Raw genomic sequence first — 144,179 nt, 5'->3', positions numbered from 1 at the left:
CAGGTCTTTAAACTAGCCATTGCTCCTGCAGCTGTTAACCTTTACTGGAGGAGGGAGTGTTTGCAGAAGGTGATCAAGAAAAGTACTGAGAAACATCTGACTGGAAGTGGTGCTGAACAGCAAATTGCACCAAGTTAGGAACTGGATTCTCCAGCCCAATGTTTGCTCTTTTTCAAAACTACTTCAGAGAACTGGGAGGAGCTGGAGAAATTAAGAAAGGTGGGAAGCCCTGATGAGAAATGAATTACTCATTGCTTTCAAAGCCCTACACCTAGACCAAGGGGCCTCTGGAATCATTATCAGAGTCCTGTCTCCTCCAGAGGCAAAAGCAAGCACGACTCCCCCAGGAGATGCAAGCAGTTACGGGTGAATCCAGTGAAGAAAAGAGGCAGGAAGGGCTGACCGAGCCACTCACTCTGCCGGGCTTCAGGCCCGTCCCCTTGTCCAGCAATTCAATTCAAACACAGTTTATGGAGCACAAAGTCTTCTTGGGAAGCAGGAGAAACAGTGGGAGAATGGATCCAGCAGAAAGCTGGGGCAAATGTTGATTTCTAAATGATGCAGATGTGTTGCTGTTCTGGTTTTGCTTACGCTGGCTACCCTTAGGCAGGAATGGGAGACAGAGCTGGTGATGCCACTGTGCTGTCCTGGCATTCCTACTGGGAGAGGCAAGAAAAGCCAAGTGAACTTAAATGCTGCCCTATCCAGCTCCATAAACGACTGTGAATGTTTTTATGGCTAATAAAATTGCAAACATACTAATCCACTTCAACTCACGCTGCCATCTCTAATACAAGCGTGTGAGCCTGCTGCTGTGTTCACGAGTGGGAAGTGATCCTATTTGACATGTTATTATTGGCACAATGGAGGTGCCACATTACTGGCCCAAGCCACAGTAATCACTTCTTGCTGTCCCAAAAAGCATGTTATGCCATCCTCAGCAGTCTGTAGTACCCCTTCCAGCCATGCTCAGCCCAGAGAAGGGAACTTATCCTCTTGAATCCAAACTAAAAATGGTACCAAATGAGGAGGTTTGTTTGTTTTGGTTTTTTTTTTAGAAGGATAACACTACTCTTCCAAAGGAAAGGTTGGAGGAGACAAGTCTGAAATCTTTTAGCCTCATTCCCGCTCCACTCCCTGCTGGCTGTTACCAGGGTGGTACCTTACAAAGCAGCCTTTAGTTTTCCCTCAGGGCACCAAATTTACCAAGCATATAGTTGTACAAATTAAAGCTGTCCCCTAAAAGTAAGTAGGTAGATCGATACCTGCCCTCTCCAAATGCTGAGCTCACCAGAACAACCTCACTGGTCAAATATAAGTTCCTCTCTCCTGCCAGTGCCAGGGTTTGAATCACACATCCTATATCTCATCTGTCTTCCGTGTGCCTCCATCATCCCTTAATGTCCTCTGTGGGGACAGGGAGCTCCGGGCACTACTTTTACCCTGCGCACAAGCGCTCACCCTGAAGCAGGAGCTGGTGGCCTGGCCAAGAGTGGCCCATGTCAGCACGGCCTGACCCGCCAGGCAGATGGAGGTGTCAGCTGGATCCATCCTGCTCCAAGATATTTATTTTTTTGCTGCTCCCCTTCACAAATTCCTTTTCAGCCACAGTTTCCAAAGTAAGGCAAACAGACCTTGCACTGGGATGTCTTCCAATGCAAAGATGAGACATGTTGCTTTTCTTTAACTGGTTTGTTTAAGATATAGAAGCCAGTTCCACAGTGGGACTGGGCCCAGCTAGGCAAGCAGGCCAAGTTCCCTTCCCCTAATAAATCATGGGCTGACTTGTAAGACTGTTTGTGAAGTACTGCTGCAAAAAACCATTAGCCCAGGGACACGCTTCTCTCTCCCAGCACCTTCACCCAGCAGCACCCCTGCACCTTAAAGCAACGGCCACTCCACAAACCTATAGATGCTCACTGAGGATCCCCTGTTGCACCCAGGCAGGCACAAAGATAGCACCCGCTGGCGCTCCAGCATCTTAAATGAAAGAGCCTCTAGCTAAAACAGAAGCTGGAGGTACTGCCAAGTCTCCAAAATACTCCTGTGCTATATATCACATGGAGGTTTGCTTCCAGACTCACTGCAGCCTCCTGGGGTACCTCCCTGTAGTGCCAGGGGAGCAACTTTTCCTGGGAAGAGTCATAAACTCATGCATATTCCATACTAAAGGAAGGTGCGAAGTTTCTTTCTCTCCAGTGCAAGACCATGCCATACAGAACCTTACAGTACGGACCTGGACAGCAAGAATACAGCCCTAACACTGTGAGATGTATTACAGGGAAGAGACATGTTTGTCTTGCCTGTCCTAAGATGAAATATGCCTTAAATATCACCCAGCTGACAACACTGAAGTATCAAAAAGGTCCTGGCCTTTCCCTATTTTTGAATCTCTTTCCCTTCCTCTCACAGGTGAAGGTCTCCAAACTGCCAGCATCCACATCATCCGCTAAGGTCTCTGGATATGCAAGATTCTGGGGAAAGTTATTTTTAGCATAATTTTCAACAGATGATGGGAACTTTCTGTCATTTGTGCAAACATAAAATGATTCTGGCCTAATCTGGCTTCTTTAGAACTGTATTCTCATCATCGGCCCCTATAGCTTTAGTATCTCTTTTAACTGTCTGCTCCTTCAAAACAGTCAACAGCGAGGGAGAGCACATCTAACCACTCCCCGTGGTTAGAAACTGAAAGTACAAGAGACGTCTCAATGTTCTGCTGATTAAGTACAAGACAGAAAGTGGGAAGACAGAAATGTCCTTGAAGGTCAATGCTCAAGAACCGGGAAGGATGCACCCTCCCTGCATGCACCTTCTTAAAAGAGGATACAGATGATGGGGCCAGGGGAGAAGCTCTGCCACAATCTAGAGAAACTGGGCAATATTACTGGGTAACAGACACCCTGAGCCCTGTAACAACTGTGTCAGATATGTACAATGTCATGCAAGAAGTTTTGCCATCCTAAACATGGTGGCGTTTGTTCTCTTTACTTTCAAGATAGTTTATTTCCAAAGGTTTTGCTTTAGAAGTCCATTTAAGATAGGCTCATTGAGAAATTACTCTGGAATATTTATTCACGCTGATAACACAGAGCATTTGGCTTCAAGCTTAACAACCCACGAGTTGTAAATTAATTCGGTGATAATCTTTATCGGTCTGTGGTATACACAGCAATAAACCTCCATCACAAATAGATTAATAACTGGAGTGATGGTGAGGCATTAAATCAACCTCAAAAAGCTGTTTATTGCATGTATCCTACCCTGCAGCAAGGCTTACAGAGCCTGGGCAACAAACCTCCAGAAAAGGAGAGCTGAGTTGGGAACCTGGGATTTGAAGCTCCTGATGTAAAGCAGCACGGGCAATGGTGGTGGGCTTAGTGCTGTGCCCTTACGGGGGCTCAGCAGCCAGCTGCTTCCCAAGGGACTGGCTGCTGCTGGCCAGGCAGCCCTGCAGCCCATCCCTGGAAATGAATCGGAGCAGATCTTTGTAACAACACATAGTGAAATACTTCTTCCCTCTTCAAACATGGTATGCTTCTGATGGGGACCCTGAAGCTCTAACAAATGCCTAGGTGCAACCCCTGCAAACAGGCACCGATTCCTGCTGTGGTTCAGAGGCAGCTCGGGGAGCTGGTGTGAGGTGGGACCCAAGGGCAGCAGCCAGACCCGCTGGGTTTGCAGAAGGCAGGCTGGGCTGAGACAGAGGCGGGAGCCCTGCAAGACCCAGCCAGGCTGGGCAGTTGTACAGACAGCATCTCATCATGGTGGGGGTTTTTTTCTTATTGCTTTGGGGGTTTTTTTATGTACTGTATAGCTCGGTTTTCCAAACGTGGCATTCAGGTGACTGAAGGGTTTAGGTACTTTTGCAGAGCTGCTAAGAAAGGCAAGCCTGCTGCCAGCAGAGTTCCTATCACAGCAGCATCACAGTCAATTAAGGATGATTTGGAGATTGCCGTTAGCAAAACTGTGAAGGTTGTTCATTTCTTTTAGCTATCTAAGAGCTGGAAGTTCCTATTTTTAATTTTCTTCCTTTCTCTTAATTGCAGAGTATTTCTGAACTGTAGAAAAAGGTGTTTCTGGCTGGAGACTAGTTACTTCATATAAAAGCCAACATTCCAGCCTCACCACGTTGGTGGCATTGCAGCTTGTGAGGCCAGTGGGGTAACTGTGAGCACCCAGTCTTGTCTGCGGAGAAAAAAACACCCTGAAGGACCAGCAACTAACTCCCTTTGCCCAAAAGCCACAGCAAAAGCACCTGCTTTTTTTGCCTTAAAAATACCTGAGGCTGAGAAGATGCATTTCTATGAATGTTCTTCAGCTTGGCTGTTGGCTTTAGCAACTTGTTCCTTGAGCCTTGGCATTGGTTATGGACAAATAACCAGCACCTTTATGGGCAGGATGTGTTGTTCATCCTGAGCCAAACTGACCTGTTCTGCTGCTCTGGAGCTTGAGCTGGACCGGGACTAGGAGTGTCCCCTCCTCTCCCAAGTAGGACAGTTTGTCCTAGGGAATAAAATACATGCTGCTGCTTCTGATCAAGCAAATTAGGAGCCCAATTATTTTAATGGTGGTGGTGGTGGTGTGTTGTGGTTTGTTTTTTGTTTGTTTGTTTGTTTTTCTAGAACACCAAGAACTTACAGAACAATTATCTGGGGCCAGGATGTTTTTGTTTCCTAAGCAGACTGTCTATGTTTATGACCTGCAACTTGTCAACAGGAACCAAATTCCCATGGTGTATAAAGGGAGAAACCATGGCATTTTGGCGTATTTCACCCAGCTCAAATCAACCACCTCTGAGAATAATACCGTGGGAGAAAGACTGGTTGAATAAAATAGTTGGAAAAACCAGAATTTATTCCCTGTTTCCTTCCCCCTCCAGCCACAGTGTACATAACTGCAACACTTGTATATATTATTCAGGGAAGAAGCCCATCCTCCCATGTACATAGGGTTTTGGGTCTCAGTTCAGATGGACCAGTAATTAGGCCTTTTTTATGTCATATATTTATGATGGGTCTCTTGGGACTTCTGTATGGCTTGCAAACATTTACAGTGGAAGAAGAGATATTGGCCCCTATTGCTTTTTTTCATCTATTTTTATTTTTAAGAACAAAATATATCATTAAACATAATATTAACATGATAATGTTAAAAAAGCACCTTCTGCCAGTAACATGTACAATAACATAATAGTGCAGTAATGCAGTGGTGGATTATACTCGCTAAGGGAATGATGTGAACTTTGGTGTGTTTTCACCACATAATTTTTCCCTAGAAAATTTGTTCAGGTTGTAGTCAACTTAATTTGTCAGCCAAGGGGTGGTCAAATGGACGCTGCATCTTTCGTATCTGATAATGTCAGTATAAATGTTTCATTATTCCATCTACTTTTGTTAATGTTGACAACAGTTGCCATCAATAAGGCAATATTTGCTAACCATTACCATCCAGGTGCTCTTTGAGATAACACAGTTCATCTTAGTATATACACTGGAAAATAACTGGGCTACTTCCAGATACAATTTTGTGGGCTCTACTGGCAGATGCTGGTTTGTTTTGTTTTGGTTTGTTTTTTTTTTAATAACATGTGCTATATATAAAATATCAAACAATTCATGGATAATCTAAGACCTTAAATAACTTGGGCCTTACATATATATATTCAATCTGCCCACTGTTCACATCAAAATATCACTATCTGCCAATTTAACAATGTTACTCAACCATTTTTCAAGTTCCTAAAGGTTTTTGTCTTTCTACCAGACCTGCTAGTATTGAGTTTGCTTTGAAAAGATTGTTCTTTCCAAACTTTTGAGTTTATCTTTAGTAAACATCTAATTGCTTTTAGGACAAATATGCATATCATCTCCAGCGTAATATCAACCCATGAGCATTCTTTTACTTAAAAAAAATAATAATTCATGGCTTTGTTACAATTCCCTATCTTAGCTCCACGACTTGAAGTTAAACTTCAGTGCAAGCTGATTATAAGTGGAGTCCCAATCCTTTTTACACAGTGCTCCAAAGGTTCCCTAGCCTATTTCCTGCTGAGTTGAAACTTTAGATTGTCAGGTTTCCATATGTTCCATTTAAGATTACTCTGTAATTTTTTATAGCATAGAAAATTCCCATATCAGTTTTCCATCATTTTATTTATAAGACTCCTATGACCTCTGCTTAGTAGATGGTAAGCTCATAAAACTTCTCTTGCCTGCAGAAAAGAGATTAGTGGACATTACAGATGTTTAACTCTTCAGATTGGTCCTGGCTGCTGGATAATTTTTTCTTACAGAGTGACAATAAAGGTTTTCATGCACAGGTGTACAGGAGTTGTTGTACCTGCACTAATTACCGCTCACTTCCCACACTGGATCAACAGTCCAGCTTTGCTTCTATATGTCAATAGCTGAATGTGCAGAAGTCATTAGCAAGTTCCCAGTGTGGTGCTAAATGGCATTCTTTGATTCTCAAGTCAGCCAGTTTGCTGAGGGATGGCTAGTCAAAGGGCATTTTCCTGGCAAACTTATGCACCTCTGGAGGAGACTGGAAATGCAGAATGATCTCCCTACTACAATGGGCGGAAAGGGATACTGAGTCACAGCAGCAGGAGTGGGAGACAGATGTCTGCTGGACACAGAAATGTGAGTCCAGTCTGACCTGATTATCAGTTACTGCGAGTAGTCAGTTTTCAGTGAAAAGCATCATTAACCAAGCAAGAAATTGGGCATTTATCCCTTTATCAGGCAATAAATTATTATTTGCATAGGCTGTTGGCTGCAGGAACCCGAAGTGAGATGTTTTGCTCCTGTTTCACTCTGAAACCTGATCTACACTTTATATGCTGAAGTCCTGGATTACCAGCGTGGACTGCAGTTTCTGAGATGTACTCATCCCTGGGAAATAGGGTTGAGATTCAGAGAAGTTCCTCAGAGAAGCTGGTTAATCACCCAAAATAGATCCATAGTAAAAACACATTGGTAAAGTGGCTGGTGTCCTCCTGCTTAGGAGAACTGCTGTTAGCTCAGCCTGATAACACAAGGCCACCTTTTCTGATGAGGTGAGCAGAGCTGCTGCATAGGCGAGAGATCTCTAGGGAAAACTAATAATCTTTGAACCTGAAAATGCTTAGCTCTCGTGGGAGCTGGATCTTCACCGTGTCACGCCTGGCTACCTCCTGCCATGGGGCTATGTCGGCAAAGGCAGCACTGTCTGCCCCTTCCTCTGACCTTCATGCCTGGACTGGTCTGGCTGGGACAGCCCAGGCTCAACCAGCTTCGTGGGTAGAGGAGATAGGGAAGAACTGCAACTGTAAGGAGGGGCAATAATGCTCTCACTGAAGGCATTTTCACTCAAATCGTTCCAAATCAAACTGTAACCACTGACTTGTCTTGCAGGGAGCTGGGTAGTAAAAGACCTTCAGTTTCTTTGCCTTGAGTGCAGGGTTGGACAACACAACGCCAGAAGTCCCTTCACACCTCAGTTATTCCATCTTTCTAACCAACCCAGAGCAGTAAGGGCAGCAAATTAGAATTCAGGTAATTATTTTGTGCATAAGAATAATTTATTGCATTAATTCCTTATAATTCAAACATCACTCAGCATTACATATCAGATAAGATGGTGACCTGGCTTTTCTCTCGATTTTCCTAAAAGCCCCAAAGTGGACTGAGACTTTTCTGCCTTCAGTGAGTGCTGCTTCTTCGCTGACACCTCTGTTCCTGCTTTGATTGTGATTGTTTGTTAAGTGATGGAAAACACTCTTAATGTGGTGGTATTTTTCACTTTCCTGGTATTTAATGAGACTGAACAGTGGGAGTAGAGGAAGAACTAGCTCCCTATTTAGTCTGTATCTAATGCAATGAAAGAAAAGTGTAAAAAAAAAGGTGCCTTGTCATCAGCTTATTTTTCTTTTTCTGCCCAGACAAAAGTACTTGAGAGATGATACCTGCTATGCAAGTGAGTATTTTGACCTGTTAAAAATTTTAAAAGTTTTACTAAAATGTGAGAAATGTCAGATTCAGAATATTTTTCTTGACGTAACAGTGACAATTTCCTGCTTCTGGTAGTCCTATTGCTGGCCACTGTCTTGTGTCCAGGATAAGTTCAGTCCATCGTTTTCATTCCAACAACAAAACATAAATCTAACAGCAGTAACTACGCTTGAGGGCCATTAGTATGCTTGGAGCATTTTGCACAGGGGAAACATGAATTATCTTTCCACAGCAAAGCTATCGCATAAATTAATGTTCCTTCTTCATTTCCCCCATGCAGTAATTTCACACTTGAGGGATAAGGCTTCCCTGGTGCCAGGGAGCTTTCCCCACTCCGGAGCCCAACAGGCTCCTGAATTTATGGCAAATCAGTGCCCCAGTAAAGCTGACAATTGATAGCAAATGGACCTGGTACTCTGGGACTGTCTGTGCCAGCATTCCCCTTTTCCCTATGTGGACAGCCTACTGCCAACTGCTCTCCAGGCTCCGAGGCAGTGATGTGTCATCATTAACCATCTCACTGTCTGAGTTAATTACAACAAATAGAGGCACAGCTGTGAGACAGAGGACTGAAGGCAGCACTCACAGCACCTAAACTTTTTGAGAACCCTCAGAGATACTAGCTTAGAGAAAAACAAGAAAATTATAATCTTGTCCTAAAGCCTAGAATTCCTGGAAATTTATTGCCTTTGCAAACACAGCCAAATTATGCCCTACCCACTGGTTCTGGGGTAAAAGCCGGGACAAGCCCCTCACCTACTCTGGATGTTGGGCAGTGTAAGAGAGAAGTGGTCTCTGCTTCTTTGATGCTGCCTTTTCCCAGGCTGCAGCAGGATGCAACGAAGGGATTCAAACTTTTCAGCACTTGCACATGACAAATCTTGGCTCCTTAGGAGCAACTCCTTTCTATGTACTGAAACAATCCCATTCAGTTCTAATTTAAGGCAGTTGCACAGTATCTTCCCTGCAACTATGGAAGAGACTGTTGGAGTTAAATCTAAGAGCACTTGTTTCAAAGCTCACACTTCACATGAGCATTGCGGCTTTCCCTAGAATTGCCGGCAGGGCTCACCCAGCGTTTTGCACCAGTAAATCTCAACCCACTTTGCAAAGCAGATTAGTTCCATTATCTCCATTTTTCAGATGGGGAAACTGAAGTGCACAGAAAGGTGATAGCTGCTGGCTACCTAGAAAGCCCAGGAAGCCAGCGCATGTGCGACCCACCAGGCGTGCTACAGGCTGGGCTTAGCTCTTCTTACACAGCCTATATAGTAAATGCTATGTCTGGCTGCATCCTGGGACATGGAGCTGGTTTATGTCATCTGGAGTTTCTATCAGCTGTCAGCCACCAGATGTGCAAGAATACAGCCCAGATTGCCCTGCCTATTTTTCGTTTCCTGCAAGGCTCCTCTCCTCACCCATAGCCCTGAACTCTCCAGGGTAGAAACATGGACCCAGGAGTCTGAGCAGACCCAACACTCTGCTCAGCCCCAACACCCATGTTTAGGGCTGGGAAGCCAGATGTAACCCCACGGGAACTGAATCCCTCTTACAAAGGGGTTTTCTCAGCCAAAGGATGAGCATCTTGCATTGGTGAAGCAAAATGAGCCTTAAAGGGATGTGCTCAAGATAGAAATCCTGATTATTAAAAAAATTTATTTCCTTTATCAGTGTCCATTAATAGCAACGCTCATGACATTTTGACAGACTTCTGAAAATCTAATTCACCTTCCCCTGTTTCCTCTCTCTGCTTACTTTCAGTACTGTGACCTGGGCAGTGAGACTGGACAGGTTCCCGCTGCTTTCTGGTCCATCTCCCTTTTTGGCTCAAGCTTTGTGGAGACAGCAAATATAACAGGGAAAAGACTGATTAAAATAACCATATCAAATGAGTGTCTTTAAAAAAATAAAAAAGACTTATACAACAGCACTGCCGACATCAGTTTGAAATGCGGAGCTGAAGCCAAGACTAGCTCCTCTCCCCATAATAACCGAGGTCTGGGCAAAGAGTTGGTGTCACGTTGTGATGTTCAGGCAGGACACAGCAAGGCGGGGGAGATATCATCTCCTGACGCCGCACCTGGAAAGACACCGGGCTATGCCATGAGACCAAGGCGCTGGCACTGCCAAGGCAGTGATATCATGCATGGTGTCACCCACCACACCCTGGAATAATGCAGGTCTTTTATTCAACTCTTTTTGGCAGAAGAGAAAAGCTGCTACCTATAATCACAGATGTCTCAGGCTGAAGGTATGGAATCCTGTAAATATCAGCTTCTTTACCACTGAGACAGCCATTACAAAAACAATAGGCCTGTCAATAATATATAAATACACACTGATTTCCTTCTACATCCTTCTTGCACATGAAAAAACTCCCGCATTTGTAGTACCATTCTGCCACGTGCATTTTTGTGAGCTAAGTCTCCCGGCCAGGTTTAGATGCAGCTGGGATTGTACTGGGAGAGAAGAGGGAAGGAGATGCCTGTGAAGTTTTCCACCATGTAGGACATGCCAATGGCACTAGCTCCTTCATTCTTCTAAGTAACCACACACACACACAAAGCTGCATTCAACAGGACATGCAGTGTTGAGGGTAAAGAAACTCCCACTTTGGGGTGCCATCCCTAACAACGTTTCCTATAATGCATCTGGCCAGGGACACGATAATGAGCATAGTGGATGGGATGGACCAGTAGCCAAACCCTGGGTAATGATACCCTGCATCCAGTCCCTTCCTGCCTTGCCTTAATTCCTCTGCCCCCTTCGCTCTTGATTTTACTGCTCCTTTCTCCTTGCCTTGCATCCTCTTCTGCTCCAAGGTGGCTGGCAAGAAAGCCACACAAACACAAAACAGAGGTCACAGCAGTCAGGTCACTCAGCCATTCCCAGCCCATAACACCAGGCTCACCCAGGACTGGAGGTTTGGCGGAGGTAGTGGGATTTCATCACTGAGTGCAGGGGCTTTGTCCTCCCAAAAGTCAGCCGCAGTTTGCAGGACGCTTGACCTCTGATTGTTGTGCTTTCTCACATGCTTCCCTTGTGCTGGCTGCTGGCTGGCCAGTAAAACAGTTCATCAACAAGGAATTTTTTTTCTTTCTATTTACAGCCCAGGAAGAGAGTTCTTGATGGCCTTTCCAACGAGAGAGATACAATCTATCTTGGACAGACATCAAAAGGATGCCAGTCTGATTTAGGCTAATAAAGAGCATCATTGAGCTAATAAGATTAAGGCTGACTTGTTCATGCTGTCCCTGCTGGAAAGGGTGCTCCAGGATAGGGCCTGCGATGTTCCTGGGATCTGGGGAATGCCAGAGGGATTTTGATGCGGCCCAAAAGCACTGACCTGATTCCTCTGCCCTCTCACACCCAGCACTTTACAGGTTCATTGGGAAAGCTTAAGTTAATGAACTGTTCCCTCCCCATTTTCCCATCCCTAGACAAAAATTGGCAGAAATCCTCAAGCCAATAATAAGACACTGGGTTCATCTTGTCCCTGGAAAGACCGATTGGGCTTGTTCCCAAGAGTGGGAGCTGGAACTATGAGCTGGTGGGGAGGAAGAGGAGGACACCACATAGGTGAGAGGGACTTGTTCTCCACCACTGCTGGTCTATTGCCAGTAATGCATCCACTTGCAGTATCTACCTGCATGTTATCCACAGGGAAGGTAGGGCATGGTTTGCTAAGCCATCTCCATTCACCAAGGCCCTCTGATGCATCACCAGTTGCAAACAACTGAAACCTCCCATGAGTTCAATGTCCCAACAGTTAAATGAAGTCATGGCTGAATCCAAATCACAGTGGAAAGGACTCGGTTATTCCAGGCTTTCTGTCAAATTGCTCTCAAATCCACTCAGCGATTTAGGAAAAAGAAAAGTGCTCCCTTGTGACATGGTTTGGGAGCGTGAATGTCCTCTGGGAGGATGCACAGACATGCTTACTGCGTTTTTGGGGAGGCTGGCAGAGCCCTGGGCAGTATGGGCAGTACGGGAAGGGACACACGGTGCTGTCCTAGAGCCGGACACTGGCTGTGGCTCAGGACATGGGGCAGCAGCCGCTGCGTCGGGCTGTGGTGTGGAGCCTGCCTTCTGGTACTGGTCCTCCAAGCTAGAGGAGGGGCGGTTGTCCTCCCCGCCTGCCCTCCATCTGCAGCACGTCCCCCTGCCCAGGCCATGGACACACTCTGTCACAGGCATCAGCGGGGAAGTGTAGTGGGTGTTGTGGCGGCTGCCGTCCCCAGGCAGGGTCCTGCAGCACCCTGGGGTTAGCGGGGACTGGGGGGATGGGATGGGCGCCTCTGGCTTGGCAGGTAACTGCAGGAAGCATTGTACTACTGAGCTCATTTCCACCAGGACCAAGGGTTCATTAGGAGTAAAAATAACTCTGGAAAAACAGAGCCAAAGCCCCGTCATGGAGTCCCTCAGTTGCTCAGGCTGTTTCTTGATCAGCCTGAGCCAACCCAAGGTCCCTCCCTTCCGCCCTGCCTGCACAGTCCATTGCTTCTTTTGTACCCACGAGTGTGATGATATTACCAGGACCACAGGAACCATCTTTGGGGCATCGGATGGTTTATATTGCCCTGCTCAAGCCTGCTTCTTAAAAAGCAGCCTTCACCATTTCTAAATCATGGGCATTGTGTTTCTCTTTTGCAAAAGGTAGAATTTTACACTGAAGAACAAGAGAAATGCTTCTAAACAAAATGCTGTCCCCTGGTGCTATTCCTCCTGAGATCCCTTGGATATTTCTTACAGTCTGACTCTTTGAATAAGGAGCTTTTCCAGCTCATTTGCAAATAAGTCTTGTGTTGCAAACAGGGCTGTAGGAACAGCCAATTTTTCAGTTTGGTTGGTGAACAAAGAAATCAGAGGAAAATGAATTAGCTCAGCCCAAGCAGAACTGTATTTTTTCCCCAAGTTGTTTTCCAAAACAACAATGACAAAGAAGATGAACTAGACCCAAAACAAGAGACTTATTTTCTTTGGAGAGCACTGATTCTTCTTTTTCACTCTTTTTCTCAAAAAATGGGTCACATTTCAAAAGAAAAAAAGCAGTGATTCTGAAAGATCAGTCTGAAAGGCTTTTTTCAAAATGTCAAAATGAAGAACTTCAGCACCTTTGGGAGGAGGGAAATCTTGGAGGGTGGTATTTTTCACAAAACTTGACCCAAAATGTGTAAATAATTTCCTTCTCTCATGAACTGCATTTTCCCCAAAATTTGTAATCCACTGAGGACAAATTTCACTGAGCAATTTCACAGTTAAGTCTCCTCTGCAGCACTACCCTGCAGTAAGGGATAAATCTGAACAGAGGAGAAAGCTCTTGATATAAAGACATGGAGATCCAGGGATAGAGTGCATCCAAGAACAAGGGATGGAAGAACTCATGGCAGGAAACGAATTTTCCTCTGAGTCAGGCATTACTGAACTTTATACCACAGTGAATATCCTTTGATCAGGGTCCAGGAGTCAGTGATAAGCGTGGAGGGTTATTTCTCACTCTGCTTCTAAGTTTCTGATACGAAATGTTTGCATGCTCCCCCCAGAGGAATTAAACCATAAGAAACCCAAATCTGGCAGAGCTTAGTTCCATTCTGTTGTGCACAGGAAAAACAAAACAATTGAACTCAGTCTGTAACTAGCAATTTATTAGCTACTGCATATTTAATAAGAAGCGACATGTGTTACATGTGTTTTCTAATATGATCACATTTCCTGTGGATGAAATCACAAGCTGACTGTACATTTCTACTTCTTCTGGCTTACATTAAATATTAAATATTCATGGAAATACCAACTTTGCAGAGAAAAGGCAGGGTTCTTGACAATGAAATAATGTTCTAAAGCTGAAGTGCCTTACTGCCCTCCAAGAAACCTTATAAAATAGATTACTCAGTTCTCCAGAAGTATCTTTGTTAGCTAGCTCATGTTATTCACTCAGACAGGCTGAAGAAGGAACCTCTGATGTCCTTATTTCCCTCATACCCGAGGTCCCCTGCTTTCACAGTAACCACCCTAACTATTTGCTGGAAGAAAGGCACTCAGAGTTCTTAAGTCACAGATATCCTCAGAAATCCATCAAAGCTGAGGACGGTATTTCAAGGCGGGAAAATGGTGACTGCCTTTCTACAGCCTTCATTTCTTGCTGACACAATGTCTCCTTGGGAGCAATTGCCTTGAATAGGGTGTAGAATTTAAGGATTTTGAAATAAAAATTATTATGCGATACAGTGAAGGAAAAGTCTTGGTCTGACCACCTCCTCCATCGAGAAGATCAAACACATCCACCCTTGTAGCCTAAGATGTGACTACATAGAAGCTGTGTGCAATGTACCTTTCAAGCCAACCTTGACGTGCCAGAGGCCAAGAGGCTCTGAGGTGAATACAGGGGACAGCTTAGTCCTCAGTGCCACCTCCTCTCATCACAAAGTCACTGCACAGTACATGGGCCTCGGCTCTCAGATGGGCCAAGCAGCTTTGGGGTATGTAGCAAAAGCATTGAGGGGCAGGTATTGTCTTGAGGCCTGAAGCAGTTAGAACAGGAGATGTATGGGAGACATATGGGGGATGTATGACATTTGCTGTCAGATCCAAGCAAGCTAGAAATTCAGCATTGCAGTGTTTTTGAAGCATCCCGTTCCACAGCTTTTCTTCAAACCCCTTGCTCCTACTTTCTGCAGCAATACCCATCTGATCATCAACATCAGAGTTTTCTCACTGTGGCCTAAGACTGTCAGGCCCTTCATGTCCAAGCTGGTCTGTCAGCGTTTTTCCCACGGGGCTGGCCAGGTTTCAGCTATGTGGACTTCTCATTACTGAAATAATGGGGATATTGTTTAACCATTCAGGCTTTACCCTCAGCCAGCCACACTGCCAACAAGCAGTGTTTTTGTACCATGCCAGGTGAAGTTCCCAGCACAGTCGTGCCTGGTAATTAACGGTTATGCAGTGCCGGCTGTCAGGAGGAGCCCAGGACAGCCTCCAGATCCCTCTCTGAGCCTTGACAAAGTTAAAGAAAAGAAAGGGAGAAATAAGTCAAAAGGCAAACAAAACACTTCCCTGGCATAGAGCTGTGGGAGGATCCTGATGCAGGTCTGTTGCCTCCTATATTTAAAAAATTTCATCTGCTCCATCATGCCACTGTAGGACCAAAGTGCAAGTCACCTCAAGGGTTGTGACCAGCAAACAGTCCCCTCCCCAACTGTCCCACAGGTTGACACAGAGGTTTTTGGTAGTTTACACAGAAAGGACCTGACCAGCAAGGGATGGTGATCCACCTCAAGGTGGTCCAGGGCACATTTCTCAGAAGGTCTTTCCCCCTCTCAAATTCAGTATTGACCACCAGGGTGTGGAAGTGTCATGTGAGGTCTTTCTGGAGCTGCAGTTCTGCAGCCATTCCTGCCCGAATAGTGGGGAGCAAAAGGTCCTTTGGGAAGAAGGCACCAGTGCTAGAAACCCTGAGCTGCAATGCCACGGCAGCCATGTGCGGTGTAGGCATGGGACTGTAATGAAACCCAGTGCCAGAGCTCAGGCTGGTCTTACAAGCCTTTCTGTTACGCAATCGGGAGAGAAGCTCAAATTAACTATTCTCCGGGCAATTAAACTTTGCAAAGGCAGATCAAAGCAGAAGTAGTAGCATTGCAAAAGAGATAAATGTGTTACAGTGCCATGTGAAGAGCAGAGTGAAAGTTAGCCCAGATCTTAGAAGTTGCTTATAGAAAACAGAGAAAAAGCAAGTGGGTCTGGGTCATAGCAGCAGCAGCTTCATTGCAACAATTGTACCATAGCTTGTAGTTCCTTTGGAGTCCACTTTTTATCAGATCAGCAATTGGCTATCACAATGGAAAATACTTCAACAACTGCATGAAGTTTCAATATGCAATGAAAAGTGCATGCACTTGCTGAAATATTTTCCACTGAAAAAAATGGATATTTGGCTAAAATAAACACTGTCAGTTTTCCAAAGCAAAATGTGCATTTTTATGTATTGGAAATATTTACAGGAAGATTGGGGAAAAAAACATATTAGCATTTTTGATCAATAACTTTCAGTTTGGAGAACTAAATGATGATGTTTTCCACAGCAAACTTCAGCAAGATCATGCCTTGTTTTCTTTTCTTTCATCAACATTATAAGCAGGAGTGAATACCAGTTTATGACCAGTTTTACCAAAGCTCATACACACCAACATATGGCCACAGAAGTGCACCCAGGACAGCAGTGCCCCTTTCACACCTCAGACGTTTCTATCTATTACAGGTTCTGCTATGCCCACAGCAGCACTGTTCACCAGCCCTCGCAGCAGCATCTTCCAGAGGGTTCACGGATGCACACAACGGGCAGAAGCAAGACCTGAGGAACGCATACAAAATGGCCAGCAAGAACCATCCAGCCTCAGCGACACTGTGGGTGTTCAGATTGGGTTGACACTCATCCAGCAGTGGAGCCAGTCCAAAACTGTATCAGCCTGAAAGCTTGCAGGGCAGGGCAGGGGGCATGCTGAAATGGGAGCAGGGGACTGGAAGCACATCTCTTAGTGGGGAGAGGAACTCCCTTCCCCTCCCACAACAGCCCAGGGCTACTGTAGTGGGTGTTGGGAAAGGATGTGACCTTTTGTAGAGCACATCCGAGCAGGGGAGCTTTATTATTCCATAACAGCTACAGCCTGAAGGCAGATTAAGTTGTCCCAGGGACAAAGCTGATCTCTGCAGTCTTCCTGCCAGTGCTTTGTCAAGGCAGCGTTGGATTTAATGGCGTGGTTATCCTGGTCTGACAAACAGCAATAAAATAAAAGGGCCAAAACCATGTTTGAATACATCTGCATCAGCCAAGCAAGGACTCATGTGTCTCCGAGGTGGATTGCTCCTTGGAATGGCTCTCCAAAGAGCAATCTTGGAGCATGGATCTGGCATAGAGGCACAGGACAGCTTTAAACAGGAGCCACTGGGGTGTTGTAGCACGTGGATCCAGCTCATGAAGGCACTGGGCCTGGTGCCTGGCATGACACAAGCATTGCTGGGTCCCTGAGGTGGTCATGGTCATGCCATTCCCTGAGCTACGTCCTAAGGGCCAGAGCCTTTTCACACAAACTTGAATTGGAAAGGCCTCACCTTCCCCACCAGGCCATTTGCCAGTTGGTCCGGAGAGGCCATCTGCCACCTCCCCACCTCTGCCTGTCCCACCATGTGTCCCTTGATGGCCAGGGCGATGACTCAGCCCATTGGCAGCACCAGCTTCCCATCGCTAGAAACCAAGCATCCCTGTGTTTGCTTTTTGTGTTCGTGCTCTGCAGGCTTGTTTTTCTACCTTTTGCTTCCAGGAGCCATTTGTGATGCCAGGAAAAAAAAAGCAAGCATGATCCCGTCTGCTTGGGATATTTCCATCTTTCTTCAGCCACCTCCTGTGACCGCTCAGTGGTGTCCGTGAGGGTGACTTGTGCTCTGCAGGGGGAAGGAAGGGTTGAAGACTCCAAAGTGATGCAGGTCTTGGCCCTTAACTGCTTTGATGAAAGCTCCCAAAAAACAAAACTGCAGTTACAGGGAACAGAAATAACAAGTCTGGCACATTCCCCAACTAAAATGACACTCAAACAGTACCCATGGCCTCTAGGGTCCCTTTGCTACCCTGATGCATTTTCTTTATGTTTTATCAACTACTACAGACATACTGTGCTACTTGCATCTTTGCCCTTACCCTCCGTGGCTGTCCTGTTTCTGTATCATCAACAGGGGGCAGAGAGGTGACCCAAACCATGCCTGAGTGGACAGCAGTGGGCATGACTGGGGGCTTGGGGTCACTACGCCTCTGTCCCCATGTGCAAGAGAACCAGCTCCCCCCTGAAAAATTCACTGCAATGACCAGTGGGAATGGCCCCAAACACCCACTCACCCAACAGCACAATGCAGAAAGCAGGTGACTGGAGCCACCATGGGGACAGTTCTTGGTTGTGCAAGTTCCAGGACTGGAGCCTATTTTGGGCCTCACCTGTGCTATGCCCTTCACTGTTTAAGAGCAGGAGAATGGCTCTCCGAAGGTGTGCTGCACATCTGCCTGCGTCTCTAACAGCCAGCAAGCAGAAAGTGGGAAAGAGAGCAAGAAAATGGCCATGCAACACATGGGTCATTCCCCTAATATCCCATCCAGCCTTTGGCAACCAGCAGTTCAGGAGTTTCCTAAGGTGAACTTCGAACCTTCATGTTTAATAACCAGTAGTTGAGCTTCTTTGTGATTTTCTCTATGTCCCCCGACTTGCACCTTGGGCCTGTGCTGGAGGTGGGGTGCTCCACATTTATATAGCACATTATTTTTACTTTCTTCTCAGTTGCTTTCCTGAATGTGTGACCTAAACAAACATGTCCACTATGGCAACAAAGCTCTTGAATTTGGCTGCTTATCAGGGACAAGGAGCCATAATGCCAAGCAGGACTTTTACCCTTGGGACTAACAAAGCACCATCCTTGCAAGGCCAGTGGCATCAAAGCAGTTTCATCTGCCTTTGCCTTCTACCACAAACAGCAGGTGAGCTGAGGACTCAGTTGCTGTGCTATACAGCCCTCCCTCAGTCCCCTGCTCACTGCTAAATCTCATCAAGGACCTCAGAAAAGCTCAGCCTCTCTCTGGAGGAGCTTGTAGCATTCACAGCGTTCACAGTTCTAGACTCGCTGATTAAGATAAACAGTTACCGTGACATTTTCCTAATTATGGAGATTTTCCTAAAGAGGACTGAACTCACTGCTCTGAGCTGATGGGAAAAATAATAACTGACACTGTTTCAGTATTTTTCATCCCATAAGATCCAAAAGCATGCTATAAACATAACTTACGAGTGGGAATTACTTTACTCATCACTGAAACACAACAACTTTGTAAATGAGGAGCAGGGTATGGAAAGAGTCCTTTGCACGTTTAGGTCAGGAAATGGGAGGTTTCATGTTAAGCCTTACCATCAAACTGAAGGGAAAGCAGAAGTGTGACCCTGCATCTGACCATTGCCCTCTTGAACGACACCTCTCCCTGGCCGGACGTGATTCCATGCTTGCTCACAGTAGCTGTCCCCTTGCACAGGCAGGCAGTGACAGGGACCCCCCCCTGCTCCATATGGGCTATTTTCCCCAGCTCTCACCCTTTCCCCAATTCTATCCCAGAGCGTTGCACTACAAAGAGGCTGTGTTTTTCAGGACCGAAGCATAAACATATCTCTGAGGCACATTAATGACTGTTTATTTGCCTTGTGCTGTTGCCTCCTTTCTTGGTCATGGTTGCAAGAAAACATTTTTTTTTTTTAAACTCCAATGGAAAAACAAATTAATAGCTTCCTCCAGCCACTCTCTGCTGGCCAGCAAGAACAGCTGTTACCCGCAAAGGGGAGGCACTTGTGACCCTGAAAATATTGGCAACAGGTCCCTGGGCTTTGAGAGATCTCACTATGCTGGGATCAAACACAAGGCATTTCTGCTGCTCCTCAGCCTGGTGCTCCCTGCAAGGATGGTGAGTTGATTAAAACTTGTCATGCTCACCCAAAACAGATTTTCCCCTGTCACTGCCCAACCTTGGCTGGTGGCAGAGGTTATTTATTTCTGTATCACCTGCCTGTGTGTTCTCACTGTGAATGTGTCCCTGGGCCTGTAAGGGTGAAACAAGAGCTCGGGCCCCTCTTTTTTTTCAGAGCACCCCTGTAGATGAACCTGCAGGACAGGCTGTGCTCCTCACAGCCTACGGCTGCCAGCAGCTCGGCACCACCCTGCTGCTCAGGCAAAGTGAAGCAAAGCAGTGCAGGTTCCTGACTGCAGCACAGCAAAGCCCGAGAGCTCCTTGCTGTGCTGTTTGCTGAGCTGAAGATGCTCGGAAGCCACAGAATGACATCTCATCTTTGAGCGTGTCCCTAACGAGGGCATATCCACCTCTCTTTTGGCAGATGCCGTCCCAAGAGCTTTGCAAAGCTGACCCTCAGGGACCGGCGGCTTGACACCAAGGCTTGTCCCAGCGAGGCTCGTTTAGTGAAGTCACCATGACCCCTAGAGGGGAGAGGCGCACCGCTGTCCTGAGGCTGCTGTGCTCTCGCTTTGCCTGCCTGGACTCTTGCAAACCCTCCTCCTCCTCCTTCCCGAGGCCGGTTCCCACTCCTACCAAGCCCAGACCTGGCCACACTGGGACAAGCTTCGCTTGAACCCCGCGAGGTATTTTTCTGACATCTGCAGATCTCACCAAAGCTCAGAGACCTTCCGCCCCTGTAAATGAAAGTTTTGTGGATTTTGTTTTTCCAAGAGTGAGTCAGTATTTGGTTTGCAATTGTTTTTCTAGCTAGAAGAAAGCCTATGTTATGTGGCCCAAATGTGGCCTGCCTACAGTTTGCCCTGTATACAAAACCGTTTTCATGGGAACTCTCTCTCTGCTCCATTTTTCAGGTTTTCTTTGGATCTGCTTTTCACTTTGCCCTATTTTCCATGTATATTCACTGGAGATTTTTTCCTTTTTCTTCCTCTGGTGACATCTTATTGTTCATTTGCATTTTCCCCTGTTTTGCTCCCTCTTTTCTTGTCCTGTATGGAGTGGCATGGTGAGTCTGAGCCACCAGGGCTTAAACCTCGAAGCCTCGAAGGTCAGCTCCCAGTGAGTGAGCCCTGGCAATGCTGTGGGAGCCAGTGACTCACAGCAGGTTCAGAGCCTTAAATGCTCCTTCAACTCTCTAGGCCTGAAAGGCAATTCAGGATGGCGAAGAGTCTCATGCCCTGGGTTAAACTCTACAGCAGAGGGAAGAGCCATGGAGGGTGCCAAGATATGGCCCCATTCCTGCGGTGGATGCATCAGAGTTAGGCACAGTTAGAAGAAGCATGGCTGTGCTTTTGCCACTGCGTCTTCCGCTGCCTCAGGACTGGACCCTATGCAGCCCCAAGGCTATGTATTCCCCAGGGACTGGGCAGGAGTTACATTTGGTGGCAGTCCCAACGGGATTCATGGTGCACATCTGCAGTATGACCAGTCTAGAGCACATCCCCAGCATGACAGTCCAGTGCATCTCCAGTGTCGCTGTACATCCAGGAGTGCCATCTTCTGGTACTTGTTCTGGGACCATCCTCCAGTGATGGGCACACATGACCTCACTGTGCAGAAGGAGGGACACACTCCAGGCAACGGTCCTCCAGATCTTCCTGAGATGTCCACCTTGGGGCCCCTCTCCTCCATGTGCTTTCCCTCTGCAGGCTCCTGCATTGCTGGGTTTCCTGGTCCATTGCTGTAGGCTGAGTGAACACAGTGGCCTGAGCTCAGTGTCCTGAACCCTTCCCCACGGACAGAAGTTCCCTGGCTGTTCCCATCTGCTCACCTCTGGCTGGGGCCGGCAGTGGCTGTCCACTCCCTCACACTTACAGCTGGGAGCCAGGTACATGCAAAGTGGAAAAACACTGGATCAGGAGCAGACATCTAATCTGTTTTCAGCAGGGAGAGGTTTCCTCACCGCCTGCCCAGCATATGATCACCCCCCGTTACCCAGCACCATGTAATGCAAACAGCTAACTAGTCTTCTCAGCATCAGTTTTCAGCCTGCAGGTTTCATTTACTCTGGCCCCTCTTCAGTGCTCTGGGCTGGGGAAAGCACTGCCTCAGCTCTTTGTGTGCACAGCATGCTGCACCATCCCCATCGCTGCACCTAGGTCATCGGCTTGATTTGTTCAGTTTCATTCGGCTGTTGTTTTTCTCACAATGAGAAGGGGAAGAAAGAGGGCAGAAAGCCTTGTATTGTGCTGCAGCAAGCAAAAAAACAAACCCAGAACGTCTCTCTTGGGCTGCCGGTCTGGGACTTTGAGACGTTTAACAACGAAGTTGATAGAAAGGAGAAGCTGCTTTGAGGATTGCCCAGATCTGTGGGAGCTGGTTGCCTGATGGGGAAACAAGGCTTGGGCTGGCTGTTAGGGAATTACAGTACAACAGGGTAGGAAGAGAGACAGCATACCTAGCATGTGCTGGGCCTCAAATGTGGTCACTCTTGTTCTTTTCTAAACAGGGCTAGGTGTCCATCTCCCCCTAAAAAGTGGTGGCTGGGGACAGGATGGTGTCCCATGGGTAGCTCTCATCCATGCTTCTTAGGCCATAGAGGCTCTGGCATGTGCTATGTGCAGGATTTCAATTGCATACTTGTAAGAGCTCTGTGTCTGTGGTGCCTTAAAGAAAACCCTATCTCTACTCTAAAGAGAGGTGAGCTCAGTCCAGGCTCCCCAGATCACTCAGCTTCTGCACCAGGTACAAGAATCCATTCAGCCTCCTCCAACTCTTCCCCCATTTGCAGGGTAATAAATTCAGTGATTAATAATACTCTGAGGATAAGTTTCTTCAGAGCAGTAAGAACCTGTAGTGTCAGTGCCTGTATTAAAAAACTCAGGGTACCACTGGAAGAATCTGGAGATTAAAACTGGAGACAGGAAAATTAGCTGCCAGGCCAGGATCCAGAAGGACATCTGAGAAATCAGGCAATTATATTCCAAAGGCATATCTTTTTGTGTTCTCACAGCTACAAATATAGCACACAGAACAGGCTCTTCTCTGGCAGTGCTTGTCTATTTTGTTAATCAGAATAGTAGCCAACCAGAGGATAAAGATCTTTGCTATCAACCCTTTTAGCTAAGAAATGAAGCTTGAATGAACCTTTTATAGACAAACATCTGGAGGAGGGTGAAGTGAAACCGTGAGCTGTGAATTAACTCTGGCACTTCAGCAGTTCCCTTCCTCTCTCCAAGCTTTCCCAACCCTCTTGCTCTTCTTCAGGGTCGACTCCATTTACCACCTCTTCCCTGAATTTCCCCCAAGGACACCTGAAAAATTGCTCCAAACCCAGGATATGGCTCCATAATTCAGGTACATCCCAGAGACCCAGGGATGCTAATGCAACAGCTCCCTTTAACACCAGATACATATATCATAGACCAGTACACCACAAATCTCTTCTCAGACTTCATGCCTGTAGCATGTTCACAAGCTCTCTACAGTCACAGAGCTGGGTTTGTCCTGTCCCTAAACAGTGCTTTGCTCTTAAGCTGCATCAGCACTCATCCACGGACACATTACATAAAGATCTTGGTCAGGCTGAAAACTGTTCAGAAAAGTTTCCAGCTTGAGGGGGCTTTATGCATGGTGTGTTTATAGAGAAAACAGATAAACTAAGTGGAGATATGCAATTCCAAGGCTGCATTTAGATGTTTTAGCCAGTAGCATGTTTCAAATGTATAAACAGTCGTTACTTTTACTGCTCTTTCTGCAGAAGGATGTCACAACAGACAATAGTGCATGAATGGTTGATTGATGCTTGGCCTTTCAGTTCATGCTGGTGGGGAGCTCCTGGTACAAGAGCTGGCACTTTCTTGGCACGCCACTGGCTCCTAGGCCTAGGAAGTTAACCAGGAAGATAAATTGTTTGGCAAACCCCAAAAGTCTAGTTAATCCTAATCAGAGGGAGGCTGGCTGGCAGAGCTCCTTGCAGATACATGGCAAAAATGTCTCAGGTGAGAAGAAACACAAACGGTGCCTTCCTTTCTGATCTGTGCTGCAAGCCTTGCGCATCCATGGCTTGAATTATACTGCAAATGCATCGCATGTTTGGGATCAGAGTTTCAGTACTTTCAAGATCATCACATGCCTGTCAAAATTAGGACATTTGTAAAATATTCTCCAGGCCACACCATTAATGTTTTATTACAGTATTGAAGTTTTGGAGACAATTTTTCATCCTTCTTGGCCCCTATGACAACTTGCAACAGTGAGTTCCACAGATTAACTGTGACTCTCATAAAAAGCCTCGTGTCAATTTAAAATGCATTGCCCTTTGATTCTGTTGATTCCTCTCTTGCTTTGTATTTATAGAAAAGATAAGCTAGCTTGCTTCCCAGTATATCTCTATTGTATTCCTTCTTAGGTCCTCATTTTCCTAAAACCAAGGCCTATTAGTGCACTCAGGGCCCTGACAAACAGTCCCAATCTTCTCAGTTTGTTTTCACGAAGAGGTTTCCTCAGCCTCTGAACATTTTCAGACATTGTGTTTCCTTCTGGCATGTGCCTTTCTGGGACAAGATAATCAGAGCTGAGCAAGGTTAGAGAGGCTAGGGCTCCATCAGGTTATACAGCAGCAGCACAGTATTTCCTATCCTAACCTTTAGGCATGCTAACATTTTGTTTATTCTTCAGACTAGAGTGCACAGGGAACTTCGCTCTTTAGCTATGTGCATATGCCCAGATCCATTCTCTTTATGGGTACCATTCATCTGGAGTTCAGCAATGCTCTAACTGCACAAGGTGTTCAATTCATTCCTTCCAATGTGACCTAGTATTTGGCATAGGATATGACATCATGCTGCTTATTCATTTGAGTGTCTGACACCCTTTAGAAATTTATCAGTATCTTTCCTGGCCTGACTAATTTAAATTAAATTTTTAAATCCAAAGGCTTTCTCCTTCTCCAGTATCTATACTTTTATCATCATAGTCAAATAATAATAGTAGATTTGATAAGCATGAATTTCCTTTACAGAAATCACACTTGTTTGTCCTTCTCATGCCATGTCAATTTGGGGGTTATATAGTGCTCCATAAAGCCAAAAAGCATTTATAGGTCTAATCCCCAGTTTAATCTCAGGCAACTCCTAGGGCCAAAGACAGGCACTTTACCATCATGCGGTCTTCTGACATAGTTTAGTGACAGTCTTTCCTTGTCTGTGCCTCGGCTACTTCACCCTTTATAGCCACAAAGAAAACTATCCATTTTTGGCCTTTAGCTTAAACTTTGATGTCTTTCCAAGTGCTTTTCAACTGCTTTCATTTATGGACAGCTAAAAATTTCCCAGTGAAGATAGAGAATTCTTTATCAGCTTCACATATGTGGTTTGCTGTGAATAATGTGTGAAGCTGACTTCCTTAATAACCTTTTGTGGCCTCCAGTTATCTGCAGACCTCAGCCTGAAAACTTCCTCTGCAGTGTAACCAGAGCATAAGGGAACAAAACTGGAAGCATCATGTGAAACTTCATGCCTTACACTGAAAACCAAATGATAATCCTGGTTTCTTCCGGCGTTAAAATCTGTAAAATTCTGAACCGATGTAACACCCCATGAACATCTAGGGAAATACTCTCTGCTCATAAGGGCAATCCAGCCTGTCCAATCCATGGGAGCTCTCACATTGCTTGGAGTCCTTCTCTGAACCAAGACACGAACTGCTAACAGCACTTCTTTCTTTGATCGCTTCAATTTTAGACAATTTTTTTCGTCTTTATTACTTGAAAAGAATATCCTGAAAAGTACAATTTGGTGCCAAGTAAACAATCTCATTTTTTTCTTATATTTGAGTTGCCAATGTGACTTCCTTAGAGCCGGCTGTACTTGGGCTGGATTTTCGTGTTTTGAGTGATACTTATTTGACTTTAGTAGATTCTTAAACCTTGCCAGCTTTTCACTGTTTTTTTATTTGCTTTTTTCCCTCTTGCCTCCCATTTCCCCTTGAGACTGAATGCTATTAGGTGCTACAGTGCCTGCCAGCACCCTGTCTGCTTCACTTGGATTTTCAGGACCTTCTGCCCTATTCCTTTTTCTTTGTGATCTGTCCTTTTGAAGCCAGGACACAGGATTTTTCCTGCAGAACAATTCTTTCTACAAAGATGCTGGATTTCATCATGTGCTGCTATGAGCAGCTCAGCTGTATCAAACAGCTCAACCATTTCTCAGAGTCTGGAGCCAGTAAGACACTAAAGACACTCACAAACTTTCCAGTTATTAAGGAAAGGTGAGATTGAGTTTACATTTACGCTGAGAAAGGGCTTTGCTGGGCAGCTTTATCAGGCAGTTTGCCTCCCTTCAAGGGGCAGAGCCTCTTGGCATGCCACTGGATGGGGAGGAAGGCTCACATTTCCTATTCCTGGAGCCCTCCTCACATAGTAACCTTTTTCTTATTTACCTGTGTTTTTCCCCTCTTGCTTGAGCGACCCTGGTTACGTTCTGCTGTTTAGACCAGTCCTACTAATGCCTCACACACACAAAGGACAACATCTAGCTGGGGCTCAGATGGAGATTTAGCTACTTCTTTCTCACCAGAGCCATTCAAGGGCGACAGACAGACTACAAGCTTGGCCCAAGGTTTATAGTTTCCTAGCAGCCAGTAGTCTAGAGTGGCTGAAGGAAAATGCTCTGGCATGGTATTTTTGCCTTGCTTCTGTCAAAGCTACTTTAAATGTCTTGTTTTCCACCAGGCCTGCTAGCTATCAGGGACAACCCATATAAGATGAGATGGTCTCCAGAGATTGTTGTAAAAGATGCTCTGATGTATGGCTCCCAGGGAGCTTGGCTTTGGTCCACAGTCCTAGCTGCAGCTTGGCAAGCACATGCAAGTCCAAACAGGGGTAGAGCAAATCCAGACTGCAGTGCAGGCCATTCCTCACCCAGGGCTGTCTCCAGTGAGTAGGTGCCCTGGACATCACATGTGCAAGGACTCCATCTTAATCCATTCCCTGGGGCTGACAGCTGAAAGCTGGAGGTCATCTGGTCCTAGATGGGACACAGGGACTTCAGACTGGAGGTCTCCAAAGAGATGGCATGACTAGGCTGCATGTGTGTCATCTTGTGCCTCAGCCCCAGGTCAATGCAGAAGCACCCACAAGGCTGCAGCCAAGCAAGGTGCAATGAGTTGCACCAGAGCAGCGTGCAGGGCTCAGCCTACTGCTGAGTTTCGCAGAAAAAAGTCTTCCTCATGATAAAATGCTTCGTTCAGTCTCCTCATTGCCTCTGTGGCGAAGAAGGCTGAAGAAAACCACTCACTATTAGCAAAATAACCTTGGCCACAAGGTGCTGGGTGAAGAAGAGCAAAAATGCTGTGAGTGTGTGAGGAATGTGCACACAGAGCTGGCTCCAGCCCACAAAGGAAGCTGTAGCTGCTGGTGTATGTGTGGGCGAGAGAGTCCAAGGGCTTCCCAAAATGCCAGGCTATGGTTTGCCCTTCCCACAGTCACAGCAAGTCCTCCTGCTTTACCAACAGGGAAAGTGAAGCTGAGTTTTGAGGTGCAAGAGAAATCTTTGGCCAGGCAAGGTTAGGGGCTGGGAACAAGGAAGAGAGCAAGCTGTGAAGCAAATGTAGGGCACAGGAAGACTCAGAAATTATTTTGATGTACAAATAACATACTTAGCAGAGTGCTCTAAGGTGAATATGCAGGGACTCTATTACCCTTCAGCTTCTGTCTCACTGATTAGACACATAATTGTATAAATCACTGTCCTAAATTTGATCTTCTTTCCACCACTGAGAGCAAGTCTGCCAGGTGAAGGGGATCTTTGTAATCACAAGAAGAGTCCTCAAGTAGTCAGAAGAGTCTTCCAGAATCCTCCAGTAATAAACAGCACAACAGCGGGTGTCACACTTCCAAACTACCCTCCTTAGAAGCATTTATAACACCAAAATGCTAGGATGCCTGCACGCGTGGAGACCTATACAATGCACGTAGCCTGAGCAAAAGCCAAATATCTGACAGTCAAAATGATGAGAAAGGGCTTCAGAAAAAGCAGAAGTCTTGGAAACGGTCAGCTCAAAAAAGAAACACTTCTACAACTCATCTCTTCACGGACCCTCCGAAACCCTCTCAGCGATATCTTACAGATCTCCCTCACAGACACAGTGCACCACAGAGGAGCTTGGGGTTCAAGGCACGCCTCCGCTTTCTAATGCTGTAGCTAACACACTGCCCTCCCCTGCCACGTCCCCGGGCCCCAGCCTGCACAGAGGGAGACGCGCTGACCAGCCAGGCTTCAGTGTCACCGCTGACCCTACGCCCCAGCCCCAGGGCGCCATCTTGTGAGGCAGGCCGCCATCACCCCTGGGCGAGTTGGTCACGTACCCACTTCTGCTTTAAAAGACTCCCGGGCGCCCAGGCCAATCAGGATGAGAGACGTCACAGAACAGGGACGCGCAAGCGCACGCGCCGCTCCGCCTATAAAAACGCGCAGCCGAGGGGCCTGCGGCCTTGGGGCTGGGGCTTTCTCCTTTGGTTTGTGCTCTGAAGAGACCAGTTAATCTGGCCGTCAGTCCTCCAAAGGTTCCCATAATTGTGCAAGCCCTTGTTGTTGTGCTTGGACAGTGCTTTACAAGGCCCCCAGCAAGCTCGCAGCCTGCTGGCTTGCCTAGCTAACTGCTGCAGTTAGGTCAGCCACACATAATTAGAGTTGGAGAGCAGGAACGTCAACTACACTGATAATCAAAAACTCCAGCAAGAAGGGGATTGGGACAATAATAACACAGAAAGGTCAAAATGCCTCAAAGTCTACATGAAGAGTACTCATCAGGGTGATTAATCAGCCAAGAACTACATCTGATACTGTGCAACAGTAGTTTGAGATTGCTTTATTTTGCTCTTTTTTCTCATCTGCTGATGAAGTGGTCCCTTGCAGTTGAGGAATAGACCTGCAGGGCAGCCACAGGATTTGGATTGAGGTTGAAATCCAGATAGGCTTTCCCAGCACTTTATCTTCTTCAGAGCACCACCATTCCCAGCAGCGGCTGGCAAAATTGCACAGGCTCCTCCACAGAGCCTGCAGAATGGCCTGTGCGGGTGCTGCTTGGGTGCTGCCGTGCAGGGCTGATTTAAACCAGCCTGGGAGGCTGGTTAGCCCTCCAGAGAGGTTGAGGTGCTCATCTGCTCCTTTTGAGGCCCCCACAAAGGTGTGAGCCACCAGCAGGGCAGTGAAAACATACAGGCAACCGCTATCATTCACCTACAGCAACTGCAGAGGTACAGCCATTCCCAGCCATGGTTTCTAGCCAAGAAGGCATACGCTGAGTCTTGAGGAAAGCTTCCTAGCTAGAAAGGTAGCAGGAATAATCAGACTGCTTTGAGACGCACGAGAGAGACTTACAGACACTGTTTACCTGCCTGTGATTTTCTTGCTGTTTAGGGATTATGGCCTCAGTTACAGCAGTAGAAAAGTTGCATCAGGACTTCAGCTTTCTTGGGGGAATTTTGCAAAGCTTAGAAATTCAAAGCATGCAAATGCTAAAAATCAGGCATGAAGGGAAGCCCCAGTGCCTCTGAAAAAAGCCTTTCTTGCAAGAAGAAAGAAGGAAGGACAGAACAGAAACAGACCTGTAAGTCTGGACACTTGGGGTTAGTGATACCAAAAAACAGTCCAAGGAGAGATGCCTCTCTGCCTGATCTCACACTTGTCTGAGGGCTTCTACATCCTCATCCTTCATTTCTCCAATTCTCATGCTTTCCTTATCCACACTTGCGTATCTTGGCCTGCTTTCCCCAGCCCGATTCCCCCTCATGAGAGCTGAGTGCTCTGAGCATCCCAGTTTCATTCCTGCAGTGCAGGAGTTTGTTTCACAACAGGCTTTGGGCTCTAAGTGTTCAGCAGGGGGGCAGGAGAAGTAACGTGACAGCAGAGGCTGAATGTCAGCAGAGGAAATCACCATGGACCATTCTTTATCAAGAATGTTAAAAATAAAAGCGATTTTTGAGTTCTGAGAACCCAAACATTAACCACGTTGCTTCCTGTTCATGCTGTTTATCAGCCCTGTGCAAATCTCCCCAGCACTGTGAATTCAGAGAACATCCCCCCCAGGGCCAGATCCTCAGCGGTGTAAAGCATTACAGTGCTGCTGCCTCAGGTTTGCTGATGCTGCTTTACACCTGCTGCAGACTGGCTATTTCTCAAGTTTTCACACTTATTTATAGCTGGAGATTTGGGTCTTAATTTTCTCAGTGCTAGATGCCTTCCATGTTCTCTACATAATACAAACTAGGAGTTGCTTTGAACCCTGAGTCTGGGGGCAGGAGGAGCAGCCTGGTGCGTCCCCACTGCAATAGGGGTTCAGCTGAAACCGGCCTCATGGGCAAGCTCACCAAGTGGAAGCTTCTTGTGGGACCACAGGTCTTTAATATCTGTTTTGGCCCATCCGAGCTCACACATGGAGTCTGGCAGTCACAGACTAAAAGCCATTTCCAGGTCTCTAATCCCTGATGGGTGACACCCTCATTACGACTGCTTCTGTTCCTTGGTGGCTGGCAGCACCTTGTGGACCTGTGATTAAATATTCCTGCATTTTTCTTGTGTGTGCTTTTGGAGCCCCAAAGCTCCTTGGCCACCCCTGGCACCTTGCAGATCGCATGTCCTCCCTGTCTGTTCTGCATGACTAACCCTCCTCTTGGCATTCATCACTCAGGGTGACTTGGGGAGCTGCTGGGCTCTGGCAAACTCATCTGAAATAGCCAATGAATTTAGCCAGCACTGCAGGACTTGATGGAACTTTCAATGTTCTGGAATGAGGGCACAGCAAGGAAACAGCCCAGGTTAATAGTATTCAGCACTAGGTGAATGCCTTCCATGAGCTCAAATGGGTCAGAACAGCCATGGAAGGCACTTGCAACCTCCCAGGAGCCAGCACCGTGGCTTCCCTGTCTCCTAAGAGGGCAGACTATGCTTGCCCAAGCTTACATATAAGCTCCTATAGTTCTACAGAAGACCCTGGACCATACACCATTTCCCATATGTCCCAGACCTCTGCTATGTCCCAGATATCTCTGGTTGGTATTTGAGGAGCAATGGGACAGCACAGAAACAGAGAGCAGTGAAGCATTGCATCAGTGTCCATGTCCAACATAAGCATGGCAAAAGCTCTCTGAGTGCTGACAAATTGACCTGTGGAAAGCCTTAACCCACCTCATTCCTTGTTACGTTGGGATGTGCAGTTGCAATGAGATGTCCTGCCTCCACATCAGGAGAGACACGTCTCTCCTGCACCAGCTCTAGTTTCCCCCCACATCTCCCACTAACCTGGGGAGCACACCAAGCAGCTCCGATTTTTTTATATAATTGCAGGTACTTGTTACATCCTGCAAACCCCACAGAGCTAGTGGCCCACCCTTCTCAGAAGCCATCTCTCCTCTTCTTTACAAGAGCAGGGCATGTCACATTTAGGCAAGACCCCAGGCTCACAGGTGCCAGCATCTGCACCCCAGCTCTGCACCACTATCAGCAAGGTCTGGGCAAGGCTGTCCCATTGGGAATCACATGGTTTCGGATCTGTAGGGCCTGGGAAGCACTTTTGCCCTTGCATTGCCCCATGTCCATGTAAGCAGCTTTTTGTCACACTCACTAAAGCCAGTGGAAGATGAAGGGTGGGAGTGACTCGCAGGATGAGGCACTGCAGTGAAGAAATTCAACCTCTGGGCACCTTCCACTGCCCTTTTCCACCCACAGAGAGGCAGGGTAGAGCGTGTCCCAACTAGCAGCTCTAGTTTGCTTCCAAAAGCTGCCCCCAACCCCATGCAGCTCTGCACTGCGCTGCCTGCCAGGAGCACAGCTCAGGCACTTCACACCTTGCTAGCTGGGGCAGCCTTGGTTTTCTGGCTTTTGAGTAATGCCATGGACTCTGCCATCTGCTGAGAAGAGGCAGCTTCTTTCTGAGCCAGTCACTTCTGACTAATGCAGTCCCTTTCAGCTGGCCTTGAATTTTGCCACCGTAGAAATGGGAAGGACCTGAGGACTTCACTTCAGTGGAAATTTAGACATTTGCAAACCACCTCCCTGCATCCTCTCCCTGCTGTGTCACAGAGGCCCATTTCTTACACCACTCTTATCTTGATTTACCATAGCCCAGGTGCTTCTTTGTATTCATTTAATGGAGCATAAAAATTGCAGAGCACCATTTTTTAGCCCACCAAAGCTGCTGACAGCTCCACTGACTTTTGCTTTGAACTGGAACTGCTGCATTCAGCCCAAAGCAATACGATGCTGCCACTCACAGTTCAGCCCTGTCAGCTGAGTTATCATCACCATGTTGCCTTTTGCTCTGCAGAATTAATTCCCACTTAAGCCTCATGGCATTTATTTGTTTTCCTGTATTCTTTGCCCATGAATTCATACACTAGTGTGGCAAGGTCAGCCTGTTTCCTGGATGTGGATGTCACACAGGACCTTGTACCAGTATGGGAGTAGAGATGGTCCCCTCACTCCACAGCCATTCTTCTAGGTCTGCCCTGGCCTTCCTGCACTGCTTGAGTTTTCCAGCCTCATGCCACTGGTGGAACAGCTGATCCGATTATGTTCAGGCCATTCTTGTATCTCCGGCTTATGCTGAACAAAGGAGCAAATAGGCAGATTTTGGCTGAGCTGATCTGCCTGGCGGCAGCTGCAGGCTGTGCTGGGAAGTGCCAAGATTTCTCGTTGTGCTTCGTGCAGGCCTTTCCTCTGCATGGCCCTCCAGGGCATCAGTTCATGCTGCACGCTGGGCTTCAGGCTTGAAGAGAATGGATCCAGCTGGGATCAGGGAGGAGGAAGGATACCTGGTGGTCTGCTCTGCGTATAGTGAAATGCAGCTGTTAAAAAGCACAGCCTTTCACAGAAAGGTTCAACAGACATGAAGCAAGCCCTAGTCTGTCCCACAGTGATAAACAGTCTTAAATGTCCGCTTTTAATAGCAGGGTTGAATTCTTGAAAGCTCAGGACCTTGTAGAGGATGGGAAAGCTATTTGCTGCTCAGCCATACCTGTGGTCTGACTTCTTGAGGTTAAATACTGCCAAACCAGCACAGGAGAGATTGAGAGAGAGAGAGAGAGATTGCACAGCCAGCTCCTGTCCAGGGTGGACCACCAAATGGAAGCACTCCCACACATCCCAGCTTAGATACACTCATTGAAGAGAGCAGCTCCAGGTTTTGGAGCTGAGGGTGATGTGTTTTACCACCTGATGCTTTATCTTCAGTAAATCCATCCTTATTCCACCTCCTTCTTCTTTCCAAGCCTTTGCATGTATCTTCAGACCTCAGAGGCAAAGCTGCTCTGCACCCAGATCAAACTCAGCCTAGTGGCAAGGGTCCCGAGTGGGGGAGCAGGAGAGGGACAGCTCACCAGTGCTCCCACGAGAAAGGTCACTACTGTTCCCAGGACACTTTCCCTCGGAGGAAACGTCTGACATTTCACCTGCTTCGTCCGTCGGGAGCCCGGCAGGATGGCACCGTGTGCCTCGCCGCTGGCTGGCGCTGGAAGCTGTGCTGCCCATGCTGACTCCCAGCCTGCATCCCCTCCACCTCCCGTGGACACACAGATGTAACCCACTGGCCACTCTTTCTGGATGTGCATGAAGAGGAGAACACAAAACATTTTGGCAGCAAATCATAGCACATCTGAGATTGCTTAAGCCCTATAGAATTTGGCGAGAACACTTTGCTCTGCATTTCCATTTATCTGCCAAATAAAGCCCAAATCCCTTTCTCTACCTTCAATCACAGCATTTCAAAAGAATTTCCTAGTGAATACACACAACCATGTATTGGCCCTATGTCTTCTTCTCAGCTGGAGTTAATTCTGAGAATAATGGAGGTGCTTTATCTATTAATTAAAACTAATGACTGTATAAAATTGCAGATGTGTTAAACTTTGAAAGACTTGCATTGGAGACCAATAGGAACAGGCAATTTGCAAGGAAGGAAATTGCCTTGAAATGGATATATCCTACTAGATGAAAGCCTCTCCAGCTACTAGAAATTGCAAAGAGAATTAATTGTGGCTGTTAGTCCTTAGATTAACCATGTTTACCACCCTATTTCAGAGGTGTGTCTGGGAATACTTCCCTTGTACCATGCAAAACTGGGAAAGGGCATTTTCCCCTTCAAGGTAAAATCGGATACAAGCTATTGCAATGATTCCCATTTGTTTTCTTCCAAATTGTTTCCAGATTGAGCCTACTCATTTTGTAAACATAAGGAGTCCAGCTGGATGCTTCATGCTCATCACATCCCTAACAGCAATAAAAGCTCTGCTACCTTTAATGTCACAGCAGAGAATGGCACTGAGCCCAGCAAAGAAATAGGTGGTCGCCCAGAGCAGTCAGGAATGATTACACATGTTCTCACCCAGACTTTGGTGAAGGGGTGGGTACCTAGTCCCAAGAACATGCTTGGGGAGGTGTACCCAGTCCCTGAACAATTTGCCAGACCTTTTTCAGATGGGTAACAGAGATGAGAACTAGAGCTGCCGCCAGCCCTCCAGGTGTGAAAGGGAGCAGGGGCCCCATGGCTGGCACCTCCCATTGTGGGGACAGCAGCTCTGCAGCAATGGTCTTGCACCACGGGGCAAAGAGTGGATGCTCACATGTTTGGGGTTTTGGAGGAACATCAGAGCTGCACTGGGCAGAGCTCTCATTGCTGGCTGGCTCACCTGGCATTCAAGGGCCACCCCACTTCCAAGGACAGCCAAACAACCCGCCACCTCCTCCCAGGTCTCTCTGCCCTGCCTGCTAGTGGCTGGACGGGGTGATGCTGAGCTGCTGCACTTGCAGACCACTCCCGAGGACCCATTCAAGACTGATTTGGGCAGAGCAAGGAGAATACAAACCTGGTATCCTCTGATGGCAAGAAAGCATTGCAAAGTGTCACGTCTACCCTCATTGCAGCTGCTGTGGGTGTCTCCAAACAATCCACAGCAACACAGGAAATCACATCAGCAATGCAGAGAGAGAAAAGCCTCCGCAAAGGGGGAAAAAAAGCTGCATGAATGTATATGAACTTCCTTGTGGGTTTTCCAGTGCACATAGGCTAAGGACTGCAGATTAGCTAGGATCTACTTAAAGATACAGCCCAAATCCCATCTGCAGGCTGCACTCACCCAGACGTGCTGTATGCTGAATGCTGGCCAGCCTGCTGCCTGCCTTTGCCAGATGTGTAGCCCCCTCCTGCGCTGCCAAATGTTTTGCCTGCAGAGCATGTTTCCTCGGCTGGAGTTGGATTTTCCTAATTGCCAGCCTGGTCTGTGTTCCTGCCTTTCAGAAATTACTTATTCCTGCCAGCCGCTAAATCCGATGTTTGTAGGAAGTGTTTACATGGGAATAAAAATGGCAGGCTGACAAATCCCCAGTGGCAAAGGTTTCTCTCACAGACCTTTCGCACTGAAACAGGGGAAGATGAAGAGGGTTGGGAAGAGAGCCAGTCCTCCAACTGGTGTACTGAAAGTTAACTGGGCTTCTCTTTTCTGTGCAGTGGCTGTTAAGCATGAGTTTAGCACAGTGTCAAGTGCAGATCTCATGGTCTCACTGGTATTCAACCTGGGCTGAGGGACCATGATGGAGAGAACCCGAGAGCATGGCAGCACTCAGGGAAGGTGTATGGGCTTGCAGATGTGGCTCCAGCCTTACTTTGGAGACAGAGCTCTGTGGGGAAGCAGTTCGAGCAAAGGGAGGATTTCTAAGAAGACCAGACTTTGTTCTCTAGAGAGGTTGTAGATTTTAATTTCTTTAGTGAAAGTTGTGCTATTTTTATTGTGGTAGGAGACTCCTTGTGACTGGGGGCATGGAAGTGTCTTAGGGTCTGTTTCCTTTAGCTTAGCTGCCTTTCTGCATAAAAATCAGATGATCAAAATGTGGATTCTGGACTAAATTCCTGACATCAAGCCAAAGAAGACACAGTAGAGTCCATGTGTTTCTTTGCTATATGAACAGAGGCATGTTTTGCTTTCAGAAATGTAAAGATCAGTGAAGCAGGCTGCAGCAGAAATCCCTCCCTACAGACCTGATTTCCCACCCCATCTCACCCCGGGAAGGCTGTGAGCCCCCCAGGCAGCCAGCGGGACCCTGCACAGCTCACCCGCTGGCAGCCCAGACCTTGCCCTCCATGTCCTGTCCTCCTAACCTTCCTCAGGTGGGCTGCAAACAGGGAGAGATGCCCTGACTGGTTTCCAGTCCATATAGCATGCACACATATGCATGTACATTAGGTGGCATTTCATCCACAAGGAAATATGTACTGTGTTTGCTGACACAACCAGTGAAGGAGGATGACACGTTGTCCATTAAGAATTTGGCAGCTGAATTTCTCCCAGGGTCTGAGAGTCATTTGGATGTCTCACTGACTGACTTTTCTTCTTTTGCTTCTCCAAACCCACCTAATTTCCTGATCTCTTGACAGCAGTGTGCAGTTTCCCTTCTCGTTTCTTGCCATGGGTGACACCCGTTGCTATTTTGTCACCTTCTCCCTGCCACCTTTTTATCACTCTCCCTCATTAAGAGGGAAGCATTTACATGGATTAGTCAAGGAAGCATCTCTGGCTGAGATGCTTTCTTAACACTGACAAACACAAGAGGTGGTAAATATTGACCCTCATTGCTGTAAACTTGTCAAGCCTCCAGCAATACGGGAGACAAGTGCTGGCTGTGCTGCTGAGGCTGATGATTGCAGGGGCAATGAACTACCTGTAGCTCAGGTTTGTGTATGGGAGGACACACAGTATTGACAGCTCCTGGCTTCTGTGTCTTTTCTCAGAGCTGCCCCAAACATGTCCCCAGGTGCCCATGGACCTCTCCTGAATTGCCAAGTGACTGCAGGCGCAGGGCTGCCACGGCAGCTGCTGGATGCCTGTGAAGAGCTGGCTGGCAACACGGTGCTGGCTCTCCTCCTTGTTTCCAGCTGCTACTTCAATTAAAACTAGCTAAAAATATACAAATGCTCTCCCAATACTATTTTCCATGTAAGCAAGAGGAGAGGGATGCTATGCAGGCATGAATGAGAGGTGTACTAGCTTGTCCTCATTTGGGGAGTGAGGGCTAGAAAGTCTGGGTAAAGTTAATTTCTTCCCAGATGCAGCCCCTGCAATGATGAGTTCAGAAGGCATTTTGAGGAACAGACAGCCCCTTTCTGCACAGTCAGCTGGGGAAGTGTGAGGTGTCCAGGCAAATAAATAGAAGAGCATGGGAGACCCCAGCCAGGGAGGCCCTGCCTCCAAAACTGCCAGTGAAACTAGTACGGCACAGGAGCTTGGCTAGTATGGTGGAGCAATGCCTAGCTCCTCAGATCTGCATGTTTCTCCCTCCTGACAGCTTTACAACACAGAGACTCACTTATATAAATCTCCTAAAAAAGTCAGCTGGTGTTTGCTAGGTCATCTCCATCTCTTTACTTTCACTCATGATTATAGGAGTGTGAGTTAATAGCAATGAGGATCAAGTCTGGTGATGGGAGCCAGCTCAGACAAAAGCATCAGGATCTTTGCAAGTGTGTCAAACTGGGGATCAGAGTAGTGTACAGGTCACCAAAAGAAACGTTCAGGCACCTCCCACACTTCTGCAGGGAGGCACCTTTCTCCGCCTTCAAGAAAGCTATATTTGTCTGGAGAGGTTTATTCCAGACTTGCCAGAGTTGTCCTACTGCTTCTAAATTAAGGGCTTTTGGACTGCATGCCTGCATTGAGCAGAGCTCACCCTGCCTTGCAACTGCCTGGAAGTGATGGGCAAGGAAATGTTTATAGCGAAGACCCAGCTAGAGGGCCCCCCCAAGATTTGTGGCAGGTTACCTTCACCACCTTTGCATCAGCCCTACTATGAAACCCATGTTCTCCACTTAGCAATCCCAGGCCAAACTCACTGGGTGGTACAAATGTGTTTTGGTGATTTAGGTGTATGTTGACTTTGTGTGTGATTCAGTGTGTGAATAGAATAGATGTTCAAAGCACTTTCTCCTTCTGAGAGCAAAAATTTTTTAAAAAGCCACAGACGTTGGGTGGAAATAGAAGGTACAAGAATTTCTTCCTAGACAACTTCACCGAAAACCAGCAGTTCGAAGTAGAAATGCAGAAGTCTTGCTCTTCAAGCGTGTAAGTAGTACCTGAAAGTTACTGGACCTACAGGCTGTATCTGAGAAAACCCAATGCAGATGGTGAATATTCTGGTACCTGCTAGCCTCAGCCTCCCAACATGTAGGCAAGCACATGACAGAGAGAGACCTTCATCCTTCTCAGAGCACCCACAGTCCAGCCGTTGGTCATGCACCATTGCAATCCAGTGACATTGGGCTGGTGCACCGAGTTGGGAAGTTTGTTTGTGTCCCAGCCTGGAGGCAGGGAGATAGCCCCTTCAAGAATGGTTAGGGAATGGAAAGATATCAAATGCTCCCCCCAAAATAGCAGCTATTCCACAGTGCAGGGCTCGGAGGTACTGTCTGGATCAAAGCAGGAGGGAACAGCAGCATATGGTGAATTGCCTGATGCCAAGTGGAATTTTTCCAGCCGTGTTTGAGGAACTCAGGTCCAAGTACTGCTTCGAAGGCCTCAGCTCAGAGCCTATATATAACCATGCTGAATTTGCTGGCAGCCAGGGTGGTGTGGACAGTACCCAGCACCTCCCTGGCACACCACCCCTCTCCCAGAAAAGGCTCTGTAAAGGGCTGAAAGTGCATTCTCGTGCAAAGGCAAGAGACAGTAAGAAAAAAGGAAGGAAGGTGCAGTTTGATGCAGGTCAAATGTGCTTTCCTTCTTACAGTGGATGTCACACCTGTTGGCACCAAGAAAGTGCATGGGAACTAGGGGTACCTCCAAGCAGCTCTCCCAGACATCCTCATGCTATTGCTTAGACAGTCTGAAATGTATTTTCTTTTCTTTTGCCTTACCCAGCACCAGGCATGTCCAGACAGCATGCACAGCCCTGGCTGCTCACTTCCAGTTCTGGCTGGAAGAGGACCGGCTTGTCTAGCAAGCATCCCTGCGCAAGCTGTCCGGCTCCTGAGTATCACAGCCCAATCCCAGCCCTACATGAAAACTTCTGTATTTCCCCCTGGCCTGACATCAAGCTTTAAGATGTATAGACAGCCATGCACTGGGATGTAAAGGCCTGGCTGGATTACTCAGGCTTTGAGCACCATCTCCTGTCCTGTTGGCTCAGCTCCATCCAGGTACCAGAGAAAACTGCCCATGGCTGAGAAGCAACACACTGTGCTGCAGCAGATACACTGGGGCTGTGGCTGCTGGCCTTGTTCCACAAACCTCCAAGCACAAACACGTCTTTCATGGGGTGGTATCATCATTTCCAGGTCTGGATAAATAGCTCTCTGGATTTCTTAGCGCCAATTTCTGAGCTTCTTAACACAGTGGTTATGTGAGACCAGGGAGGGTGCAGAGGCAGACTTAACTCCGGCATTTACAATGTATTGAGAGCCAGTTCACTTCTCCCAGCTTTGAAGTTTTATCTTGTCTTTACTTTAAAGGAGGTCTGTGCTGTTTTCCTTTGAGGACTTTGTAATTATTCAGTCTCTCAGGAGCTCCGGCATTTATCGCATTAGTAACAGCTTCAGCACGGAGGCATTTTCCCGAAGCTAAATGCTACTTGACTGTAACGGGACACTCGGCTTTGACGGGGGTCAGATTTGACGTCAATGACCCACGTTGGCTTCTATCCTGGGTGATATCGATGCACAAGCACTCTCCGGTCTTTGCTTTCCCCCTCGTCCTCTGATCCCCAGGAAGGAGGAGGAACCTCCATTCAGGACCATATGCCAGCTGCCACCACCCTGGATCATGCTTATTCTCCTCAGAGACATCCAGTCCAGCAGCTGGTGACTATGCCCAAGTTCACATCCCTTCCCTACTCCATACCAGTAGCAGCAGTTGCCCTGGACCTGTCTCCAAGGGGCTGTAGGTACTAATGAAAGTGTCCCAAGTGGCTCGGCTTCTGCCACTCTGACCAAACCCACACAGGGCTTGGAGACTCTTCCTCCCCCAACAAAAGCCCAAGCAGACTCTGTCCCTCTAGGTCCACCTCAGTGCACCACAGCAACCACAGCACTGGAACCACAAAGCTGCTGATCCCAACCAAAATGGGAGAGAGGACAGCTGGGGTGCAGCTGTAGCCCCCCTACCCTGTAAGAGACAGCAAGGCCCACCTGCATCACGTCAGCCTTTGTTTGGCATGTTCCTCACATAAACATGTGCGTGCATGTGTATGGAAGCTCAGCACAGCCACCACTCACACCAGCAAACATGACGCCATCCAACGGGGCCTGCAAAGCTCATTCCTCCTTGGGGCCAGGATGAGAGAGCAGCTGTTGATGTCGGTATTTGGAGTTGGAAGGACACTTGGGAAGTGCTTGGGAACCCTGTCAGCTGGAGGAGAGTGGAGAAGCCAAAGTGACAAGCTGCTGGACCACAGGAGGCCATGGTGTCTCATGTTGGACACACACTTGGTGAGCTGCTGAGCTCCTGGCTTGCAGAGGCACTGGTGCTATGGCCAGATGCTGGGAGCTATGGTCCTGCAGAGCACGAGGGGCAGAGACCCAGAAAGCATCCCAGAAGCATCAACTGAAATGAAGATAACCCTGGGAGCTTTCTCAATTTTCTTTTAGGCATCTCCAAAACACCCGCAAATTGTTCTCTGGCCAGCTCTCACTGTATAGGGCTCATAGTGGGAGTTTTTTATTTTCCACCATTCTCTGCAGCCAAGTGGGGAAAAGCAGTCAAAAGCCTGATTTGGGAGAAGGACTGGACCTGAAGCGGAGCGTGGGCAGCGTGCTGTGATGCCCCTGCTTCCCACGGGGCGTCAGGGTGCCCCTGGGCAGCCCTGCAGGGAGGCATGGCTGCAGCCCAGCCCCGGCACCGAGCCCAGCCAGGCCACAAAGCCCACGCTGCTGAATGGGCATCTAAAGGGAAATAAAACGGTGGAGCTGGCAGCTGGTAGACAGGGCCACACACACACTCCCGGGCCATGTTTTACTCCTTTTTTAGGAGGACAGCTACTAATCTGGGTTCCAGCACTAGGAAGAACACTGAAATTGGCTGCGTTGTTCTGCATGGGGCTCCTGGCGCTTATACCCAAAGCTTGCTCCTATCTCTGGGTCCCCAGAGTCCCCGAGGCACCAGAGTTCCCAGGAGGTGTTTCCCTTTACCTTGTGTCACATCTTCAGTCAAGTGTAAAGCCAAATGACCTCCGCACACTTGTACCCACAGAATCCTGATGCAGCAGGCTCCAGCTTGGCATAAATCAAAGCATGGCAGCTCATGGCAGCGCTTGCATGATCTTGCACCCCTTCTACCCTGAGAAGGTAGAGAAATAGGTGCTGCTTTGCAGAAAAGCAGGGTTGCAGCCTCCCACCCTGCAGGTGACACCTCATGTGATATTAAAGGGACAGAAGTGACCCAGCAAGTCCTCCTCTTCTGCCAGCACTGCCTGGATGGGCTCACTGCAGAGCTGATGAGAGCAGAGGCAGAGGGGAGCCTGTGCTGCACGGAAAAAGGCTGAATGTTAAAAATTGCAGAAAGAGAAATAGCACCAAAAAAGGTCTCACAGACTTCTTCTGTTAAAGAAACATGTGCTGCGAGCTGTCCAGATCCAGACTGTCTGTAGGTTAGAGGATTTGCAGAGAATAGCAGCTCTGCCAGTAAAAAAAGACTTATTTAATCAAGTGCATTGCCTGAACAGTGCATTGCCTGAACTGGCAAGGAGAGGAAGAGATTAACCCAGATGGAGGGTTTGCTCTCCGAACATTGTAGGATGCCACATACTGTCACTTGTGCTGTTTTCATTTTATGCCTTTGCTAAGGGTGGGTGGATTGCACAAGCATGGGGTGAAGGTGGGAATCATTTGTACACTAATAGCAGCAAATTGTAGATTACGGCCAGAATCAGAGGAAGGGGACAAAAAGAGATCTGCAAGAAATAAATAACATCATAAAAAACAGAACTGGAAGAGACTGCAGGAGGCCAGCTAGGCTTTTCCCCTGCTCCAAGGCAGGTTCAGCTTTTCCTGAAAGAGTCCCAAGGGACTCTTGCTGCTCAGGCTCCCCAGTAACCCCTCCCAGCTCTTCACAGCCTTCCCCCAGAGCACCAGCATCCAAACAAAGCCACCCCCTTGTGAGAACAGAAGCACAAATAAAAATGCTGGATACAAGGCTGGCCCAGGATTGCTCCTCAGAGGGAGAGGCACAGAGGAGATAAAGGCATGAGGATGGCAAAGGGCTCACCTGAAGCTCCTGATGGGCTTCGCTGCCTCACTCAAAGGGGGAAATGGGGTTTGCAGGGTGTCTTGCTCTTTTGTGTTCATTAGCCTTCATTTTGCTTCTCTCTGGGAAGTGCTGAGAGTGATCTTGTTGGTCAGACCCTGGGACAAAAAGATTAATAATTTGCAACATTTCCTTTTTTAATACTGAACATTTTAGTGCTTCCAGTGCATCTCTGGTACTCTCATTCCCTCAGATAGAAAAAACTTGTCCCATGGTGCTTTTACATGACCACAACTTACTAAGACAATGAAGTTACTTTGCTTCTGGTGATCTGTTTTCAACCCCCCCCAGATTGGTAATAATGTTGTAATTGTGCCTACAGTTATAAATGGTCTTGTCCTCCTTTCCTATAAATATTTCTCCACCTCGTACAAGAGTATGAAAGCTGGCACAGTTTGGTGATTTTCTTCAGGGAACACAGTCTGAAACACATGGATAGGAGTGATGTGTGTTGGGAAACATACAGTCCCTGGAGAAGCCCACTCTAATCCTAGGGCTAACCACTTAGCAGTCCTATAAATGAAGCCAAATTTGTTATTGTTTTTAACTAAGAAAACCAATTCACATAGCAAATGATTTAGAGTGGTAATAATTGCATAATCTGGTCTAAAATTTTATATTCTAAAGAGAAATGTATAGGGTAATGCTGATCATTACTGGAAAAAATAGCAGCGCATGCTTGGGGAGCTAAAGCAAGGAAAAACACAGAGCCCCCAAAATAGCATCTATGAACCAGGTTATATTTTTAGCCTTCTGCGAGTCAGAGTGGGGGGACAGGAGCCAGAAACACGCAGGATCTGCACTTGAGCTAGTCCGTGCTGCAGACCCTCGCTCACAACAGCACAAGACGAACCCTTGAATGGCAGCAGATGTTGTCCATACCAGATGCTGAACCAGCAAAAGCTCCCTCTTGTCAGTGTATCTCCGTTTACCGCCCGGCTTTACAGGCACAGCAAGCCAAGCCGGCTGGGTCAGCAGGACGGGACAAAGGACACCTGGCCTAAGACAGAGAAAAAAGGCAAGAAATATGATCCAGTGATTTTTCACCCCATCTTGATTTGGAAACCCCACGTGATTCTTAGTGGTCTATATAATCACAAAGTGTTTCACTCAGAACATAAAACATCTTACAAAAGAAGCAATGATCTTGGCTAAGGTTTCCAGAATCCCTACGGCACAGTAATAATATGTATGCAGGGACATAGGAGCCTGGCATGTAACTGCTGAATCTGGATGCCAAAGTGCAGATATCTTGATTGCCTTAGGGCAGGCAGGCAATGCCTGCGGTTTTGGTGTATGAGCAACCCTGTAAAAACAAAGCAGCAGCAGTGTTGCCCTGAAAGCCAGACAATGTCAACACCAATGTAGAGAATGATCTTTAAAACTCTGTCAGTTCTAGTCAGAAGGTAGGACCTGCCCACACAAGCCTCCTGGGTGCCACAGATAAAAACATATCTATTGATCGCTGGAGGCACAAAGAAATATGGGGACCATTCTTGTTATCATTCTGCTTTAAAGGCAGCGAAAAGGCATTGCAGATCTGTAGCGTTGTGGAGCTGAGGCTAAGCGCTTTAAAATACATCCATGAAATCTAACAACACTGCAAGGGAGGAACAGCATTAGAAACTCAGCTGTGCTGTAGGCAGACATTGGGGGAAATAAGTTTCAGTACATTTGGCATCACTGGCCACATAAACCCAGACCTTTACAATTGTGCCTGGTTTCTGGGACGGCTTGTTTGCTTCCGAAGCGTGTCAGCTCTGCCTCTTCAGTGCTGCCAGCGCTGTAGCCTCTCTCACACTGCCCTCTGTGTGCAGCACAGGTGGAGGGACCTTGTGCATCCCTTGTTTCTGGGTTCCAGAGACTGCTCAAGGCAGCTCATCCACAGAATAAATATGGTCCTGAACTGATGGGTTTTCCCAAGCAGTTCACTTTGTGCAACGAATTAAGGATCAGGCTTTTTAGTTTTACTCACTAGTATCCATCTGTTTGATTAATTCAGAGAGGGGAACCTGCTCAGTGATGGACAAAGCCTGCATCCTAGCAGACACCTTAAGGTGTTCTCAAGGCCAAAATGTGTCTTAGCACACCTGTTCTGTAAAAGTCTTTTGCTTACTTAAAATTTTAGTCCACAGCTTGATTTCTGGAGCTCTGGAAACACTGAATGAACCAGAGCTGGACCACAAAATTGGGTGTACAGTGTATCCCAGCCTCCAAGCCTGAACTTGGACATCCCTTAGTCATGTTTGCTTCAGAGGCAGTCCTAAAAGTCAAACTCAGGTAAACCTTGACCAAAATGACCCATACTCTCCCAAGTCCCCAGTCACTTCCAGAGGGTTTCCAGAACTCTGCCAGCATCCACAACCTGCCTGTTTGTAGCTTTGCATCCTCTGACAACACTTTGTTCTTATTCACCTACTCAGAGTGAAGCGTTTTCAGCTTGGGGATAGATGTGTCAGGTTGCTGATGACTAATGGAGTTTTACTCCCATTAAGCCGGCATGTTAATCTGCCAAGGGTCACCAGAGAGAGCAGGGACTCGCTTGCCTTCATAAGCTAAGTGCCTGCTAGCAGGTGTCCCACTACCTGAGGTGTGCACACAGGCAATTGCCTCCAAGAAAGCCTCCAACGTGCAGGAAGACAGATGGCTCTGATAAGAAGTGGAGGGATGGATAAGCATGACATAGTTGGTCAAAGAAGGCATCTCCTGGAGTGGGACTGCTGTTGGCATGAAGGACAGGCAGGGAAAGTGGCTGTCAGCAAAGACCAAGGTGCAAAAAGCCACAAGCACCTCAGCTTGCCCTGCCTTTGTGTCACTGGGGCTGAGTCTCCCTGCACGGGGCACCATGGAGCATGCCTGGGAGACCAGCCTTGCTGGAGGACTGGAATCGCTGATGTCTAATAAGACACGAGCTCCTACCAGCAACTCCACTGGTGGAGACTTTCCTACATCTCATGCCCATGCCCATCCTCCAAGACCTCAGAAATGTTGTGCTGATGCTGCAACCTCTTCCTTAGAGAGGATATTGATAGATTTGCTTTCTGCTGCTCAGACATAATTTTTCACAACATTTTTTGGTATTTCATTCTTTTTGGCACCTGTGTCCCTCTGTTAAGTTTGGTGGAATTTAACCAACAAGTACAAAGTTATTAGGGGGATGAGGAGAGACAGCAAAAAAACAGGTAAGCCTTGTTCCCTTAAAACACCAGACAAAAAAAGCCCTTTCTGTGTTGTTTATCCCCCAATCTGAAATTACTGGGTATAATTATTACAGCTGCATTCAGCTGACAATTAGGAATAGCCCAAGGCCATGCTGAGTGTCACTCTGGCCCCTCCAAGCTGGGTCCGGAACCTCTCCTGGGTACCCAGAAAGGTGATGCCAGGCCCTTTCCAGGCACTCGCCTGACTGGTGAGATGTACCTGGCCACACGCTCTCTCCTCTTGGCCATAAAATAAAAGTCTGACTATCTCCATGTGCGTCCTTCCTGGAAGGGAGCGAACCGCTCTCAGAGGAGGGCATTCAGACCAAAGCAGGACTGATGCCAGCACTAACCCTGGCAATGAAACAAGGAGTCCGTCCTGTGATGGATGGAAAAGCAGGAAGATCAATGTGGAACGAAAGAGCTTTCCAGTCCCTGGTCCTGGTGGCAAATGTCCAGCTCTGGTACACTGGGTGGTTTGTTCAATGCCCGGCGTGGAAAGCAGGAGAGTGAATAGCCACACAGTCAACCAGGAGCCTGGTTCCTAGGCTGCTTAGCATGGGTATTTGGGATATGAGAGTAAGAAACCCTGCCTGCCCACTGCCTGGCAAGACCTGGCCCCGCAGGAGGCAGGATTTGTTGTGATAGTTGGATAATCACTGTGGCACAATAGGCTCTGCCCCAGCATCCATCACCGAGATAGCAGCTGGAGTAACGTCCCCTAATGAAAGGCCCTTGCTTAGACTCGGGGGTCAGCTCTGGATCACTTGCAAGTTGAATCTCTCTCTCATTTCACATTCAGGTGCTGTAATGAATTCATAACAGTAGTACATTAAATGCCATGCTCTTTTCTGTGGGTCCAGCCTGGCTTGCCCTCACCCTGCTTCTTACATAGATTGCAACATCTGGCATACAGCTCAAAACCCTGAAAGATAAAATACAGCCACAGTTAGGGTCTGTCTGTCCCATGCCCAGTGCTTGGTTATTGTGCTCGGCCCCAACAACAACTTTCCAAGCTCCTGTGCCTGTGATGCTCTTGGCTTCTTGTCCAATCCAAGAACACTGTGCGGTCACCAAAAGGTAAGGGAGATGGCAAACAACTAGGTATTGCAGCACCCTTCAAATCCTGTGTCGTCATCCACTGAATTACAGACTATCATCTGCCATGTTTTCTGATAGGAAAGTGTCTGTCCCAGTTCTGCCACGCTGCCTTTCCACTCTGCAGCACCTGATGAGGGCAGCTATCTCAGCAGCACTTGCTTAACAAGATTTATTTACCCCAGAGATACTTGTGTTGAAAGCACTTCACAAGCATTTCTCTGTTACTGTTGATGGAGCTAATGGACAAAAAAAAAGGCAACAATTTGCCAAGGGTCCATACTTGGCTATCAGAATTGCACCAAGAAATCAGGCTTTCCTAGCTCTTAATCTGCATTTATTTCAATACCTCTGCCCACTGCTGTCAGTGTCAGAAAGACAGGAGAAAACAGTAGTTGATTGCACAGCTCTTAAAACACCTCAGCCCTGCCCGTATCTTGTCTGTTCCAGCTGGTGTGTGGCTGGACATAACTCCAGCCCTGGGGGCAGAGGGAATCCATCCGCTTGCAGGCAACACACTCCAGTGTAGATAGCCGGTGTGCAGGCTGGGTTGCTGCCTTTGCTTTTTCTGCTTTGGAGCTGCCTGCCTGCTTAATGTCTCACCAAACATGAGCTTTGTATTTTTCAGCTGCTGAATGCTGCAGTCTCTTGGTTACAACAGCTTTGGGCAAAGTGGCGTGGGGCAATAAAGGATACACGGAAATAGGATACTAATCCAAGGGCTGGCTTACGTATAGATGGAGGAGAGCATGGAGAAAGCCTTGCTGCGTCCCTGCTAACTGATCCTGCTCCATTGTGTTGCCTGCCTGGGCCATACCCTTCCCTGAAGGCAGTAAAACATTTCATGAGCTAGAAAAATGAGGAAAGTTTATGAAGAGCTGCTGGTGCTATATTCAGAAGCACACAGAGGGACCAGAGTGATTTTTATTTTCCACTATGCTTAGATTATTGTTATAAAACTCCCTGAGATGCCTGACACGGGGGGATACAGCAGCAGGAAGGCTGGCTGGAGAACATCGTTACAGGGCAAGCAGCGTCTTGTGAGGTCCGTGATAAATGGCTCAGGCAAGCAATTGGGAGCAATTCCCTGTGGAACAGGCTGGGTGAAAGGACGCATTTTCTTCTCTATACCAAAACTTTTGGAAGATTGTTGGGCCTTCTTCACTCAGCATTTGCATTTACCATAGCTGCACACTCAGGCTTGGAGTGGCACCACATCTTACCTCCCTGCCTCACCTGGGGTGGTAGCTTCTCTTCTGAGGGGAAAAAGCTATTTTCCCCATTCACAGACTGCTTTGCCAAAGTGCAATCACCAGCCCTTTGCTCCGTGGCAAAAGGGTACTGATGGGTAAAGCAAAGGTCTCTGCTTCCTATATGCTGCGCTGAAGAGCACATCTTAGGATATGAAATCTAATGTCACAATACATGTTTCAAATATGATTGGAGAGACAAAATGCTTGGTCCAACCCAGAGCCTGCACTGCTTGTTCTAAATTAACAAACTTTGAAGTCAGATCCCTTATCTAGTTATTCCAGTAAACATTGGACGGAGTCCCAGCTGCCATACTGGGAGGGGAGTGTGGCCGGGCAGGACCTGGAGGGACTCCAACCCGCCGTGATGCTGCTGCTGTCCAACCTCCAGCTCTCTCCTGGGCAGTGCCTCGGGGCAGCACAAAGCATTGTGCCCCAGGCTGGGGCTTGAAGCAGAGACCTCCTGGTCCCTGAGCCTGCTAAAGAGCCACCCAGCACATCCCAGTGGCCCAGCTTGCTGGAAGAACATTTAAAAAATGATGAAGCTGTCCTATGTGATGTAGAGGAGGAGAGGGAGAACTGTGATGGTAAATCCTGCTTACCTGTGTTTGCCCGCACACCACGGTTTTTCACTATTACTGCCTGTCCTGCTGCTCTGGCCTCCCTACCAGCACAGGCTGCAACTGGGGAAGTGACTCGGGAGCCAAAGCTGCAAACCTGGTGATTCCTTTCCCCTGCTGACATCCCTCAAGCCACCCGCCTGCTGTCTCCTCCAGTGGGCTGAACGGATTTGGCAGTACCTGGCTGAAAAGGGGGGTGTTGGGGGTAGAGTGGTTTGCAGGGCAATGCTGAAGAACGTTTGGACCAGGGGATCTGCACCAGGTGCCCCCCGGTGAGCTCTGACATGGTGTTTCAGACATGGGAGCCCCAGGCTGCTTCTCCTGCAGCACCACGGGAGGCTTCCACCCATGTCATGCGCCCTGCAGAGCAACCCCCTTGCCGAGGCTTCCCCCAGCTCCAAGCCCAGCATCCCACCCAAAGTCACTGAAAGGTGTTGGATTGTGAAACGAAGCACCCAAGGTCCAGGCAAATCCTCTGTCTCTCTGCTGCTGCGCTTGCTCACGCACAGTGGGAAGGTAGCAGCGAGCAGCAGGAGGCAGCCACGTCTGCAGCACTAATGCAATGGCTCCACAAATGCACGTTTGTGCCCCCCCTCCTCCATCTGCCTAATGCTGCACAGCCAGTGAAACCCCGGGAGAGCAAGCAGGGCCAGCCTGCCCCGCGACACCACCGGCTAAACCCAGACCCTGGGACACATCTCATTGGGGTGGTCATTAAGAGGCAGGAATGATCTATAAGGTTCCACATCCCGAGGCTGAGTCTGGGGTAAGAGTAAATAGGAAAATCAGCTTTTAATTTGTAGTTGGAGAAAAAGATTATCTGGCATTGCTTAGAGAATGAACAAAAAGCCCTGCAGTGTTAATTTATACAGTAACCCTCCTCCCCTCCCAGTGAGCTGTGATGATAGGAGCTTAATGATCCTTTTTTAAACCGTAGGAATTTATTTTACACAGTCCACGTAGCCTCCAGAGCAGAGGAATATGCACCATGGGGTCTCAAAGGGACTTTGAGACTGGGTATGAGCAGCCCTTCCAATTTGTTGTTTCAAATGCTTTAAAAGAGACAGCTCTTGGTGATGTAGGATCTCCTCAGCCAAAATCAAGTCCAAACTGTCTGCATGCACAGTGGCTTTAAATGAGCAATCCTGCAACTGCAAATAATATACGGTGAGAAACAGCTGGTCGATTAGCAATCCTCCTCCTACCCATGTCCCGCAGGAAGCATGTGCAGGACAGAACATTCATTTATTGGCATGACCACGCTGTTTTCCTTTCATTTCATCTCACTTTCATAAACAGCCCCGTTTGTGGGTCACTGAGGACTGAGGATGCCATACGGCCTCCAGGTTGCCCCAACATACCGTCACACTTCATTAAAAAATGACTGGAAGGCTAAGGAGCCAGTCTGCCAATTCCCTTGGTGTCACTGGGGTGAGAGGTCTCTCATTTTCACAGAAGCCAGTCTCTGCACCGAGTGAAAATTAAATATTGGGCTCTTGGAATCATTTATTTTGTAGCTTTGGCGATTGCCAATTAAGTCTCCTGCTCCTGCTTTCTACAGGGCAGGTCATGTTCAGAGACACATGAAGGGCTAAGGAGGTACTCTGCTTTGCTCCCTCTCTGTCTGTTCAAGGTATGTTTAAGGCACCATAAGACTCTCTGTGGAGATTACATTCTCCCTCTTACTGCCTTTGCCTCTGATATCCATTGAGAATATAGCTGGGTTCCAAAATTAAATACAGGTAGAGAAATAAAACTTAATTTTATAAAAGTAGATGCAGATAGGAAAATATTGAACTGTGCTATGCTGTGGTTAGATTCAGGCACTGCACGTCAAGACTCTTAAGTTTTAAGCTTAGCTCTATTATTAATTTGACACTAATATGCAGGCTTGCCCAGGTTTCCTGACTGCTCTCTATCCATTTTTCCATCAGTAACAGTAAAATAACAGCGTGGAACACTAAGGAGTTGGTTCTTAATATTTGTAGACCATTTTAAGATCCATTTTAATTCCTTTTTATGGACTTAGAAGAGCTCCAGCAGTGATTTCAGAGCACACTGTGGATTTGAGGTACCTCCTAAGAAATGGATTTGTCCTCTGCTCTCTTGGTCAGCTCCTCTGTGCCAAGGAGAGCAGCAATAGAGACAAAGGATGGAGGGTTTCATTCCTGGTGCATTTCCCAGTTCATAGGAAAGGACACAGCCCCCAAGATGAGAGAACATAATTTCAGCTGATTAACTCGTATCTAGGCTCAATGTACAAGCTGGGTGTGCAGTGAGCACTGGCTGCCTCTGGGATAAGGATGGAAAGGCAGTCAAAGGCAAACCTGCTAGTTACCTCCAGGCTAGAAGAAGAGAAGACAAGGAGCATCAGAGTCAGCAGTAGCTCCATGTCAAGTCTGTCTTGGAGTGTGAGGTGCTGCAGACATGAAGATGTGAAGGGAGGGATTCCTCTCAGCTAGTGTTAGATGTCTGGAAGTCAGGCATCAAGTTCCCTCCACCATCAGTGGAGGGTCGGGGGCATCTCCCAGAAGGCAGCTCAGCTCTGTCTCCAGGCTCCTCTCTTGGGAGAGGAAGGGTCTGGCTCTCAGGGATTCAGCAGGGAAAGGAGGGAACCCTGCTCTCAGAAATAGTAAAATGTCCCAAGCATCGTCATTTTGTTACCTGATGCCTTCAGATCAGGGCCGTGAGAGCTAGAACAGCTGCCACATCTGTATTTTAGCTTAAGCATTCATCTGAAAAGGAGAAATGCTCACCAACACAGGCCCCAGAGCTCAGCCTGGAGAGAAGGAGCTTTGGGAGTTGCCCCTCTGCTTCGCTGTTGTGTTCAGATCACCCCAAACTGAGCAGGGTCTTTGGCATCTGAAGCATCAGCAGTGACCTTTAGACACGCTCGTTCTGCTGCCAGTTGCTTTCCCATCCATACACATCCTGCATACAGATGGCCAAAATAAGCATCCTGACTTTCTCCCCCCCCAGTTCAGGTGATGAAAATAATTGTATCAGGAAAGCTGTGATGAAAACTAACGTGCACGGATGAAAGGAGAGGATCTGAGCAGGAAAAATGCGGTCTTGTACTCTGCATAGAGGTGGTGCCCATCGATACATTTACTTTGGAGATGTGTGATGGTGACGGTGTTAATGTGCACCTCCCAGAAGAAAGCAGTGCTTCGCAGCTGACAGCAGCAAGGCCAGTGAGGAATGATCAATTACAAAACAGCCTGTGTAGTTCACCATGTAATTGGGATCTGCTGCTGAGCTCCATTCTGTGGAAGGGTGTTTCTAAAGCATTTCTTATCACGATTAATAGGAGTCTGCCAAAGCATGCCTCCCCTCCCTGGCCTGCAAACCACTCTGACAGGAGAGTTACCATTTTTGCCAGATGATGCCATTTGTAACCACCCCTGCGCTAACAAAAGTGTATTCATCCCATAAATTCCCTATAAAATAAATATAGCTGAGGGCAGAAATTGAAAGTCTTCTTACTGAACAGAGAGGGTTTTTTTTTTTACAAAAGAGCTTTCTGCAAATGAAACCTGACATGATGCAGCCTCAAGAAGAGAAAGCAAATATTTATCACCAGTGGAGAACATGAAGAGAGGGAGGCAACTGGTAGTAACTCAGCCTGGGCTTTGCAGGGAGTCATTCATGTCACTAGAATCAACACAACCTGGCAAAGAGGGTTTTTCTCTTGTCCTCTTTACTTGTGAGTCCCATTTCTTCAGGAGGATCCTTATGGCCTTTGAAATACTTTAAAAGGTCAAACTACCCAGTGGGAAGAACCGCAGAGAGAGGGCAGGGAAAGCATCAGAGAGAAAAGCCATCAGTGGAAACCCACTGAGAGGAGAAGATTGCCTAGATAAATAATATCATATGAAGCAGAATTCAAGAGCCAGACCTGCCATGCTCTGCTAACAGAGAGTGAATAATTATGGGAGGGGTTAGGAGGTGAAAGCCTCTTTCCTGCAGGGGATGACGAGAGGATAAGCTTAGCACACTAACAAAGGCAGCCAAGGAAATCTGACCCCTTATCACACAATTATCTGTAGAGCAGTAGATGAGATTAGGCCCATAATGGGATTGGTGCCACATGAAGCTTTGCATTTCTGACGTTGCAAGGAGGTTACTGACACCAATCCCTGCTAATGTATTGAATTGCTGCAATAAAAATGCCTTCCCTACTGAAAATAGCAGAGAGTAACTGAATAAACGTCTTGAGTAAAAGGGGATTCATTGCCTGAAGAGGCTTTGCAGGGCACCGCAGTTATTGAGTTAGCAGATTCAGAGGCAGCCAGCTGCCCTTGGGAGGGCTTGAACTGAACCATGGTGCTTTCCCCGGCCATCCCGCTTCTCATCCTCAGCCCCGCAGGGAGCTGGGCTCAGACTCCCCGTTTCAGAAGGAAGGGAAGCAACTTGTTCAACGTCACGCAGCAAGCGGAGGTTGAGGGATTGCCTTCATCTTTGTGCCAAGCTAGCACAGGATCCAGGATAGGAGCAGGTCCCTGTGCTCCCCCGCTGTTTCCTGGGACCAGGGTGCCTGTAAGGCTAACCATGATGGCTGGGATTACCTTAACTCTTCCTTCTTCCACCCATCTGCTCCTGGCGGAGCTGCCCCATGGCCCCTGCACCTTGGAGGAGGGTCCTCAAGGCTGGGAAGCAGGTTCTCTGACGGTGTGAAGGACCAACAGCAGGGTGGACTGCCCCTACTTCTTTGGTGACACTTCACGTCCTCTGACCTTTGAATCTTCTTTTCGGGGCCTTTTTTTCCCTTGGAAGGAACTTTTGGATGGTTGATTTTTCTCCAAACACTTTGTGAGCTCCTCATCATCTGCGTGGCCCAAACACATTAGTATCCTGGGAACTCATGACAGCTATTGACAGAAAATACTGTTTAAGCCGTGGCTACTGATAAAGCACAGATGGAAATGGGTAGAAGTTGGCTGTAAACAATTATTGTGTGAAAACCATGTGATTACAGTAACATTTGAGAGTGAGTCAGCTAAGACTAGCTGAAGATTAAGAAACTTGAGGATAATGCTGTGGGAATTGTTTCTCAGGGAACAGGAGATTTTACAACCCTCTCCCCCAAAAAGGACTGAATTCTTTGAATTCTTCCAGACACAAAAGTTGAGGTGGAAGAAAAAAGCATTTTGATGAAGTCAAAACACATTGTTTCAACATTTTAAAAATCAGATGGTCTGTTTAGGGGCCAAAACCAAAGTGGTCAGATTTTAATTTTGAAATCTCCTTTGTTTTCAAAGTTGACCTGTTCTTTGAAAAATGTGAAGCACAATCAGAGGTTTGAAAGTGTTAAATTACCCAAAAATGAAACAAAATGAAAGGTTTTGAGTTGAGCCAGAATAATATTTTTCTTCTTTTTTTCATTTCAGAAGGAAAAGAAAATGTTTTGATTCAGTGTGGGCTAACATTTTTATTAGATTTTTCTATTCAAGCATCAATCAGAAAAAGCCCTCTTTTTTCCTCTGTGCTAATTAAGAGCATTTTTGGTGGGAGGGAGAGCAGAGAGTGCTGCAGTGCAGCCCCAAGAACCAGCTTTTCATTTGTGCTTCATCATTTCACACCAAGAATAATCTTTCCACTTAACCAAACCGTAACTTGGCATGTTTAGCACATTCCTCCCAGAGGAAACTGGGATGGTGCAGGAGGGCCAAGAAAGAAGCTCTTTGACAGAGCGGTGTGGGCAAGCAAGGACCAGGACAGCGGAGCTGAGACATGCTGGTGAGGACACAGGGAATGCTGCATGCAGAGATCTCCTGCCCTGTACAGAGGCGAGCAGCAAATAGGGCTGTTTTCCCCTCTCTTGTACTGCATTCATTTTAACTCACTGGCATTTCTGTACTGATGTGGGGATATATTTTCGGGGTGCTTTCTATTAGGGTTCCCTTCAGCTCCATAATCCTTCAGCTTGGAAAAAGCCAGCAAGCATTGCAAACAAAGCCTTCCAGATGACAAATAGAGATGGGCTTGTTCCTTGCAAAGGATTTTCTTGTTCACATTGCTGGGAAGATGAATGGACAAATGGATAAATGAAGCAGCCATTCCCACAGGGGCGATGCTGCAGGCACACAGACTTCAGCTCTTGGCTCCCATGGGAGACTTCAGGTTTAAGTCTTTCTGTCTGTAGCGTGAAATTTGTTTTAAGTGCCCCAAATATGATGCTGACACGGAATAATTTAAACATGGCAGTGTGAGCTGGAGTGAGGGAGGGGTACAAACACAGAGGGAGTGAGGAGCTGAGTCATGTTACTCAGCCAAATCTGGAAAGCAGAAGGTGAAGTGTGTAGTACAGAATGAATATCCTGCAGGATGCAGACACTCTTTTTCTCTTGGAAACACTGGATATTTTACACTGATGATATCTCAGAAGAGTACTTGACCCCCACTGTCAGCTCATTAAAGAAGCAGTCTTCCCTGACACCAGTAACTGTCGGCATGAACTGTTATGAAACTCTTATCCTTGCTCTTCTTAGTAACAGGATTTTCCAAAACAACCTCAAACACAAACATCTAGTCTGCAAAATAATCCTGTAACCAAGTGTAAACTTAACTCTCAGTCCAAAGCACCAGGTAGCCCTCCAACACCACAGGTTTAATACCATATTCTCTCCTGCAAGAGGTAAGACCAAGGAGCAGGACTAAACTGAAGATGTGGCTTCCAAGGTGAAACCAGCCAGGCTGCAATCTCCTTGCTCCCAGAGTCAGCATCTCACTTGTTTGGAGCGAGAGTGAAAGGTTACCATTTTGATGTACTTGCTTCTTGCAGTCATTTTCCACAGGTATAAAAGATGACACACAGGGAAAAAAGCAATGAGGAAGGCAGCCCTCCCTTCCCCCCACCCTCCTCTTATGTAGTCCCCTCCATTTCTTTCTAGTCATTTAATTGGAAAGCATATTTGCTTGTGACGCACTCCAGATATCATGTTCCCTCCTGATTGTTTCCACTTTGTTTGCTTATATATTAATTCTTACAGCTCACTGCCTGTCTCTATAAAGAAGGTCTCTGCCCAAGAAGACCACCTCTCCGTCAGCCACCCATGTCACGTACCGTGTGAGGCCACCCGGCTTTCTCACCACATGGTGAAAGAACACCTTGTTTGGGGTGGCGGGTTGGGTTTCCATGCCAGGGTGGAGGCAGTCACAGGGCTTCACAGGAGGGATGACAGACATGTCCGTAACAGGAAAATAGGATGTCTGTTATTCCTGGTGGTAATAGATCCCTGCAGCCCCAGAAAGAAGGCTTCCAGTACCAGGACATCTTGTCCCTCTTCCTGGGCAGGCAGGTGACCTCCTTCGTGGTGTGTCCGGTAAATGGGCTGGGGAACTCCTCAGCCCTGGAAAAATGGGGAGCGAACAGTAGCAAGGTTTCATCCTTCCTCTGCAGCAGGAAGGAGAGACCCAGGGTGCTGGGGAGGCAAATGGAGGGAGTGCCCCGTCCCTGCACTTGGGTAGCTCCTTCCCAGTCTGGGGAATTCTCCTTTAAGCATCAGTACCCCTGACCTGCTATAAACATGCTCTCAAAGCCCAGAGCTGGCTCTTGCAGTGACCGACAACCTTATCTGGATGAAGCATCTCTCAGAGATTCATCTCTTTGCTTTATTTAGAGTTTACTCTGCTCTGGCCCATCACTGCATGTGTTTTCCTTTCATCCTATTTATCAGCCTTCCTGTGTTAGGCACACCCCGATTTTTCGCTTCCTTAGCCTCCTTGCTACACTGCGGGTTTCCAGGGCTGCTGCGCTGCTCCGTTCCCGGCAGCCCAGTGCCACGACACAGTGCAGGAGACATCTGACCATCTCCTGACATCTTGCCCTTCCTCACGTGGGTTCTGGACAGGCCTCAATGTACCGGTGGTGTTCCTTTCACAGGACCCACCTCCGAAACAGGTGGCATCCTGTGTTAGCAGTTTTGTTTGGCTTCCTGGAAGGAAAAAGAGATTTCCCCCCCTGCCCCCCCAGTCTCCTCTCTCATGTTTTGAAAGGTTTCCTCTAGAGTGGATGCACAATCCTGCCCTGCTTTGCAGGGCCAGCCCCACCGGGACTTTTGGCGGCACCCATTCTTTGTTCCTCGGTGTGTGCCAGCAGCAGCCTCCATCCCTCACCAGGTCCGGAGGGCCTCGCACGGTGGTGGGACCTTCACAAGATCTTCCAGCTGTGCCTGCAAAGTCTGTTTCTTATTTAGGTGGCAAATTGCACAAAGTGAGGCTTGTCCCTCCCTGTGCTCTACAGACTTCTGGCACTCAGTTACTGTAGCACAAATATACTTCCTATCAGCTCTGTGAGCAGTAATAAAGCCTTGTAGCATAAAAGGCAGTCTGGATTAGCAGTTTATCAGTCTAGATGAGCAAGGGGAAGGAATGCAGGGAAAAATGCAGGAAGAGTTTAAGGCTAGAACCCATTTCCATTTATTTAGCTTCCCACTGCAGCCCAGCAACACCAGCGCAAAGCAGTGCAAGCACTTAGGTCTGATAACACGACACCATGCCGGTAACTTCATGGAGCCCTTTTTGGGTATTACTTTTTCTCTATTGCTTTACCTACCTAAATTTTCATAAATTAAAACTGTGAGTTTGCTGAGCAAAACCAGGCAATAGCAAGATAGCAGAGCTATTTCCCAGATGAAAAGTTTGCCTGGGAGAGAATCACAGAATCATTTAAGTTGGAAAAGACCTTTAAGATCATCAAATCCAACTGTAAACCTAACACTGCCAAGTCCACCACTAAACCATGTCCCTAAATGCCACATCTACAGAGATGGTGACTCAAACACTTTCCTGGGCAGCCTGTTCCAATGCTTGACAACCCTTTCACTGAAGAAATTTTTCCTAATCTCCAATCTAAACCTCCCCTGGCGCAACTTGAGGCTGTTTCCTCTCGTCCTATCGCTTGTTACTGGGGAGAAGAGACCGATACCTCCCTCGCCACAACCTCCTTTCAGGTAGTTGTAAAGAGTGATAAGGTCTCCCCTGAGAGCAGGGAGGGAAGGCACCATTCCTTCTCAGATTTAATTTCCTGCACCCCAACAAAATCTGAGAGAGAGAGAGTGAGCAAACGAGCCTTCAGCCTTTTACCAAGGTACTTGGTCAGCTCGCACCTGTGTGTGCACAGAGACACTAACATGCACACACACGGACACAGTCGTGGTGGTCCCAAGGTGCCCTGGGGTCCCAGGCTGCAATCCCGGCCACGCTTCGCCACAGACCGTCCCTGGGTGGGGTTTGACCAGCACTCCTCCACGATCCTTTGCAAGCTCGGCCAAAGGACACCAATCATGCGAGCCAGCACGTACAGAAGATGGACCATTGCCCTGCAGCCTTCGGGGTCCTGCACGTTGCTGCACACACGCAGAGCACCGTCTGCATCTTTGGGTTGGCTTCCTTGTCTTGAAGGAGCTACTGGCCCTCTGCTCGACTCCAGCAGGCTGCCTGGGCTGAAGTCATTCTGCAGCTCTCCAAAGGCTGGACAGAGAGCGGAGCTGAGTTATTCCCTCCTCATTTGCAGTGTCCAAAACCTGAAAAGCTAATGCACATGTGGTGTGCTCTGCAGTTCCCTCCCCGCTCCCTCAGAAGGACCTCTGAGCTGCAGTGCCTGTGGATGGTGCAGTAGAAAGCCCACTCTCTGCCCTGTGACACTTGCACACATCATCCTAAGCAAACCCAAACTTTCCCACTGCTGGTACCCGAAGGATGCAGTGGTGCAGCGCTATGTGGAATAGCATGTGCATTTATACAGCAGCACCCTGCATGTCCATCTGTCCATCACAGAGCCTGGTGCTCTGGGAAAGCAGGGACAACTCCAGACTGCTTGATTTCAGTGAGCGGTGGCCAGGTGCAGATTTGAGAGCTCAGCAGAGGAGGCTGTGGGCTTCCCATCAGCAGTGCCTGGCAGCTGGTGGGTACCAGGAGAGCACCCACGCAGCTGCACATCCCCATGATCACCTCCTGGCTGCGTCCCCCCGGCTTTGCTAGAAAACGGGGAACACAGCATGTCAGAGAGGCAAAAAGGATGCGACTGCCAGACACGCACACCCTGTCCTTCTCCACTGGAAGGACTAGAGTGAACAGAAACATGGAGCATTTTGGAGCCAGAAAAAGATACCTCCTTTACTTTTTCTGGCTTTGGACTGGGGGGAAATTATTATTTTGCAGCTGGTGAGAGAAAAAACTTCTCCTGCCAACCCCCCACTGTGTGAACAGATGTGTGATGTGCAGCAGCGTAAGCGGTGCAAGGCTTTAGCCCTCCACTGAGGAGGTTTTTGTTCTGCTCATTTCGGGCTGTTGGTACCAAGTCCTGAACAATTACAGAGATAGAGCACTTTGTCCAAGCATCATCTCAATGAGTTTGGGAGCACTTGAGAAACTCCTCCATGGCTTCTGGGAAAGGAACAGAATGAGCTGATTGACTATCAGATGTTTCTGCATTCAGAGAAAAGAAAGAGTGCATTGTTTTTAAATGCTTGAAATTACCACTCTGCTCTGTAAGGCTGCAGTTTCCACCCAGCTGGGGAGGGGGAATGACGGCCACCTGCTTTGTGGGAAGAAAAGAAGAGGAAAATTGCTGTGTGGAGGAGTCTCTACTGCACTTGATCACCCTTGCCATGTGGTTGGGGTCTGTGCTGTCCTGTCAGCTCATCCCCGCTGGCCACGGGGGCGGCGGAGACTTTCGCAGCTCTCCCCCTGTTTGTCTTTCTCGTGCAGCTCCCCATCGTTGCAGGCGGGTCCTTCACCCCAGCACGTCCCTTTGCGTGTACATCAGGCTGCTCCTGCATCCCAGCCTGCTCTCACTGTGTAACACTGGCCCTTTTCTGAAGGGAGGGGATGGGGTGATACCTCACCCTGTGGTGTGAACAGAATAATTCGCATCAATCAGCTTTGGGCTGCCATGAGAGTCATCTGACGTACCTGTGATTCAAGACAAATTTAGTGGTGTTTTCTCTTCTGAGGCAAAAAGCAGCGGATGAGGTCAACATCTCAAACCCACCTTCCCATAGGCAGCCCAGCAGTGCCCTTCGCTGCAAATTAGTGCAGTCACCCCTTCTGCAGCACACAGGGCTTTGCTGACAGCCATAATCAGGCCAGTACAGTGACTTCCTCCTTCCCAGTACATCCCACCTCTTTCTGCAAGCTTTCATAAAGACAGTTTCTGGGTTGCTAGACCAAAACCACTCAGTGCTTCTCCAGGCTGTTCCAATACATAGATGTATACCCAAGTGGGTGCACAGATGCACACACAAATATAAAAATATACCTATGTATATCACTGGCCTTTAGACATGTGAGTTAAAACTCTCTTAGCTGCACAGGGTTATGGCTTGTATTTGGGCAGTTTCAGCTATACCAGGGAGAAGGTATGTGCTGCATGTACCCAGTGGTCATGGTGCTGCTCACAAATACACATTCAGACAAATCCAGCCATGCAAATGGAAAAATGCACAGACACCTCCTTCCTTTATCTTTGGGTTCTTCCTGACTGTTTCTGTATACACCACGGGAGCTTTTGGCCCAAATATCTCTCAAAGAGGGAAGACAATGAAGAGGATCCCATAGGATACTATTGCAGCTAGTCCAGGCCTCATGTTCATTAAGCCCTGAAAATGTTCTTCCCTTTTGTGTCTTTAATGCTGCGTTTAAAACATGTGCTGTTTAACACTATGATACCCAACAAAACATTTTTGCCTGAAGGAGTTAGTGGGACACAGAAGCAGTGCCCCGGAATGGGAACAGCCTGCCCAGCCACTGGGATAGAAGCGCTTCTCTCTTCTGGATATTTCAGAGTTTACAATGGAAGCTACAAAGTTCGTAAACATTCCCACTTGGCAGCCTTTTCATATTTGCTTAGACTGTGATTTAGAAAGTGAATTGCAAACTCCCTTTCCAGGATGGCCTCTTTGCTGTATCAATAAGTACGCACATGGAGATCAGCTGTGGATACAGGGCGCTCAGCATAATTCTCCCAAGTGCAAGCTACAGGGCTCTGTGTCATCTCATACCCTGTTTTGTATCAATTATCCCATGCATTTTCCCTCAGCCCACGTTATTAGGTAGACCTAGCCCTGGCGGGCTGCGGAGGTTTCTCAACACTGACTTCACTCCAGAACTACTTGGCAAACACCCGCCAGCCTGCAGCACCAGCCCCGCTGTCAGTGCAGCGATGTCTTATGCTGGGTCTGGCTGGAATTGCTTGGATATTTCTCACTGGACACCCAGCAGTAGGTGGCTTGCCATCTGGTTTTTGAGGACCAGTGGCAATCTGCCCACTAGAATTAAAACCGCCCAAGAGTCAGTCATGGTCCTCATATCACTCAAAATAGCCTTTCTGTGGCCCAAGTGACTGCTTGTGACAATTCAGACCATGTGGGTATTTTGCGACACAGACACACCTGGACTGGAGTGGGCTCCTGTGAGCAATAGGTGGAGTTTACTCAGTGGGGTACACAAGTTGGGCTGCCTCGAGAGATGGGCTCACCACGGCCAGCGTACACAAGTCATGAGGATCACCATCTTGAGTACAGAGAAGCCCTCAGACAGGACTGTGATGGGGCCCACCTTGGGACCTGAATGCACATCTTTCCCCATCCCCCCCAACCAAAGCCAATGTATGGCCCCAAGGGCAGGAATCTGCTCTTCTGGGGTTTTGGGGGGGCAGGGGGGGTGTTGCAATTGTTTTCACTGGCCAGTAAACAAGGCAAGGGAAATGCTCTGCATCCGGGGTTTTCCTCATGCAGCAGACAGAGAGACAAAGTCACTCCCTCCTGCTTTTAAACAGAATGTCTCCAGCTAATAAACAGGAAGAAATCTCTTCTGGTCCGCAGAGCCCTTCCCCAGTGAATGTCTGCCCTGGACCTGCTCTGTTAAGGCCTTGGGAGCTTGGAAACCCTTCAGGTGTAAAAATAGTGCCTGCAAAGTCAGCAGCCAAGCCCTGCTCCTGGACAAGTTGTATGGCTGGGGTTTTTTGGTATGCTTTATTTATTTTCCCAAACCTGTTCCAAACTCTACTGAAGGAAGCAGGGACTCTCCCTGGCATCTCAGCATATGAAACACTGAACAATATTCCACCTGAGCCTGACCTCCCGCTGCAGGGAGGAAACCACAAAAATAGATTTCCTGGTGAATTGAGCTCCAATCTGCATTGCCAAAATGCCTCGAACAGCAGAGGTGCTGAGGAAGCACTGAGTCCTCAGAAAAGCTCCTGCCCTCAAAGCCAGCCCCAGGATCTCCCCAAAAGCCCCCTCTCATCCCTGCTCTGCCTAAGAGGCTCCTTGGTGACCCCATTTTCTGTGCTGTTTTCAGGTTAAAGCCAGGTGGCCATTCTCAGAAGTAGAGGTGGGAGGGAGTTTTTTCCATTATGGAAAACACTTCCAGGTTTCCCAGAGGTCCTTTTTGCTCAGTGTCAGGGCACTGCGGGAAAGGAGGAGGCTGGTGGGCAGCAGGGCACTCACTGGGGAAGGCTAGAATCCACAAGTGCCTATCTGGGTTGGATGTAATCAGCAAATCCCTTAGAGGATCCTCTCTCAGCATTCCCAGCTCAAAACCTGAGGTTTAGCAATGCTTCTAGTATCCCCTTCAGAACCTTTCCCACAAAAAGTTCCCATTTGAGTAAATTGGCATTTGCTGGCCAAAAAAGCTATTTCTGAAGAAGAATTTCAGAAAATTCTCCGTTGTCTCAGCCGCTAATAGCCTGTACAAGTTGAAAGCCCTGAGGACATCTTACTGTGTTATGTTCCTGGCATCACTTGCAAATTGTTTGCCCAGCTCTGCCTCAAACAGATCAGGGGCAATTTTGGCTACTGCAGCAGAGAAAAACAATAGCGGAGTGTGTCCTTTTCTGCTACTTCAGAGTTGTTCAACCAGAAAATAATGAAGAGAGAATTGTTTTTCTTTGGCTATGCAGTGTAAGTTATTGGTGAATAAATAAGCCCAAAGGCCAACGGATGAAGTATTTATTGATTTTTGCAGTGTTTATTTCTAAGTTAATTTGCAACCCACATAAAGAGAGAAAGAAATCACTGAAAATACAACATATGTTTTATATTGTATGTATTATGAAAAGGGTTTCAGTAAAAAGATTATTGCGTCTTTCCATGGGGCATTCACTGGGTTTGGTTGTCCTAACTTCTGACAATATGATTTGATCAAATCTTAGCAGTTGCAAGGCAGACCCACATGAATTTTATAATTTGCTTTAAAGCACACAGATGCCATTTTGCAGAACTGAAATTAAGGAGATGCAGAGATGTAACAAATGCATTATCTCAACTCCCTAAGACCACCTAATAGTCCCTTGTATCCACGTATAGATGTCTGGATGGGTTTTCTGTATGCACAACAAGCTCACAATGCCATCTCCTTCTCAAATTTTCAGTAATGGAAAGATGACAAGACTTAATACAGGAGACCGCTATGCTCTGACAACTCCATCTGACTGTACTGTCTGCCAGAGGTCCCCAGCTAATTAACTATTGATCTAAACGTTTGGGGGTTTTATTAGAATCTCGTAGGTGTCGCATTATTGTTAATAGGGCTTTAGCATATAGTGGAGAAAGAACTGGCTCTGCAGATGAAATGTTGAAGATGAAATGTCAAAAATGATCATTTTTCAAGAAGCATGACCGTGTTTGCAAGGCAGGCTGTGAGTGCAGGTGTGCTATTTCAGTGTGCGTTTGCAGTAAGCACCGACTGGTTCTGCGGCTTCACAGGATCCCCAAGACAGTGCAGGACCCTGCTTCCTGGGTTTTTGGACCCAATGTGTTTTAAGACCTTTTATCGCCTCTAAGCTAGACACCAGCTCGCTGGATGGATCCCATGAGTACAAGCATCGGAGAGCAGCGGAGAGGAGTCGGGGGGAGCCCCAGGCTGGGTTTCCTGGAGTATACACAGAGGTTCAGCAGAAGATCTCAGCAAGCATCTACCCTGCTGAGGCTGCATGTGCCAGCCCCCGTTCTTCTCTGGCACAGAGCAGGAATACAAATGGGGAAGAGAGACACCAAACACCAAGGGGAACAGACTGGCCTCAGCACAAGGCATTTTGAGCAGTTCCTTCAGCCTGTTTCCCAGCCTGAATAATTAAAGCTCCCTGCTGGTTTAAAAGAAGGAACATGCCGTATGGTGAGCTACCGTTCCCATGTCAACAGCCCAAAAGCATCAGAAAGGACACTTCCTCTCCTGCCCAGGTCACGCTTCTTAACACTTCTATGCTAAGCACTCTTGGTGGTGGTGAAGACACGGGGTTGTGTGCTCCCGCTGAACAGAAATCAGCCAGCACTTCTGAGGCAGATTCCAAGTGAGAGATGCTGGAATCTATTAAATAAATACAGAAAGACAGGTTTAAACAAGCACAGCTGAAGTGGCACAGTCCATCTAGCTTCCTGTCAGGGCCTTATCTAAGTTAGCCTTTCTATTTTTGTTTCTTTGCTGTAGCATATTTTCTCTACTTGTATTGTACTTTTTGGCAGTAGTTCTCTAGCTTTGACTCCAGCTCCCTTCCTGAAGGTGTTCTAACAGACCGAGAGATGACACCCCTCATCGCTGCAGCCTGAGCAGTTTGGATCTTCTTTAGATCCAAAAATAACATGCTGTGAGGATGAAATTCAAAGTCCTGTGCTCTGGACACTCACCCACAGAAGGGGAGACAGTGGGGAGTTTTAATGCCTTAGTTCTCTGACACAAGGGCTGGGACAGGCAGCACCGTGATGTGCCTCAGAGAATTAGACATGGTCTGTCTTTACAGGAGCTTTCCAAAGTGCCCCGTGAAGCTTTTTGTGCACTAAGCACTGCCATGCTGCGGTTTTGGGTCCAAGGCTGCTGGAGAGCTTCCTGATCTTTCTGCAACAAAAAAAGCCCATTATATGAAGAGCTGTGGGCCATAGTGGAGGGAAATATATTTAATCCCTGCCATTATCTGCTGCTTCTCTCTTGGTCGTGCTCTGCCCTGGCTGCCTGCACTTAGGCTGGCAGCAGCACCAGGTTCACCTTGCGTCGGCACAGTGCCCTCCCGGAGGAGTCCCGGTCTCACGAGGGCTTCTTGGCAGTGTAATAACAACAACAACAATAATAGCTGGTTTTGTTACCCTGATATCTTAGTGTGCACAACGTGCTTCAAAAGTTCATAGTCCAGCGATGCCATTAAAACCCCAACCAGTCTAATTGTAGTATTAATTCTGAGCTGAAATAGCACACCATCTACATCACGGCGAAAGTATGCAGAAAAACGCTGCCTGTCTCTTGGACTCTTGGGGTGCTCTGGATATACAGAGGCCATTTATATTCAGGTAGGCAGAAGGCTGGTTTGTGAAATGTTATGCCTCCTTTTTACCTGGGCATGACAGCTGACCCCCAGCATGTATCACTGTCTTGAATACCACAATGTGAACAGAGAGAATAGTAAATAAGAAGGTGCTAGCAGAGACTCAGTACTTAAAAGGGTCTTAATGATGAGCCTCTTGAGCCAGAAGGGTTGGAGGAACAGATTTACTTCAGAGGCTTAAACTGTGATATTTAAAGTCTTGGAGATGGAGACAACCATGTGTCCTCTCAGATCACTTCATGGTCTGAGCACAGTGTACAGTAACACGAAGCTTCAAATCCCACCCCTGCACAGCTCAGCCCAGCCCCACCCCACCGCATGGGCTGTGAGGAAGGGAGGTGGGTGTTTAATTAGTCAGTTGAACTCAGAAAACCTAAATCAGTGTGGAGCTTGGGGAAGGACATGGAGTACCCCATCAGATGAGAGCCCCAGCCTCCTCCCAGCCCGGTGGCTCTGACCTGGAGCATCACTTGTGAAGTATTGAAAAACAAATGAGATGTGCAGGGCCCTCTCCCAGTGGGGAGTGGGGCTTGCCAGAGCAGAGCTCTTCAGTGGCCTTTCTCCAGGAGCTACACGAAGAGCCGCCATGGAATGTCGATGGTCGGCTCATGGCTTTCTTGCCCTCCACATCTGGGGAAGAAGAATCACGCTCTGATCAAAATCCACCTTCCCACCCTCACAGAAGGGTGATGGCTCAGAGGGCTGCAGGAAGCCAAGGTGGCTTTCTCCCTTTTCTGTGTTGGCCTTGTTGAGTCGGTTGCACTCATTGTTTATTTGCTGCATGTGGCTGGAAGGATGCTGTTGGCCTTGGCAAACTTATAGCGTGTTGCACTTTGATGGTGCTTTATGCTTGTTTTGCTACTCTGCAGCAGGAAAACAGTGGAAACTCATTCTGGCTTATTGCTCATGTTGCAGCAAACATAGCAGAATCCTTTGTCCAGACTGTCCCAGAAAAATCCCCTTCCACTTTAGCCCTATTCTTTAGGCCAAAAAAGAATATGGTGTGGGTGGTTTTAACAGTGGTAAACACTGGGGTTGTCTTCATTATCTGCAAGGAGCATCTCCAAGGCCATGCTCACGTCCAGCCATGCTGCTATGGCTGGAGACATCCTTCTCCAGCAGCAGAGGAGAAGCAGTGGAAATGGCAGGGGCATGACAGAGATCACACCACTCTTCAGGCCACTCAGCAAACCTCACTTTCAAAGTGGGATGAATGCAATTTGTGGGCTAAAGCAGTATTTTGCTGGGAGTGAACCACTGAAGCGACTGCGTGGCTGAAGCCACATCCAGAGCGGCATTGCCACTTTCTCAGGACCATCCCTTTCACTGGTGAGATGGGTTTCGAGAGCTAACATATATACAGACATGAGGAGTGGATCTCTCCAGTCTGTGTTCATTATTCCTGTTTAAATCAACGTGTTTTATCATAGCAACTACCAAAGAAGGAATCGAGAGCTTTTGTGCAAACAAACACTTATTAAAGCACCCTTCTGAAATATTTATGCTTTGTTCCCAAAAGCCCACTAAGTGCATTGACAGAATGGTGCAGCACGGCTCTGCGTGGCACCAGGAGCATCAGGAGAGCCTTTTCTCCGCTGCCTGGCAAAGTGGAAAAAACATTCTTCAGCAGTCTGTTTATCAGCCTGGGAGTTTAACCATCTCTGCACAATGTGATTGAGAAACTGGGAGATGGAAGCAACTCCATCAGAGAGCAGGACAGCCTCAGTCCTTCCTTCAGTCTCAGGCCAGCCTTGAAAAGTGGCTCCAAATTACATATTGTCTGTTTCTTCAAACTCCCTGAAGAATTCACTCCAAAGTCTAATGAAACAGTTTTTGTCAAAATTATTTCTATGCTGATGTTTATAATGAATGGAAGGACATGATAAGAAATGCAAGAGGAGTTTGTGGGATGGGAACTGGAAGGTGTTCAAGAAAGGAAACACAGACTTACACAGAAAAATAGGAAAAAGAGACCTAAGGAGATCAAGGATGTCATTACCTAACAACTCCCTTCAGCAGTGAAGGCAGCTATGGATATGCTTGTCCACCTCTCCTCTTGGTCCATTTTGCTGTCACGTCAATGCCGCAGATGCAACATGGAGGCTGTTCCGAGAACACTGAAAGCATCCGAGATGGGGAGCACCCTGCTGCAAACAGGACGAAGGAATGGGAGTGTGGAGCATGGAGGGAAGGAAAGACCTCTTAAATGGATTTTACTGCTGTGTAACAGCAATCTGAGAGAAGTGCCCTACAGAGGGCAATTTGTATCTCTCACCATTCATAATTCATCATCCAGGACCTGCAGAATGGCCCTGTGGCCTCTTGTTGTCCAAGAAAGCCAAACACTGATGACTTTATGGATGTCTGCTGTTCTGGTGTGTGTTTCCCTCCCTCAGGAAGCAAATCAGATGGCTTGCTCTTGAAAATAGGCTCTCCAAAAGCTCAGTTACAAGCATGTGCTGGTATTTAATATGTCCCATGTTTATCATCTTGCACCAAGTGTCGCTTCCTTGACAATGATGGAGCTGTTCAAAGCCACAGCCATAAAACAGAATTAAATGGCTCTGCTAAAGAAAAGTTGTTTATGATCATGCTTTCCTGGAGTTGTCAGCCAGTTCTTATGAGTAAATACTGTTTTGCAAGTGAAAAACTTGCATTGGCCTGCCGTTATTGCTGTCTTTTTCCTGGGGTGAGTTTTCTGCATAAATCAAGTTAGCAAGAAAATTGTGTACAGTTACACTGACAGGAAGGTTTAAAACACTTGAGGTATTTAAACTGAACGGTGGGTCTTGTCAAAACTGCCAAAAACTATAACAAGAATAAAGCTGTACCAGGTGCCCTCCACTGAGGTTTATCCATTTGCAGCTTCCAGGACCACCATATGTATGTAGCTGGATTTGGAGCTGGCCATGCGAGAAGATCAGTCCACATTTTCACTTTATCTCATTTGGTAGTTGGTGGATCTGTGGAGAGTTGGGTATGGAGGAAAAGTCTCCATTTCCCCCACTATTTTCCTCCGAAAAGAAGTGACACAATTAAACAGTTAAGAAGCATGTGCCAGAGCACTCCAGCAGGAGGGGCCGCTGAAAGCAGTAGTGGGCATTGTGCACACACGCAGTGAGGGAGTGAGTATGAGCAAACATCTCGGAGGATGTCAGCCTCGCCGGTGGGATCTGCGTCAGTCCAGGCAGGCACTCTGGAAAGATACAGAGAAGGTGACTGTTCCCCCTGTGCAAAGATGATGTACATACACATGGTCAAAATACTTCAAACATCCTCTACCATGGGAAGCAAGGGAATAGGAAGCAATATAAACAGAGGAATCAAACCCAGTCCATTCTTTGATATACATTTAAATTGGCACTGCCATCAAAGTCCGGTGTCCCTCTTCCCAGATTCCCTCACTTGCAGGCACACCCCGGTGATGCCTCCTGTACTCTGCAGGCACAAATATCCATGTACCCATGGAAAGAATTGCAATGAGGTCTCCCTAAGCAGAGGTTTCCAGTCAATCGATCCAGCTGGCTGTTTACCTTTCCTTCATGCTGGGTTACCTGGGCCTGTTCACAGACACAGAGCAGAGGGGGTAGCACGCTGGCTGTAGGGAATGTCCAGGCTGTGGGGAGGCAGTGACTGCTTTCCAAGCACCAGTGCCAGCTTAAATGCAAAGCCAATCTGAAGAGCTCATTTTGCTCCTAGGGCATATCTCCCCGCCGCCACACCACAGCTCGTTTGCTGTGCGTAGATACGTGAGCAAGATATATCTTCTCAGCAGGATGTCATGGGATATAGGAGTTAACTCTGGCCATATAAATGTAGCTACATAGCCTCTTGGACAAGCAAATTTATTTAGAATGAGTTTGCTAATCTCCATCCTAGATTGCAGTGTGCTCTGAAGACACGTGCAACACAGATGGAAAATGTGGCTATGAGGCAGGATTCCCTTAAGATTTATTTCAATGTGGTAGAGGGTCTCAGTCCTTTCACAACCCCCACTGTCACAAAATAGCAGAAAAGGGGTTGGAATCCCAACTCCTAAAATTGCTTGAAATCTCTCATTTTGCAAACCTGAGAGCTCCACTATTCAGCTATGAATTGGATGCTTACAGCGCAAGAGATGAGTCAAGCGGAGAAAATGTGCTGCAGCACACGGTCCACCAAGCACCTGCCGAAACCACAGGCTTCCAGTATTATTTCTCACCATAATGGGAGCCTGCACGGAAAGGAGTCTCCAAGCTCTGTTTGACTACAGCAAAGCAGAGATTTTTGAATCAAGCTTCGGGAAAGAAAGGCAATCACGGAACCAGTTCAGCCACCCGGGGTCTACACAAAAAAAACATTAACAAGGACATGCCACTGCCAGGGGAGATCTTCCAGAGGTGGACTACTGTCCCACAGTATCCATGGGCTCAACCTGCTCTGAGATAATAGGCCACATTTTTTGCAGTTTGTTCAGGGCAGTAAAACCCCCTAAAGGGCTATTCAGTGACTGACATCAATGAATGCAGGGGATAAATAATGGCAAACTGCAGCTTTGTTTTCTGGTGTTGGAAGAACATGAAGAGGGAGAATTATGTGACCGTTTAACCTAAATGATGCACAGCTGACTGTGCTAGCCCGTGGAGCCCTGTTTGTTTATCCAGCGATGCTACACACAAGTATTTGGCAGGCTTTTTTCAAACTACTTCAAGAAGTTTTTCCTTAAATAAGAGAGCCCCACCATCCTTTGCAATGTTCTCTATTGCAAGCATTCATAGATTTTCTCCAGTGAAGGTTATTACAAATCACCTAGAGTTCCACCCAGCATGGAAAAATGAGGCGCTGTTTTACTTCATATATTTTTTTTGCTTCGTATTTGTTGCTGCCACCTTTTCCCATGAAATCAGGCAGGCAGACATCTAAGGAGAGGTAGCTGTCTTTCAAAAGCACAAAGCCCCCAACACTTATTGCCACAGTAAGTCACGCACCCGTGCTGGGTCACAAAACAGGGGACAGCCCCCCGGTTCCACATGCTCACACCACGGACATATGTATCACATCACACAACATAGGGGCCAGGAGGTGGCCAAGGGGGAGAACGTCTCTCGTTTATACACACATACAGCCCACAAGGCTCTTTCCAGTTGCTCTGAAAGGTGCAGGGAGGACCCGTGGCCCTGCAGAGCAGCCGGGAATGCAGAGGTAGATGTGCACCACCCACCCTTTCTCTCCACTTGTCCTGCTAATTAAGTTAAACTTAGAGCCACTGATCTCAACCTGTATATAGCATTGTTTGCTCTTTCTTTTCCAGACTTCCGCTGTGCATCTGAGAGTTCATCTGCCTTTCTTTCCCCATGATATCAATCTAATAAAAGTTATTATTTTTCTCTGCCAACTTTGTCTCACTCGTACCCTTAGATCATCAATGTTACTTATACAGACTTTACTACTAAGCATTCATGCCTTGACTTTTTTAGCACCACCAAGTTTCTCCATTTCTTTCCTGAACTTGATTTAGCACAGTTTATCCTGCCAGTGGACAAGACTGATTCTTTATTAGGGGACTGCCAGCCATGTGCTCATACTGGCCAAAAGACAGGCTATATACATTCTGGCTCAGTGTCAACTCCATGCCATAATGTGAGTCCCAAATTGGAGCTGGCTTACAGCTGGGTGGCTCAGATCGCAGGCAAAGCAGGTTCTTCAGACCAGCCACAAAAACATGCCCTTACACAGGGAAGTTGACTCGAAATCTAAACTGAAATGTTCTTCATTTGCTCTTTACATTAACCCCACTAGCACAGCACTTCATATCTACCCCAGACTGAAGTGACACTTCAGTGGGTAGAATTTTTGCCCTTGCACAAGTTAGGCAAATTAACTTTGCTTAGTTAAGAGCTGTGTTAAAACCTTTTAAAAGATTTTTTATTTTCTGGCACAGTTGCAGATGAGATTAGAGAGCTCCCTACACACGTAATGAAATTTAGCACCTTGAGAGCCCCAGGACAAGAAATGGGTGATGTTGGACAGCCAACGTGCCTTCTGCACAAAGAGGGCAGAATTTCCAACACGCTTGCAGGAACCATTTCAAGCTTTCATCACAGGTGGGGCCAGACTTTCAAGGGTGGTATGCTGCCCCTTGGCCCGTAGGGCAAGAGGAAAGGTGAAGTACCTTAGTCCTGAGATGATGGGCATGAGTTCTGATCACACATTTTGATTTATTTGTTGTGAATCTCATGATCTGATATGTCATTTCCATTTCACGCTACACAACAGTTGGCATTGGCTATAGTCTGGCTCACCCTAGTGGTCTGAAGCTTAATGAGATGTATGTAATGCTCTGTAATAGCTTTGGGTGATTTAAGTATTAATGAAAAGTCATCCGGTCACTTTTGAGCAGTTAAATTAAAAGCAAGCTGGATTTTGCTAACTATGGTGTGTTTCCAGGTGATAAATGCTTTTTAACGAATCTCATAAAACCTCCTCTTTCTGCTGCACTGAATGTAATTTGGATTTTTATGGTTCTTTTTTTAATAGTTCCTCACATAACTTCATCAGCATAAAGTCTCCTCCTGGATGGAAATTTAATAAAAAGCTGAATCGTTGTGAAAGGTATGAGCATGATCTAATCTTGCCCACTTTTATTCCCAGACCTTGTAAATGTATTCCTAACAATCTGAGAGTTAATAATTAATAAATGAAATAAACTACTTGGAAATTTCAAGCTTACACCGTGCTCTCCCCACCTGCCTGGCCAATGGTAATTAACACTTTCATGTTTAAGTCAGATGCCCTGATGTCTCTGTGGTCCAATGTAACCAGCTGCACTACCCAAATAAAGACGCGCATTCATATCACGGTGACTGTGCCTGTGCCTTTGGCACCAGTGGGGTCTCTTGTATTTGTAAAGCTGCACTAGTGTGAGTTTGCTGGATTCAGACCTGGGCAAAAATGCACCCAAATAAAGATGCAGAACATGCCTGTTCCTTCTTGCAGGTCATAGCATGGCAAAACAACAGCCCAAGGACACGGGCTGTTATCTGGTCCATGACTGAATCAGCAAAAGTACCAAAGTCTCCAGTGCAGCAGGTGGTCTGTGTTCTGATACTCCAATTCCTTTTCAAAGCTAGAGTTGCAAGTTCAAAACTGCCAGAAACCCTTGAACGTGTCTGCATCCTTCTCTGGGTCATAGATGTCCTCACAGACCAGTTTGGGTGTATAACCAACATTTTAGAGAGTTTCACGATCTGTCTTATAATTCAGTAGCCTTACAATAGCGTTCTGCAGCTCAGATGAGCAAACACATGATCAGGAAATAATCCCTGTTCGGTAGCATGAGTTTTAAAGATAATTGCTGCAAAACCACTGTCTTATTTTTTCTGCAGATCTGTGTGAGAGGCACCATTTATTGAAAGGAGCAGGTGTGGGTAAAGCAGCTCAGAGGTTCATTATATTGGGCCAGACCATGTCTGTGCTGTGGGGACCAGGACCTCCCAGTTCCCTGCCTGGGCACTTGCCTGTCTGCATCTGGACTCTGTTTCGGAGAGATGCTGCTTTGCTCCATCATTATGTCCTCCCTCACACAAAGCATCACCTGGTGCATGGGCTAGAAAGGAGCTGCATATGCAGGCTAGAATAAGGGAAGGGCATGTGTAGAAATGTGTGGATGTCCTTAAGTCAGCAAAGCTAATGGAATTCATCCCGGAGCACTTGGGAACCAGCCAAGGAAATTTCTAAAGCATTAGTGATGATCTCTGAGAAGTGGTGGTGGCAGGCCCCAAGGGACAGGAGAAACAAACAGTGTCCTAGCTTTAAAGAGGAGAAGAGGCCCCAGGAGTTATCCACTAACCTGCCTAACTCTATTTCTTGGAAAGATACTGGAACAAATTATTAAATAATCAATATAAACACCTAGAAGATAATAAAATGACAAGAAAAAGCCAGCATGGATTTCTCAAGAACAAATCACATCAAATCAATCTAATTTCCTCCTCTGACAGAACAACAGGCCTGGTGGACAAGGGAGAAGCCGACGTGATGTATCCTGACTGTAAAAAGACTGTGTACTCAGTATTACATGATAGTCTCATGAGCAAATTAGGGGCATATGAGCAAAATGGGAACATAAACAAAATCACCATATTTTGGGTGCATAAGCAGGAGAAAAAAACACTTCCCAAACAGGGCATTTCAAGTGGGGACAGAGGAGCCTGATTTGTTCATCATGTCCATTAATAACTGATTTGTATGATAGCAAAGATAATACAGTTTTATAAGCTGGGACACCTTGTAAACAATACAGAGGACAGGATCTGAATTCAAATTGATCTAGATAATGGGACGAAATCTGTAAGCTGAAACTCAAGGAGGACATGCAAAATACTGTGCTTAGGCAGGAAAAATCGAATGTAAAAATACAAAATGAGAAATAACTAACAAAGCATCGCTGAAAGGATGATGATACCAATTACTTTATCACTTCTGTCTGTGTGCAGAGTATTTCTTTTCTGATTACAATGCTTAACCTAGAATTTACTGCTATGTACAGATACTGTTGACGTTGACAGAGCTGGTGGAAGTTCACACTATTTTATTTTTGGCAAAGAAAATTTCTCTTTCCAAGGTTTATTCATTAAAAAGTAACTTTTTGGAGGGGAGCTTAAGTGGAGAAAAAAGCTAGTGTTGCACAACAGAAGTGATCCCCTTCTCATTTAAGGCAGAGTTTTACTCTCGGCATAGCAGTACTGTGTGCAGTGTGCCGTTGTGTGCCCATGAGCCCTTCGAGCCCTGGACTGTCCATCCCTGAAGGACAGAGCTCACTGTACTCATCCAGTCCAGCCCCTGTACCTACCACTGCTTGCTGGTTAAGCCAAAAGACAGAGGAAACCTCAGAAATGGTCACTGAACAGTTACCATTCCCCAAAAGGTGTTTCTTTTTAGATCCAGCAGCAAGGGTCCTGAAGCACAAGTTTAAGAGGTCTTTCATGTTTCCATACCCAGTAATAAGATGCTCCCATTTACTAATACAAATATTTATACCATTTTCCCATCTCTTCAGGTTTTTCCTATCATGACTATCTTTGGTCAGCAGATTGTTGGTGTGACATGAGTTGACATGAATCCAGGCTGCAGTATTAGCCATAACACAATGGAGGAGGTTTCCTGGTAAAAATACCGGCGATCACTCCTTAGCACGAGTTCTGCTGAACTGGCTTCCTTTGAGGTTTCCAACCCTGCCAGAGTCGCTCTAATCCCTGCATCCCTTCAGTTTAAATTGCTGGAAATGGTTCGCAGAAGAATGCAGAGTGCTGAAGTGAAAATTAAAGCAACACTTACTTATCTGAACCCGTGGTTTTCGAAACTTGGCTCTGTGTGGCCCTCACTGGGTTCCCCACATGCACTGGAGGCCACGTCTCCACCAGGACAGGCCAAGGAAGATCACTTATACCATGCTCTGTCTCACACAGATGTGTTATTTTCCTCAATTCATACAAAGCCTATCTAATAAGGCAGGAGAAGAAACTGCCTCTTTGTTTATTGGAGAGATAACAATAGGATCCTATTCTAAATCCTGAGGCAGTATACAGCATAGGGGACAAACAACAGTTGTCATGAGCCAAGATCTCTTGTTGTCGTTATTGGTTTTTTTTAATATCATCATCAAAAGTTCAAAACAGATTTTCAGCCAAGTTTATCACCCCTGATACAATTCCACCAACTCAATAGAGTTAAAGTCTATATGAAATAAGCTTCTCCTAAGAGACAATAGTGATAAGAAGAGACAAGCTTTCGACATACATCCAGGCAAAGTCATCCCACAATTCAGTGTGAATGTATCCTACCATGCTGGGGATCATGTTCAGTTGGTTTTGGTTTTTTTCCCCTTTCCATGCAAAGCTCAGTCATACAAAAGAGAACAAAATATTTCACCTCTGAATCCTGCATGTCACTATTAGGAACTAAATGCTGGCAAGAATCTGTGGGAATGGAGAAGTAGTATCATTCCTCTTCTTCTTGGCCAGTGGCCAAGTGATAGCTACCATTGTCACTGTCATGATTTCTGGTTTTCTGCATGTAGAAATGAACAGGTCTGGGGCTTATGCTCATTCACCCCTCACCCTTTTCCTCTCCGCTGATGCAGGGACGGTGCGGGAGGTCCCGACCCCCGCGGCTGTGGCCCGCAGTGCCTCTCCTCCGGATGGCCTGCAAACCTGCAGAGCAGGGAGCGACTGGCGATGCCGGTGTCCCTGACCTGCCCCGCATGTGCAGTGAGCCCTTGTCCCTTTCTGTGCCTCCATTTCCCTTCTGGGTAAGCACCTGCCCAGACACACACACTGCTGGGACGTGCTCCCAGCCCTGAGCAGGGAGAGCAAAGCAATAACTTGGCCAGATGTTTCCTACCGCTGAGGAGAGCGGAGGAGGAACGAATATCCCACCGGAGTACGACTGCAGTCCAAGCGAACACTTCCTGAGCACACACATCTTCTTCCAGCTCCACAGCCCATGAGAATGCTTAAGATACAAATCTCAAATATTTAGAATATTAACATCTATCAGTTTCACACATTCCTTAAAGTAGCATATTTCTTGCATGACTGATCCTGCCATATGGTAACATTAGCCTGTACCATTACCATCTGGCTCAGCTTTAACTGTATCAAAAGCATTTTGACAGGAGGTAGCATCTTTCCTTTTCCACCCCTCCTTCTCCTCCCGCCAAAACCTGTATGATTTCTCCTCAAATGAACCCAACTTTTGGTCCTGCCTGAGAAGGTTGTCTGTATATTCTGTCTAGGAACTAGCTCTTTGATTTCAGATGCTTTGCATTTGGGAAGCAGAACTAAAAGCCAGGAACAAGGGAACTCCCAAACTTCTTTCCCAAAGGAATTTTTAGTGTTTGTTAGGACAAAGCCAAGAGAGAAGCAGTGGGTCCTGGGTGTTATGCATTTCTTCCATTCTCTACTGAATTACATGCTCCATGAAAAAAATTGTTCCTTAATCAGTCCTGACTTACCCTGTTACCATTGCTAATATATACCTTCATTCTTGCCTGACAAAAAAGAAAACAAAAAAGGAAATACAAATCTCTTGCCCTGTTTCTTCTCCCTTATTCATAACCACAGATATTTTTATCATGCCCCCTGCTATGTTCCTTTTCTAAAGTAAACCACATCCTACATCCCCATGTCTTCCCTTTGAAATTTCAGTGTCCTTTCAGGTGGAGATATGGGATCCTGAGTGAGCCCACCAGATACTAATACAATATTGATAATAGTGGCAAATGCAGAAATGGTAATAACATAACCTATTGTGTGTGGCCTGTCCTTTTGTGCTGGTTCAGTGACCCAGTAGCCCGTAAAACAGCCGCTGCTGCATCAGAGCAGTTAGCAGGTAGGCTCGGGGCCCTCATCCGTGCTTGCTCTCTTTGTCCTGCTGCCACTAATCCTCTTCATTATTTAGCACACCGATACATAACACTCCTGCACCCACCCAGGCAGGGAATCAATTCAAATGCAGCTGAAAGAGGAGAATTTGTCCACAAACAGCAGGTCGTAATGAGATAAGGTTCTCACGGCTTCTCTTGCGGCTGGTTAGCAAGAGCTGGTCCTTCGTGTGCTTCAACAGCACCGTTCAGTTTTGAAAAGAAAACTAAAATCCAGCACTGTAACAATAACAGCGGCACGTGAATGACTGCCTGGCTGCAGATTAGGAAGAAAGCGATACTCTTCAAATGTCATCAGAATAATAATAATAATAAAAAATCACTTAAAATGAACAATGTGTTTTGTCTGTAGTGTTTCAGTGTGCAATCAGGAAGGTCACCACAGGAGGGAAGCAGTGTTTCATTTTTGTTTCTTTAGTAGGCAAGGCTAATTTTTTTTAAAAAACATGTATATTTTGACCATTAGAAAAACCTCCCTGATGTGACAAAGCAATAAATATCTCTTATACAGAGAATTTAAGTTGACAGGAGCTGGTTGGGACGGTGGGTTAAAAAACCCCTGCTTTCAGAACAGCTTGCAGAATTCAGAATTTATTAAAAATGAGAAGTATGTTTAAAGGGAGAAGCAGCAATAAAGCTGTCATGAAACAGAAAATGAAAGTGGACAGCTCACTTGGCAGCTGCCTTCATGCATGCCTGTCACAATGGTACCTCTGGCCAAAAGCTAATAGTTTAAGATATATGGTCCCTCTACCCAGTTAAAAAAATCGGTTTGTATGTTCTTGATTTCCAGTGCAGGCAAGAAATGGAACGTGTAGTGGAATTGCTTATATACCTATAGTCTGAAGTTAGACCACCTCTTTTCCTGTATAAATTAAGTATTTGACAGATGTAACTTCACAAAGTTCTGGTTTTAAAGACATGAACAAAGAGAGAAATATCTGACTAAACTCTGGGCTGATTCATTTATCCATTTTCAAGGTTTTCAGGCTAAAAAGCAGAATATTTCCATGGTCCCTGTAAAATAACACTGGTGTTGAAATGTTCGGTGAAGAATGAGCCTTCCCCTCAGCAGACAGGCTGGAGGCAGAGGGTAGTGCCACTGGTGCATTCCGGGCAAAGCAAAACTGCCAGCAAGGAATATCTGGGGGAATTTTGTGGGTTTCTGCAGTAGAATCCACCACCCCTGGAGATTCCTACAATCACCTCTGATGCTGCACGTTAAATAGCGATTTTTAGCCTTTCCAGTGACCCCTTTTCTACAGCAGTTGAGGAGAGAAACCACAGAGCTTTGCAGAAATGTATAAAAGAAAGCTGAAATATCACCATTCCTTCGTTATTAACAGAGAAGACATAAAGAGCCTGCAAAAGTAGTCCATAGGAGTAGGAGTTCGGCTTGGCAGAGGTCAGGAGAGAAATGTAACCTGCTCTTCACAGCAATATACTCTCCAGTCGACAGAAGTTCCCTCAGAAGCTCCAGCTTCCCATCCCAGCATTTCCTGCAGCAGAGACATGTGCCAAGGCATTGGGAGAGGCGTGTGTGTGCTCCCGGAGATCCGCTGCAGGACGTGCACTACCGGAGGGCACAGGGGAGGCACAGGCAGGACTAGGCAGACATTCCCTCTGCCTGTTTGTAGTCGGCCAGCTCTGGACGTCCTGCTGTCTGATGGGGTTCCTCAGCCACAGGGACCCCCCTGTGCAGTAGATTTCTTTCCTTTGGTCATGCCAGGAATACAAACTCTGCCCGGTTTAACGCTGTTTTGACACAGCTTTGCAGTCTCTAGGTGGTGGAGGTTGATACCAGTCACTTTTCTATGGCTTTCTAAGGGATGGATTGTATTAGCTTGGAGTCAGCCTAAAAACTGCCGGTGGAATTTTGGAATGGGAGCCGGCGTTCCTCAAAATCGAATCTAAATGTAAGTACTGTGCATCATATGGCGGCACGGAAACCTCCATCATGTCACCTGTGAAAATGAGGCTGCAGCCTCATTAGCTTTCAGGAAGAGAGCCATGTGGAAGTAAATCTGAAAATAGCAACTTGCTAAATTTCTTCAGACTTTCTGAGGAGGAAGACAGGCTCAGCATCACACAGCGGTTGGACTCCACGGTTCTTTCCTGCTTCTGCTTCCAGTGGGACCTTTGGCAAATAACCTCATCTCTCTTGTCTCCCTTTTCCATCTGTCAGAGGAGGATGAAAGAGATCTGGGTAGACTTTCACTTACAGTGATAAGACTTTGATACTACAGTCCCGGGTAGCACTGATACAAATCAAAATGTTGATGCCTGAGACAGAAGTTTCAGCACTGGTGCAATTTGTCAGCATCTCATACTTGTTCCCACGCAAAGATGAATCATCAGAGAACAGGGATTTGTCATACTGTATCATCATGTGATGGCAAAAACCACCACCATTGACTGCAAGCAAACAGTGAGATCCCAGTTGGAGAGAAAAACTGGTGAAGTATACAAAATATTTTAACATACAGGAATATATAGGAAATAACCCTGACAATGCAAATGTAGATCCACTTAGTGCTTTTCCACCTGCTGCATTCCTTGGGCCATGAACCCCGTCACTCTGGCCCTCCTAGTACAACATGCAGTTCAGTAGCAGCTTGTGCCGAAAGAAAATCCTTTAGCTGTTGGCACTGTAGGGTTTATGACCCACAAAGAATAATTTCCAACCATATAGGGTAGTTGTACCTATATGGAACAGTCAATTCATTACACCATTTAATTTGTGAAACGACACTTCTGATCTTCAAAGTGTTTTACATCCCACACATTGCAGGCAGTTAACAAGTAATAAAGAGTAAGAATTAATTAATCCTAGCCATACCCCCAAGAGATATGTAGACAAACATTAATCTACCGATAGAAATAGAGCAACCGAGGTTATGTGACTTGTCCAAGGCCACAGTGGTATCTAGGGCAGAGCCAAGATTAGAGGGCAGAAACTCTGATTCCAAAGCTCAGAGCCTGCCTTTCATGATACTTATTTTGAGGAGGAATATAATCTTCAAAATAAATAATCTGTTCAGAAAAAGTCTTGGTTTGTCTTCTGTACTTTATTAGTGCATTGCAAGTACATCCTGATACATGGGGTCAGGCAGTCAATATTGACTTTGGCCCATCCTGTGTGTTTATATACACGCAAATACATATATCTGTATTATACACAGTATGTGTGTGAGAACAACAAGGTATCTAATTAAAGAGTTTCATACCGAATATGCAGAATAACAAGTGTCAATGTGCTATTGCAAAGCTCCACAAGCAGACCGCTGTCTGAGCGTGGACATACTTTCCCACGCCAGCTCGCAGTCCTGCAGCCACCCCGTTATGGAACAGAGTCACATTGTATTTAACCCCCTTCAGCCTCACTGATGGGCATTTTTGGGATCTCACTGGGCAGGATGATATCCAGAGGTAGAAGCCCTCCCAGTACGCATCCTGCGAGCCTCACTGCAATCCATGCTTTCTCTGCAGAATTACCATACTCCGATGATGATATACCCACATAAACACCTACGCTCATGAAAATTTGCAAGCATCCTTAACTTTCATCTGTATTCCTACAATTCTGAACAAATTACGTTCAATCCAAAATAAAAAAAAAAATATACCCGGCATACCTTTGATTATACCTGTGTATGTTCAGGCAAACCCCCGTGTGGCCCTGAGATACAACCTGAGAAGAAAACTAGAACAACTGAGCTTTATGTGTTTCCTTTATCTGGTTTAAACTTCTGCACAGGCAAGGAATTTTTGCTTTTCTTGTAATTAGTGTGCATGTGTTCAGACTCTAATAATCTTTCCTTAGGTTTTCTTACCAGTCCTGACCTTCCTATTTGGACCCATAAAGCAGACCAGCTCTACATCTTTTTGTTCTTGGATGATAAAGTGCTCAGCATTTTGCACTCAGCTTATCTCATACATTTGGGATTTTAATTATCGACGCAAGTGCCTTCCCAAAGGCTGGTTGGTCTTTCGGTACGAAGATTATGTAGGAAAATTAATGGTGGAAAAATGGGTTTGTCCATCTGTTCCTGTCACTGTGGTGACTATGAGCTCTACAAACAGCTATGCTATTTTAGTTCTAAAAAATACATTTGCAATGTCATCTTTAAGGAGGTAAAATATGCTCAGCTTTTGTTTTCTGCTATTTTGTGTATCAGAACATTATGCTGCCATGTACAGCAGAGCGTGCGGGGAACCCAGAGCACAGTCTGTTACCATGCCTTATTTTTTGCACTGCCTGCTTCCATTTTTCAATGTTCTGACTTACTGCTGGTTGTTTCAAAGAGCTACAGTGCATCTGATAGCGTATGAACCATAACTGCCTGAATCCACGGCGAGATTGCTACCGAAATAATATAACCCCTCCAGGCGTGAAGCGCACAAAAGTCAAACTTTTCTTCTCGGGATGGAAGTCCGGTGCCGATTGACCAAGAGGTACTGATTTTGCTTAGTTTTCTTTTACTTTAAACTGGCAGTCTGTTAACACAGAGGTGGTTGGATGATTGGTGGGATACAGATTTATCTCCGAGTGCGCGTGTACCGTCTTTTCATGTGCAGACATAAATAACATAGGAAAGCTCGGGAAAGTCCCGGACCGCACAGCAAGAAAAAATAACTGCATCTCGCCACCTAAGGCCCCGGCGACCCAGCCGGCCCGGCCAGGCGGGCCCTGCTCGCCCGACCCCTGCGCCCTCCGAGCCTGGAAGCCGCCCGGGGCCGCGCCGCAGCGCTGCCCGCAGCCGGGGGCGGTCGGCCCCGCACGGCCCGGAGAAAGCCCGCGGCTTTCGACCTCCTCCCCCGGCCGCGCTGCGCCCCGGCCCGCGGCCCGGCCCGACCCCCGCGGCGGGGCCGATCGCGGCGCCCCGGGGCCGCGCGCCAACTTCCACCGGGGCTTCGCCCTGCGCCGCGGGGCCGCCGCCCCGGGGCGGGGGGGGGCTCGGGGCAGCCTCAGGCTCGGCGTTGCCGGGCCGCGGCCAGGCCCACGCCGGCCTAAGGGCCGCCGTGGCGCAAGGCCAGGCGAGGCACGGCGGCGGGCCGACCGGGGCCGCGACGGCCCGGGGCCGGGGCGGGCCCCGGCGGGCCGGAGGCGGAGCCGGGCGGCGGGAGGAGGCCGCGCCTCGGGGGCGGCGTTGCAGAGCGAGGAGGCGGCTCCGGAGCCAACGCGCCTGCCCGGCCGGCGGCGGAGCTCGGCTACAGGGGGAGGGGGGTGGGGGGGCGGCTCGGCGGCGGGTCTGCGGGCCGGGCGGGCCCCATGGGCGGGTGTGTGGGCTCCCACCACGACTCCTCGGGCAGCCTCAACGAGAACTCGGACGGCACCGGAGGTGAGCGCCGGGTCCCGGGTGGGGTTGGGATGGGATGGGGGCGAGTGGGCGGCCGGGCCGCCCCCGGCGTCGCGGGGGGGGGGGGGGGGGGGGGGGGGGACGGACACGGACCCCGGGTCGGGCGCTGCGGGCCGGGGCCTGCGGCGGGGGACGCGCCCGGGGCCGGCGCTGGGCGAGGGAGCCGCGCTGCCCTCGCCGGCCTCGGGGCGCCGCGCCCGGCTTCCCTCCCTCCCCACACACACCCCCCGCGGCCGGCCCCGGCGCGGCCTCCCGGGCCGCAACTTTCCTGGGGCGGCGGGGGGCGTGCGGGGGGGCGTGCTGGGCACCCCGGCCCGCTTACAGCGCCCGGGGGCTCGGCGGGGTGGCCGGGTGGGCGCAGCCCCGGCGGGCGGAGCCCCCCGCCCTCGGACGCGGCCCCGTGGCTGGGGGCTCGGCGGCGCGGCCCCTCCGCCGGGCCGGCGCGGCCCGGGGGCAGGCGGCTGATGAAATAAAGACGGGCTGGGGAAAGGGCCTGCCTGGGGCTCCCAAACTTTGTTTTCCTTGGGCTCAGCTCCTTGTGGTGTGCGGAAAATGATTCTTCAGATAACTTAGATCCTGGCACTGGTGCGGGTTTGGGTTTTCTTTTTATTCTCTCCAAGAAAGATGGATGCTTTCCTCCAGCCTAAATCACCCGTGCTAAATAATCAATTTCCAGCGACTTCAGATGCTGGAGCTGCGCGTTCCCACTCGTGTGCAAGCGCACACCTACTCGGCGAGCGTAGCTGATGTGGAAACGCTGCTGCAGTGTAAGCGGCCTCTACTCTTAACGTTTTTCTCTACCTAAATGTCTGAATGATTGCTTTTTCAACGTTCTTAGGTTTGTGGACCCCTGATGTTCTCCAGCTGAGCTGTACATGCTTTATAGTCTTTTAAAGTCAGCCTACCAACAGGACACTTGGCTTATAAGTAGTCCTCACACATACAGGGTCCACAGATCTCAGGTTGAAAATTGCTGACCTAGGTCTACATTTTCCCCTGTGCTTTACGGAATATTATTTGTCAGTCTGGTTTTATTTCGGATGCCCCAGCTGATAGATATTCTGTTGTATCAGTGACCTTGCTGTCATTCCATAATGTAAAAAAAAAAAAAAAAGAAATGCAGCACTTACAATTACATCTGAAGCAGCCACCTGCTGATTAATGCCAGATACATAGTTCATAGAAACACCAGAAAGTCCAGCTGCTAAGAACTGTGTAGGATTTAATCACATCATTGTCATTAAAGGGAATTTTATAGCTTTGTCTAGTGTGAGTCTTCCTTACTCTTCCCCTCTATTAAAAAAAAGGGGGAAGAAGTGAGTTATCTAAAATGCATCTGTACTAAGCAAACTTACCAACCAGTAAAAAATGCAAGAGTGTCAGTGCGGAAGTGACCAGAGGATACTAAAAGTCACAAAAAAAGAATGGCAGGAATCATTACATACCCAAAAAATCGTGACTGAAAAATAGCATTAAAAGCTACGTTGACATTTTTTCAGAAACCTGCTTCAGTAGCTAGGTGATATGAGGTGAGATCATGTCACAGAAATAGCCTCAGTTTAATTTCCTCACTCTTATCTTGCCTGTGATGTCGAATGAATGAGGTGGGAGGGAAAAAACTATCAGAGTTTGGCTGATAATGTAAAATAGTCTTATTACACACCCAGTAGCAGCACATGAGGTGGGCAGTCTCCATCCAAGTTATCTACAGATTGCTGTCCCGGATGGACTTACTGGGAGCATGTTCCTGCTTGGCGTTCACATGGCATGACACACTGCTGCTTTGGGGTTAAATAACCTATTGTGCTTGGTGCATTAGAACAGCAGCTGGGTTTTTCAAGATGTAAGAGATGCAAAATGCATGTCAGCTGGCTTGTGTTGATTCATGCTCTAAGGATAATGGTCCTTAAGGTTGTCTCGCTGAAGTGAGAAGTGATGAAATTTCAGTTGAATTATGGGCTGCTTAGGACTGTCTTAAACAATCAGCTACAGTGTGCAATAGCCTGTTTTGTAATGTTACGTATCTGTTCCTGCCTCTCAATAAGAAAAAAAGGGGGTGTAGGTTAAGCTGAAAGAACTGCAGAATATCTTTTATAAATCTGACTCCTGAGATGTCAAAGTCCAGCCTGCAGGAATTCTTAGCTTTACAAATTCTGCAAATGTGCCCACGCCAAGTATGAAATCTGACTTGCTCTCTCAAGGGAGCTTATGTCTTGAGGCACCAGCAAGTGAACCAGCTGAAGCACAAGCGAACACGATTTGGAGACTAGAATTGCGCAGAAAGGCAACTTATTCCTGTTTCCCATATAAGGCTCATTTCCTCCAGCTCCTAGGCTGTGACCTACTCTGGTGTATTTGCTTTCAGATTGCTGTCAATAAGCAGGGCCAGATCATTTATAAGTCTCAGGAAGGTATTTTGGAACAGAAACATCTCAATTCTAACCAGAGCGTTGCCAGTGATGGAGTTATTTTGGGGAGGCTTTGTCTTTTCCCCAGAATGGAACAGTTTCTTGGAGAGTTATGAGTGGCCATGAGATTGATTAGGCAGTAATAGCAGTGCTTGATGCTGTGTAAAAGTGGGAGCTGGATCTCAAGTCTAATTCATACTGGTCTCAATCCATTACAGTGCTGTGGGGAGCTGGCAAAATCTTGCTCAATTGAATCACTGGACTCGAGATGAGGATTTGCCACATGCCCATATTCTCCTCAGTCCTTTTGTCAATCACTGGCACTTCCCATTACTTCTCTGCTGCTCGGCAAAGCTGACAGCGTGCCCTGACCGCGTGCGCTTCCTTTGTCTTTTACTATTGGTATTTTTCAAGGTCAAGATACTTGCATGTATCTGGAGAGTCATTTCATATACTCAGGTGTGTCTCTGTGTGTAAGATTGAGTTAATAAAAAATACCAGCTCTCCTATGTATGTGTACCAGCTTATTGCATGTTTCTGTTCGCATTGACCGAAGCAGGAGGAGTCTGTTCCTTAACAAGAATTAAACAGATGCTACTCTGCCCATCCTGCTGGAAATGAAATGGTCTTTGCAGATTGGTACCAGCTGTTTCATTATCACTGCTCTTTTTAGCAAGTTTTCATTTTAACAGAATATTGTTTGTTGTATTTGGGGAAAAGTTCCTGCCTCGACAATCGGTGCGTTGTAGTCCTGCAAAGCGGTATTGTGGTGGGTGGGTGCCATGGATGGTGAGATGGATTTATTGGTGACTTGTTAAAGGAGATACAAAGAAGAATAAAACATGATCACTAGGTGGTTTATAGACACAGGGTTTCCCCCCCTCATCCCTTTAGCTCAACTGTCTCCCATCCGGCATTCCAGGCTTTCAGGAGCTGAGCACCACATCTGTTCTTGCTGTGCCTTGTCAAAGGTGACTGAGTTTCTGCAGGATGGTGAGACTGGGGGAGAAATAGCTGTTCTCTAGCCACTTACAGGTTATGTGACTTCTTCAGTCGTGTGGTCGGAAAAGCATTGGGTTTGGAGTTAACTGCTGGAAAACTCTGCGCTTGTGTCTGTGTGTAAGGTTTAATAGTTCATCAGGTATGTGCAGTTTAGCAAAAAGAGGAGAACTTGCATTGCCAACTTACCATCCCCACAGGCAAGTCCTTTCTGGAGGGCTCTTCTTAAATTTCTTTTCTTTCTTTGGAGGGGATCAGTGGGATGGAAAAGGAGAAACGTGAACCCGTTCATTTTCTTCTGGCAAACTCTTAACCCTGTTAGAAGTTGCATATTACTTTGTCTTACTTGGTAAAGTTCAGCGAGACAGTTATTTGTGTGGAATAACGAAAGGGCAGGAAATCCAGTGTCTAGAAGTATGGGCATGACAAGTCATTACAGATTAAGCCTTTTGGCTGCCGCTGTCTGATGGCTGCTGCGCTCTCCTTGACACGATGTTTGCCTGCCTGCTGGAGTTCTTATCGCCCTTCTTTGTTATAAAAGATGCTGATTCTGTTTGAAATTTGTCTTCTTTACTGCTGCCCCTATCACCCAGCAGTGATAATAGGGACAAGTGGAAATACGGCTGCACATTTGACTGACACGCTAGAATAGGGATTACTAAAAATATAAATTCCTCCTGCAGTATTTGATGCAGTGCTAGCACTTTGTTAACTTCTGCAAAGCCAAATATTGTGCTCAACCTCTGCTTTTGGTAACCGGACAACAGTTTCTTAAATATTTTCCTTAGAGTACTGTGCAGTGCTGCATATCACATGTCTAATTTGAAGTTACAATAACTGCTTTCATGGTGCTTCTATGGAAGACTGACCAAGGGAATTTGCATATTAAGTAGTCAGATTTGTTGCTCACAATTGGACTAATACAGTAGGGCTATGCACGGCTTGCACGGGGCAGGGGGGTTAAACAAGCGTCTTATGACTGAGCAGTTAATAGCATTTGGTGCCTACCCCCTGTATTGGAGCATACAAAGAATCTCCCACTTCCAGATTGCATTTTGGTTATTTTAGCTGTTGGTTGCAAGCTGTGATGGTGCATGCCTGCACGCAGCACCTTTCTGGGGTTTCATTGACATCTAAAGGAGGTAGATCTAGACTTCAGGTAGCTCTTGCTGTTTTGTAATGCAACCCTGAAATACGGCGCTGGACATGTTTTTGCAAAAGTAATATTAAATCAGAGCTGGCATTAGCTGTTAGGTCTTAACTGTGGCTTTTTTTTTTTATGGAATAATAAGAAAAGCTTAGTATGGCTCTTACAGCTTGCTCTAAATCTCTCATGATCTCCACAAGAGTACGTGTGGTTTTTATCAGGGCTTTGAATAAAAGTAGCCTTTAATGACTTGGTTTCCTAAGGGCTGGGCACTCACAGCCTCCTTGAGATTATTAGGGTCTGTGGATCTTGTGCTGAGAACACCTGATAAGTTAGTCCCAAGTATTTTTCTACTGGAATATCACTTTGATGGTATGAGACTTTTCATTTGTAAACTAATAGACTTTGTTTTGTTTCTCAGGTGATAATAAGTAACTCCTAGAAAATGAAATAAGGTGTTATTTTTACTGTTAATAAGGGCTGACGAACACAGCTGTTCAGTTTCCTTTTTGGCATTGCTCCTCCATGTAATTGTTTGTTTGGTTTCTAGATGAAGTGATTTGTTTTAATTTCTCTGTTTGGGATTTCAGTGTTGAAAGCAGCAACGTCCTCCTTCACTGAATATTAAATATGATAAATTGAACACCCATTGTGCTTTAGAGATTTTTGATAAATGGAAAATATTATTAGTTGCCTGTTTGAATAAACTCTAAAAAGCAGCGATCCACTCTTGTTGCAGCAGGTAATATGATAGCTATTATTTTTCATGTGAATGTTGAATAATATAATTCATGAGTCACAAATTATAGTTGAAGCCAGAAATAAAGATTTGCCTTATAGTTAAGTCTTGCCAATTCCTGCAAGTCTTCTTGCAGGTAAAAAGAAGGATGAAGTTGGCCACAGCTGATCTGGTTACCCAGCTCCTGGAAAAAAGAAAGAAAATAAATATCTGAAAAACTTCAGACCAGATGACCGTGTTTGAGAAATGAATACGACTGCTCCTTTGCTGTTTTATAAGCAAAAAAGGACTCTGATAATCATACGGTTTGATGTAAAAAGCGCTTTCACCCTGTCTTGTAGAGAAACGCTGTGCATAAGTCAGTTATGTTTTTAGGCAGTTGTTTCCAATTTGCTACCTCTGCTTCACTGCCTTAAAATTCAGACTCCTTTGATGCAAATACTTCAGGGTTTGGGTTTTTTTTTTTTCCTCTTAGTCCTTAATTTTTTTTTTTTTTTTCTGCCCAAATTGCTTATGCCTGCTACAGGAAGGTAACTTGTGCTGGCCAGTAGGTGCTTCATGATCCTCCAAATTCTTTCTTGCCAGATTCAAAATGACTTTTTGAGCGTGGCTGGTGCAATATGTCCATCTTCCCCTGCAAAGAAGCCAGATCCCAGTGCGTCTGCAGCTGTGCAGCATGGCTTTCGGAAGTAATGCATGCTCTGAAGGAAAATGCAGGAAAGGCTTGGTTTTCCTTCCCATGGGGTGTTCCCTGAGAAGAGGCGCAGCTGGGTGTACAGCTGTGAGCTTTCCCTTCCCAGAGCTGGTGCATTGCTGTCTCTGGAAGGGAAGAGTATTTCTATGGGGCAGTTCTGCCACCCAGCAGCCAGGACGAAGCAGGGAAGTGTGCGTGTGGCATCTCTTGGGCGCATAGTGCCTAAGTGGCAACTTAAAGGCATTTGTTCACCTTCATCTTTCCTACATGCAGGTGCCTCCGTTGAAGTTTGTGGGTTTTATTTTTCTTCCACCTGGAAGCTCTGTAGGACTCTTCTTTCTTTTGCAAAAGTCACAATTTGAAATTGAGCCTTTCTAAATCTTCCTAATTCTAGTTTTAAAAGCTGCTCCATTTAGAGAGCTGTAGTCATCATGATTGTAGTAAAAATAGAGTAAGCAGGCGGATGAAGTGGTGCTCAGGGATGTCTTGCCAGTTTGGGATGCTGAATTTCAGCATGCAGAAAGGTGCTGACCTTGGGTGGATGCCAGGGCGATGCAAGTGATGCATGTGTACGGTGGGCTTTGAGAGGCATCTGCTTGCTTTGTTTACTGAAAACCTATGGGCTCTGTTTGCTCACAGCGATGCTAAGCCTTTGGCGTTTGTGTTGTGACTTGGCAGGGCTGGCGAATCCGCATGTCGGGAGCGAGCACACAGGGCACATCGGATCCACTCGCTGGGGAAGCGCCTGTGCCACGGCTGCTGGCCCCACTGGTGGGGGGCTGGTGCCTGGCATCGCTCGGCGTGGGAGGCTCAATTACCCGAAATCAGAAGGGAAAGCCTATGAAGTGACCTGTTCTGTGAAGCAGGTGGAGTACAAGGAAGAATAAAAAAGCTGAAGTCAGTAACCTGGTTTCTGGCTGTTGAATGAAACACTTTACTTGCACTCTTGAGGTTTTCAGTTACAGCTTAATCTGCTGCCTATATGTTGTCTGGCTGAAATCTAGGATTTGAAGAAAGAAGTGTTCCACTGCTTGGGAAGCAAAAAAGTGCAGGTTTTGGTGTGGTTTGTTTTTTGTTTGTTTGTTTGGTGGGTTTTTGTTTGGTTGGTTTTTTTGTTTGGTTTTGGTTGGTTTTGTTTTGGAAAAAAAAAAAAAACCACCAAACCTTTTTGCTCATATTCTGATTGTGTTTCCAGTGTGAAAAGTGCAAAATCTAATTCAGTGTTTCCTACTGAGTTACCAATATCAGTTGAAGAGTGGCGCATCCAAGAGCAGCATCACTGCTTGTTGCACTGTTTGTACAGTTCATGGAAAACACCTATAGCATAGTATGTAACTTGATATTTTACTGTGTTGAACTGTGTGCAGTAAAATATGCAGGACGTGTAATGTGGTTTATTTAAGGTTCAGCTGGAACCTGAATTTTGCATTTGCTGCCTTCTGCTGACCCTGGGCTGATCTCGCAGCTATTAGCCAGGTAGTAGCTTTGTCTCCTGGCACACTCAGATTAGGTTTGTGCAATGAGATGTGGACAAAAGATGGGGTGGCACAAACTGCATAAAGGGTTTATGTTATGTTTCCCACCTTTGAAGTAAATTAAAAGCTATGTCTTAAATGCTGAATGGGGCTGGAATTTCTTAGGCTACCTTAAATATTTAAAATGACATGAGTAGCCTGTCATCCTGAGACTTTACAGTACTGAGAGGTAGAGGGGCACTGCAGGTTCTGCAGGTAATAGGTGCATGACCAATTAATACATGCTATCAATTTGCAGGAGCTGTCCTATATCCAGTTGATCTATTAGGGCCTAATGTGAAGCATTTGAAAATTGTACTTCATAAAGTGGAAATACTGGTGAGGATAGGGATCCTTGCTGCTGTGCTTGCGTATTAGATCACTTTAACAGCTCCTCCCTTCATCCTTTTCTCAATGTCCTTTTCTCTTCCCATCTCCCCCCCTCCTTAGTGAACATGATTTAAAGGAAAAATTCAAAGCCCTGCTTGAAAGCCATTTGTGGGAGGAGATGGGCACAGTTCTGAAGAAATGATTCTTCGCTTCTGTAGAAACTCAGATGTGCTGAAGGATTTTTTTATATATATATATGTATATATATAAAAAGACATTCTTGTGCTGAAGATTAGGTAGAAGGGAGGGGGTTTGGGGAGTTCTGATCTATCGTGTGGTTTTCCCGTGTTCTCAAACATGAAAGAAAAGGCACTTTACAAATGGTAGTGAAGAGTGCTTCAGTAGTTTTCAGTGAGAACAGGTGCTGCCCAGGGGAAAAAGATTAGAGACTAAAATGTGAAAATGTATCATGCAATGCTGTAGATTGCATGTTATCTTTGCACATGTTTAATAAGGAAAGATTACCTGTAAAACATATATATAGTCAATCTACCATTATTGACACTTTTCTATGAATAAATAAAATATTTTTCATAAAATGAAATTATAAACATTTTATAGTTCATAACAACTTACAGTTTATAATAATAATAAATGTAGCAACTATAAATAATTCTTAGTTCAGACAACATATTGTGTAGGAAGGCATTTTTTACCTTTTCCCAGTTTGAGAACACTCTTAGGGCCTGAGACGGCATTGGGAACAGAGTACAGTAGTTTGAGGTTGGAAGCTTGTTACCTTTGTATTTTTAAAATTCAGTCATGGAGCTCAATTTCTGCTCTCACGCTGTGATCAAGGGCACTCCGGATTCATGAGAAGGATCTCTCATGGCATATACTTTGTCACTTTAGTTTTCCATCACAGAACTATCATCTCCTGTGATTTCTTGTCTGTATGGGTAAATACAGTCTTTTTGTAAAAGAGTACCTTCGGAATAGCGGATAGTACCTGCAGCTGGCAAATGCCATTTTCTCCTGCCAATTTTTTTTGGCAACCTGCTGCTGCTTGAGCGCCTGAGCCTACTGTAGAGCATCAGCAATCACAGCATAATGGCTGGCTGCTGAAAAGGTAAATGGTTTAAGTAAAAATTGCTAATTCACACGCTTCATATGTACTGCATAAACTATTTCTTGGCAAAGGTATAGGGAAATGTTGCATATGTCATATATGCTGGACTTCTTAATGCCTTCAGAGTGTTTTCAGATGCATTTGTTTTAGCTTTGGTGCAAGTAAAAGCTGTGTACGTCAAAATAATTTCTTTAATGCAGGATGCTTAGCTTTCAGTTGGGCTCTCACCCGATGAACACTTCTGAACCTCTCTTGCGTGAGTCGTTGCATTGCATATATGTACCCCATGGGGGACAGGAGGGACCTGCTGTACGTGCAGGGCCATGCTGGAAGGTGGGGGGGGGACACTCGATGTCTCTGAACATAGAAGCATGTTTTAGATGCTTTTTTTGGTGCAGGACCGTACTGCAGGTAAAAGTCTCGGTTCTACTAATTGCAGGCTCTGGTTGCTGCAAGCTTGTTAACACACGGGCTGAAGCGAGGGTGAGAAGACACAGGCAATAAGCAGTTTGGAAGTGTTAATGGGAAGCAAAGCATAGCATATGTGTTAAATAGTTTGGAAACCATATACGTTATCTGAAGGTTGGACTAACAATTTCACTAACTCTTGCTGGATGTATTCGCAAGGAGGCTATATTTGGTGGCAGCAGTAGTTAAACATACGTTCAGATGAAGCTTAGCACTCGCAGTCCTTCACACCTCTAAGTAGCAGCATCCTTCGCTGTTCCCAGATTTGGTCTGGTTGCCTGTTCGGGCCCTGCTTGCTGAGGGCGAGCAAATCTCTTCCTTTGCCTGTGCATTACGTACATTCGGTGCATGTAGTGAGCAAACCTGCTGAATGGGTGGTAGATTACAGGTCCCAGCTGAGGGTTAGCACTTTGAGGGGCGAAGAAAGGGAAAGCTGTCAAATACCTATTTAAACTTTTTTTTTTTTTAAAGAGTTGGAACTCACTTGTGAATTGCATGTTGATGACTTGGCTCAGTAAAATACATAACAGACTGATTTTTTTGTTAATTTTTTTTTTTTGCTATGTGCCTACAGAAGTACATTAAAAGAACAAGGATTGCTATAAATACAAGCAATTATCAAATAAAAATATGTTCTGTAAAATACTTATCAATATCGGATATTATACTAAGACAAGTTTAAATGCTAATTTGAGATAAGTTCTCTTACTCATTTGTGTGTTGGTTTTTCACATCTATAGATCTCTGTTGTATCTTTATCCAAATCTAAAACTAGTTCTGGTGCCAAAACAGCTTGAATTGCAACAGAAAACCACATGCGTATTGAAATCACATTGCTTGATTAAAGTCACATGCTTTAAATCAGTCGCATATTTTATAGCCTCATGCCGATGTTACTTAATGCAATGTCCCATCGCTGCCTTAACACAACCGAAACAAGCGCATTCGTTGTATGTATCCAGGACACTCCAGCTGCTGCACTGATATTACAGCACAAAAATAGCTCCAAAAATACTACAAGCTCGGTTTTTGGCTTTAACTGAAACTCCTTCAAAATGGAACAAGAGGGAATACACAATTTTAGTCTCCCCTCTGGGAGAAAAAAGGAGCAGCAGCAGCATTGTCAGAACAAGCAAGCGTGGATATTGTGGTTTGGTATTGCAAGGCAATACCGGAATGAGTCCTTTAGGTGTAAACAATCTAGTTCTTGAACTCTGGCTCATGGTAGAGACTTTATAAACCAGTGTGCTTTCTCTCAAAATGAGAAAAAACAATCCAGCATACAGAAAGATTATTTTCCTGTAAATGTCTAAAACGAGTTTAACTGTATTTGGGGTATCTTTTTTCTTCTAAATGGCATGAACCCTTGGAAAACATACCAGGTTCTTCTCAACTGTGACAGAGCTGCCTAGGCTACCGCTGCCTTGGAGAGATCATGATGTGAACAATGCTGTGTGTCCAGATACAGGTTTCCAAAAGCTTTTCTACCTTTTGTTTCATACAGAGAAAAACACTACCAAAATATTCTTTTTAGAGTTACAGGAAAATTCCAGCATTTTGTGACCTTGTGTATCTCTCATGGATTCTGTCGTGCTGGTCTGTTCTTAAAATCATGTTTCTTTGTGGGAGATGCACTTACAGCTGGAATTGTGCTATTCCTGAGTACAAGTTGTAGTCTGGGTCTCTGTTGGGCTAGCTCATGAATACTGAATAAATTGAACCAAAGGAACAATACTGGCCCCAAAGAGTTTACGGTTTGATAACTGGCCCTTACAGGTTTGCTGGAAGCAACTTCTGCATTTTCTGAACTGTCTTTACCCAGATTTTTGGTCAAGTAAGCTTGACCAGAAGGGAATTCTTGACTCCTAACCCTACTGTCTTGCTGCTGGTTTTACCTTGCCTATTTAGCAGTAATTAATGCTCTGAGGTGCCCATGTTTTATAAGGTACCATCTCACCTCTGCATTGATTGGCTTCATAGTCCTTCACCCACCAAAGTCCAGTAAGGTGTTAGTAGAGGTGAGTCTTGAGATGTGTGTGCTTTGTCTGCCTGGGAAGTTTCACACCCGTTCTAGCAGAATGGCTGGTCTGTTATGCACCTAATTCTCCTAAATACTATTCTTCTAGTAATTAGGTTTAAGTTGGGGAGGAGGAGGAGTCATGGCTTGTGATTAAATTACCACTCTAGCTTTTTAGGCAGCTTGAAAAGTGAAATACTCCACTGGTTTTTGGAGTCAGTGCCCAGTAGCATGGAAAACATGGCAACCCCATTTGAAAAAAGAGGAATTTGGGTTCTTTGTTTATCTTTAACATAGCGGGTGTCACTTAGTGCTGCCAGTGGAGATTTCTAATGGTTTCTGACACAAGTCAGTTATGTAGAGACTGCTTACTAAACCAACTGGGAGTAGAAATTTGGGGGTGTATTAGTTGGTGAACCCCAAATGTACCCATCCCGTTGATGGGGTCTAGCTAACTGCTTCACCTTGGAGTAGTGATTACACATGCAGAATGGGTGGGCTCTTTAACACTCCCCGTTCCCAGCCTTCTTCCATCCCAGGACATGATCAGTCATGATCAGTTCCCAGGGAGCAACTTTTTCTCAAGAATTTGTAAGTAAACATATTTAAAGCAGTGCTTACCACAGCTTCCTCAAAATACTGCATTGGAAAATAAACAAGTCTTTCTTTTGCATTCTATATAACTGTTCACTTATGGAATTCCCTTTTTTTCTGGCTTTATCCATCCCAAAGACGACAGGTGTTTTATCTTAGGAATGCAAGTGCAATTTTTTTACTCCAATTGTGTTCTTTCTGATGATTATATTCAGGGAGAATGGTATGCTGCAGGACTATGGAAGAAACAACATTAGCATTTTATCTTATTGTGGTGGGAAACTTATTACCAAGAGTTAATAATTTGCATTGAGCTCCACGTTAGTTAAGAAAATATTATAGATACTTGGGGGTGGGGGAGGAAGCATTTCCGTTCCTGCCAGTGTCCTACTTTGTTAACATCTCTTGGCAGGCTACATCCAGAGAGATGCTGAGAGCACTGCTATCTGATAATCAAGCCTGTTAAAAAACCCCCTGTTTTATTAAGTAGTGACAATTCAGCTTAAAACAAGGTCATGCAAAGTCCAAGATGGCAGTGCCAGCAAAGCCTTCTGTATTTCCTAGTTCAGTGCTGTGTCAAACAGAATATTCTGTCTTAGAAATTCTACCAGCTGATCTAATCTTGTCTCAAAACTCTTTCCAGGTTTGCCTACTCAAGTATGCTGTCGCTCTCTGATTGCTCTGCCTGCCAAATTTCCAAGCTGAATTCATCTTCCATTGATAAAGTGCATTTCTGGCTGTTCAGTGCAGTCACTCTTCCTTCTTTCACATGTCTCATTTCATTATTATAAATTAATATGAGGATTTTTTCCAGCTGAAGGAACTCTTGCCACGCAATTCAGATTTAGGTAGCTGCACCATTTCTTCTCTTGTTCTTATTTTGAATCTTTTCCACTTTCACTTGTTTATGTTGAAGGTTAATAAGGAACCCTTTTTCTCACAAAACAAGTATCAAGATATTTCAGTGCAGATTATTATGTATTACCGTCAATTTTGGTGCTAAATAATGAGTCCCTATGAATGAGCTCTGTTCAGCTTGGGGAGCTGGGGTGAATGCTGCTGAGATGTGAACATTTTCTGGTGCATTTTTCTCATGCTCATCCTTAGCTTTTACACAGGTCAAAACCTTAGGATTACACAGCTTCCCCCCTCCCCCGTGGCTAATATTACAGCCTGCTCTTTCAGTGGAAATAACAGTTGAGGCTGATTAACTGAGTAACAGGTACTTTATTGACCAGTCTTTAAATGTTCCTAGGACTAGCTTTTCCAAGCAGTGTGATTGCTGAAAATAGACATATTTCAAAGGCTTTCTTGGAGTGGCAGTTTGGATTGAGAGCTTGGGACGGTTTGGATCAGCTCTTGCTGTTGCAGGTGCAGGTATCTAACAAATTGGAAGACACAAGCTCTTCTGTGATAGCCAAGGGGAAAACGCTGTGCTTCAGGGAGGGGAAATTATAGCTCTATCATTAAAATAGGGGTTGGTTCAGAATACTAGAGGTCAAACTTCCAGGTTTAGTATGAAGAGAACATGCAAAGAGGATTATTCTTCCTACTTGATTTTCCCAGCCCTCTCTAAGTAGTTGGTATTCATCTTGGACATACCCCAGCAAAGATTACTCTTCCCCCAGCGAAGGAGTCTCTTGTTTCTTATTGCCTTTCTGATTATTATTTTTAATAGCCTCTGTTGCTAGTAGTGCCTAAATAATGCTGTAATAGGAAGGGTCCTGAACACTGGCCGTGGTTTTATGAACCAAAGCTACAGCTTGAAAAGTAAACGGGAGAGAAACTACTGTTGGAAGAAATCGCTGCCTGGGGCCTGGCCTGAGCTGAACAGAGCTGCTCGGTCTGCTCAAGTCCCAGCCGTATGCTTTCCATTCCGAGTTTTGATACAGGCTTTTAAAAGCAGGGAAACCTAAATACTTTCTTTGTGTATTTATTCTATTCACTGGGGGATCTGAATGGCTTTCTTTCATGTTTACAATTTGATTGCTACTGTGATGGAGTCTGAAATGCAGCCCCAGTTCTGCAGGGTCTGGGGTTTGAGGCACCCTCGATCAGAGCTGCAGAAGTAGCACTTCATGGGCATGGTTTGCTCATTAAAGCACAGTAATTAGTACAGCGAGCTGGGTGAATCTGGAATGTACTTGCATCCAGCCATTTTTGTGAATTTTTCTTTTAACTGCTATAGCCACCAATCAGTGTTTTGGGGTTGGGTTTTTTTTTTTTTTCCTCAATGCTTTCAGAAGTCCCTCCACCTAAACGAAATAGTTATACCTGGACTGAAAAACCATTTTGTTTTCAAATGGCTGAAATAAGAATCTCTTTTTGCTAATGCATTCTCACTCATTACCAGTCAAAGTTCTCACCCTTAAATTTGAAGCTAGGCTTATTTTCCCTTGAAGGGGAGAAGGGGTGAGAAGAGGGTCTGTCTAATACTGGGCAATTCTGCCTTAACTCAGAACCAAAGACTTTTCCTACAGAAACTTAACTCTCAAGTCCAGAATCAACATACTTATTTTAATCTGCTATTACAGCACTCATGTCTTAAGTTATGTGAAAAAGTAGGAAAAGTACATGTGTCCTGATGAACGATACTACTTTTGGTTATGAGTAGATGATGACACTGGAGAATGTTCCTTTGAGCATTAGGGTGAGTACCTTTTTAGAAAAGACAAGCATAGCCCATGGTCAAGACCTACTTCAGCTATTACTGGATATGTAACAGCCGATATGGTTGCCAACATAATCATTGCACTGCCAGTTTTTAGCTTGCTCTGAGTTGTTGAGAATTAAATGCATTTTCAATCAAATTACATTCCATAGTGATCCCTTCATTTGAAAGGAAGAGAAGTTACTTAAGGGATGTGCTGTTGTGTCCGTTGCAAATGCTGCCCTTCGGTATAGAACAAGCATCGCTCAGTCCATTAATAGAGCTAAAGACTTACGTGCTCAGGGACTTTTGAAAGAGATCAAATGAATTTGCTAAAGGTGGAAAGGCTCTGGCTACTTTAATCTATCTTCATTTGAGCAATTTAAATGAAGAGGGCCATTTCCCGTGCCTACTCCAAGGTCATTCCATCTCACGGAAAGTAGCAGGCCCCTGCAGAAGGAGGTTCCCTGCCGAAGGAGGTTCACAGCAGAAGCTGACATCTACACTCAGCATTGCTTGGAGAAGGCTGCCTTGTTTATGCTTCTAATTCGGGCACCTTCGGTTAAATGCTTGAAGTTGGATTGCATCAACAATCCTTGACCATAGACTACAATAGGTCTATTTTTTTTCCCTGAGTACATCCACAGGGGGTTAAAATGGCCTTGAGAGGATGTAGTTTTAAGGCTACTTTGTTCAAGTGCTCCCGTTTAACAGCAGAGTTTTATTTTTGCCTGGATGTATGAGACATACAGATATATATATACAGGTTGCAACAAAGGCTTGCCTATTTTTCATTTTAGGTTAGGAAGATGGATGATAGCTTTATAATTATCTAAGCAATGTACTAGTGTCCTTAGGTATTATTGCTTGTCTCTAACTCTGGGATGAATATGGTTTTCTTAACAAAAGGTGTACTTGAAAGGTAGGAGTTCCTTGTGGCTAAGAGGTTGGTATGTATAAAATAGCCGGACATGTGTGGTTTTCAAAAGGCAGTTTGCTCTTCTGAAGTTACCTGGGCATTATTAGTAAATAGTACATAAAATATTGTAGATACGCTTTGTGCAATTTTAAAGAAATCCTGCTTGCAGATGGAAGTTAATAAAACTGAAGCATCACCTATTAGGAATAGTTTTAAAGGCATTTTAATATCCAGCCTGTCCTGTAAACTATATCAGTATTAATCTGAGCAACACTGAGAAGTAACTAACTTGTAGAACATGCCCAACTTGTCCTCTGCTAAAAAAAACCCAAACAAACAAAAAACCACCCCAAACCCTTGAATGCAGAGTTTGTGTTTGCATCATCCCTGTATGCTACTGGTTCTTGCCATCTCACATTGTGCACAAGGAGTGCTCAAAAGAGGAAATTCTCTGTGTTTACCATCTAAAGAAGGATTACTCAAAGGTAATTGTGCTAATTAGCGATGTAATTATGAAACTATTGTTACTTATTAAATTATTTAACGCAACAGTGTAGAAAGTAAGTTCTTGGTCTGATTACAGAAGAATAGTTAGCTGAATTTTTTTAATTCTTGGGTATGATTTGTTTCCCTTCCTTTGTAAGTATTGGAAAATAAATGGGAGCTTTGTTCAACCTGTGTGATGAACCCTGTGATTCTGTGTGACGCTCGTTCTCTCCCTAAAAAGTTTTACCTTGGAGATTGCAGTTGAAAACAAGTTTCAACTATGAAAACTCAACTCATGGTGTGTTTTAGCCTTTCTTCCAAGATCTGCATAATTAAATGTCCATGGAAACCAGAGGCAAGAGGACGGATGTCACCCTGTCAGTGTAGAATAGCAGTCTGGAGAAGAGATGTGGCACCTCGTGGCACAGGAAAGGAACTGCATACACCATGAGATACGGACGGGGTGGAACGTATGGATGGGTGGTGGGGAAATTATCCAACTTTGCTTTTACTCAGAAGAAGGTAGTCTTTATCCTGTTTTCCATGCTCTCAGGTGATCATAATGTGGAGCTTCTCTCTCTCTGAACTGCTCTCCTTTCAGGGTTTAGTTTTTGTTTGCCTTCTGTTTTGTAATCTCCAGCACCTTCAGCTGGAGAACAGAGCTGTCAGTCAATTGCTATAACCTGCTCCTGGGTCCCCATAGCTCCTGTAAGTAACTGTTTTCATTTGATCACTTAATGCAGTCACTTAAGCAGATTCCAGTGTCCACTTTAGATTCTGTGGCTCTTTTACACATTGTTTTAAGGCAAATTCCTATCCTTCACGTGGGGTGAAAATCAAATGTAGGGTTGGATGCACCAGAGTTTTTGGCAGGAGTTCATTTTCGAGCAGATAGTTCCAAATTCATTTTCAGTTGTTGTTTACCATATGTTCTAACCTGGTGGGGATGTTGGGAGCAGTAGACTGTCTCAGTATCCCAAGACGTCTACTGATCGCTCCATATCACTCTTGTCTGAGAAATCCAAGTGTTGCACCTTAGAGCCATTGATGCTGCTTGGCCTTTACACCCATTTGTAGACCTTCCAGCTGCTGAGCTTTCTCCATTCGTGGGTGCTGGAGTTTCTTGGACAATGATTGTCCAGAAGAACAGATAGGAGTTTAGTTTCAAAATTGCTTATTTAAACATCTAACTTGCATCATCATTTTTCCTTAGCTGTTTTTTTTCCCCACTTGTTTTAGATAACATGCTGTTGAACTCAAGGCTGGAGTTTGCTTAGGCTGTGAGCGTGTGTACTTCCATGAATAAATTTTCAAGCTTATTAACTGGATTGTGGATCCAGAAAGTATTGACTATAGAAGAGAAGTAAATGAATGTTTTTGGGTTTCACTGGGGTGTTAAGTCACCAGTCTATCAGACTTCTGCCCTGCAGAAGTTCAGTGTGCACAGTCAAATGTATGAACATTAAAATGGACATAGTTCTTTTGGTACCTCGCTGTTTGGGAGCACCTGGAGGCTCAGTGATATGATCATTTAGCTTCTGTGGTCATACTGATTTGTTACTGTTGCGATGAATTGCTTTTTACTGATGGGGAAACAAGCGACAGTAGGGGAGGAGGATGAGTCCTGCTAGTTAAAATACTGTAGCATGTAGAAGCCTTCTCTATGGATGAAGAGCCTTTTGTGCTAAGGGCAGCTGAAATGCAGAGGGGGGTTTGTTAGATTGGGGGTTTGGGGGGTTTTTTTGTTGTTGTTTTTAATCAACCTGCCACAGAAATGAAGTCTCACCCTTGCAAGGCCTTGGGTATTTTTATGCTATGACTGTAAACTTGCCAGGAAGGACAAATATTCCAAAAAGATGGGCTTGGTGGTAGATGGAAAACCAGGTCCACATTCTGGGGAAGTCTTGAGTGATGCCGTAGTGTCATGACTTGTGCTGCGTGAACATCAACAAGTGGGGTACTTGATTTTCTGCTCCTAAATCAATGGTGTGCTGGTGCTGTGTATGACAGGACTGACTTGACAGCTATTAAAGACGACGTTACCACCTACTGTTAAGAGCTGGTTGAGAGATGACTTTGCAGAAACAAGCTTGACATCTGAGGAGCATCAAGAATGCATTATCCTACCGTTACACATCTGTCCGCAGGTGCTTAGCATGGCTGTGTGCCCGCAGGTCTGCCTTGTTCAGCTTGCACTGGCAGATGCACGACTTGGAAATTACTGGGGTATAGTCCCTAGGAAAATGAATGGTAGGTTTTAGTTAGACACTAAGATAAAACACTTCCTAAATGGGAACCAAATTAAAAGCATCTAAAAATTGATACAGAAGTAATTTGTAATGAGTTTGAAATGGTCATTTTGTAGTGAAAAACTACCTTGTAAAATAGAGCTTAGTAAAGCAGCAAGTATCATTCTAAGAAATACAATTTCTTAGATTAATTTTTTAAATATTTGCTTATGCATCTTTCACCTGTTCCTTAAACTGAGCAATTGCCTTTCAGTTTTCCAGATGGTACCTGTGGAACGTAATATGGAACTGTAAAATTAATCATTAAGATAATGTATGTTTGGTATGTGTGTCAGGTAAGATTCCTATTTTCAGCTTATACTGAGCTCTTAATTAACTGATGAGCTTAAGTAGCTGAGATACAGTAATAGTGCATTTAGTTAATTGGATAATGTGAAACTTTATCCCTGCCAATAACTGTGACACTGGAATAAATTCAAGACATGGTGTTAGATCCTGTAACTAAGCTAATTTAATCATTGGTCATTGTAAAAAGAGTTACCAAGTTGGAGGCTTTTTTGTTCACTCCCTTCTACAATTTGTGACTGCTGTGTGTGGCAGAAGTGACATGGCAAGCAATGCCATGTTCACCTAAGTATTCATTAGGAACATTAAATTGGCCATCTGTCTTGTGCATTATACCTTTTATTATACGGACTGTGTTAAATTTCAAATTTTGGTGGAAGAATTTAATGCAACATAGCCTGGTGCAAATTAACACTGTGGTGAGATGGGATCTGAAAATTGTGCTGACTTCTGCAGCTCCTCCTAAGCAATTTTACTTTAGGGGAGCCCTATGGATTTCTAGGATCTCTGTTGGTTTTAAAATTTTCCTACGTAGCACTGAGCCGTAGTGGTGACCTAAAAAGTTTTAAATTATGTTGAAACTAGTTCTGAATCTCTGTGGTGCTGGCAGAGCTTGTTTCTGTTGGGGCACTGAAGTGCCCCTGCTCTTCCTTTGCTGTCCTTCCCCCTGACCCAGTGAATGTGCTAAAGCTGCAGAATTCTGGGTTTACTTGTAATAAAGTAAATTCACTGGTGGCATCGTCCAGAAAGTCTTCAGAAGTTGCAGCATCATGTGTATACGCACTGCATGCGGGTCTGCTGAGGAGGGTGTGCTAGCTGGCTTTCAGCACACTTGCACCTAATCAGGGTGGAGCCAGCTGCATTGTTTAAAGAAAAATTAGCAGCTTAATATTTTTTATAATTCTGGCAGGATGAGAGATAAGGCTGCTTTTGATTTTTATTTTTTTTTTTTAATGAAAATTGTGCTCATGTTGGAAGTACTTGTGGTGCGTTAAATGCAGACCAGATGTACAGCAGATGTCCCTGTCTGTCACTTACCAAACTCGGAGAATTTGTGATGACCTTGTGTAGTCAGTCTGTGGCTGCGTGACAGAGGCCAGCGCTGGCCACGCTGCTCCCATGGTTTAGGCCAATGTAAAAGCAAAGCTTTGGTTTAAACGCCGCTGAGCCAGACCCTGATTTGTGCCTTGCTCAAAGAACTTGGCTGTTAGCGTGTGGAGAAGTACTTGCAGCACTTCCAACTCTAAATTTTTTGATGGGAGGGATATCAGCCTCCAGTAAACATCTTTAAATCTTTCCTTAGCAGTTCATATAGATGCTTGTTTTGCAGTGGTCAGAGGGAGAACATTATCAAGGAGGAAGGGGGCTTCTAAGCCAGGACAATGGTCACTTGCAGCTGGGAACACTAGATCTTTCCTTGTATTAAGTCTGTGCTAGCAGATGAGGTTGGTCCGTGCTGGTGCTGTGGAGCAGCAGGCAGGTGTCCGTGTCATGGCAATACACTGGCATGGAGTTGGCCCGTTGGAGGAACTTGCTGCTTCACAGTTTTACCTGATATGTCTAAAGTTTTCCTCTTAACTGAATTGAAGGGAAGATACAAAAAGGTTTTAGTACTTTAAAATTCAAGTTGCTGAGTTGCATTCGTCCTCATAACGGGAGACAGAAAGCACTGGGTTTTTGGTTGGGTTTTTTTTTTAGGTAAGCTCTGTGCAGCTTCCCACTGCATTCCCACAACTGTTTCCAGCTCTGCTGTGCTGTGTACCGTGCTTATTTTGTTTTGCATGTGAGAGGCTGTGTTGATGCCAAGCTTTCAGCTGCAATTGAGTTTTCACTTAAGCTATGCTCAGCAGAAGTCAAAAGAAGCATGTACTTTATGCAGCCTATCTCAAATAGAATATTTTTCATGTTGCTGACAGCTTCCTTAATGGTTCTTGTCACAGGTTTCCAGAAAGATAGTCTAGTTGTGCACTGTAGATGGTACAGATTAAAGGTCTTGGTGCTTGCATGCCATGATTTGGGAAAGGGTAAATCTTTACCCCGTTCTGCATCTAGCTGAAAACCTGCATCTACCAGAGGTAGGAGCAGTTTAAATTCTAGTGTAAACAGTGCTGACAGCTAATTGCGTTGATAATGTCTGTCCCTCGAAGCTGTTCCACCATAGTGCTACTAGAACTTCACTGCAAGGCTGAAGCTAATGCTGAGCAGCCTGTATAACTACTGCTGTTCTTCCTACCAGCTGCAGAAGCAGAATTTGTGCCTCCAAGATTCCTCTGACAGGGTGCAGCTGAAACAGATGGGCATCATCTGGCCTTTGCCCTGCCTGGCAGTGTTCCTGCTTCATCCGGGGTCACCCCTTGACTGAGGCACTAAGGATTTGAGGTGGTGGTGACTCTACAGAGGTGTTCACTCCCTTAGATGTTTTTATCTGTTGGGAGGAGAGGTATTGCATCATGAGCTTAATCGAGATGATCAAGAAATATTCTGCTTGTGCTTCCAGCGTGCAGCTGGGTGGGCAGGCAGAGTTCAGGAGTAACCACAAAGCTTTTGTAAACTAGTAATAAAGCCATAGAATTAACGCTAGGAAATTGTGCTGAGCTTTTGGTGGGAGACCAGTGAGAAAAACTTCCTTTGAAAAATACTGTTTGAAATGTTGAGGCAAATAACAGTAGAGAACTTCACAGTCACTTTGTTTGTGTTATTGCTCTATCTGACACCACTTATCCAGAGCATTTGTAACCGTCGGGGTTCACCGTACTGTTCTCGCAGCTCTGGGAGCAGAGGAATTGTCCTCATAAAACCTGCAGGAACAGGCATGAGGCTGAAGTTCACCTCCTGCCAGCTGGCTCTCGGCTATGAATCACACCTCACGTTAGACAAAATACACTGATATGGTTTAAATTTCTGTGAAAGGCGACCTACGTTATCGCAGCATGTCCCAGCACAAAGCACTCATCAAGGCTGTTGGTAATCTGAATAGATCCTCTGTGTGTTGGGATGAGGTGGGATGTTTGGATCTGGTATACCATCAAGGAGTGGGTCTCAAAGTTTGAAGGTTTTATTTGTCGCTGCAATACTGCTGGCTTCTTTGAAATGTGAGGGGTGATGAGTGATGAGCGGCCTGGAAATACCAAGCTCTCTTGATTTCTTCTGCAGTTCTGTTGAAAGTTGTGGGAGAAACGGAAAATACAGTGTAATAGCTGGTAATTAGAGTCAATTTTCCTCTTTGTCCAGCACACTAATATGCCCTCATCCTCTCATGTGTTTTATATCTCATGCTATGAAGCCTCTGGATTGACTCAGCAAAGATTTAGTGCCTTGTGTATGCAGAGAGGTAGGGAGGCATTGTGCATGTATGACTTGTCCAACGCTGCCTGTAATTACCACTGTAACTTGCATTTTATTCACTACAGTTTCTTCTGTGCAATTAACTCCATTTGGAGGAAGGTGTTGGGTAAGAGTTGAGGAGACATCTGGAGAAACAGGGAAGGTGCATTCCCTGCTCCTGCTCTGAGCAATGCTTCACGACATCCCTAGTGCCAGCACAGGTGAGCAGCGTCCGGGGGACACAGTGCTGTTTGCCTGGTTGGCTTTGAGCGTAGCGGTGGCATGAGTGACTGATGGCACCCCCTTTCCCCAGAGGGACCACATGCATCATTTAGCACCAGCACATGTCGTGTCTGGCAGGCAGCTTACGTAGGAGTGCAAGCCTGGCTTTGAGTGATGGTGATCAGTCTGCTGTCCCCTGCTGGTTCTTCCCCTTCTCCATCTGATTTTTTTTCTTTTTTCTTCCCTCCTTCACCCCCTTTCAGGTAGGAGAAAGGGGAAATAAACCAACCAACCAGCCCCAGGAGCTGCTACTTGTGTGCAGATCCATCTTTACTAGGTTTGCTGCTCTAAAAAGCTTCATACCTCAAGTTTACTTCTTGTCTGGCTCAAAATTGACTGGTTTGCCTACCTACACCTTTATAACATGGATTTGAGTCTGTAGCCTGCTGTTTTACTACACATCTGTTTAAAGACAACTTGAATTTCTATCAGGAAATGTAGTTTTTCTTGTAGTGTTCGTTTTGCCCTCTTCAGTCTCCCTTCATGAAAAAGCCTAATACTTATTTCAAGCATTGTCTGTCTGTCTATCTATCTATCTATCTCTCTGTCTACACACAGCATTTGGAAAGCTCATGTCTTTCTCAGTCCCACAGGGTCCCCAGAAATGTTACACTGCTCTGAATACTCTCAGGACTATACTAATAGATATTTCCTTCAGTTTTCCTATGAAATCTTGGTGCTCCTTCATTTCCTTGTTAGGAAAATTTAATTGTTCAGTGAAATACTTCATTTGTAAGGCTGAAAGTCTTTTACTACTGTCCGGGGACACCTCCTTTCCAAAACACTGTTCTTGCCTTGCAAAAATGTAACCTTCGTAAGAAATAAAAATGCCAAAAACTAGCAATAAACAGATAAGATTCTGCCATTTTCCTGTTACTGTGTAAGCCTGTGCTACTTAATGTACTTCAAATTGTCTGCTTCTTAGATGCAGTACATTTCCCCCTGCCCCCTCCCCGGTTTTGCTGTTTTCCTGCACCTCTCCTTTGTACTGACTCTTCCTCCAAACACTGTTGTAATTCGACTACTGAAAGGATTACACTAGGGAATGATGCAAAGATGATGATTAGGATGAACTGTATCTAGATATTGATACCAAATTACAAGATATGTTATGAGGAAATTGGAGCAAAATAGATTTAAAATGAGACTCATTTGATAGAGTAGAGTACTGTTCACTGATTGTGGGGAGGGAAACCCTTGGGACTATTACTAAAAGAAACTTTATGGGTAATAAACTGTTACTTTGCATTTCATTTGTCTTAAAAAATACTTTGTTAGCAACTGATCCTCAACAGGGAAGCAATTTTGTAAAGAAAATATTTTTGATCATTAGTTCAATTTGTATAATATTTAGTTAGCTTCTCCTGACTGTCTTCAAATAATTACCCATTGCTGTTTCTTGAATTGCATATCCCTGGGAGGATATAGCTTCCCCTGTTGAAGCTGTGCATGTCTATAGTTTAAGAAAACTGAACAGTAACTGCGTGCCACTTTCTCCTGGCTGGCCTCAGCCTCTGCAAGTCTTGGTCTTGTTGTTTGCTTGACAGCTTATCATTTCTGTCCTCCTCCTATGGAGCTTGACAGTCATCAAATCCCATCTTTTCCACTGAGATCCATTCCTGAACATCTATGTCATCTCTCCCATTCAGATAGACTGTTTTGGTGATTTTCTGTCCTTCCTTCAGCACTTCTGTTGGGCGCTCCTGCTCCTTTCCTTGCAGTTCATTCAAAACCTTTTTAATCTCTCAACGTTTAAGCAGTTGTTGTCGTCTTTTAGGTATTTTCCTCAACAAAACAAAGAAAAAAAACCAATCACCAGTGAAAATATTACCAGATCTTGCCAGATTCTCCTCATACAAGTGTCATTTCAACACTTTGGTGTTACTTTCTAACAGTTCCCTGTATCTGCTCTTAACTCGTGCTCCACAGGTTGAGGGTCCCTCCATGCCAGCCTTCCCCAGTGCTTGTTTCTTGTTGTGTGTCAGTCTTCATATCTGTCTGCAGAGATGTGGAAGCACAGAAAGGCCCTGTTCTTGCAGCTGCGGCACACAGCTGCTGGTGGATGCATGAAGATAAACAGCTTTGGGCCTCCAGTCATAAAATGGAGCATGTCCAGTACAAATGTCTCCTTCTGGGAACTGCACTGCCAGGCTCGCCATGCCCTGGGTGGGTTGTCTGTGCCTGGAGACTTTTCCAACACATGTTTTCAGCAAACTGGGAGTTTCTCTTACCTCTTAGAAGAGCAGCAAAAGACTAATGCTACAAGCAACATATGCTTCTGTTCCAAAGGAAAAGGAAGAAATTCACTGTGGAGCACTTGCATGAATTTAACATGCCAAATTTTATTCCTGACATTATTTTAAGCAATAGGTGAAAGATACTTGAAGAAATGGGGTGGGAGGGAAAAGCTCACGTGAGGCTGGCTGACAGCAAAGGAGACATTTCCCCAAATGCTTAAGTTTTAGGTGAGTTGCTGGAGGTAACTCTGGGCTGTGACAGGGGACCAAATCCTGTGGCCTCTCTTACAGGGTTACCTTGGTCAATAACTGGGAAGAAGGAAAATCTAATTCACAATTGAAGCAAAGGTCCACCTGTCCTTCTCCAGAGGCTATAAGCTGTCTGATGTCTCATTCAGCTGTTGCATTTGTGTTATTTGGTTTGACAGTAAGCCCTTTGGGGCAGAAATATTATCCAATTTGATTATCGAGTGCTGCAGTTCATGGGTGTATAAACTAGGAATTATGAATGCGTTAGCTGGATATTGGCTTTTAGTATGAGACTCTTCTGTTACCAGCTGCTCCTACTCATCTGGTCTGCTTTGGAGGAGGCAGCAATACTGTGATCCACAGTGATAGCAACGTAACAAACACAACAGCTGTTATAAAAAAAAGAAAAAAGTTCTACATAGACATTTTTTGCCATTCTGTTAAGAAACTGATTTAAATATCTGGATTTATCTGCATAAGCTCGCTCAAAAGAAGTGTAGATAACCTTACTGATTCCATTGCTTTGATGGGAAGCTGTGGGGAAGGGAAACAAACCTACATAATTCAGCTGATAAAATAGGCTGCAAGGACTGCAGAAATACTTCTTTCCTTGTGAAAAATAAGACTTTGTAGTTTGCCAGGAGCTGAGGTTAGTGGGATAGACAGTAGTAGCTACCTCGAGGATCCCCAGGTATTCCCCTACCTGTGAAGGGAAAACACATTATATGCTACTAAATCGTGCTGATGGGATAGAAACAGCCAACTGCTTGTCTGCTACTGTTCTTAGGTCACTTTGAGGTATTACACAGTCTAATAAGGGATGCTTTACTAGGGAAGGGGGCTTGAGCAGTGCTTGGATTTTGCATGTGTAGGGACACCTGCATGGCAGACGTGCTGGATGGGTGGATGCTGAGTTCAGACAAGAGTTGCCTCTCTCCTCACCTGCTGCACATCATTGCGATCCCCTCTCCTGCCCCAGCCTCGTGCTGTATCCTAGAGTGCTTAAATAGATAGGTTGGGGTTTCTTCTCTTACGCATGCTGATCCCTAGGAAGTTCGTTATGTAGCTAGTAATTATTAGGACTTCTTACCATCTTAGCTGTTGCTTCTGCTGCCATTAACCTGAATGGACCTTAGCAAGTCCTAAAAATGATGTTTGGAGTTTGTGCTCTGTGTAGGTGCAGTTCAGACAGGAGGGAAACAGAAATGGCACAGGAGGCATCTTTAAGGCAACTCTCTGGCTAGCACAAGTCCAGTATCCAGGAGGATAAAGACCATCTGTAATCTCTTCACAATAACCCCTCTGACCAGCCTAGGAAAATCCTTTTATAAGCCCACATAGTGGCCTGTATGGTTGCTCCTCCCTGAGAAAGGCAGCTCTTAAGCAAGGTCCTGCAGGTTGTCTGCAACCTTTTACCCCTCTTTGGGATCCACAGCACCACCTGAATATCTGTGAGCTATGGGAGCAAGAACAGTCTAAATTATTTTGAAGTGTCACTAACGTGTCAATGTTTTCTTTTTTGAAAAGTAGACTGTTAATGGTCTTAAGATTTAATTTTTAATAAATCTCTTGCCAGAAATATCAATCACTGCCATCTATTGAGATGGGCAACTTTCAGTATTGCTTCAGAGAGAACATGTCTTTTTGGCATTTATAAAACTATTAATACTTTCAAGCAGGATATTAATAATTTCTTACTTATGTTGAAGTGATGTAAGATGAAAAATTAATGTGGATGTTACTTTCTCTTCCAGATCTTGCAGGCTGGTTGTGCCTCTGATGTGCATGGTCTTAAATGAAGTCAACATTTTCTTTTGAGCTCTAGTTTACTTCCAAAGTGAGGAATATAAAACTAACATTGTAAATACCTGACAAAGTGTTTCAGACTGCTGATGTTTCATTGCCTAGTCGGACTAGTCTTTATCGGCCTTATTGCAGAAAAGGGAAAGTCTTTTGATGTGGTCCAAAACTTTGACTGCAGAAATTCATGTAGTGATGTTTCTCTCTAGTGACGAAAATGTGAGGTGGAAAGCAAGAGATTTGGGCCTTTCCATACATTAAGTTTTTTACACATCTTAAGTTTCTTGTATCCCTTCTGCTCCATCTATCCACACAGCTAGAGAGAGATTAGTATTTCTTCATGGGGGACATAAAGCTTTTAGGGGATTCTTGAAGCACTTCTAATAAACAGTAAACGTGCTAAAGACCTTTTTAAATACCGGCTTGTGAAGCCAAGTTGTGTTTAAAGGCTTAGTACCGGGATGGATGGCTTGTTAAGAGTGGATTTGGCTTTAGAGGCATTTGTAGAGTCACTTTCTTCCTCCATCCTTTTTTCCAACTTGAAAAAAAGAGTTTATCGCTGGGTTTATCATCACTGCTGTCTGCATAGGAAGGATTGTATCTCCAGGGAGAAGTTATTTGAGACTGTTAGGATCTCTGTCTCGTTAGTCTCTCCCCTGCTATTCTTGTCTAGTGAAGAGCAATATATTTGGATGCTGTCTTGGGCAATGGGGGAAGCGAAGGAGAGGAATGGCCTGTTGCAGTTTCTGCGGCCGTGCTGGATAACGGGCAGGCAGGGCTGTGCGCAGGAAACGCCGCCATGCTCGGGGACTGCGGGGAGTGCCTTTAACCCGCTTTCATAATTAATGTTTGGGGAGAAGGAGAGCGCCCTGTGGGATAAATTAGCATTCATTGAATGTACATGCAAACAGATGTTCGCTGAAGTAGAATGGAAGAAAAGATGCCCACTGACCCAAATTTCTTACAGTGTCCTGTTCAGTCTGTGTGTCTGAAATTTCCATGCTCTGACTGCTAAGCCTTAATAAGGAAACAATTCCTTGTTTAAGTGTTTTACCACATATGTTTTTACAATTTCATAATATACTGTTTAATGCATGCAGTCCATCATGTCTGGGCTGCCTCATTCACTATTGTTCTAGACTGGACCATCATCGGCTCCCAGCTTGCGTGTGCTCAGCTGAGACTTGGACTAGTAATGGCTGGGCTTTGCCAGGAAACTTGGTGTTTTGTAAACACTTCGGTTTGCTGTTCTGAAATCTGTTAAATGGTCAGCACTTCTTTGAAAAGCAAATGGAAGCAGTCTCGTGGAAGCAATCCCATGGAAACAAAAAGCAATAAATGTTTGTGGTCACTTGAAAGGATTCAGAAGTTTATTATTGTTAGTTTCTACATGGGATACAGAATAACAGCTGGAGTCATTGCATGTGAGCCATGCAATTGTCATTTGCTACTTTTAATTATGATCTGACTTGGATTCCATGAACATGCATCCTCTGCTATGTTTTTTTTAATCTAAAGAAGGCTTATGCCTTCACATAGCTGGCAACGTCACCTTGCCATCAGGAGTTCTTTTAAATATCTTATTTTCAATGACTTAAGTCTTAGCTTCTTAAGTGTGAACGTCATTCTGAGTTATAAATTGAAGTAGGTAGTTCTTTGGTGATATAAAGTCAGATTGTATAAGGGCACGAGATGTAACCTCATGTATGTGTTTTGGTCTCCTTAAAGCCTGTGTGAAGTTGAAATGCCTGCTGCAACACCAGGCACTGATGATCACCCCTGAGACCCAATGCTCGGTGTTGAGTGCTGTTCTGAAAACTGAGTGCATCAGTGGCAGAAAAAAAAAATCAAGGACGGAGAGGGAATATTTGAATTAAATACTATTTTTGCAAAGTGTTACAGCTTACCTGATATGAGCATTTCTGATATATTGACGCTTAGTCTTCTCAGTCATGTCCCTCACCCCCACACACACTCTTTGGCATAAATATGCTTTGTAGTTAACTGTAGAGATACCGCGTAAGTCTAAATAAAGAACTATGAAGAATATTTAGATATTACACTATTTTTCCATTGAAAACTGAATGCTGGAGTAAGATTGAGGAGAGATACAAGGTTTTTTGTCAGCTGTTGTCAACTTTCTGCCAGAAAAATAAGAGGGTCTGGAGAAAGGACGTGTTTCTTATTATCTCTAGGGATGTACATGTGACACAATGCTGAATGTAAACTCTTGTGTTTGTGCTTGTGCTCTCCCATCCTTGAAGGCTAGCCAGGACCATCTGATAAGCAGCAGCTTTGCTCCACAGGCTTTGATATCGCAGGAGCTGTGGCGTCTTGTTCTTGTAAGAGATATTTCGGCCTTGGTAGTGTGGACGTGGGGTGACAGACTACATGTCTTCATGCTTCCCTGGCCTGATGGCAGCTGGGGTTCCTCTGCTCTCTTGGGATGGCAAGGGCTCTTCACAGAGAGCGTAGGAGAGGATGGCTCTCCAGTATCATATGTGGTGGGATCCTTAATTGACTTCAGTCCTGTGTAGCTTACCTGTCTTTCAAGAGCCTTTAGTACTCGTCACCCAGTTTACATGACGTGTCCCATGGAGGGGCTGCTTATCTTCAGTTGCAAATACACTTAAATTTAGTTTAACTGTTGAAGGACACTTTATATCCTCTGGAGACATTTAAACCACGTATTCAAGGTTTTGCAGTATTGAGCTGTAGTGAGAACTGTTTTTGTGGTTTGTCACTGCTCTCTTCTGCAGGGTCCCGCTGCAGCGAGCTTCTCGCTGCCAGGAGGGGGCTGAAGGAAATGGAGTTTTAACTCTCGCAGGAAGAAATTCTTCCCGGTGTGCACTGAAGTTTGCTTCCTTCTTTTTCCTTTTCCTTTCAACAGAAGTTGAAATAACCCCTTATTCACACAAATGGAAGAGAAGGGGTTAGCACAGTCTTAGCAGTGCTGTAATTTAAACTGAGCAGGTAGTTTTAATCCACCAACATTATACCTATGTGATTATCTTAACTGGCTATTATACAAAAATAGCTGTAGTTAAAATGAAACAAATGCTATTGTATTTATTGTGAATGAGGTAACCACTTTTTAAAGCTTGATGGATTCCTGGATTATTCTTTAGGGATTTCTGTCTGACAGTTCTACCTTTTTGCATCTTATTTGCCTTTCTACATGTACTTACTCTGAATTAAAAATGTTTAAAAGGAGGTGATGCAAAAAAAAAAAAAATTTAGCCTCTTAAAACTCTTGTATTAACAGAGCATCATGTTTCTTGAGCAGAGAGCATTGCTAGCAGTGTAGAGCGGAGGTCCAGATGCAGTGTGGTCTCACTGCACCCTGATGTTGGGGTAACGGGTGTCTCGCTGTACCGCTGCTACAGCCGTTGGAAGATGTCTGTGTCGGGTGCGAGTCTCCCAGCCAGGCATGCACAGCACGGGCAGAGGGATGCGGAGTTACCGTGGAGCTTGGGGAGAAGTTGTGGGGTGCTCAGGGCTGTGGGTGAAATCAGCAAGCAGGAGGTAGCCCCTCAATTTTTCTAAGAGGTAAAACCAGCTTGGAGCCCAGGGGAAGGGAGGTGATGCCTTGGAGGAGGTGGAAAAAAGGGATCAGGATTGCCCGAAAGTAAACTTTAGCTCTGTAGATCCTAAACAGAATAACCAAAGGGCACTTCAGTAATTTTGTGCTATTACCTTCTTTTAATTTCCCTTCCTCTTTCTCCTCCACAGTTGCTCTCGGTCGTAATCAGCCCTTGAAAAAAGAGAAACCGAAATGGAAAAGTGATTACCCCATGACAGATGGACAGTTGCGCAGTAAGAGAGATGAGTTTTGGGACACAGCACCAGCTTTTGAAGGTCGCAAGGAGATTTGGGATGCCCTCAAGGCTGCAGCGCATGCTTTCGAGAGCAATGATCACGAACTGGCACAAGCAATCATTGACGGTGCAAACATAACACTACCACATGGTAGGTTCATCTAAGATGGATGTGGCCTGTGAGAAGTGTAACAGCAGGTTAAGGCAAATGTGTTTTTTAACCTGAAAAATCAATTGAGACATGTATGCAATAGTTTAAAATACCTGTATTTCAGTATGCTTGTCTTCCTGTTTGGTGTTTCAAAGCAAAATCATGTTAGTGTGTAGAGGGACCAAGAAAAGCTACCTTTCTATAGTTAACCTAAATTTGAATGTATGATCTGGTACATTGTGTGATGCACAGTTTAAGTGTCTGATCTCTGTAGGCAATACTTGTGACTTTCTGTAATCTCTTGAAACACCTGGATGCTCGAAGGCACAATTTTCTTCAATTTTTTACAGCCTCCCTTTGTAAGGGAGTAAAGTTTTTTCCCCCGATCTTACGGGTTTCTTTGGCATTTGAATTGCTGGGTTTTTTAAAGTTTCTTTTCTGAAGAATATTAAAAACTTTCCCAAAAACTTGGTGCTGGCAATCTGCTGTAAGATCTTGTATGAGATAAACTGTAAGCACTTATTTCAGGTGCTTTCCCCTTCCCTCTGTTTCTGAATTCTGGCTGGTTTTGTGTTTGGTTTTGGTTTGTTTTTTTTTTTTTTCCCCCAAGCTCTGTTCTCCCTCACTCCACCCTTCTGAAACTAATCACTTCCCTTTATTCCCAATAGAAATACAGTTCAAATTCTCTATTTAAAAAAAAAAAAAAAATATTGAATGGATTTGTAGCTCCAGTAACCAGAAACAATCAGGATGAAATTAAAAACAAACAACCAAAAAAAAAGAAACCAACCCACCAAAAAAAAAAAAAAATCACCCACCAACCCGTAACAAAACACACTAAACTGAAGCAGGCATGTGTTCTGGTTAGGCTCTGCTTGGTGTCCTCTCTTCCAGAAGGGGCATGAAGAGGCTTGCACCAAATAATGAACTTGTTCCTGACATGTATAAAAGACATTATATATAGTGCTGACTAGGGTCTCCTGGGAAGGGAAAAAGGATGATTTGGAAGATCGTGTATCTTGCTTTCCAGGTTAACTAGTCTTCATGAGATTGGCTACCCATATTGCCGCCTTTTTTCTTTTATTAGTTGTGTTTAGGTCCTCAGTTTCCTTAAGAAGTCACAGTTGATCACATATTTAGTTTGGAAGGGATGGATTTGGGGATCTGTCTGTCTCTTGCCATACTGAAGTATGTGAAACATAGTGAAACATTACTAGTAGTTGTGGCTTAACGTGTTGTTTTCCCCACTCCTGTTGAGCAGTCAGGATCTCTGAAACATCGCCGAGAGGTGGAAACTTCCAGTGCTGCAACACAACCTGGCTTTTCCATAATTCATGGGCAGTCTATTGTGGTCCTCCTGATCGTTGTTTGTTTTCAAGGAGGTTTGTGTTTTGCTGGTTTGACTGATAATGAGGGCGTTTTTGTCAAGGGCGGTTATGCATACAGAAGTAGTTTCTGTAGTAGCTGTAGTTTTAAAGAGGAATTTGTCAATTATTTCCAGAACCTGCTAATGCCAAGGAGATCTCGGGTCTCCTCTTTGACAGACCTGTTGGAGGTCTGTATACATTCTAGGCCCAATCCATTGGAGAGAGAAAAATAATTTCCCTGCTATAAGCTAATGTGGTTTTCAAAAGAGAGAGGAAGGAGTCAACTTGTCTAGCATGGAACTGGTATCAGAAGACCTCTTTCTGCCTGTGTTTGTCATACCGTGTTTCTTTCTTTGCAGTAGTTCATAAAACTGGTCAGAATCTGGAAATCTTAAAGTACCTAGAAGGCTTCTAGATTTTATATATCAATACTGTATTTTAAATAGCATATTACATTTATTCTGTGTCCAGAAAACAACAGAATATTCTCCTTCTAAGTTGATAATGTTGCTGGATTTTTGTCCTTCCAAAACATCTACATTGCTGAGAATGTCCCAGAAGCAGCAGGGTGTTTAGGCAGCTCGTGAACTGGAGGGAATTGTATAGGTGAGAGGGGTCTGGCAGAACAGATAACTGAATTTACTGGTAATTTTAAGTCATCATTCAAATAAATAGAAATAATATCTCAGAGATTGTATTTGCAGACCTAAGGTAGTTGCTGCATTGTTTTGCTTAGCTGCTAAAATAAAAATAGAGAGGTCAGGAAAACTCAGGGTTATATATGGGACAGGTTTAACAAAATGTAGATTACCTTCCACTATGGTCTCTTACTGCTTATGTGAGTTGCTCTCCAGATCAGCCTTTAGCTTAGCTTAAAGAATTGTCTCTTAGTGTGCAAATGTTCACTCTCTGTAGTGAGGGTCTGAGTCTGCTTGTGGCCATATGCAGAAGATTGGTAGAAACATAATTCTTTTAGTAAATGAAAATTTGGATCGCGAGTATGCTTTTGCAGTGAGAGGGATATTATTTGTATAATGTGGTTATAGAATTTGATGAGGCCCCAGTAATGAGCTATTTTGATGGCATTAGATTATGTATTCAGTTTAAATGTTGCACAAGTGTACATATGAACAGCACTTCCAAGGGAAATGTTAAATACATGGCATCAAGACATGCAAAGAAGCCGTTTGACATGTTAGGCCTCGGCTTCCTCTCATTAGAGTGGCATAACAACTTGTAATTACAGAGGAGGATTTTATTCAAGTGGGAAAGTTTAAGCAGTGTAAGCCTGCCTGGAAGTTTAAGTCTGTCTTTGGGTACTGAGATGGAGTAGCTTGTGTGTCCGTGTTCCTCGCTTACGAGAAGAGAGGATGTGTGATGTAGAGTTTCAACACTCCCAAATTTTGAAAACAGTGTTTTCTCAGTTTCTTGAATAACTGCTTATTAAGCTCAGACTTTATAGACATGTTTCAGGCTTTAAGTCCCAGCAGTTTCTGGTTGCAAGCAAAAATCTGAAACTGGGCAGATAACTCGCATTTCTTCTCTTTGGGCAGCCTGAGGAATGTAGGATGGATGCCGTGCCCTGGAAATTAGCCTTTTAATGTCACTGAATGTAATGCTTCAGGGGGAAGAAGTATGTGAACTCTTAAATTCGGCTTTTCAGCAGACAATTTGCTTGGGGTCCTGCCTACTACTGGCAGACTGTAGTCTGCTTTCTAAGGCCTACGTGCAGAATATTCAGAATATTTCAGAAATAAGTCAGGAATCAAACTTCTGTCAGAGGCTCTGTTGCCCAACCCAGACCTGGCCTGAGGCTGGATTCCAAATACAGAGAATATTTTGAATATTTATCCAGGATCTTGAGTTTAGTAGTGATTTTTGTACCCACAAAATTGCATTACTTGCTTTTTATTCAACTTTCCGCTGGTGACACTTGTCTTGTGCATCAGCTGCTTGCATAGGTCTCTGTGCAATGTGACCTTTGCACTACAGAGAAAGCTGCTACTTTTAGAAATTCAAGTATTTCTTAGTCATCAAGCATTGTTAGTGCCATGTATGAATAGATTATGAATAAAAGCCTCTCATTTGTGGGCTCATCTTTTGTCCCCTTTTTATTGTCTGTAGCTGTTTACCTGGCCAGGCAGCAAATACACATCCCGTTCAGGCTGTGTCTTCTGTAGCAAAGTTAGGATGAGAACCAAAATGCTTGCAGAGCCTCCTGAAATAACACCTAAATGCCTGCGTGCAGTCTTGTCTTCTGGTCCACCAGAAACCCTGGTAGAAACTGCTCGGGAGTGCCAGGGTGCACCCTTGGAGCTAGGGTTTGTTTCTTCAAATGGGAGGAAAAGGGAAAATTTACTGCTCGGGCTGTGCATGAAAACACTGTATTTCCCCAAAGAAAGCAACCATTTAGGAAGAGGACATGTAGAAATCAAGTCAAGATTCCCCCCCACCACCCCCACCACCCCGAGTAAATAATTTGACAATATAGCTCTGGCATTTTTTTATGTGAAAACTTGTATTTGTGGTGGGACGTTCTTCCTTTGATTTCTTAGCTCACCAAAGAATCTTGATTCCTAAGGAAAACCAACATCAACTAAGATAAATTCCTTTAACTCTGTTGAAAAAATGGAAAATTTTTAACTGATTTTTTCCTCTCCTGAAGGAAGAGGTCTTCTGCAAAATGATGCAATACTATGAGACTATGGCATTTCCTCTCATTTATTTTCTATGTGCACAACTGAGGCTTACAAAAACCAAACCAAAGCTGTACATCTACATTTTAACTGTCCCCGTGTGGTAAGCATGTTGTGTATGTGTTCAAACTGTGTATTACTTATAAAATTAAACCTTGTGGGAAGTGGAAAAGTGGAAAGAGGGGGCTGGGGAGTGAGTAAGGACTGACAGAGGTTTGCAGATACAGATTCTGGCCTAGCTGATGCTGCAAAAATAAAATTGCTTTTTTTATTCCAGAAACCTATAGGAAAGGGAGGAAAAAACACCTCTCTTCTTAACACTGCGTTCAGCCAGATATCTTACTTGTCTAACCTGTGTGAGGAAGACTCTAACCAATGTAATTTTTCTAATGGATGCCTTTTGCTGTCTTCTGCGGTTAAAAATAGCATGTAAGAAGTATTAAATAAATAAATAAGCTTATGGGATGGGCTTAGCACTTCTCATCTATCTTGGGTGCCTCTGTGGGATGTATTTAAAAATAGAAATAACGTTATTGCCAATTTATACTTTTTTCTTTTTCCGATGTCTTAAAGTAGCACATCCTCAATATTTTATTAATGAGTCCATTTAAATTTAATGAAGAACAGTTTTACATACTTCTCAGCTATCAAAAAAGAGATGTTGGAGTGTGTAGTATTTTATTAGGGTCTGCACCAAATGTTAGTGTTGAGCTGAACTTGTCCTGAAAGTAGTTAATATTAATTGGAATCTGTCTGGGGTTAAGTGGAGTTTTTAAATTTCAGGATGGACACTTAATCCACTGTGGCATAGTTACTAGTATATTGGATTTAACTCCTTTAATGCTGTGTGAACGATAAAAGGGCTTCTCTGTTAAGCAGCGGCTTTATGCTTGGGAGCAGTCAACTTCTGTGTGCCTTAAAATACAGCTCCTGTAGCTTGCAGCATGCTGTTTCAGTGAGCAGTCTTGCAGCACTGGCTCTTTGTGTGCAAGCAGACCTGTCACATTTACTGTGTGTAACACTTGAGATCATGAAAAGTGGGGATGTGAGTATTTAACTTAAATGCTGGGGAAAAGTAGATGAAATTACTGAAATGTTCTTGCCATGAATAGAACATTTTCTTCCCCTTTGGGTGAAATACTCAACAGAAAAACATTTAAAAAAAAAAAAAGACCAAAAAACCTAAAGCCAGCAGCAGTGGTGTAAAGGAAGGCATGTTTCGCCTCCGCTGCTTACCCCACACCAGTCCGAACACAAATTCCTAATTCCAGCAAAACTTTTTTTTCCCTATTGAGCTGTAACTACGCATCATACTGTGATATTTGCTGCCTTTGGGCCTGGTGTTTCCCTGTACTAAAGAGCAGCTTTTAATGGCTGTGCCTGCAGTCCTGCATCCCACTGCACGCTGCCTCCCCTTTGTGTGCACTGGGGTTTTGGAGACTGCTGCTGTCTGAGAGGACGTGTTACATCACTTCATGTACCTGCCGTCCTTTCGTGCTCAGCTGCGTCTCGGTACAGCCCTGTGGTTCAACAGACCATCGGGATGCATGTGCTTACTGATCAGGTTGGGTAGTTTTGTTGGGGTTTTTTGGTTGGTTGGTTGGGTGGGGGGTTTTTTGTTAGTACTTAGCCAGTACTATGTGAGCACTTACTAGTTGTCCTAGATAAAGAAAGTTACCCTCTGCTGTGTTGAAAACTCCATTTTTGTTTGTAAATGAAGGATTTCACGCTGTTGCTCGAGACCTTGGGAGTGCAAGGTGGAGGGGAGAGAAGGGTGATAGCTAAAGCTGATGGAATGGTATGATTTGGGGTAAACAGGAGAGCAGCCCATAGCACGGGTGTGTTTGGCAAGATGTCAGTGTTGCTTTTAACGTTGATTGCATTCGTTGTGCGAGAAGTCCTGAGGAGGTTTTTGTGCTGCTTAGGTAAATCACTGGGAGCGTTGGAAAACTGCTCCCTGCTGCAGCTGGTATTTCATCTTCTCTCATTGGTCTCAAAGTAAATCAGAAGAATTATTGAAGCTTTTTTGGAAACAAAAGCTGTGCCTATGCTCAGAAGTGCTGGACGGGCACGCGGGTTATTGATGGTGGGCATCAGTGTGCTGTATTGCTGCTTAGTGCTGATGGACTGTTCATATGTTACCTTTATTAGGATGGTGTTTTATTAACTTTGTTCGGTGGATGCTATTACTTGTTTTCATCCCTACTGAGATTATTCTAATGTTTGGGGAAATTTCAGGCTGACAGGTTTTGCCTTGCTCTGACTTTTTTTCTGCAGTAGTTCTATGAAGAGTTTATATACCACATGCTGGTGTAAGAAATAGAAGATTTGCCTAAAGCAGTTGTCCCCAGTGTTTGGGACTGGATAGACAACACAGTCTGTACTGTTGGTAGAGGCAAACCATAAGCAAAATACCATTTTCTTCTTCCTTGCAGGGCTGAGGAACACAAATGATGGGAAAGCTGAGCAGTATATGCCATCAATGTAAGTTAGTCATCCCAACCAGCCTCATCCTTGCTTATAAGGACAGGGTGTACAGACCTTCCTTTGCACAACAAAACCACCTGAGGTTGTGTGTGACTTGGAGTGAGGGAAGGGAGGAGTGATCACAGTAGCTTATTTTTGTAGAAACAGTAACTAAGGATGAAAATAGCATTCAATGCGTTTATTGAAAAGGAACCAGACAGTTCTCTGTCCCAGAGAGGGAAAGTTAGCACCCAAGTGCCAGCAGTCCTTTTAAGGCTGTATCAGCCATTAGTGGCTGTGCCACTTCATATTAATTTAATAAAAGGTATTATATACCACAGGCATATAAACTGGTTTGTATTAAAGCCAGATTGTATATCAGAAGAGATTGTATATCAGATTTTCACTCCTTTATGCCATCCAGGAGTGAAATCAGACTTAGTTTTTCTAAGTCAAGTTGAAGCATGGTCTCCGATTCAAATGATTAGAGATTTTATTCTATTGCAGACTTTGTGCATCACCTTTTAGAAAATACATCTACTGCAGTGTTTTTACCTATTAAATGGGAATATCTGCCCAAACCTGCTCCTTTGTGAATGTTAAGGCTCTTCACATCACATGCTTGATCTTTATTAAAATCCAAGAAGTGCTGCATGTGAGTGTGCTGATGGTGGGATGCTACTGTAGATGGGCTTTCTGAAACAGGCCCTGTGTATCCAACTTGTATACTGATTTTCCAGGCTCCCAAAACAGTAATTGCTAAAAGTGGGCTGCCAGACATAGATGGGTGTCCTGGTTTCAGCTGGGATAGAGTTAACTGTCTTCCTAGTAGCTGGTACAGTGCTATGTTTTGAGTTCAGAGCGAAGAATGTTGATAACACTGATGTTTTCAGTTGTTGCTCAGTAGTGTTTAGACTAATGTCAAGGATTTTTCAGCTTCTCATGCCCAGCCAGTGAGAAAGCTGGAGGGGCACAAGAAGTTGGCACAGGACACAGCCAGGGCACCTGACCCAAACTGGCCAACGGTGTATTCCATACCATGTGACGTCCCATCCAGTACAGAAACGGGGAAGTGGGGGGCAGGGATTCGCCGCTCGGGGGACTGGCTGGGTGTCGGTCGGCGGGTGGTGAGCAATTGCACTGCGCATCATTTGTACATTCCAATCCTTTCATTATTGCTGTTGTCATTTTACTAGTGTTATCATTATCATTATTAGTTTCTTCTTTTCTGTTCTATTAAACCGTTCTTATCTCAACCCATGGGTTTTGCTTCTTTTCCCGATTTTCTCCCCCATCCCACTGGGTGGGGGGGAAGTGAGTGAGCGGCTGCGTGGTGTTTAGTTGCTGGCTGGGGTTAAACCACGACAATGGGAAAGGAAGCAGTGGAAGGTAGTCGACAGGCTCTCAGGAGTTAGTCTTTAAATTTGTACAATAATTCGGAAATATCTACAACAAAATTATATAGTAGATGTTTAACACTGACCATTTAATGTATGTCTCCAATAAAATAAGTAGCTCCAGAAGTGGAACTCTGTAATTTTTGCGGTGCTTTTTATGTGATGGCTATATTGGACTTAACTCTTGTATTGATGAATCTGTGGTTGAGAGAATCTGTACAGTAAATTTTGCCATGATATCTTTAAATTGAATCTGTTTCTGTAAATTGCTGCCCGTTAAGCTATAAGATCCTTGTGTTTTTTCTCCCACCCTTGCCTGCAAGCTACTGTATCCATTGCTTAGCCTTTGCTAGGGGGTTAAGACTGTAGGAATTGCTTTCTCAGTAGTTCATTTGTCTGAAGAGCCTTTTAAATTGTCATTGACAAAATATTTTTTCTGTAACGTATTACATTGTCTACACACACGTGAAATGTTGTTGAACAATGTGTTTTTGTATGTGGATACAGAATGCTTGGTCAGGTTTCTCTAATGTCTCTTTAAAAGGATAGTGAATGGTATTTCGGTGACTGTGGCTGTCTAATTTTAGATTTCAGCAGAGTTATGAAAGCTTTGGGAGGTCTGACTATCAAAGCTCATCTGTCAATATGATCAGCAGTAGTACTGAGATGAGCATATAGGCTGTAAAAGTTAAGGAAACTAAAATCTTTCTGTACTGAATAGCATAAAATTTACAGTTGAGGCTACTAGTTTTTTGCTTTTTGGTCTTGGTTGGGTTTTTTTGTGCTAAACTCTGCTTGGCAGAAGGCAGTTCTTAGTTTGAAGGGAGGTTTTTCTGTTTTGTTTTTACTTCAGTTAAAAAAAAAATACCAAAAGTAAGGGATTAAAACCCACAAATTGCTGGTGTCTTGCAAGGAACCAGGCTAGCTGCTGTTAGCGCTGAGGACGTACACGAGTGTGCATTAGGAGAGTGCTTGTATTTTGGTTTTTATTCGACATATCAGTGTCTATTTTGAAAGTTGTTGATGTCAAGTTCCCTCCTTAGGTTTATCTTTGCTAAAATGATTAGTGAATACATTGAGTCTAGCTTTTACAAGACTGCGCCCAGACTGTTTTAATATCTTCCTGCCTTCGTGTGTGCACAGCACCGATAGATACTTTGGAAAAGGGTTGCCTGCCCAGGTGAGAGCTGCAGTCCCAGTTTCGGTGATGCCTCTCCAGTCTTGTGGTCGCATTACTCGGAAGCACGGACATGGCGCAAGGACGCGACAAGCATGAAAAGAAATGCTACTGTCCCAACTGCTGGATGGGCACCTGCTCTGGGCTCCTGCAAAGCGGTGAGGGAGACCTACTCATCTTCAAAATCCATTTCATGGAGCGACTTTGTGCATGCTCCTGTTGCCGTCTTTGTCCTCAGAAAGTACATCCTGCTGGTGAGAAATCTCTGAAATGCTCTGGCTGTTTCACTTCTGCTCAGGCACAGTAATTGCCTTTTGTTAGAAGACTTCATCTAAATTAGAGATCTTCAGCCAGTGGCCTCCAGGCTGTGTGCTCCCTGCTCGGACACCGAATACAACCTGGTCCAACCCACTTCCTAATGGCTGCTCCTCCTTCTCTGCCATCTCTTGCCCCTGTGATTCTCCACATTTTCTCTGTCCATTGTTCAGCCAGCATGCCTGCAAAGATGGCTTATTGCTCTTGGGAAATGCCCTTTTCCAGAGAGGCACGCGTGCACGCAGCGTTGGGGAAAGGCAGATGAACTGCTGCCCTGCTGCATGATTAAAGTCCTTATAAATGTTACACTCAAATCAAGAAAGGTCCCTTTGCTCTGTAGTTGTCACAGTTGAAGACTGGCCAGATACTTAGAAGGTCTAGCAAGTTGTCTGGTAAAAGGAAGAGAATTGTTTCATTTTTGCTTTTGATCCATGTGAAATTTAAAAAGGCAAAAGTCAATTGTTACACCAATTAGTTCAACTTTTACTGTCCTTTGGAAAAGGAACTGAGGATTCAAAATGCAGATCCAAACTGCAAAATGTTTAAACCTTTTCTAAAGCCTTGTTTCTCATTCCTTTTACCACTTTCTGTTGTCGTTTGGTTTAACAGCGCTGTCAAGTCCGTAAAGCCTCATCACATGACTGTTGCACAATTGGCAGCTTTAGCTGCATTTTTCTTTTTAAACTGGAACTTCAAGGAAGAGAGATTCAATTTTTAAATATGAGTGAGAAAACAGCTCTTCCCGGCTGAAAATACAGCACACTATTTCAGTTCCTGGATGCTTAAAGCAATCCATTTGTTTACCTTCACACTGAAAAAGGGCAAGTTTGCAGCATTAATTTATAGACTATAGTGCAGTAGAACCACCTTCTTTCATAGTAACCACTTCAGAGCTGTTTGCTGAGAGCTTTGGAGAAACCTCTGATTTGATTTTTATGTTTAAGTGGAGTTGTGAATGCTTAACGCTCCTGAGTGCTTTCCCCATTTCCCCTTTGAAAGCCTTCTAGGGGAGAGAGGCAGGGAGTTAATGTGAATAACCCCATCCTGCATTGACCTGGAGTCTCACAGCTAGTTGTTTTTGCTCTTCAGCTGTGTTTTATCCTATCTTTTTACTCTAAAAGGACCTGTGGAAAGCAGTGTTACTGTGAAGGTGCCTATAAAGCACAAAGTAAACTGAGGAGGAGAAACGCTTGTTTTTATGTGAAGTGGTGTAGAAGCTTTCCTAAATAGCAAAGCTAGCTGTTGCTGGTTTCCTTCATTTGATATAATTCCTTGGATTATTTTCGCTTGAGTCAGAGGAGGGATGCAAGGGAGCAGGGAGGCGGTGCTGTACAGCAGGATGGGGCTCCTGCTTTGCCAAGTCCCTTCTTTAGAGCTGTTGGCACTTTGGAGGGGAGAGTGTGCATCCTAGCAGGGGAAGTGCAGAGAACTAGTGACTTTGGAGTGTGTGGGTGTGTTCAGTGTTTCTGTCGGGTATGAGGCATAGCATGGAAGAAAGCAGAATGAGTATTCTCAATTTGGTAAAGTGCAGTTGGCTTCCCGGTACTGACCAGGGCTGTGGACCCTGAATGCTTTAAGCAGTGGAGCAAGATGAGCAGGCTGCCTGCTTCCCTTCACACCACCTCCTTGTTCCCCCTGCCCATCTCTTCATGGGGCTGCAGGATGTTGAGCAGGGTCAGTGAACATCTCTAGGTTTAAAATATCCTTTACCACAACGCTGGGTTGCTTTTGACATTCATCTGTTCCCTCATCCAGTTTATAAGACAGCTGCAAGCACCTATAGCAGGACAACCTGATGAGTATTGCAACAGCGGGAGCTGGGAGTCAGGCAACTGCTAGGGTAGTTTTGCTGCTCAGAAAAACATCTGTGCACCCACAGCCTCAGAAGTGGTGGGAAGGGACCATTTATGAAGGGCCTTTATTTTCACATCAGTGGCTTGCATGCATTTTTAGAAAGAGAAGGATGTAAACCAGCAGTGATTTTAAAATGCAGTGCACTGCAGAGGAACCCTCGTCTACCATGTAATAAAGTGATTCTTAACAGCACCATTAAATGGGTTATTCATTTCCATCCCCTGGGCTGGGTGCAACTCCAGGTTTCTGAAGAGTGCTGGGATGTAGTCCCTGTGTCCTGGGAGGACTGTGCTCCACTGGGATGTGGTTAGAAGAAGTGAGAGGTAGAGATGCTTGAAGAGATGCTTGGAGTATCATCCATCACTAGGCTGTCACCATGCAGCTTGTAGCTGAATTAAAACTGTGTGTTTTGTATGGTATTTTTCATCAGAGAAATGCTTCTTGTAAAAGTGAGCTGTTCAAGAGATTTGCTGGCTGAAAATTAGAGAAATGCCAATAAATTCTTTTGTAACTGGCAAATTCCATGTGAGAAGGCTGCGTCTGCAGCGCTTACCAGGCAGTGCTCCACAGGGTTGGTGTTTCTCTTGTTCTCAAGGAAGCACATAACAGCTGGGTTAACGTTTGGCCAATATTCGTGTTCTTTCTGCATTGCAACTGCTGTGCATAGCGTGTGGTGGAAAGCTGAGTACAGAGGTTTGTGAGTAGAGAATGAGGGGAAATGACAATAGCTAATCAATGAGGCAATTAAAGATAATCATTGGAATTGGATTAGTGTATCACTACTGGAGGTGCTTTTATTCTAATGGTGCACCCCTTTCTGTTATTTTAATTTTGTTTTCTGTCCTCTTGAAAATTCCAGATCATTCTGTGGGATCTCTTACTCTTTCCTCGCATTCGCTTAAAGCTAACATGCTTGGGCCAGTACCCAGACACTGAGGAATTAAGTACCTGTATTCACAATGTAAAAAGCACCTTGTGCTGCTTTAAAGCAAAGGGCTACTGTGGAAGAGGGTGAGAAGACCCATCTGTATTTGGGAATTGCATTAATTTCTTTACCCCCTTGTAGCCTTTGTTAGCACTTGTGGCACTGGGACGTGTGTGATTCTGTGGCTGCCGACTCATGTGTCAGATGTTTTCTGTAGGAACGATACAAGCTCTCTCTGCTGTCCTGGGTGCAACGCGTTGGTGCTAGCAAAGGACACGTTACGCTGTTGTCTTTCAGCAGATTCCTAACCTTGAAACAGAGTCTATTTTCTCAAAAGCCTTTTCAGTCCGGAGCTACAATTAAGACGATGCTTTCCATCATTTCTGTGATTAATATTTTTAAAATAGATGCACAACGTCATTTCTGAGGGACACTGGATTTCCATGTTTTCTTCAAATGGAGCATTGAATCAAATCGTCAGGATGTAAAGCAGTTGTGGCTGGCTGAAATATATATCTAAGTGCAGGTTAGAAACTATCAACCCTTCAAATATAAACCCACTTATGGCTACATCCTACAGTTGTTTTCTTTAAATATTTTTAACTTCTGCTCTTGTTTTTTGAAAGGTATTTTGAGGAGCTTCGTCAACATAATTGCTTGGACTCTTCTCAAGTCTCTTCCCCTGGTAGCATATGCCTGTCTGTTTCCTGTCTTTGGTTTCAATTTGCCTTTTCTGGTGCAGTGAGGACAACTGTACAACACTTTTCAGAACTGCCTTTTTTTTTTTTTTTTTAACCATTAATGTGGGACCAGGGAAGTGCAGCTAAGTCCTTTAAGGAAAAAAAAAAAAACCAAAAAACCAAACAAACCAAGACTGACTCTACATGATGGCCATTAAATGCTTAAAATAAACATGGACTCATGACAAAAGAACGTCTCAAATTCTTCCTATAAGAAGCTGCAGACTGCTTGTTGATCTGCATGTTACAGATCTTCCAGACAGGGGTATGTCTGTTTTAAGTGAATAATATTCTTCTGGTATCTGGTAGTGGTCAGGACATGATGTCTAGTTTATTAGATACTTCACAGGAGTGCACATTTACTCCATCATTGGCCACTTACAGTGGTAAAAGTGGGTATTGGCTTCATCTGCCTTGCTGTCTGCTAGTAAAATGAGAAAAAGAAATATGAAGCGTTTAAAATGTATTCCTCATTGAAAATTTCAGCGTAAGCCAATGAGAGCCCCCAAGGTGCTGCCTTCTGTGTGAAAAGGTGATCTTCAGAGGTGGTATTGCTTGCTTCTGTAATTGACACAGAGCGTTTTGCCCTAAAATTGGTGTTGCTGAAGGAATTGGTGTCCTTTGTAGTGCCTCAGTTTGGTAAATGAGGGGCTCAGCCAGACTTTGGGTGTCTCGCTTGCTCCTAAACCATGGATGCATCCTGCTCCTCCTCCATGATCTCCAGTTGACAGCAGCCATGACATTTGTCATCTTTCTCTGTTTTGGCTTCAGGTATTTAAATAATAGGAAGATGGTAACTTTTCTCCAAGACCAAGGCAAGATAGCTATGGTCAGAAGTGTCTGGAGTTGCAGGAGAAGGCTTCTCCCTAGCACAACTTTTTAGGGCCAGGTAATGGCTGAGGAAAGTCCTACCTGGGGTGTGTTACAGAGAGCCCAGGTGGTACTCGCTAGCCTGGTAGTGAGCCACAAGGAGGTATTTTAGTACTTTTAAATCTTCCACAACCTCTTTCAATAAATACCTTGGGATGGTAACTTCAAGTCATTACTGGCCTTCAGTGAGTGTGTTACAGAGCAGATTCACCTCTGGAAATGGAGGAGAAGACTCCTGAATATCTTCAGCAGTTAGCAGGCTGATAGGGATGCACTAGAGCCTGATGAAAGTGTGTGATAGACACCAGCTTCATCTGGTGAAATCCAGATTTGCCAGTAAGGGGAAAAATACTAATTTCCAATAAATTTAGTTTTTTCCTTAGTGCTAACATGCCCTGTGATAATATAGCTTGAAAAGATTAAAACAATAAGGGGCTTCTAAATCATAACTTGAAAAAGGCTGAGTGAGTTTGGACCTAGAGCTGGAAGTTGCTTTTTGCTGACAGTTATCACTGAGAAGCGGAGTGGGCTTTGCTTTTTCGCTGATACATGTCTGAGCCTAACACAGAGCCTAGTACAGAGTAAGCAATGTTTGTTTTGTAGCATTATTGCAAAGAAAACTTGCAACAAAATAAAGTGTGTTTCCATACATGTTTTGACTATTAGTCATTATACAAAAATAATGACATTTCAGAGCTGCATTTGTTTGTTCCATAGCAATCAAGGAAGTTTTTTGTAGAAGGTCATAGCTGCAGCAAGGCCTTGAATGTTTAACCTGTCTGGGCTCTTGCTGTCTGTGCAGATCTCCAAAGTCTCTGCTAGGTACACATTTAGGGTGTGATGCAGCTCTGACTAACATGCAGTCTTCTACATTTATGCTTAATCAATACTTTTTTTTTTTTCTTTTTTTATTATAAATAAGGTAACTGAAGGAACAGCATCTTGGAGGTGAAGAGTACATTACATGGGATAAAGCAATGCTGCAGCCTTCTGTTGCTTCAAATCTTTCCTGTAACCTTCTTTTAATCCCCTCTGCCCCCACCTTTTCAAACAGCCTTGTGTTGTAGTTTTATTTTAGGATGTAGGTACTAATGTGCGATTGTGTCAGTTTGCTTGACCTCCCTGGAGCCTTTAACATTTTTGCTGATTATCCTTGGAGACTGGGCATGCAAATAAATGACTTCCATGCTCATTAATAGGCCTTTGAATGTCAGCACAGGGCTATAGGCAAGTTTGGGAGCAGTAAGAAAAAAAATGGTACAGGGTAAACTTCTGTCTAGGTCATTCTGTGCTTTCTTTCTATCCCCTGTTCCATATAGGTAGCTCGTGGGGAGAGTTGTTGTTTAGTCTTAGAAAGTAGTTTTCTACATGCTTTTCTCATTGCAAACTGGTGTGGGACTTCACACTCCATAAAAGCCAACATTTGCTTTTGTGTTCAGTCTAAGGGGTTGTCACTGCTGCTCTGTTAGCTGAAGCTATAAGTGTTATCTCAAGCCAAATTTCCATCCATATCCACTTTGAGTTCAGAGGAAACTAAGTGTTAAATATCATTTTGCTGCCCAGAGTGGGCATTGCGGTGGGCAGGGCGTTGATTGAAGGTTAAGCGCACCGACAAGGGTCATGCAGTGGAGATGGAGCAGCTCAAGCTGCTGTGGTCACTAGTTGCTAATTGAACCTCCCTGCACAGGGCAGGGCTTCTTAGCATGGTCAGACTGTGTCTTCTCCATCTGAGAAGCAAAGGACATGTTTTTTCTTGAGGTGGCTACAAGAGTCATTCCAAGGTAGAACATGCAGTTAAGGACAAGTGGATTGTACTTCATGAGATTAGTCTTAAGCAAAGGTAAAGTTATCTTTGCCTTTTGTCCTGTTTGGAAAGGAATGCAGCAGGCTCCGGCATATTTGTTGGATGATGTAGTGGTCCACAGTGTTGATCACTAGTGTCCTGCTGATCTTAGCTAAAGGAGAATACTCTTAAAGTAAAATCCAAATAGCATAGCAGTTACTTCGCTATTTCCAGTTACTTCTGGAAGATGAAGTAGTTTTGTCATATTTGGAAAGTGAGACTGAATAGTTATGTTTTATATAGTTATTACGCAAAACGTCCTACTGTAATGGACAAAGACTTTTTTTCTCCTCCGAAAACAGTGCTCACAAAGAATGTCGCTTTTTATAGGATGATGGAGCCTTCGTAAACATAGAGGTTTAGTTTAGGATTAACGGAACTTCTGCAGTCCAAATGGCATCTTCTCTTCTCCTGTTTTGTGAAAGAATAAAGCACCTGTACCTCAAGAGCCAGTATGCTATGTTTTCTGGTGGCCTTTCTTCAGCATCGTAGTCAAATATCCATGACTTCTGCATCAGAAGGAGACTTTTACAAGCCTGTTTTAGGAGGGCAGAGGAAAAGCTTTGTAGACCTCCAAAGAAAGCAAAAACTGCTTAAGTCTTTGTGGTTGGCAAGAAGGAAAATCTCTATCAGTTGTGTAAAATGCTACTGTTAACCTCCCATTTGGTTTTCCCTGGTGTTACGCATAGGATTTTGGATGCTGAGTGCTAGGTATTCACTCTTGGTTTATGGGAACAACAGACTAGTTAAATATTCAGTGGTAACAAAGGCAGTGACAGCTTCTGTAAATCTGAGTTCAGCTTCTGTGCATCCTCACACTGAACAGATAACCTGGTCACTTTAAACATTGCCACATCAGCTGTCCATGGAGGGATATGATGCAGGCTCAGATGATTGTGGTACTATGCTTTCTTTTTTTCTCCAAATCCCCTCACCCCCTTTAAGCAGATGGATAATGGAGAACAGCAAATGTAAGTGAAGAGGATATACAGAAAAGCTCTTTTACCAACCATTTTTTTTTTTTTTAATTTTTATCTAAGAAGCCTGTCTAGACAGGCATCTATTTTAATGGCATGCAAAGCAGAACAGTACATGAATACTTCATTAGTAAAAAGACTTGTCATCTTTGAACCCTGATGTAATGTTTCTTGGAAGCTGTTACGTTCTTGCAATATTAGATCCAAGTTCTACAGAGTGATACAGAAGTGGCAGTACATATGGTATTGCTAACATGACAACTACTGGGCATTAATACATAATTGACTTTCTCTATCAAACCTGATTTGGATAAAGAACAATTCACCGATGAGACGGTCTGTTCTAGAGTTTGTATCGTGGCAAAAGCCTGCAAGGAAAGGGATGGGGAGACTTATTGTAAAGGATGCCATGACTAGGTGACTGGTTAACCAGCCTCTGAACCCATTGGTTGTGGTTAAAATTCACTGTCTTCTTGCATTGTTTAGTTCATAGTTGTTATTCATAGCCCTGGTCTAGTAACTGTCAGTCCTTAGCCACGTTGTGGATTACAGGTGTGTACCAGCCCCATGGGTGTCTTAGTTACTATCTGCCACAACCAGAGCAGATGAAAAGCCAATCAACTGCATAGACTGTAGGTATTTGTGCTCTAGTAAAACTGTTAAGGAAGAATTAGCTGTGTTCTGTAAGTTAGACCGCTGTCAAGTTTTGAGCTTTCCGGCGTAGGTCCCCTCTTTCTCTGGCAGATGAGCACAGTGGGGCTGCAGATCCCAGTTCTTCTGACAGGATTGCCACTGCTGTTGTTGGCATTAGTGAGGATTTTCAAGAGGAATTTTGAGGGAGTTGGTTCATGGCCCTGACTCCCCCACACCTTCCCTACAAGCATTCTTCCCAAACCATTCTCCATCCCCATCCGTCCCTCTTCCCACAGCAGCTAATCCTTCTCTCCTCCCTGCCCTGCCCTCCCCACTCCTGCACAGCAGGGACAGCAAGGGATGCACACCTGCTAACTGCAGCTAAAATTCGAAGAAAAGTGGCTTGCTTATCTAGTGCAGAAATTTTTGTCTTTTAGAAGATTGTGTTAATCTTAATTATTTTTCACCTTCAGCCTAGTTAATTAGTGCTAATGAATTAACTGATGCTGGTGCTCCGCTATGATAAAGGGAGCGGATCAGTGTGCCCAGTGATGCACCTTGCAGACCTGCACCAACTTTTTCCTGAAATAAACACCCCCCACTCCTTCCCTGCCCCCCCTCGCCCCCCAAAATCCAACCCAAAACAAAAGGTTTCTGACAAACATAGGTAGCAATAGCATGCAGGCAGATTGGCTTTCAGTTACAACACATGGACAAGACATACCTCAGACTGGGTGATAATGGCACATCCCTCTTACCCAGCAGATTAGTGCAGAAGGAGCTGCACAAACGCCTTGTCTCACTTCCCTGTTGAGATGCATCTCGGTTTCTTTGGCAGGTAAGTGCAGACAATGCCATCTCGGAGTGCAAGTTTTGCTCTCTGCAGTGCTGCTGCCCTCTGGTTTCTGTAGGTACCGGGCGCCGCTGATTCGGTGATAGCGGTTTGGGTTTTCCTGCCATGTGCCAGTGTGCAGGCGTGAGTTGCAGAACTGGTTTTAAGAGTGGTTTACTCATGAGATCGCCAGCTTGGTTCACAAACCTGCCCCACACTAGGGCGAGGTGTGCTTAGTTTGAAGCAGGATGACTTAAGATACACACGGGGGATCTTTGGCTAGATACTCCAACTGAGATTTGCTCTTTAAAGTGTTATTACAGCAAAAGCAGCTAGTTAGGATCATTCAGGTTGGAAGGGACCTCAAGAATCCGGGTAGTCCAACCCTCTGCTGCAAGTGTGTCTCAGGTTATTGCATTGCAGAGCATTTTCAGACAGCTGAATGTACGTTATTTTATCAGTGATCTTGGAGGCCAGGTGAGCCAGGTTTTCTAAAGAACATCCAAGCACGGAGATGAGCATGAGCCGTGCAATAGCTGATTCAGTGAACCAGCTACAAGGTAGTTCTCCTGCCAAAGAACTGGGTGAGAGGATTACAAAGGAGGTAGCAGAGTATCTTAATTTTTTTCTCCTTTCCCTTGTTGTAATGCAGTAAGCACAATTCCAGTCTGTCTTGTGCCAATTGCCGCAAGCGGGAGTGAGCTGGTCCCTGCTCACCAAGCAGCTCCTGAAGCACTGGGATCTCCTGCTGGCTCTGGGAGTTGTTCTCCTCTGTGGAATTGAGCCAGACCAATAATGTTCCCGTAATGGAAGAGCTGTTTTTCAGTGAATTTGAAATGAGAATTATTAAATGCTTAACACTTATTATCTACAAAACCCATTCTTGAAGGAGCTGGAGTAAGTTCTTTATAATAAAGGGAGGCTGAAGATGAGAGCAGAGCTGTGTTGCGTAAGCAGTTGTGCTGTGGCTTAGGAGGCAAGCTTGTACCTTTATAAGGGCTTTGTACAGTAGCTTTATGGTAGTTTAAATTTGCATAGCCCATGGAAGTTTAGTGTGGAAGAAGCATGGGAGGGGGCTTACGTATGTGGTTTATTATGAAGTGCTTCATCCACACCATTAACGATCATAGCTGCTTTATTGTTCTCTGTACATGGTGCAAGGCGCAGGCTTGCACAAGTACTCCCACACGTTGCCCTCCAGAAAACAGGAGAGCTCCAGTTGTTAACTGCAGCATTAAGCTGTTTCAGTCATTATTAAGTTATATGGGGTTTAATGTGAAAGAGCTTTTTTTCTATTAACTCCTCCCAGTTTGTGATGGTTGTAGGTGAGCTGGAACAAACCACTGCGTGTTTTTACTTGTTTGTCTCAATCCTGTTCACGTACTGAGCAAAGTCACCGTTCACCAACTCTTGCATGCTGTTGACGTCAGTACATGGGGGGGGGGGGTTCTTATAAGATCCTGTGTTTCCCAGCTGTGACCTGGAATCGGCGACTAATAAAGATGGAGAGATAGTTCAGCTTTTCTGCCTCGGTCATTGCTCTCTAGGAACTGCTGTACTGTAAGACCCAAAAGAAGATCCACTTGTTTTCTGATGCTCATAATGAGTTTCAGGCATGAGCGACCTGTATCAGATTCAAACCAATAGTCTACAGGTGAAAGCTCTACTATTGCGAATTTATTCAGCGATCCAGGCTCAGCTTGTGTTTGGAATGGAGTTTTTCAGTAAGAAAAACAAATGAACCAGCTGTTCCTTGGGCAAATGTGTTACACACAGACACTTAAGCTCCTTAAATTAGCTAGTCTCATTGCAATGCTAGATTGTGTTTTGTGTTGTCTTAATTTCTCTTTCTGCAGCAAGTCTGTCTGGGGAAAGGGAAGAAGAGGTGGAAATCTGCTCAGTTCTTAAGTTTTGGGCATTCCTGAGCAATCCTCCTCAAAACTGCTCAAAATCTTAAAGAAACAGAAGACACACCATGAACAGAAAACAAAAAATTTGCTGCTTTTTCTGAAGAGAGAATGGTATGCAGCTTTTGGCAGAAATGCCAAAATGCCATTAAAATGCATTTAAACTTTTTATGGTTTTAGATGAGTGTGGTAATACATGCCTGATTTCAATAACTCTTGCAAAAGTTTACCTTCATGTCATTTAGGTCTCTTTAAATTGCTAGTCCTTTCATGTGCAGGACAAGTAAGTCCAAACTCTGAACTGCTTAGGGGTGGAAGCAGTATCTCAACCAGTCCTTTTTTTAGTGTTTTCCCTTACTAATCCAGAGAAATATCTCCATCCTAATAATCTTAGTAAAACAAAGTTTTACAGCCTGCAAGGCAATTAATTTCAAAATGTCCTAACTGTATGCTTGATGATCACATCTGCTTATTTTTCCGCCCGAAACTCTCAAGCTGTCTCCTACCTGGATAACGACCAACAAGAAGCTCTGCCTTGCAGCTCCTTCCAGAATTCCTCAGTCTCCAAGCCGGTATTACTTTTGAAGTACTAAAATAATCCTATCCGCTGTGATTCTAGCATTGTACCTTCTGTTCTGTCTGACTTGAATCAAGCCTATAAAGTTGACTCCATAACTATGTTGCAGCATCCATACTTAATGACTCTAGAGCTTACTTGACAGTGTAAATCTTTAACTGGGAAATTTTCAGAATAATGAATCAGTCAATGAGATCTTCAAAGCATTCCTTAGATCACATGCCATGGTACCTTAATTCTGAATGATAGAAAATTGGAGAGGGTTAGGGTTTGGGTGGGTGGGTTGGTTTGTTGTTTGCTTCAGTCATTGGCTTTCCTCAAAGGCAGTTCTTCGTGTTGCTACCAGGACGTTTTGTGTCCAAGTTTATTAAAGTCATGTCAATGTCTAGAGGAGTATTTAAATACACAAAGAATACTCAAGTACATGAAGTATTGATAAGTTTCATTTGTCTCCTCAATATCGTTGTAAGATCTTTTTATAACAGCTTGATCTTTCATGTCCAGTACAGAATCCTCTGCCTAGACCTGCATGCCTGCCACCCATCCTCTCTGCTGCTTTATTCCTGAAATCTGCCCCTTTTACATGGTTTCTTTGCATGCTCCAGCAGTGGAAATTCAAAGTACCGACTCACGCTCTAGGCTTTGGTAACTGGCCTTGGTCTGGTTGCCTGATGCAATGTCCAGCTGCAGGATCTGGGGAAGGAAGGGGAAGCAGGGAAGGGGAAGCCTGTGTAAGTGGGGCTGCGGGATGGCTGTCCTCTCGCGGCTCCGAGCACCCTGCCCGCCGGCAGAGCGTGGTGCTGGCAGGGGAGGGCACAGGGCTGCCTGCCTGAACTGCGAAACCTCTGTTTGCGTTGCTTTTTCCTCGTCTGGTTTAAGGGAGGCTGCATCCTTCCTATGCTGGTGAGGACCCCGGTTGCCTAGGTAACGGGGAAACAAAAAAAATTTTTTTTTTCTTTTTTCTCTGTGTTTTCTCGTAAAAGCTTGACATTATTTTAGTGCCCCTTCCTGCTGAATAACTAGTCTGGCCCAAGCTGATTGTATCTTGCAGGAAGGATCAGAAACATGGTTTTCAATTATAAGAGCAAAATTACGAAGGGTTTTGTAGTTTGGATGTTTCATTTCCTGCGTGCTTTGCGCTGCGTAAGGGACGCTGCAGCGAATGCCTTGGTGAAGAGCTGCCATCTGGCTGGTGAGATAGGCCTTGCCGTGGTGGCTGTGGGTAATTCAACCACTTTCTTCCTCTCCGATAAGTTGCATTTGCCTGCATCGCTTAAAATAGCTCCACGCTCACCACACCTTCTGGTTAACACATTCAACCATCGTTTCATTTTTGAACTCCAACCAACGTGACACCGCTTCATGTTCTGCCTTTGAGTTTGTTACCTGTTACAACATCTTGAAGGTTGTAGCAGAGCCTGACCCTCTCCAAAGATCACTTAACCAAAAGCCTCGTAAAGCCCAGTGGGAATTAGCTGGCTGAAGAGGACGGGGCTGTGTGTGCACAGCTCCATATCTCTTTGGAGGCGAGGACCAACATCTCTTCTCCTTGGAGCTCCGGCTTGGCCTTCAGCAGCCACGGTGTGCCGGTAAGGAGGTGGTACTGTTGTAAAGTCTCTTCTGCTCACAATAGTAGTCTTCTGTGCTTTAATCAGTATATCCGGTCTTGAAAGCCATTAAGTAGTAGGTAATAGGACTTGAGAGTCTTAGGGACGTTTTTACCTGTGTGAGTGGAAGAATGGGATTACCGGTGAGGCTTAGGGTAACCTGTTGTTACATTAACAATTTGTTTATAAACCGTTTCTCAGTCTGGGATGGGACTGTGCGTTTTTTATTGGCAATAGGTTTCCTCTGCTGTGTCTTTTTTCTTTTTTTTTTTTTTTTTTTTAAAAGACAGACCTCCAAGTTAGCTGCTGTTTCAGAGGATTTTTTTAATATTGCTTATCTGATTATGATTAAGCAACCCGGTGTTTATAGCATAGGCTTTGACCTTGATGTTAGTTCAGCTGGGCAAGGATATAAATGATGAAGAAATTCCTTAGCAAGCTTACCCCATGGTATTTAAAATTAACTCTTTGGTATGCTATTCTAAAGTAGGAGCATTCTTTTTAAGATACATGGCTTTTAAAGAAAGGTACAATTTTAGCTGCTCTGGCTAAATTTAAAGGCTGTTGAAGTTTGGATTTTTCCTTTTTTTTTTTTTTTTTAGCAGCAAACTACATCTACTTGTTTCTATGAACTGTGATCCAAAATTTAGTACTGTGACATTTACTAAATAGATCAGGCGTACAGAATGAAATGAACATTGTAAAACAAAACTGAAGTATGGAAACTTCAGGCTTCAGTCTGTAAATCACAAAGTACCACAAAAGGTATGGATCCACTACAGTTTTGATAAAAGCTGGTGTGCTCTGAGATTCATAAATGATACAAGACTGTAATGAGTGGTGTAACTATATTTTTCTGGATTTCCTTTTCTTGTTTTGTTTTCTCAATAAATCTCAGGGCATAGCTGCCTTGGTGCTACCTGTACAAACAGAAAAACCTCCAAAAGCAGCTGCACCTAAAACATTGATCTTTTAGCCAAAGATTTCCTCTGTGTGTTTTCATCAACACAAATTATCCTTAAAAAGGGGGACTTCTGTCTAAATGAAAGAAGATTTCCAGCACAAGATGCTGCTGTTGCAGTGGATAAGTGACACAGTATATCCCCAAGTTATAATTTTATATTGTGGTAATTTTGCTGATTAAACAGCAAAGACAGCTCACCGTCAGCATGAAAAAACCTTCAACTAAAAAAACACCCTTAGTTTCTAACAAGGAGCTGTTGGGTGTTGTGTGCAGAACTGCCGAGTCAAAGAGTTTTTTAAATATTCTGTAGCTCAAGGACTTGGCTCCTCTTCAAACATTTCCAAGTACAAAAGGATGGGTAATCTTGCAAGTGAATGTGCCCCCTCTAGGGGCAAAAATGTGGAAATTTGTTATAGCAGGTAAATTCAAAACGGGGAGAAGCATTTGTTTGGCGTGAATATCTGGGGTTTTTTAACTACAGTGAGAAGGGATTTCTGCTGTGATTTAGGATGCAGCTTCCTCAGCATCTCGGTTTCCTGGCTTGCTGCAGAGGTGACGTGTGCTGTATGCAGCAGGGCTCTGCTTTCAGCCTTCTCTTTCTTTAACCCTTCAAATGTTATGAAAAATGTGCTGCCATTTTTCCAGGGTAGTTCTTGAAATATCTTTATAAAGTGTGTCTCATACTGTGAAAAAGTCAGCTTGTATTTATTTCAGTAAATGTTACAATTCTTGAGCTGTTCTGTGTGCATTGTACCATGTTGGTAGGAAGGAATACCGTATGCAAGGCAGCACACCGCTGCTCAGTCATCTTTAACACAAACCCAGATTATACTGAGGAACCTCTCAGGAGTCTGGGGAAATAAAAATCACTCCTGAAACTTCAGGGCTTTGAATAGGGGAGTTACAGATGCCGTGCAAATATAAAGTATGTGCTGGGTGCTCTGGTGGTGACACCGGGCTCCGTACAGAGCCGCAGAGATGTCCGACTTGGGTGGTCGTGTTTTGTTTGTTCTGGCAGTGTTTGCTAAAACATGAGTCCTGTATGAAACTGTTTCAGCAGTTTTTGAATGTTTGAGAAGTTACAAAATCTTTCTTTCACAGTGGTCTTTTGCCTTTGGTCTTTGCCATTTTGTCTTTTCACAGCTCAAGTTCAGGATCATGTAATTCATCCAAGTAGCATTTTCTGGGCGCATGTGTGCCCTGAACCTCAGGCCGTGCTGCCGGGGAAAGATTCCTCTTTTAAATGTCACACGGGGACAACATCATATCATCCTCCCTCGTGTCTTCCTTCCTGCTGCTTTTGAAGTTTATCCTGGTTTATGTGGAGGGAGGGGTGTGTTTGTCTTTTAGGGGGTGCTTTTAACTCAACCCCAAGTTTCCACGTGAAAACAAGTTGAAGCAATTTTTAATGAAAACTTGAGATTTTTGTATGAATCCTTTAAAGCCTGAATTCAGACCTCATTGCTCGGATGGTTTAACAGTAGGGTAAATGCTTCTGAGCATGACCACTTCAATGTTAACTGTGAAATGCATTCATTCTCATTTTTTCCCCTCTTATCTCCTAAAGGTGCTCTTACAGAGTGTTACGATGAACTGGGCAACCGGTACCAGCTTCCCGTCTACTGCCTCGCCCCACCTATCAACATGATAGAGGAGAAGGGCGACCTGGAGACTCTGGATATTCCTGATCCCCCACCCAATTCAGGGCACGAATGCCAGCTTCGTTTGCGCCTCTCCACAGGCAAAGACCTCAAACTCATGGTCCGCAGCATGGACACGGTGTACCACATGAAGAGGCGGCTGCACGCGGTGGAGGGAGTGGAGCCAGGCAGCCAGCGCTGGTTCTTCTCGGGCAGGCCGCTGGCAGACAAAATGAAACTGGAGGAGCTGAAAATCCCAAAGGACTACGTGGTGCAAGTCATCGTGAGCCAGCCCTTAGCAAATCCCACCCCGGTGGAAAACTGATTTCTGCTTGTTTATTGATTCTTCTTTCCTCCGTCTCTGTCATGGGGTTTGTTTTCACTGCCCTCTCTTCTTTTGGTTTGTCCTGCTAATGGATTGGTTCCAAGAAATGACCAGCAAAAATTCCATCTGTGATGGAGATCTGCAAAAACAAAACATAAAAATGTAAACTGGCCTTTGGGGTTTGCCTGATCTCGTATTTAACACAACAGCAAGCAGCACAGGGCAAGGGCAAAGGAAGGAGCAGAAAGGGGAAGGGAAAAGAGAGGAGGTACAAAGAGGGAGGGAAGAGGTTGTCATTCGCTTAAACAATACAAATATGTAATGATTCTTAAAACTGTAGGTGGTGTCCTGATATGTGGAGCCAGAGCAAGAGAGCACTTTTATTTAAAAAAAAAAAAAAAAAATTAAAAACTTAATCAATTTATAAAATTTCATATCAGCACCACATACAGTTCATGCAAGAATCACAGCTGCTCTGAATAGGTCCCACGCTGCCTGTTCACAGGGATCCTTTCTAGTTTGACCTAACTCGCGTGCTTCGCCCAGGCACTGCCGAGGCACAACCGGCCCCGGGCAGCCCCTGGGCTGGGGGCTCGGTCTCCATCCCGCGCGGGCGGCTCCTGGTGATGCTCAGACCAAGCAATTGTACATTCCAAGATGGCAATGCAGTCCTGTGCCATTGCTGGCTCCCGAGCTGGGAACGTAGCCTGCCGGAGCCTTAGGCAATAATTTAGTCAATGTATACTCTCTCGTACTGTACTGTATACTTACTTGCTACAAGACTGACTTAGCCTGAAGTTTACTGGCTGACCGGCACCTGAGTATGTGCCTGCTGAATTACTGTATATCACTCAGACCATTAAAACGAGCTTTGATCAGGCTAACTAAAGTGAGTGATGCACTGGTCTGTGCTTAACGGTTGGGTGCATCACCGTCATCAAATGGCACCAGTGTAATAGGTCCAGGTTAAACTGCAATTACACCTACATGCAATGGATTGCAGCTTCCCCTCTATTCCTAGAGGACACAAAGCATGGAAGATGGTAAGAAGGACACGATAGCACACGGTTTTCAGCTTTTCCTGTGACTGTCATTTGAAACAGCAGCCAGTCTTCTAGCTCTGGTGACTCTCCAGCCAGGACAACTGGAGGTATCCTCACCGACACGCACCCACGGCCCAGAGCGTGACGGTGGTGTTTCACAGCCAGTGCTTTCCCTTCAGAATGTAAGAGGAACCCTTTTGGCAAACGACAAATCCTTTTGTAGTCTCAAAAATCTGAATCAGAGCATATTTGTGGGGCAGGGGAGCAGTCGAATTGCTTGTTCCCTCAGTCAGAGATGCTCTCTGTTTTCCTTTGGCTGCTCTGCACCCCTGTCTGGTGATGCCTTTGGTGGAGATTGAATGCCCTGTTCCTTTTACACAGTTTCTAGTTTGCTTGGGTTTTAAGCCATCATTGAAATGACTTGACTTCTTCCAAAACTATTGGTTTCTGTCTTCCCTCTCTGAATGATCGGTCTAAAGCTACAGTTGTCCCAGCTCTTTCTTGTCTGCTAGTGAAACTGGTGGGTTACATTGACAATTTTAAACTTGTTACTTTTGCTCCTTCATTAATTCCATAGAACTCGGTTTCTTGGACTCGAAGGGAGTTCTTGCTCCATGAGCATCAGCATCGAGCCAGAATGAGCAGGGGTCGCTTGCACAACATCACAAGTCTTTCCCAGCACGTGGAAGCAGGCGCAGAATTTACATTGATGATTGGAAAACGGATCCACATTTTGTATGCGTTTCCCACCCTACTCCGAATAGATATAGCTTTCTTTTTAGTCCCTGTGTTGTATTAAGCCTATGGTTTTCTGACAGTTCCTTTAGCCCCGATTTGGTACAGGATGACTGAAGTGCAGTGGCAGAGTAGCTCCCTGTTCTCATAAACACCAAAGTGACTTGGTTTTCTTTTTTTTTTTTCTTTTTAAAGATTAAATCAAAGCTGATAAATACTAATCTATAACAAAAGTTTTCTATTGTGGAGGTTTTTTTTAAGACAAATATGATTTACTATACTGGGTTTTTGCAGCCAGATCTTTTGCATTCCAGAGGGGGAAAAAAATATTTGATATATAAACAACTCAAAAATCTCTTGGATTTTGCAGGGCAAAGGATGGTTTCATACCAGGAAGACACTACTTGTCTTGTAAGGCATAACTTACATGTCTGTATAAACAGTCTTTACAATGTCATTTCCCTGCAGTCCCTTCTGGAACAGGGGGAATCGTGATAGATTAAGAAGGAGCAAACCAGAGTGACAGTTCTGTAGCTGTGAACACTAAAACACTACTTTTTTTTTTTTTTTGGTAGAATACATTTTGTTGATTTTTTTTCTTTTCTTTTTCTATTTTTGTTCAGGCTATTGTCACTATGTACTGTTTTTGAGATTACAGCGTGTAGGGTCTGGGAGAGCTCCTTCTTTCTCTCTCCCCTCTCTTAGTTGGAAAAGGTTCAGTTATATCATGCTGTAATAGATGACCATGCTTTATATTAATTGCTTTTGTGTCAGGGAGCAAGGTGATGATCTGAAGGCCATTTCGTGAGTGGGCTTTGAGTAGAACAGAGAATTGGCTCATGAAAATACTCTTTTCTCTAACAGCCTCCCCCACCTCCTGTCCCTTAAGCACATATCTAAAACTGAAAAAACTCAATGGTAAAATGCTTTGATAGGTGAAAGTGAGACTTTTCAACCTCTTCTGTATAAAATGACAGATGTACTAAGCACATACCCTGCTGGAAACAAATTTTAAAAGATTTGTATTGGGAAAGAATTCTAAGTTTTGAAATATATATATATATAAAAAATCAGTAATGAAGGCATACAGCATGTTGACTAACATATCCCATGTATATAGACTAGAGGTTGCAATATACATTGAGAGAACAGTCATTTCTGTCTCTGAAATGCCTTGTCTTTATCCTACGAGATGGTCTTCGGTGCAAATGCCAGTGCAGGGGACTGGGCTGGGGCTCCCGTGGGACTCATGTGGGTGTCTGGGCAGAGCAGAGCTCCCCGCGTGCCTGGAGGAGGGAGGGAAGGAGGGAGGGAAGGCTGGTTTAATTGCAGAGCAGAGTAGGCATGGCTGAAGTGAGACTAACCAAGTACTAAGCTGCTGTTTAGCTGGCAGCCCTGGTGGGAAGGACTGGTGCAGGTCTGCATGGTGGACACCAGTGGCTGCTCACGGGGAGGATGGATAGAAGCACACTGGTGTGTGCATCTTCGTTTTGCAGCATGAGTGTGTGTTGAGCTTGCAGCTCAACGCTGCTGGCAGCATGGCCTGGGCTGGGGTTTGGCATGCTAATTGGTGTGCTGCCCCGCACCGTGTGGTGTCTTGGGTATAATTGAAGCAATGCAACAGGTTTTTTAACGCGTGCAGCTATGAACTGCAATGCCAAGTACAGACAAGTGAGGAGTAATAGGATTTTTTTTTTTTTTTATTTCTTAGACCCATCAGCTCTTTGTGTCATTCGTAGCTCTGGCTATGGACTGATGCCAGTAGATAACATTTTTTTTTACCATGTTAGTGACAGGTCTGTTTGATGTGATTCAGATTTTTATACTCTTTATTGTTGCTTCTGTCTGACCCAGAAGTGATAACCTAGTGAAGTTCCACACTCCTGAACAGCTTGAAGGGCAGAGAGGCATGAACACACACAGTCTGCTGGGGCGAGGGAGCTCCAGAGAAGCCACAGATGCTGTAGGTACGTTGCTCAGTGCACTACGGAAGGATGCTCAGGGTCGTCTTCCACAACCAAGTGACAGCTGCTCCTTCAGAGCATCCAGCTCCCAAAAGTTTCATTGACTACCATGGCTCTTTGTGCATCACAGTTTACTGGTATCCTCTGCAGAAGACACAGCTTGGAATAGCTGCATTGTGAGAACTTTTTTAGAGTTTTCTGAAAGCCTTTGCTTCTCTGGATCTGGAAAATATTTTGGAAAACTAAATGATGTGAGTCAGCAGTGTAATAAATTGGGTTTTTTAATAGACACCCCAATGCTAAAAGTAGTAACAACAACAACAACAAAAAAAACTCACCCTAGGAGCAACCAAACAAAACTCAGCTCCTCTTTGCCTTTCACAGAAAGTTCCTAAGTTGCTTTGGGAGGAGAGGAAAGAGCGATTCATTGGAGCAACAAGGCAACACATGGCAATGTGCATAACCTTTGGTAGAGCAGATGGCCAACTGATAAAATATTGCTGTAGTATGACATGCTTCTGCATATATATCCATTGTTAGTAAATACTGTAAAAACTTTTTAAAAACTATTAAAAAAAACAAAACAACTTTGTTACAATGGTGGGATGCTTTTAGCCATGGAGTTTTGAAAGCATTTTCGCTGTGTTAAGTGTTGACAAAACGAATGCTGTACGTTCTCCGTTTCTATCTTCAGAAGCCTAAGTGGTAGCTACATTTCTGACTCTTGATCTATATTTTACAAACTGTTTTCTATGTCACTGTACATACATCCAAGACCCTGCACCTTATGCAGAGAATGTTTACATTTAAAAAAAAAAAAAAAATTTGTTGGCTTTTTCACTGCGCTGCTCAGATCTGTTCTGTTGAAATGAAAGTAGCCTCTGTTAGAAAAAGGAGCTTTTTTTCCTTTGCCCTTCACCACTTCCCCCGTAATTCTGACTCCCTCCTGGATGATGGCTGGCAGCTCTTGGACAGCTTGCGCTCTCCTGGAGTAGGATGTAGAGGTATTTGAGAAAGGCGTTTTTGAAAACTTGCTTTGGGTGGGGGGCTGAGCTTTGTATGCTCTGTAACTTTCTTGGAAAAAGAAAAAAAAATCTGCTTCAAATCCACTAGATGTTGGTGGTCTGCCTTGCAAGTTAAGTGATCTAGGAAGCCTTGGAGTTAAACTTTCCAGCAACTGTGCTTCTGTCTTCTCCCAAAGAAGATGAATGTCCTGCTATTATATCTGCAGCTACAAACACTTCTGTTGGTTAATGACTGTATATACAAGTCTGCCTGCTTTAAAACTTTCCTTTTCATAAAGTGTTTTTGATTGCTCTGTTCTGCAAATGGCTCTCCTCTTCCATATTTCATCTGCTTAGATACTCCGTAGCCGCGTGTGTGTTGCTCTTGTTCATAGGAAATGGAGCTATAGCTCTCCTTCCAAGGGAGATACATGCCACTGAGCCTACAAAAGTCAAATAGTTGGAAGATGAGATGTTTTAACCAGCGGGCTTCTTACCGTGGACTTTGAGACTTTTAATAAATGTGTCCACTGGACTCTCCATGAAAAAGTACGTTCCTGCCCTCCAACCAGGACCACCTGTTGGGTATTTATCCGGTAGAACTCGGTATTTGTATACTTTACAGATGAAGACCATTTGATCAGAGCCATGGGGCAAATAGAGAACTTAAAATCCTGACTCCTGCCTTAAAACTTTTAGTTCATCTTGAGCTCCAAAAATTCTGCACCTGCTTGTTCCCAAGTCCCTTTTTTCTTTAGGAAATTTGAATCCAGTCAAAGGCTGGAGACAATTTAAGGAAATTTAAAACAAAATAAATTTTAGCTGATGGCTTTATTAAAATAACTAACTGGTCTTGTATTAAAAACCCTATTTGTGCCTCTCAAGTCCAGGGAATGTTTAAAAAGTGGAGGTGGCTTTTGAGCAATGATTGAAATGACTGCATTAGCTGGCAATTTGTAAGACACTTGCTTTCATATGCTCTGAGCAAGAGACTTCAGTTTGTGTCCTCTCTGCCTCATGGTAATGGCTTTCAAAGATGGCTGGTACCATCAAATTTGTACTTCTTGAATAAATATCTTCATTTTTATGGTAAAACTTTTTGTATGCAGTTTGTTTGTGTGTGCCATGTAACAAACATTCATATTACGTAGGATACGGTGCTAGATTTGGTACTGACACAGAAAATACATAGCTCCAACATGCAGTGAAACAAGGATGAGGGGATTCCAGTGACGTGACCATTTTTCCCCCCCTGTAACTTTTATAAAGTCTTTTAGAATCAAATATACCAGTTGTGTAAAACATGCTTTTTAACTTTTTTCCGCTCCCTGGCTCCTTCAGTCAATGAAGGATTCTAGGTCAATATAAAGATGCTGTGAACATCAGGTAACTTTTAAAATGCATTATGTATTTTTCTGTTGTACCTCTGTTTCTTGGTTGACATATCGCAGTAGTGTGTGCACGTATTTTTAACCAACTGCAAAGCACAAGCAGGTTGTCTTTAGACTGTTAAATTATGTGATTTTTTTTGTTTGTTTTTTTTAACCTAGGGAAGATCTCTTACCATTCAGAGCAAACCATCATGAACTTCTATTGGAATTGCTGTACAAAATTTCCTGTATTTAAAACAAAAAAGAGATTTTTCTTTTTTTCCCCCTGCATTTAAAAAATAAAAGTAATCCTGGAAATGCCATGCCTTAAGAAATAAATTCAGTGTTGTTTTTCTTTTTTAAATTTCTTCAGTAGGGCTTTTAATTCTGAGCTGGAGCTCTACAACTTTTTCATTACCTGTTTGATACCCTAGAGGCATGTTTTGGTAGTAATTTTGGTGTGTGACAGCATTTTATCTTGCAAATAAGGTGTGCAGTCCGTGGAGAATGCAGGGCCTGGTGATGTACTTAGACATCCAGTGTGAACCTCCTCTGTGCCAGGCTCCTGCTGTCTGCAGATGTGCTTCTGGCTCCTTGGTGAACAATGCAAAATAATGGATCTGTGTAATTGTCCTGTAATTACATTAACTGACATGTTGTCTTAATTCAGGTCACCACTTTTATAGTCTTGATTAACTACCTAAGGTATCAGAGGAGTAGGAATAATTTTTTGTGGGCCACTTTGGTCTAATGTTACCACAGCTAAAAATCTCAATATTTTTTTTTTTAATCTTAGAATAATTTCATGGTAGAATTTGTGATGCGAGTTACAAACAAGCAAGCATGTGATCTTCCTGGAACTTTTTCCCTTTTATACATATATATATTTTTTTTTTTTTTTATTCCTTTTATATGTGTGTGTGTGTATATAATCTCTTTCATATATACATATTCCCTTTTTTAATATATATATGTAAAATAACAGGTGCAAAGGCTTGTTTGTAGCCATTTGTTCTGACCCATGGGACAACCCTGCTTCCACCTCCCCCAGCACGGACAGAGAAGTTCTCGGAGCTGATCTCCTCAAACACCAGGATTATAAAACTACGTGTGATCTTCCTTTACCCATCTCCTAGCTGAGCAAAGCGTGCTCGCTTGTCAAGTAGTAAGAGGGACGTCCGTCTTGTGGTGTTGCGCGTGTGCAGACATACCCACACCACGCCAAGCTGTCCTTAGTGTGCAGCTGTAGCACATTTTGGTGTATGAAGTGGGCTGGGGCATTCCGGGCTGACTGCTGACTCAAGCAAAACCCCAAAAGGATGTGCACTCTAGGTCAAAAGTGCCCAAGAGTTGAAATTTTCACTGTGACC

General features: G+C 45.0%; 1 protein-coding gene across 1 annotated transcript; it reads left to right on the top strand.

The window, feature by feature from the left end:
- The first annotated feature begins 80,904 nt into the window (after positions 1-80,904).
- On the top strand, positions 80,905-142,534 carry UBTD2 (ubiquitin domain containing 2). The gene is made up of 3 exons (XM_052771906.1): positions 80,905-81,014; positions 111,345-111,581; positions 136,296-142,534. The coding sequence occupies exons 1-3, from the start codon at positions 80,945-80,947 to the stop codon at positions 136,691-136,693; spliced, it is 705 nt and encodes a 234-aa protein (XP_052627866.1). The 5' UTR covers positions 80,905-80,944; the 3' UTR covers positions 136,694-142,534.
- The last annotated feature ends 1,645 nt before the right edge of the window (positions 142,535-144,179 follow it).

Source organism: Harpia harpyja, chromosome 20 (genome assembly GCF_026419915.1).
Source record: "Harpia harpyja isolate bHarHar1 chromosome 20, bHarHar1 primary haplotype, whole genome shotgun sequence".
NCBI classification, from domain to species: domain Eukaryota; kingdom Metazoa; phylum Chordata; class Aves; order Accipitriformes; family Accipitridae; genus Harpia; species Harpia harpyja.
The sequence above is the reverse complement of the archived record's forward strand: the minus strand, read 5'-3'. Positions and strand labels throughout refer to the sequence as shown.

What these genes read in the sequence shown, in the direction of transcription:
- UBTD2 (XM_052771906.1), top strand. Translation starts at nt 80,945, where the DNA reads ATGGGCGGGTGTGTGGGCTCCCACCACGACTCCTCGGGCAGCCTCAAC. An exon ending in GAACTCGGACGGCACCGGAG is followed by an intron (nt 81,015 to 111,344) that starts GTGAGCGCCGGG and finishes TCTCCTCCACAG; the next exon opens with TTGCTCTCGGTCGTAATCAG. An exon ending in AAACATAACACTACCACATG is followed by an intron (nt 111,582 to 136,295) that starts GTAGGTTCATCT and finishes TATCTCCTAAAG; the next exon opens with GTGCTCTTACAGAGTGTTAC.